Genomic DNA, 144,179 nt, shown 5'->3' on the forward strand with positions numbered 1-144,179 from the left:
CAGGCATCAGGGAAAGGAGGGATAGACTAGTAAATGTTAGAAAATTGGAGATCAAGGGGGTTTTGGTTTTTTTCTTTGCTTTGTATTCAGCAAAATAAATGCTAATTTAATTCTTCAGACGGGGTTTAAAATTGCTTGGCATTACTACAGTTTTCATTTTCACTTTTCTCATAGCCACTGGCTAAGAGATTCTGAGAGTTACACATGTGGCTATGGGGTTAACCTTTTTTTATTTGCTGTTGCAAGGACTGAGGTGCTACCACTACCTTTCTGAAATAAGGAAACATTTCATTCAGAACATCTTTCAATCTAAAATTACTGATAACTTCTTAATGAAAGAGAATCAGTATTGCCATTATTATTGTTTATGCTTATAAACTTTATAGTTGTAAATCTTTGCCTTACCTAGCACAGGTAAACAAGACATTTCTTCTGTTACTTTTTGACTCTTGCTCTGAGTAGGACTCTCTAAATGAGAATCTCAAAGGGTATTTGGCATGGAAACTATTTTACACAGAGGTATGTTCAGCATGCCCCACCCTTTCTGGAGCATGTGTAGTCCCTAAAATATACTTTTCAATTGGTGTATATGTTAAATAGCTTAGCCCAGCTGAAAATTCGGGCCCTTCAATTTTTGGTTTTGGCATTATTGTTCAAATCTGTTTGGAGATGTCTGTAATCATTTTGAGATTTTTAAAAGATTTTCAACGTTGTCTATTTATGATTTCTTGAGGAATGAAGATTGACTTGAATGAAGTAGCTAAGTGATGGCCTAGATCTTATCTGGGATGAGGACTACACCAATGTGTATTTTAATATCATTATTCATAACTTACCAGAAGTGAAAATTCTCCTGTGGTAAAGATAAAATCTTTCAGCTATTTAAAAAATGTGACTCACACTGCAACTCTTTCATGTGATTTAGCCAAACATGCTTGTTCATAGCTGGGAATCCAATGTGTATGGGGAACATCTCTTGCCATGGAAATTGCTGATCTCATGGTCAATAGCTGTAACATGCATAGCATAGCAAGTAAAATAGCAGCAGACCAGTTAGTGACAAGTTTCATTTATATATCCCTGCAGGAATACCCAAGCCAGCAAACATAAAAGACTGTGTTAAACAATAGCTGGTACCTAGCTTAGCCAACAGAACCTGTCCCTCTGAGTGATGCAAACCTGCCCCAACTGCATGGTTTTCAGATTTGCCACAAGATTTTTAACCAATATCAGAACCGTGAAGAGTCCTGTAAGAAAGGAGATGCTCTGTTCATGCATTTCAGAAACCTTCAGTTCCACATGGTGCTGTATCCAATAAATAAGTTTACTGAGTGATGCACCAAAATTGGAAAGTCCCCCACATCACCCTCTTGGGGAGGGAGGTGGCACAAGCAGGGACATCTCAGGGAGGATCTGTGAACAAGCTGATAAATCCCAACACAGAGAGGAGATATAAATGAGCAGTGGAGTGTGGGAGTTCAGGGAATCAGCACAGCACCCACGCAGTGAGTGTTTCAAGGCACTCTGCCATGCGGCATAGCTCTGTGTTTTGGGTGCAGGTTGTGAGCTGTGTGAGGAGCCCAGTGGAGGTGCTGGGGAAGGGAAAGATGAGCAAGTGTCAGGCTACCAGCCAGGGCTGCCTCACCTGGAGACAGGGATTCAGATGAACAGGGCATCAGGTCTACAAGAAGGACATGGATGGTTTCCGTAGTAAAAATTGTTTTTGCTGGCCTGTAGTTCAGTTTAAAAATGAGCCCTATGTCAAGAACATAAGATGTTTTAAGGAACAGGAAAAAGCCATCTGGCCTCACATGCATGATTTTTTTTTTTTAGTATATCTTAAGCCTACTTCCCTGCTTTTTCACTACACTTCTTAATCCTTTCCTCCTCTATGAAAATAAAGAGAGAAAGGAGAAAAGAGAGAAAAAATCTGCAGAGGTGTCTTTTCAACTCATTTCTGTGCTTTGCTGCAGTCGCCTTTCCTGTTAACTTATTCCATATGTTTATTATCCCTTACATAAAATAGTTATGCCTGAATTCTTAGTTTTATCTTTATTTGAAATAATTTGTCATTTTTGTTTAATGCCTAAGCAGTTTTGAAACCATACATCAATTTTACCTGTACTTACATATGAGTTTTATATACATATATATTTATATGTAAAATCTGTATATGAAGTTAGACATATATAAACATAATAATATTTCCAGTTGGCCAAGATTTTGTTGTAAAAGTGACAATAAATTTAACAGTTTAAACTTTTCATTGTTGGCTAGGTTAGTGAAACCAACTACTGCTTTCTTAATTTTGGGAGTTATATGGGAAAATTGTTACCATTGTTAACAGAATACACAGTACCAGTATGCAAGCATGATATGACTCAAGAAAGAGAAAAACAGAAGTGAATCCAAGAGATTCATCCAGAAAAGCTAGATTTTGAAATAGCAAATGTCAGGTTTCAAGGCAAGGTTTTGATTTTGACCTTGTAATAGCAAAATACTGAATGGAACTGATTTTAGTGTGTTACTCAGAAAATGCCTAGACAAGTCCTATGTAGAAAATGATACTTACAATTTGGGTAAGAAAAAAAAAGAATGAAAGCAGCAAATATGTATTTTGCTCACAGACTTTTTTTAGGTTTTGTTCCCTGCTTGTTACTTCTCTTGGAAGAAAAATCTAAAAAGGCAAAGCAATCTCATTCCTTCTGAAGCTGGAAATTAAAATTTTCCAAATATTTTGATTTAAGGCATAATTTCTATTATGAAATAAGTTACTGTAACATTGTTAGCCGAAGCAGTTTTCCCTCTAGCTTATTTCTTGTTATGCTGAACCCAGCAGAATACCAACTTAGAGGCTTCTGGTGAGAGCATTTCCCTGCAACCCTGCCAGTGGGCATACAGTTGGGTTCTCGCTCTGTAAATCACTCCAGTTTGACAGTAGTCATGGATTTGTGAAACCAAAGACAGTCATTGGCAAACCAGGCACAGGCACAAATGGCTCTAAGAGAGACTTTCTGGACATTGGCCATTTTGCTGATGGACAAGAATTATTTTCAGTGTTTACAAGTGCCCCCCCAGTCAACTCATATGTGTATCTAGGAGGAGTTTGCCAATGACCTGCACCAAAATTCTTTGGACAGCTTTATATATTCAGCTTGTACCAGCTGATGAGCTGAATGCTTTGGAATGTTATGCCTAGTGATTTATGAAGAAAACAAGTCTGTAATCTTTCCTCTAGGTTAGAGCCACCTGGCAACTATGATGTGGTGATCTGCCCAGAACAGAGTCAGAAACGCTTACCCACTGAAGGCATGTCGACCCTACAGAAAACAAGTGGATCATGAGGTTTTTTCATCTTGTCGAAGCAGGAATGTTGTATTTGTGTGGTAGGTTCTTTATGTCTCTTGATATTTTTACTGCTTCATCCCATCATTTTCCCATCCCATCCGATCACACATTTTTTGTTTAGCTGGGTTTTGTTTGCTTATTTATCTTGGTGTGTATGAGTGGGTGTTGTGTATATAAGGAGATCTGAATTCTCCTCTGGAAATATCTTCCTATTCACTGCATGGGGAGCCTAGAGTAATTATACTTCCAATTTAAGAGACTTTAAAGTCAGGGAAGCTGAATCTAACATATCGAGACTGTTTGTGAAAGCAAGATCCACAAAGACCATGCCTACATTAGTGAACTAAAATGAACCAGGATATGGGTCCATGCCCTGGCACCCAGTTGTCTGTACAGTTTACCTTTTGGCATCGTCCCTGGTGTAGTTTTGGCCATGGACAGCTAGCAGTCCTAGCCAGTGCCTGGACACAGTTCAGGGGTTAGCACAAGCCAGGGACTGCTTTCAATGGGCAATTGGAACACAGTTCCCCTGCTTTGGATGAGGGTGGTGGTGGGGAACAGACAATTTAACTGTAGAGATGTGAACGATGACATGGCAGCTGGACCTTGGGCTGGAGAACAGTCACTGGCCCATTGTATTTGCTGAGGCAGATGCAGCCGAAAGGACTGAAGTGTTGCACCCCTTAATTATATGTGTTCTATCACCCAGTAGAAAACAGCAAGGCTCTCTCTTCAAAGCAAAAGGAGTGTTAGCAAAGAGAATGATCAAAGAACTCCTAGAGCTATACAGCAGGACATGCTAAGGAGCAGAGTAAGGCTTGGGCATTAATTAGTAATTAGATGCATGTTTTCACTTGGGATTTTCAGCTATGATCCTCTTGCTGAGATAGGTTCCTTAGGATAGATCTTTTCCTACAAAGGGTCATGCTGAATTCTTTCAAGCAACATTTTAACTCAAAATAGAAGATGAACCAAGAAGACTAAGAATTCAGATTAGTGTCTCAGTCCTTAATTAATACCCATTTATACAGAATGCAGAAATTTTGTCTGAACTAGAGTCTGAAGAAGTTTGATGCTTTAACTTGGCAGTTAGAAAAATCACCGGGTACACAAGAAAGTGAAAATTCAGTGCCTCCTCAAATGCACTGATGCAAAGGGTTGAGAGAACTGTCATACTGGAAAAAATCTTGGTTTTCCTCAAGCTTTTTTTTCTGTGAAAATAAATTATCCCACCTAAACCAGATAATGCAGTGTCTTGGCCTAAATGTAAGCTGAGCAGTGCACCAGGGTGTGTTAAGAACCTGCTCTGTGGCTCATCCAGACTGAAGATGTAGTAGAAGGGCAGCAGGACTCTACCTGCTTCACCCCATGATGAGTTTTCCTCTGTGGCTAATGGGGAAAGGAGGAGATAACTTAGGTGCTTGCCTGGAGTTTGTCCCAGCACAGAAGTAGAAATCACCTCAGACACATGTGGGGTTGAAGAACTAGAGTGAATTACATTAAGAGACAGCCTTGTATGTTGGACTTAAGTCTTATTTCATAAGTCATAGTATTGCATTTCTGTACTTGTCTTTTGACATGCGTGCCTTTTAAAGCAGAGAGCATTTTTAGGCCTATTATTTTGCCCATACAAGATGTCTGTAAGATGATAGCATTTATTTATAATGTTAGTGCTTTATCTAGCACAGGGCTAGCTCATGCCGGTACCTTTCTTTTTAGCACTCTGAGTATTTCCAGCTGGTGACACCAAATAGCCTCCATTTCCTCATGTGGAACACTCACCAGTTGTTTTACCCCCTTCTCCTTTCCTTTTTATTTTTGCTGCTGGAAGGATGTGGGTGATGATTTATAGAGCATGTCCAATTGGCTCTGTTTGTCTGCGCTGGCCTGCTTCATGCACACTGAGGTCAGTGCTGTATTTGTAGGTAACCATCCAAGGAAAACACCTCACAGCAGGCAAAAATGCTAACTAAGTAAAACAAACTCAGGAATGTAATCATCTGTTTAGCAAAGTTTTCAGCAGTCTTTTCCATTACACTAAGCTTTCAGTCTGATTCTACAAACTCAGAAGTGAAGACGGCACTGAAATACCTCAGACATCTTCAGGTATGTGGGAGACTTGGTTTGTTGAAGAGTGTTTGACTGGGGGAACAGGGAAGACTCCTCTTGAAAGATGAGACTAGGAATATGTACATTTTAGTCCAAAATGTCCAAAGAAGAAAAAAAAAAACCAACAAAACAAAATCAAAGAAAGTTCATTAAAAGCTATGGGGTTTATTAAAGTTTTAAAAGGAAAAACTCTAATCACAGAACAAAATGATCTCCTGTTGCCCCACTGCTAACTGCACAGTGGGCCCCATACCTACTTCTGATGTGATCCCCAAAGAGAAATCCTGCTGATATCCAGGGAAATTTTCATTTTATCCACAGAGCCGCGAGCTGACCTGTGTCGTGTTTTCTGCAGTTGTAAGGTCAAAAGTAACTTTCATCATGATTCAGCGCATAGCGAGTGCAAGAATACCCACTTTGGCATGAGGGCAGAAGCGTGTCTGCAGAGGCTACAGCTGGGGGAGCACTGGGGTGGCTGGGGGGAAGGACTGAAGTCATGGTCACAGCTTTCTTGGTGGAGTAAACTGGCCACAGACAGAGGAGCAGGCTGTGTTTTTCTAATGAGTGGTTTCCTTGAATGGGTATAAAAAAGAGTACACGGGAGGATAATTATGCGGAAGCATGTGATGCACAGGAGTTTCATGGCAGGCGATCTGATGCCGAGTCCCCACAGCATGGAGTTACTGGGCCACGTGGTAGAAAGATGGACAAAAATGACAGGTAAACTGCAACAGATACATACATCTCTGATCTGAATATCAGGTGGCATATGCTGTGCTCTTTACAAATTGCCTCTCCCAGCCCGGCCAGGCTCCCAGCCCCTCTTTGAGGTACCAAGTCACACTGTGTCCATCTGGCAAAGCCTGAGGCTGTGCCTGGCAGCTCGCTGCTGCAGCGGCTGCACTCATGTTTGCCTTTGTGGTAATTGGTTAGTATCTGATTTCAGCTCATATGGAAGGCTAGAGGGATAGCAAATTACTTGCAAGTGGTTCATAGACTGTGAATGCTTTTTTTTTTTTTTTTTTTTTTTTTTTTTTTCCCCAGCTCTGCTACCTAGCCAAAGATTTATTCCTGCAAAAGCACAAAAGCAGAGAGGGGTTTTTTGGGGTTTTTTTTTGTTTGTTTGTTTTTTCTTTCTTTCATAGCAAACTACAGCTGTGTATAGCTTCACCATCATCTCCACCCCCAATTCTGATTTTATGCTCACTTCCAACCCTCGCTTTCCTCATTACACTTGCTTGTGAGACAGGAAAGGCAAACACATTTTTCCAGTTTTATAAAAGCTCCACTGTTTTTTGTGCAATGAAAAGGTTTTGACAGATGAATCCACAGTAGAGAGACCACGTACCATCGCCTCTAATTCAGCAGCCTGCAGTTGCAATAGTCTAATTCTTAAAATCCTTGTGCAAAGCAAACTCCCTCCTAATTTGGAGGCAAAACTGCTTCAGATTGGTCAGAGGAATTTGATCTGATTTTTTAATATCGTGCTTGTGTTTTGTGGACGTTGTGGGAAAACAAATCTATCAGGTCCAGCTCTGTAGCTATGTCAACTTTATTTAGGTCCCAGCTATCACAGAAGTAAACTAATCTGGCACAACCAAAGGAATGACCTTTGCTTTAAAGGAGGCTGTGGACCTACATAGTAGAAGTAGGAGAAGCAGGAAATTGGTAGCTACTGTCTAAGTCCCCCACACCTTTTTGCATTAGCTAGTGGTTACACAACAAGGAGTCTTATTGCCCCTAAATGTGTTCAAGAATCAGGGCGCTACATACTACTTTCAGGCTTTTCATGCCATCAGTTCCTAGGTAGGTGGTTGGCATCTGCTAATGAACACGTGGCTTTATAAGAGTGTTTCCATAATCCAATCAATTATTTTAAACTTCATTATTTTTGTCCATAGAACTGTAGGTGCTATTGTGCTCCATAAGCCAAGTCTGTTACCACTAGATAAGAAAGACATGGATCAAATTTGCATTTTTACATGTGCAAATGAGATGTCCCCAGCTTCCCCTCCCCCTCTCTTTATAATGCTTGTCCTTGCTTTTTCAAATCTTTTTTTTATCTGAAATACTTGCCAGGTGGTTAAAAGGCTTGCTTTTTTCTGTAAACACCATGAAATATAACAAAATGTACTGCTTTGTTTTCAAAGATATATTGATTTCTATGTGTTTATAAAAATAGTTATGAGGCCAGAAAAGCATCTACATGCTGGTGATTTTATCCAGATTTATTGTATATATTATACTTTTTTTACCTCAGTGGGCTTCTATCTCTGTGCTGAGCAGTGCAAGTGCCTATATGACAAAACCCGTCCTCCTTTTGCACACATGCACGTACATATGAAACCAAAAACCTGCTTTTCATTAGCATAGCCAGCACAATGGAGGCAAGAGTGGAAGCAAGGAGAGAATTTGAGATTTATGGCATCAGACATCTCATGTGAATGTATGTTCATGCCTTAATGTAACTAGTTGCAGATAGAAGATAAGCCTAGCACTGAAAAGAAAAGCTGCTGTTCCATATTGTGAATATACACACTTACATTGAATTCTTTTTCGGGTAGCTTCTTATTTCAATCTAATTTACTACTTACGACATGAATCCCAAAGCACATTGAATCATTCACACTGGATGCAGATGTGCACACACTAAACACACGTGGAAAGGTAAACCTCCTGTTATAGATGAGGGGAGCTTTGTCAGCATAATGGCTCAGAGTTAAGGGCTCCAAGCTAATGTACAACACATATAGAAAGCCCTGCACACATCTTGCTCTGTTTACAAAAACTGTGTGTGATAATTTGTCTTCATACCAAGAAAATGTGGTTTTAACCATATTTTTCTTCTCCATTTTATTTTAATTTTAGGTTTTAACTAATAACACCGCAGTATATTTAATAGGAAGAAAAATTTTAATATTAAAAAAGGAGTATCATTAACAATTTTATTTTTCACATTCAGCTACAGAGTAATTTAGAAAATCGCTGATTTCATGCTGAGAAATTGAACCAAGACATGGTTCAGTTATCAGAGTACAGCATCAGGAGTCACTAATTCTTGAGGGCTTTTTTTTCTTGTGCTGACTTTCCCTGCAACTGTGACCAGGTTGTTTCTCCCCTTTGTTCATAAGTGTTTTTTATAGTATGGTGGATTGCATCCACATGTTCTGAACATCCATGCATTATAGGTATTAAGGAATCAGATCCAGGCTGCATGCAAATGGGTCCAAGCTGATGAAATTCAATGCAATTCATTCAGGATTCAGTGGCATATCCATCAAATTTAAGTTTTTCTCAGTGTTGGCAATGCAGCTTTGAAGAGATATATCATTAAATACGATTTTCAGATGAAGCCTATAGGTCAGCCAATGTCCATTCTTAGTGAACCAAATTAATCACTTGGGTAAATACTATGGTTGTATTATGCCAGCAGTTAATTTAAACATTTTCAATGAATGAAAGTTAGTGTGTTCATTTCAAAACTGAGTAAAGATATAGAAAAGGGGGAGAATTGCCATATTTTTCCCCCAAAAAGCCAGTGTTACTGAGTTGGACTCTTGCAGGTTTAGCAGCTACGTTGTCTGCTGGATTCTTTCAAAGTCTTGCCACTCCAGTATTCTCCTGCTAAGGCTCCTTAACCACATGGCTTTCAGTCTGTAGCAGCCAGACCTCTCGCAGTGAAGTGTGAAGCAAGAACTAGTCTGTGTGGTCAATAAAACAAGTATGGTTTTGGCATATTAATAGAACTGTGTAACATTTTTAGAAAATAGCAAATTCAGCAAAAAATATTGTCCCCTATGAATGTAAGTCAAGCTGTCAGCATGGCCCCAGCTGGCCAAAGCTCAGCCTGCTGACTCACAGGAGAAGTGGAAGTGTCTGCACATGGAGGAGGTGGGAGCTCAGGTCATCTTCTTCCCTGGCTGTGGCTTGGAGCATCTTCTAAACCACTGCATGCTACAGCAATAATTTCTTCCCCTGGAATTTTTCTGCATCTTATAAAATACTAAAAGGGTTTCTGAGACAAATTAAAAGTACCATGAGACTGTACTAACCATAAGAAATGAAAGTCTGTCACCTCCATGCAGGCTGCTGGGGTGCCAGTCCATGCATTTGAGAGCTTACACTAAGTGTAACGGCATCAGCAAAGGAGGCTGAGAATGCCCCGCTACTGCACAGCCCTCACTGGCTCAGGCAGCAGAGCACAGTCTCAGGGGTGGGAGATGGATATTCAAATTTCTTTAGGAGTGAACGGAAAAATTTAGCTTGAATCTTTTGTATCCTGAAGTTAACACAGGGAAGCAGTTTTCTGTTTCTTGCTGTTTTCTGTTTAGTTTCATGATTTTAGACTATTTCTTTTGCTTTTCTGAAGCAAACTTAATCCTTTCTGTTTTAGGTAGTCTGCGACATTTTTCTTGACTGCAGTTTTAGGGGGAAGGGGGAGTTAAGAAAACAACAATTGGTTTGATCTGATTATTTATTTTTTTTTCATTCAATAGCCATAGTGAAAAATCAATTATTTACACAGCACAGAAGGTTAGTGACCCTGACACAGATCCAGGGCTGGAGCAGAACCAGTGCAGAATATGGTGAAATCCTGCATTAGTTTATGTTATTTAGCAAGCACCTCCTGAATCTGTGACATAGGAGTTGGGCCTTCATAAGCAAAGTACGCTACCCAGGTTCTCTGTCTTTTTCATAACTGATTCTTGAATGAAAAACACAGTAGAAGTGTAATACATTATTATTGCTATTATAATATTTATATATCAGGATCATGTTAATGTATCTTTCTTGGCCTTATCTCCCTCAGCCTCTCTGTAAGTAGGAATGAACTAGCACTACAAGCCTGGCAATCAGACTGGTAATAAGAACAGATTACTGTGAACATGGAAAAAAAAAATGTTCTCTTTCTGGTCGTCTTTATACTTTTACTATACTCATGTATATAACTGTAAAAGAAAGATACTCAGAAGATTTGGAACAAAGAGAGAAGGGAAAAGGAATGTCAGGAAGGAATTCACCAGGTCATGATTTCATGTAGTTTCGCAATACTTGCATTTTGTCAGAGAAATGAGAAAGTTAAATGCAAAACAACCACATTCTAGATATGGCTATATGAAAGAAATTTCTATAAGGAGAAAAAAAGTCTGTTTTTTTATAGAAAACTAAGACTTCTGAAAAATGGGGTCATCTCAAAACATTTCCATTTCCTCTTTTTAATGAAAATACATCATTTTACATTTCATTATAATATTCCATTTTGATCTAGTTGTATCAATCAAAATCAGAAGCTGGTGATGGAGCTGAATAACTCCTCATTTCTTTTGTTTAAAAGACCTCCTTTTTATTTATAAATAATGTTGAGAATGACTCTTTGTCCTCAGATGTAGCAAGAATCAAACAGCAGAATGCATTTTCTGTAATCAAATTTCTAAAACTCTTCTAACCAGCAGATTGCCCCCAAATCCTAATATAGCTGCTTTTCAACATCATATCACAGGCATTGTCTAGATGCTCTCTGGTCTTCTTTGACTTCCTCTACTCATTCTGCTACACAGGTACATAGCTGGGCTCAACACAGTCCCACCATTTGTCCATTTGGTGTTAGATCACTTGGATAGCATAGCCTGTTCTTGCCTGCATATAGGCCTTGAAAAGTAGTTTTCCATTATTTCAGCTATCACTAAACAAAGGAACAGCTAGTTCTTCCATCATGTAGTCTCAACAGAAGCAGCTATAGCCCAGGCCCAACCATAACATGAATAATCTTATACTATATAACCAAGGAAAGATTCCCTTTCTTTACACTGTAAAGTTGGGGGCGCCTAACTGGCACCTAAACCTAAGGATCTATTAAAGTAATCCTTTTAAATTAATGCCTCTTGCTCTTCTGTGGTTAAAGAGGCTTGTGACATGTCTTTGAAGATTTCTAATCTGCCAAAGTTTTAAGCAAAGTCAAAAAATAAATATAATTTTTTACTTTTTTATTTTTTCAGAGGCCTTCCAGGGCCTTCACCTCTTCCTACTGAGAATACAAGGCACTGAAGCAAAGACTTCAGAAAGACTGCTTCACACAGCACCTGAACCTGAGGTGTCAGCCTGTTTTAGGCATCCTGGCTAAATATATGATTTCAGAGTCATATTTAACCTTGAACCATAGGCTCACTGCAAATAGCGTTGAAAATAATCTCTGAAGTTTAAAATGTGATTTTAGAACAGGATTTGGTTATTCTGAACACAGATTCCCACTTTGAAAAACAAAGATTTGATAGAAGATTTGATAGTGTAATTTGATACTTTCAGTTCTATGGCAGCTGTAACTGAAAATTAAAAAAAGCTATTCAGCTTTCAGATCTTAGCTTTTATTAATAGGATGTTGCAGTAATGAGCTCTTCCAGATTAGTACTAGCTCCCTATGTTTGGCTGCTGAAGTACAAGAAATATCTCCCATTATTTACATTAAAATACTCAAATAATTACCATATATAGATGTGCCAAATGAATCTAATGTGGAAGTAAGGCAGAATGTGTAGTGGGAGAGGCCAGCCTTCTGTTTTCTAATGATGTAGGGGTTTTATTTTTCCCATTATGAAACTATTCCTGGATAGGGAAAAGAAGCATCATAGGGGTTCAAAGAGTGCAAAAAGAGAATGAAGCAGAAAACTGGGAAGTCAAAATGGCCCTGATGGTGGTTGAGAGATGACTACTTTGCTCAGACAGCTTCGGGTATGGCCTGCTCCATCTGGGAACCATGTCCTCAGGGTCCTCAGCCAAATGGATTGGACAGGCTGCTGCTTGTCCTCTCATTAGCAGCAAGATGCTGTTGATGCAAGATGAGTGTTCTGGATTACATTTCTCCTATAATGTTGAGCTGATCTTACAGTGACAGTGAACCCTGAAGTTCACACAAACACTCCTAGCAGGCACTAGGTGCATTAGAGGTGCGGCCTCACCAGTGTCGAGCACAGGGGGACGGTCACTGTCCTGGTCCTGCTGGCCACACCGTGTCTGACACAAGCCAGGGTGCTGTTTGCCTTCTTGGCCACCACACTGCTGGCTCATGTTCAGCCGGCCATCACCCAGCATCCGCTGACCCTTTCCCACCAGGCAGCTTTCCAGCCACTTCTCCCCAAGCCTGTAGTGTTGCTTGGGGTTGTTGCAACTCATTTTTATTCTCAAAGATGGCTGGTGATGATACCAGTTGGTACCAGTGGAGCCACCTATTGCTGTCTAACTTTTCCAGACCACAGATTTCACAACCTGGCAGAAACACTGCAGAAAAGCCAAGATGGATGCTGAAAGGCACTGTGGTAGCAGGTCACAGGAAAGGTAAGAGGTACAGGAAGGGCTTGATGTGCCACCGCAAGGGCTTGCAGGCTGCCTGTTATTGCCACATGACCCCTATTCAGTACACTGAAGTCATACAGTACACTGTAGGTGTGACCAAGGTAGTCTTTGGGAGCAGCCAAATGGATCAGTGTGGAAGTGGCTATTATGCTGTTAGCAGTAAAGTTCCACTGACATTTCCTTTTTCTGAGTATTCTTGAAAGCTGCTCATCTTTGACAGGACTAACTGGTTTGACACCTCTGCCAACACCAAGCCACCTCTGGATCCAGCAGATAGGTGTCCTTTCTCCTAGCTCCCCTCAGGGACTCCATCTTGTCAAGCTTCTTAATCACTAGTTGAAATACATAATTTTCTTCATAAGCATGCGCTGGGACTCACAATTTCTCTGCTTCCATGAGTTTTGTGGTTAGGGATACTCATGCTTTCCCTTGCGTGCACATTTTCTGACAGTATTGGTCTTTAAATCCACCACTCAATGAAGACAGCTTTAGTGTGAGGAGCAGAGCTTTTGTCTTCACCAGATTTCAGATTTTGATGGGTTTGGCCCTACCTTGGAAGGTAGAGGCTTGACACTCCTCAGGCAGAGGGCAGAACTGAATGGAGGTTTCCTACACTTTGCAAGTGTGCTCACTACTGCATAAAATGGTGGATGGCTCTGTGAAAGAAAAATGTGAGCCCCACACTTCTTTTGAAATAAATGGTCAACTGTAATAAAGGTGGAATGAACCCTGAAAGGAAAGGTCTATTTTCTGCTGGAAAGCTGAGGGGACAAGACAAAATCTAGTGCTTAAGTTTTGGCTTTATGAATCTTGCTTTGGGGTGCGTGATTTTTCTCAGGCATTGCCTAGAAGCCAAGGCGTTCACCCAGGGCTGCAGATGCCGTTGTTGGGGTTGCTTGTTATCAGTGTAGTGCCACAGCTCCTTAGATCCTTTTTTGATCTGGATCTTAGTCTGAGTCTTATATTCATGTAACTTGAATTCAGTGATTGATACAGCAATTTCCCTTTAATCAGTCACACTAAGGCATTTTGGGTCTTCCTGGATTTCATTCAGCTGAGAACAGAAAATAACTGTTATGCAATTGGGTGATACAAGTAATAATTGTTGATATACATTGACTTCAATAGTAACAATAGGCTAGGTGATTGTCAGTTAATGGTCTGTGTTGGGCAAGGAACTGAGCCCCTGAAACAGATTAGGAGGAAGCCTGTGCTGTGTCACAGGCTGCCCTAAATGAGAGACTTTTCAGAAATCATCTGTGCAGCCTGACTTGACGGGGCATCAGCAGGGGACTCATGAAAATCTGGCTCCTATGGTCATGCACGAAACTGATTGTATTATATTGTGCACAGCCATAAACAAGTACACCTTAAGTACATTTGCATATCTATATCTTGTACATAAAATAACTTTGTCAAATTTCATTACTTTATTCTAAGTCTTGTGATGTTTGGAGGTGGGGCTTCCACTTGGGATCTACATAAGAACCCTACACTGCATATTTATAGAAAAATAAGTTGAGTTTATCAAAGTCAAAGACAAAAGCTGGAAGAAGCATGCTCTAGATGATCAAATGCTCTAAGTTGGTAAAATCTGAAAGAGAAGATAAACATTCTAAAGCAGTCTCAGAAATTTTGGAGATCCAAATAATAATTTTTGAATGCTTGAAATTAAAACATTGATAGATAACACTATCAGAAAAAAACTGGTGGGTATGTACATATTTTAATCTTTTGATTTTGTATTTGTACCTCCAATAAATATATACAGAGTTTGAACTGTACATTGAGTTTCACTTAAGAACTAGGAGTCCACAAAGAGCTCTCCACAAGATCTGGTTTATTTCCTTTCTTATAGGATGAGGTTTGTATCAGTTGCCTCCATGGAAATGGATTTGGTGTGCAGTGATTTGCCACGTTCTACCTTTATATGACCATATTGATTTTAGGTTTACTTACTGATGCACAGTCCCTGCAGTTTGGCATATATTCCTTTGTAACTCTAACCCAGATCTTTGTCACATGTATTTTACCTATTCCATAGTTGTGATTGTGATTTGAGAGAAAAAAATTAAAGTTATTATCCAGCAATTATTTACAATGGGGTTTTTTTGCAAATTGCCTGCTGTAGCTAATATAACAGGACCTACTATCATGGCAGGGCACAAAGAGACATGTGTTTGGGGGCATGTTTTTTTGACAAGGTGAGCACACTACCAGCCCACCGCAATCACTGCCTGGTTTTTCTAATTCTTGGGAACAGGCTTGCATGTGGCTTCTCAGAGCTAAAGCACATGGCTGGCTGGTTGCATTTTGCTTCTAAAGAAGTCAGGGCTCCTGAACCCTGAGCAGGAGCCCTGAGACCCCCGTGTACAGGGGGGACAGTCCAGTATTGGCAGGGTCACCTAGTCCCATTTAACTACTGGACCAGGAGAGAACTGATCCCCACTGGTTGATGCACCCACAGCTGAAGGTAAAGCTGCTCAGCTGACTGGAGGCATCTCTGTGAGGCAGCAGATACTGTCAGACCAATGTCAGACCAATAGCCTGGTCTAACATAAAACTGGAATTTGCAGCTATTCAGGGAGTTAATAGAGCCCTGTACTAGCTACAGACACTAGACCTTTTCTGAGGGGTAGCTATGCCTCCCTTCTCAGTTCCTCTGAGCTCTTTGGGAGCCTGCTTCTTGCTGAGATTGGCATCATACCACATTATTTGGAGCACTGCATGTACATGTATGGAGCCAGGTTTTCTGCTGCTTTACATCTTGTGTGCTTGCTTACACTAGCACAGGGTGGATGATGAATGTTCCTCTTTATCTTTCAATAGCATTTAAAATTCTACAGTAATATAAATGAGCACACAAGGTTGAGAGCAATGACAAATCCAGTCTGTACTCTTTCAATACATTTCTGCTATGTTCACAGATACTAGTTTGACTGGACAATATTAATACTTTTTCTTTCTTTTTTGGTAAGCCCTTTCATTAACAGTAAAATAGCATGAGCATCTCCTCGAGGAATTCAGGGTTTACCAAAGCTCTTTTGAAAAATGGCACAGCAGTTTTGATTTTTAGAGCTGCAGTTAGCTTCACAGATCAGTCATAAGGCTGATTTACACAATCACTGAGAACAGATAACTCCTATAAGGTGTAATTTGAGCTATGAGTTCTTAGTCTGAAAATCAGCCCCTCAGTTTCTGTATTTTAAATATCTAAAAGGTAAAGATCCAAATGCAAGTATTAACATAATATTTAAGTGAATGTATTAATCAAGCAACAAGGAGAAGCAAAAATACTTCCTCACACAAGGCAAAAAGTAAAAGCTAGGTATTACACTCCTTATGAAGATGTAAGAGGGCTCCCCCCCCCCACTTTCCCCCCTCAAAACTATTTCAAATTAAATTTAAAGTAGAGCTGAAAGGAACTGAAATTAAAAAGCAACCAAAAGGTTTGAATCCCCTTGTTCACTTGGTTATTGCCTTCATAAATCAAAACTGGACAGCAAATGAATTGGCTGTACTTACATTGTTGTTTATTTGCCATGCAGTTATGGGGCCATGGCAAAGCAAAACAAGATGATCATTGTTTCAACCAGACCTAAAGCCTTTAGCTTATTCCCCACTGTCTGTTCTAGCTTTCTGGTCAGACTAGCAAAAGCCAGAAGTAACGTGTTATTTGGCTGCTGCTTTATTTTCCCTCACTCTGAGATACCTGACGGACTTGACTGTGATGTAAAGGGATTCAGTTTTGTCATGGCAGTTTTGGGAGAAAGTCACATAGCTAATTGCACCCTCGCCTAAAATGGTAAATGCCATGGAAATCACAGCTGTTTTGAGAACCAGAACTTGCAGGTATTTTTGGTGTGTAATGCATTTTTAAACATTTTCAGCACAAATAATAAAAGCAAGACTAGCAATAGGCAGTGTTATGCCTTCTAGGACCTTTTTATGACTTCTACTTAATGGTTGCTTGACACTTAGAGTTGAAATGAAAGATGACATGGGCAAGTTAAACATACAGGCAGATAAGATGAATTGCCCTGTCAGAGTGTTCCTCTTCATCATCCCCAAAGAGCTCTGCAATTAAAAAATAAAAAAAAATAAAAAAGGACCATTGTTTACTTATGTGAATAACAAGAAGGAGAGACCTTCTGATGACACCATGAAAAACTATAATTTTTGTTATGGCTCCAGCCTTCTGCCTATCCGCTCTCATGGGCCCTTGAAGTTTACTGAGCTCTCAGTGCAAGATCAGGATGTCTCATGAGCTGCCCTTTTTAGTTGCTACCACCAGTACTTTTTCCCTTTTCTGTATTAGGGTCTCAGAAACATATGGATGGTTTTACTTTGCCATCAGTAAAGCCCCACTATGAATGATATTCCATTATTTTCATAGCTGCCAACTTGCACAGAAAAATTTCCAAGTGTCAGATTGTGAGTACTAATATAAATAAACAAATTGAAGAATACAGACTCCTCCCTATGCCTTGGCAACCCTCCTAAAATCCGGCTTTATTTATAATCTCCTCTGCCTCAGTTGCTCTCCTTTCCAGATTGCTTCAATTCATTTTGTTGAGATTGTGTACCCAAATCAAGTCTATTGCACTCATTGTATGATTTCAGTATTAAGAGAAAGTGTAATTTTCATAAGTGGGCATCTTCAAGCAATGCAAGATCTATTGAAGAAATGAGAGAGGCACAGGACAATGCCATTATTTACTTATTTTTAAAGTACAAAGTTAGAATGACATGTCAGGAGTAGGTCCTCCACCTTTAACATATGGTAAATAATGCCATTAACTTGAATGGATTCATTGTGGATTTTCAGGTAGTTTAAGTGAAAACACATTTTGGCTTAAATATTAAAACATGCTCATTAAACTTGCTTTTTACTGTGTTTATACCTCTCCCTTTAGCAGTGCCGCACTGTCTGGTGTGTCTTTTTTTTCCTCTCAAATAACCAAACAGCTATGAAAAGGCAGAAAGCAATTTTACTGTTCAAAACTCCATTTTGCCTGAAAAAGAATAATAAACAAACCTAAAGACAGAACCATTCCCTCTGCACTCAATCACCATGATGAGAGAAAATGCACATTTTTGTAATCAAAGCTGTATGAAGACTTCAAGTTCCATGGCACGTGGATGGCAACAGATTACTGGGTCAATTCACATGATCTGTGTTGATATTGCTCAGCGTGATATCATGCAAACACATTTTTCTAAATGTTTCCACTGCTTGGCAATTTTCACTGGGGTACCTGCCTATTTTCACCTGGTTGGAATTACTATAGTGAAGGAACAAAACTTGCATCATCTGGAGTCTGTGGCAGGAGCAGACATCCTCTTCTGGATCCAGCCGTGCAAGTGGTAGAGATTACCCTTTGTGTGAGGTGAGATCAACTGGGCGTGTTCAGATCACCTGTGGAAGCCGTGGGAGCTAAACCCTTCAATTTTGTCTGAAACCGATTAAGGAACACCAAAACCAACTGCTCTGCCAGCAAAACTATGGGGGCAATAACTCTGGCAGTCTGAAAGGAAGGGTAACTGGGAGGCGCCGGGGAGAAGTCTCTTTCCCTTGCACAACTGGACTTGGAAAGGGACATCTGCCAACAAATAGAGTGATTCCAGAGATGAGGAGCAGCTCTGCGGTGTCAGGAGTGGGAGCTTTCTGTACTGCCCCACTGTCCTCGCATGGACGGACTTGGAGCAGAACAGTCTTGTTCATTCCTGGTCTGAGACAATACCCATTCAAATATATGGAAATATTCCCACTGACGCAGTCATGCCGAGCAGCCTTTGGCTACTCCTCTAAGACTGTTGACAAGCGCCAGTAGTTACTGTGGAATCTGTGGTTAAAGCTGAAATAATTTCACTGATTTCGCTGGGGAGAGAGGCAGGGAACAGGGTACAGCTGGTGCTGGAAGCAGCTTTGGGCCCTGCCAGTTTGGATGAGGAGTTTCCCTTTGCTCCTGGGGCAGCAAAGTCCTCCTGGTGATGCACAGCAGCTGTTGGTCCCCTTGCACCCCATCAAGGGGCTGGCACTGGCTGGGGAAGCCAGCCTGTAATCAATAGCACCTGACATGCGCTAGATTTAATTTCTGACTTGGAGGTGAAATGCAACGCAATTACTGAATCTGGTTCGAATTATAACCCAGCTTGGGTATGGTCTGCAAGCTACAGTCCTCTTTGCTAGGCATTTGTCCATGACGGCTAGAAAGGCTTCAATAAAGTTGCTGCATTGAAGGGAGCCCAGCAACTGCCAGGGGAAATACTGGAGTGAAGACAGTGCAGAGCCCAGCTATCCCCTCCTCCCAAAAAACCACGCGGCGAGGCAGCAGCGTCAGCTGGAGGCTTGGCTGGGGGAAGCGTCCCGGGGGAAGTGTCCTTCCCACCCTGCCTTCCACAGGGCAGCACATGGCATCCCCCGCAGTGGGAAAAGGCTGCCTGCCACTGCTCCTGCCCTCCTGGTGCAGGGACCCTGCCGTGGGGGAGGCTTCAGGGCTGGCCCTGTTGGGCACCATGGCAAGGCTGGGCAGCACGGGGGAAGCAGCCTCCCCTCCTCTTCCTCACCATTGGGACTCTCTGTGGGGCAGCTTGAGCAGAGCATGGCAGCGGCCCGCAGGGTGAGCAGCTGTGGCCCCCAGCCTCGGGGCCCTGGCAGAGCTGGGACAGACCCTCTGGCGGGGAGGCAAGATCAGGCAGCATGGGTGCCTTGGCAGCTCCCTCCAAGCAAAATCCCCAAATCCCACACAGCGTTTGCAAATCCTGCCAGAAGCTGAGGCACAGTACAGGTGCTGCGGGGTGCTTATTCCCCACCATTGCCCCACCGGCTACCGCCGGTGGGTACCATTCTGGGGAGGTACCCCAGCATCTTGCTGCTCTTTGGTGGAAAGGCACAGAGGCACAGCTGTGCTGCAGTAGTAGAGGCCCCTCTGCTATTGATTTCTACCCATTCAGCCCTGCTGCGGTATATAAAGTAGGCTTCGCGTGAGCTGTTTGCACCAGGGCTAGATTTATTCTCAGTAAGCACAGTTGTGCCTGACATTAGAAACACATCTTGTGCAGAATCACATTTTTAACGTCCACTATAACATGCTTTATTGTAACGTGTTCAACAAAAGAAAGGAAGATTTTTAGAAACAAACAAAAAATTAACCCAGTGTTACAGCAGTTTCTAATGTAGGATACCTGTAAAACCAGAGCTCACCATATGCTAAAAGTATCATATATTTCTTATACCTGTGGGAAAGATTTTTCTCTTATACTTGAAATGGACTGTATTACAAACAGCTTGTTAAATGTGTGACAGATCAGCTTGAAACGATGGTTCTTGTACTCTGCAGGCCTGCACATTTGCTAATAAACTGACTACATATACAAACAGTCTGTTCCAGGGTTTAAGCTCCTATTACACTGGTTCATGTTTCAACATGCAGCCACTCTGTAGTTTGTGTTTTCAGCAGAACAAGTAAGTGGATGCATATGCATTACAATTCCAGACATCATTCCATACCAGATGTGGTGCCTTTATTTTTAGTACTGCAGGAGTGTCTGCTGACCCTTTCTCACCCCATGTCTAATGAAAGATTGACTGCTCTGGGTTTTCTTATGGTGAATTATATATTAGAGGACAGTGGATTTAAAAATTAATTCAAGATTAATTTAACGATGACTGCATATGGAATTATTTGGCCAACAGATGAAAAATGAAAATTTCACTACAAAGAAAAAAAATGTAGAAGTGTCAAATTTTAATCCAATTTTCTATAAAGAATGATCATGTTCTGAGACCCTTCTGAGGACTACAATTAATCATTCAGAGTGATACCCCTTTTCCACTTGCTATGCAAGCTCTTCTCTGAGCCAAAGCACCATCCGTGCTCCTCTGAAGCAGGGATTCATGTGCTCAGTCAGTGAAATAAATCACCACTGTACGAAATGGCTCCAAATTCAGGAAAACACAATGGCTGAAGCACACACTTAGGTGAAAGGAGGCACAGCTATTGCAGGGACTAAAAGAGAAAAAAATGTAGTACCACTTCTAGTCAGATTTACAGCTTCTACGAAGGCTTGTAACTTTTTAGGCAAATGAGAAATGAATCAAAAGCCAGAAAATGGATCTCTTTCATTTGAGGCTCTGTTAAATTTTAATGGCAGTGCTAGATGTAATACAGACACCCCTGCTTCACTAAATCAAAAGGAAAACACAAAACTGACTAAATTTTATCTTCTATGTTTAACCGTTGTGTTATTTTTATACCAAATAAAATAAGAAGAGAAGACTCTAATGAAAAGCAGGCTAACAAGATGGATGCCAGGAGCTCACCTTACTGAATAAGGAAACAAATGTTGCAAAAAAAAAGGAATAAATGATTTCATTTTAACCAGCAAAACATATTGGTGTAAACAAGACTGTACTAAATAAAACCCTCCAGTTGTCACGATTTCAGTGTTATAGTCCCATGTTTATTCTCTTTCACTCTAAGTATTTTAATATTACATAATTTTTATTGTTTGTAGTAATCCTTCTTTTCTGGACATAATATGCATGGAGGATGAAAAAAGGAAAACAGTAAAAAATACACTGAATTCTTGGACTGTCAGAATGACCTCCAGAAATAATTTTTCTCTATTCTCATATCCACATTTTTTTTTTGATGTATCGGTTCTTAAAAATTAGCAGTGCCTATTTTCCAAAGTGGCAAATGAACTGTAGAGAATGAAGCCTCATGCAAATGGAACCATAAGCTGAAAAGGATTGAATAAAATTGAATGCACTTTCCATTGTGGAACAGACAAAATTTAAAGGCCTTACTGCAACATATGAATAGTACTGAGCACATAGGGTATGTTAATGAAAAATTAACTAGGCAACCATGGATGCAAGATAAAAATTGCATCAAATCAAGAGTTGCAGCCTGCAGGAGAGGAGCAGCTAATCTGCATATAAGCTCTCCCTACCTCCCTGTCTGTTTTGTACCTTCCTCTAGCTTGTTACTTTATTAGAGAGGAAAACATTTAAAAAGGGGCTCCTGCAGGCTGGCTGATTTCTTGCTGAATCAGCCAGCTTGATACTGAATTGATTTCTACATCTTCCACCTCACAAAAGCTAGAAAATGTTTTTAATTGAACATGTCCTTAATTTACAGGACATGCTGGTGCAGAATAGAAGAGGCTGAGAAAGGCAATGAATGCATCCTGTATTTATATACCATAACGATGATGAGGTCTTTTATATATTGGAAATGAATGGCTATTTAATATATATTGTTTACCAAAAGGCAATGTATATCCCTTTAAATGTATGTAACAGGAGCATAAATGCGGTAGCATTTAATTCTGAAAAATAAACGGAATCTAGTATAAGGAGAGGTATTGAATAGGGATGTGCTTTAAGTGTACAGTGAATAAGGCCCCATTCTTCCCATGATAAGACACCAATGACACTGGTAATTGTTTTGACAATAAGATCACTAGTTTTCAAATTGAACTGCTGAAGTTTAAATGCATGTATTTTCATTGTGTTAGCTGGAGAAAGGTAATTTTGCTAACTCTGTTTTAATGGATGTTTTTCAGCCAAAAATTATAGCCAAAAAAGGCTTATGTGAGTTTTTAAGTAAAAAATATGTATCAAAAATCTTTTCTGAGGTTGTAGAAGATGTATAGGAGGTCTATTATTTATAGCCTTATGGCAGTTGTGCGGAAATCAGAAGTTTCCCTAAATATCCAAAGCAATTTCTACTGGGAAAGCTGGTCTCCCATACTGATTGTGGCCAAAGTTAACATAGATTTTAACAAAGAAATCCTACAGTTTGGATTTATTGCTACCAAAATTAACATCTTCTATAATTTTTTAGAAGTTTAATATTCTTGGATGAAAGCATAGCTACTTATTCAGGAATGTACTGACCTCTGCAAAGTACTCTGGGAAGAAAAGAAAAAAAAAAGATTGGGTAAGTGGTCAGTCCTACAAAATTAACATCTACCACATCTTTAATGCTTTGAGACGTAACATCCTCTACTTAAGATGAGCTCAGGGTGAGGAGACAGGAATTCCCAAGTTTTATTCCAAGCCCCCCTACCAGCGCACTGTGCAGCCTTGGGAAAGTTTACAGCATGGGGGATAATGATTACTGAGCTGTTCCCTCACTGACCTAAGCATTTGTATTCCTTTCTTGCCTTTTCAGTTTTTATCCCAATCCATAAGTTTAAGAGGCAAGGACAGTACCTGACTTCATAAGCAAGTGTTCTGGGAGTGATATAAATCTCCAGGCTTCAGGGCATGAGCCAGCTTGTAACGCTAAACAAGGGAAACTTAGCTTCCAGGCAGATTATCTCCAAACTGCCAGCTGTAGTGTTTCTTTGTCTGAAGCAGCTGGTACTGACCACTCTTGGAGATAGGGTACTAGGAGAGATGGATCACTGGTTTGATCCAGTATGGCAATTCCCAGGGTCTTCTGCAGTGCCGATTATATTACTGGCAGCCAATAACAATAATAAGATTACCGAGAGGAATTTAACTACTGAGATCAAATAAAGAATCAAAATTTGGTGGGGAACGGAAGATCCATCGTATTGCCAGATGTCTAAAAGGTATTGAATCAAAGGAGGGGTTCCCCCCCACCCTATGGTAATTTTAAATACAGCTTTTCAAAGTTTCTACTTTTGGAGCCTTCTAATATAATTATAGTGCAATTGGTGGTTGTGTAAAATAAAGCTTGAGAAAGAGTGTGACGTATAAATAATGCAAGTGAGGCAGAAGTGGGAGGAAGGAGTAGAAAGTTTGTGAAAGTTTGCAGGGTGCAGACTGGGAAGTGATGGATAACACTGAATTACATAAGAAGCCACACACAAAAAAAAGGGGGGGAGGCAGGAGAAAGAAGAAACCTTACTGCACTATCCTCAGAATACATTACACAGTGTGTTTCCCAACATACAGAGTCTGGGAATCAAAATGATTCCAACAGTTAGCAGCCAGCATGTGAGAGCTGCAAAGCAGTGAATACCCTCTGATAGGAGTGGATGCTTGGAGGTTGTGAGCACCAGAAAGATTTAAGCTTTGATTAGGGGCAGCGGCTTTTGCTTTGCTTCACTTTTGTAATAAATTCTGTTGGTGGAAAGGATTGGGAGCCCTGACTCTGTTGGAGCTGCGTTAGTCCGTAGGTTAGAGTACTGCGATCCCAGATGGCTGAAGCAACGCCAGCTGGTAGCACTTGGACAAAGAGTTCAGTCTGATGAAACACAGCCTGACAGCTGGTATCAGATGCTGGAGAACTGTAAGTTTCAGTGAACGTGTTGCTATTGGAGTCATGACAGAAATTTCAAGGGAGGGAAAAAAATTAAATTTGAGAGATATTAGTAGAGGATCTCGTCTGCATTGAAAGGAGAGCTCAGCCGTCCTTTGCTGATGTTGCCAGCTGAGGACTTGGCCTGAAGTTTCTAAGGGCCTGTTTACACTACCATATAGTAGGAACTTAGTATGATTTCTTGTTCAGAGGAAGCACTGGCAGGTTCCAAAAACAAGCCTAGACTTGAGGCCATTAGCTCGTTTGCTAAACGCTGGATCCAATTGCTTTACAGTATTTTGGCAATGGTCCCTTACTTGCTTTCAGCTGTAGCACTGAAGGGACAAAAAGTCAGCAATCAAGCTTTATAAGGATTTAGAAATTAAAAGCCAACATTTTTCATTGCACCTAAAGATTGGCGAGAAAAGCAGGGAGCCGTATCATAAAGGGACTCCCGAGCATGGGGATGAGGCTGCAGTTTGTGGCAGCTGAAGTTTGGGCCTCCATCAGATGTAGACTAGAATAAGCTGCGTTGTGGGTAATGAAACATAGACAACATGCCTGTGAGGCAAAAGACAGCTTTGAAAGAGAAGTCTCTTGGCTAGGCATAGGTGGAAAGGTAACCTCACATCTGACTGCCACTGCGCCCTGACCATCAGCATGTAGGGAGGAATCCAGGGTACCCTTGCGTTACTTTCTTGGCCCATCTGTGTCAGTAGTTTCTGGGTACTTCACACTTAGAGGTCCCCACCCCAGTGCCAGTATTTCTGATTTTGGACATAGCTTCAAAGACTGTATTTCTTCCCTAAGCAGGCTATCACATATTTAACCATATGGCATATTTACAGCTGTGGGGCTGGGATTCTTCCAACCCGATTTTTGCAGTCAGGCATCAAATCTAAGCTTGTTCATCTGGGCTTTCTCAATAGCTATTGGAGAAAGTAAAACATGATTGGGATAGGTGGTATGAATTGTCTTTGACAGATGCCACTTGCGCTCCTTTGTATACAGAAAGAGAGTATAGATGTCCTTCTCAGAGAAGATGTTGTTAACATTTATTTATTTAAAGTCTGGGCAGGTCAGTCCCACTGCATTTGAGATTTTAAGACATATCCTTTTTGGTACGATTTGTTATCTAGGATTAGATGTGTCCCCATTCATCATGTCATTGCAGTGACTCCTGTTTACCAATATCTAAGTCTTTCCTTGCATTGTAGGAAAACCAGCATCTTACTTAGGACTGAGAATCTAGTGGCAGTTCTGAGCCCTGAGATATCTATACCCTTTTGTGGATTTATCTCTAAATAACAAACAAGCAGGGCCTAGGCAGTGTTGGAGCAGATGAAAAGTCTGGATGAAAAGGGAGGCATAAAAACCAGCATCCATGCTGGTGCACCAGGCATCCACATCACACATGATAGTCTTACATATAAACTCGGTAAGAAAACTGCTTTAAAATATGGAGTTTGGTGGGTTAGCCTTGGCCAAGGGCCAGACACCCATCCAGCCACTCTGTCACTCCTTCTCCTCAACAGGACAGGAGGAGAAAACAGGATGAGAAAGCCCTTCAGTCGAGGTAGAGACAGGGGGACCACTTAACAATGGCCATCACGAGCCAATGAGATTCAGCTTGGGGAAAAGTAATTTACTGCCAATTAGAATAGGTTCAGGTAGCGAGAAACAAAGGCAAGATTTAAACCAGCATCTTTCCTCCCCACTTTCTCAGGTTCAAGTCCAGACTCCTCTCCCTTCCCTGAGGGCACAGGTTGGATGGAGGTGTTACAGTCAGTACACAGAGCTTCCTCTATGATGCTCTTTCCCTCTCCCACCTTCCCCCTGCTTCTGTGCAGGCATTCCCAGTGGGCTGCAGTCCTTCAGGAAAAACCTGCTCCTGTGTGTACTCTCCATGGGTTGTAGCTTCCTTTGGGGCACATCCATCTGCAGTGGCATGAGGCCCTCTGTGGTCTGTAGTGTGGATAACTGTTCCACCATGCTCCTCCGTGGGCCACAAGGAAATAGCTGCCATGGCGCTCCTCCTCCAACTGGGCACCAACACCCAGTACAGGCAGCAATTCCACCTAGTAATTGTAAACCTGCTTCTCTTTACATACTCGTCTTTCAAAATTTCCCTTTCTAAATCTTTTTGCTAATTTATTCTTTATCTGTTTTTTTCCATCTTTTCCATTTGGCCCCAAAAATAAAGGGCAGAAGATAAATGGCACACCATGAAAGGAGAAAAGCAGGCAAATTATAAAAATGAAAGCTTTCAAAAGCAAAGCATTTTGTTTTATGGTTTTAACGTTAAAAAAAAAAAAAAAAAGAAAAAACAAAAAAACCCAGAAAAATTAAACTTTTCCCAGAAAGGATTCTATATTGAAAAGGTTGTTTTCAATGTGCTATTATCAAGAAGCCAGCAAACCAGCCTTACAAAACAAAATAACAGATGATATTGGAGAACCTTTTATCTCCTTCTTTAAGAGCGTCGTCAGACCAAAAGGGCAACCTCATTCTTCTTCCAGAGCTCTAAGGACAAGAATGCTTTAATTTTCCTTGATGGTGTCTAAAAGCAATGAGATAATATCCAAGAGCCAATCTTAGAAAAGCAGCACCAAAACGCTTGCTCTCTTTTCTACCTATATTTCATAATTAGTCTGAATTATCCCAAGTCAATAATCAATGCCATTTATTCCAGTGAAAATTATTTAATGGCTGAGAGCCATCAAGTTGTAACTCATTCAATAAGTTGCATATATTTCCTCTTTCTCCTGTCCCTCTCATTGTCACATACACTCACTGTGCAATGTTTCAAATTAAAAGGAGAAACTGAGAGCAGGAAGTGTGTTATTTGTACATCAATTTATTAAAATCCTCATTTGCACTGGTGCTTTTAAGTGCTGTCTCAACTGTAATAAAGAAATCTGACATAATTTTTGTTCGCTTAAAGAAATTAAATATTTATTACTTTAATTAATGAATGCAGTTATTAAACTGGATTTTCCTTATTTTTCACCTTTATTTTTCTCTAGTGAGGTATGTTTATTTATTTTTAATTTTAAAAAATTGTTTTATTTTTCTATTTTTGCTAATCACTATATGGGAACTGTTGTGTTACACTACACAATTTTTATCAGCACAGAAGCCTAACTGAAAAAGCGGTAACAAAGAATGAGGTCTTAATACAGCAAGTCCACACTTAGCAGAGATCCTTTATTCAGTGCAATTAAAAGAGCTATTGTTTTTCTTACCACTGCTTGGTGGTGGGCATCAAGCTGCCACTTGGAGAGATGCCAACAGCATGCACCGTTGACTGCCCTTCTAGCAGATGCACAGTTTACCAAATCACAGGACTGAATGAGGTGAAAATATAAGCAAAAGCTGAGCAGACCAAGAGAAATCAGCATTCATCTTTTGCATTCTAAAGTCCTCGGCAGTGAAAGGTGGGAAGGACCCCCAGATCTGCCTGTGAAGGGGGCAGGGAGCATGGCACTCTGCAAGTGCATTATCAGAGAAAAGAGCAGACTGCAAGCAGCAGCAGGAAATTCAGCTTCAGGAGATTTATGAGCAGCGGTGTCCAGAAACCCAGTGAGGAGCCTCTTGAACTGTGGAGCTGTGTTAGGAGAAGCTTATTCCCTCCCTCTTCCCCAGCATGGGCACGCTGGGCAGGTGCTAGGATGTTCTGATGTATCGCCTTGATTTATTTATTTGATGAAAAATAATGAAAGGGATGATCCTCAAGAGTCCTTGGAGATTCCATTAACTCTGCAAATTGAGTACATTGATAAGTTGGTGGTTATTTTGAAATGAACTAGAGAAAGTGAAAGGAAAAATGCTTGTAGGAAGGGCCTGTTTAATGCACAGAGATTTTAAAGTGTAGGTAACATTTCAAGTGTATCAAAATACAGTAAAAAGACCAGGGGTTAATTATACTGGCATGATAGTTGGAACCACATTATTATAATTCTCTTGGAAAGCACTATGGAGCATATGGAGTGAATGAGGGGCCTATGTGTGCATAATAAGTTCTGTATGGGAATAAGGTGAAGGAGCAAGAGCTCTCTTGTGTGTAAGAGGCACTAAATAAGGGGAAGAAAATGATTTAACTACTTGATGGACTTTGTATGTAGCAAGACATTCAAGGTGCCCTATCCGTTAAGCAGCAACATACGTAAATTCACTCATTGCCATGATTCATCTTCATTTCACACAGCAAATACTACTGCAAATAGTCTGCAGAGCACATGCTGGAGAGTTGCCTGCTCATAGACATGCTCACATTGCATCAGAAATGTGGTATTTTGTGCTGTGCAGAACTGTTAAGCGTTTACATTACAAGTTTACTTCCCTGCTACTGCATTTTTCCTTCGTTATTTCTGAATAGATTTTGATGTTTCCAGTTCTCAAGTCACTAGATTTTTTGTGAGGGATCTGACTACCTGTTAGAGGATCATCTCAGTAACAGAGACCAAGAGAAGACCCCCTTGAAGATACTCTTCAATTCCAAAAGATTTTTCTGGTGGCTTTGAAAACTAGTTTTAATTATCTAACAATAATATTGTAAGAAGTTTAGATATCGAGCTTAGACTAGGGGACTAATTTTTAGACAGCTAAAGATAGGTGTAGAGAATCCAACCCAAGACTGTCATTTACTTAAAAGAGGAGAAATTACACTGTAAAAAGAATGCAGAGAGAATTCAGAGGAAAAAAAAAAACCAAACAAAAATGTGAAGTGAGTCTTCTGCCTAATTTCCACTCCGTATGGTCTGTGCTGAGCAGAACAGGGTCTTTAGTTCATGAAAAAATGATGGTACTAATAAATAGTAAATTACCCAGGAGATAGGAAAAGTAGCCCAGTTCTGTGGGTGGAGCTCTGAACTTAAGTCCAGTTCTACTTTTAATCTGGTGCAACTAAAGGTTTTGAAATCTTCCAAGGGTGGGATCACATAATTAAATATTCCATGGTGTGGAATTAAGGTAACAAAGGCCACCTGGATTTTTTTCTTTTTCCCTATAGAGTGACTGGTATTGTTTCTCTTATATTGTTTTAGCAGAATTGTTGCATGCACCTATGAGAATAAGATGTAGAAGGGCAGTAAATGCACGATGTTCATTGAAAATATTCACTGAGCTTTGCCAAATTAATCTTTTACGCCCATTTTTTTAGGCTTTATAATACATTTGGGACTATATTTCCTATTTACACGTTTCCTTTAATTTCTGCATTTGCTTTCACCTCTAATTCACACTAGGGTGTGAATATTAATACTTTACCTGGTAAAATTCTTCATTTACAGCATTTCTACTATAAATCAGAAAAAGAGCCAAATATTTTAGAATCCAAAAGCTGGTACACAAACTCACTGTGTAGGTAACATCACTTCTAGCAATCTTTTGGTGATGCCTACCTGTAATTGAATTAATCATCCATCACAAAAAAAAAAAAAAAAAAAAAAAAAAAAAGAACCAGAAATTGAACTTGTTTTATAAGAGTGTACCACATAAAGGAACAGTATTCAGCAGTTTGTCAAGAGTTGCATTTGGGTATGTGATTCCAACAGCCATGAAAAAGCCATTTTATTTTTCAAACTATGTGGCACGCATTCACTTCAGTAATCAGATTCTTCTTAAAATCAGTCTCAATACAAACTATATAGCCTTAAAAAAATGTCTTTAACAGAAAGTAAAATAACAGTCACCCCTTGGTAGAAGACTTTCAAGGCTCAAGAACTAAGTCTTCCTCCAAACTCAGTCCTGTCTCTTGTTGACAGAGCAGTGAAGCAGAAGATAAGGCATAGGGAGTATATTTTAAAACATTTAGGTATTTGCAAACATTTAAAAGCTAATCATTGACCTAAAAGTTGATGTTGTCTAGGTATCAGCAGTTACAATAATGCATCATGATTTTATGTAAATAGCTCATTACGCTTAGAGTTATAGCTACTGCATCACATCAGTACTGAAATACAATGTCCACTGGAAATACTATAATGAATTCGGCAACAGATGGGCAAATAAATTAAAGACTGGAAAATAAGAGGGTAAATAACCTCAACCTGTTCAGCTAGATGAAGAGAAGGATGAAAAGTAACTTGATCACAGTGTATATGTACTTATGCTTGGAAACTGAAAATAATTAGGCAAGGGCATTTCAGCCTTACTGACATATGTATATTTATCTAACTTCAACTTTCAGCCAGTGTCTGGAAGCTGTTCCTTTTGTAAGTCAGAAGCTTTCCAGTGATTGGAAGCTGAAGTTAAACAAATTCAATGTTGAAATAAGAAGCAATTTCTTAACAGAGAGAGTAATTAAAGATCAGAACATGCTGTTGCTTCACATGAAGATGGTGAATTCACCATTAGTTTAAATACTGTTGTAAAACAGGGACACATTAATCCAGCTTCTGAAAGAAATTGCTCAGCCAGTGGGAAATGTTGAGGAGAGAGGACTGGCATATGTATTTGCTACAGGCTCTCTAATGGATTCCTTGTTATTGCAAGGATACAAGGCATTAATGGAAACTTTAGTCTGTCTTGTTCCTCTGAAACGCTTTCATCCCATTCAAGTTCTCAGGCTCAAGTTGATAGGGATAAGAGGATGAAACTCAGTGTCTTCAGAGTACTGAGGTTAAGAGTACATCCCTCTGGACTTGCACACAGTGAAATGATGGATGAGAGAGGTCTGCAGTGGCTTTACAGGGAATCCCTTTATGCCTGAGCCTTTGCACAAGCCGCCTGGTACCCTGCTCCAGCAGGCCCACCGCTGGTGGTGTTGCCAGATGTCGTCTCGAGCTTTCAGGTAGGATTGCATTCTGGGGTGCCTGACTTTGCACCAGGTTTACATGTAATTCTTTATCCTGTCCACCGATAAGCGTCACATAAGTGTACAGCCAGAAACAGGCACCCTTGGGGATCAGGGGGACACATTTTCCTAAACAGGAAAACAAAGGTAAAAATGAAAACAAGGGGTTGGGGAGGGGAAGCTGAAGTTTGTTGTGTTGTGAAAACTGGAAGCCAGACAGGAGGCACCCTGTTACATACAGTGAGACTAGTGCTTAGATAAGTAAAGGAAATGGGGGGGAAAAACAGATGTGGAGTGCCTTTCCCAAGATCACACAGCCAGCCAGCTGGGAGCTTGGCTGACCAGCTAGTGCTCTCTCTCCTAGTCCAGAGCCTATCCATCCTACAGCATCTCTGGTGGAAGCCATTGAGTTGAAATATATTTGTAGTCATGACTCTTGTGAACAGAAGTAGTCAAGGAGAAAGTTATATCATTTGCATCAGCTAGTTTCCATACCTGCATAAAACAATCGTTAAAGGCCTCAGGAAAGATATCCTGACCATTACTAATTTGCAGTAATGATACAATGATGACATAAATACAAGGAATAATTGATAGTATTTGCTTATATTAAAGTTTTGCCCTCCCTCCTTCCTCTCTCTGGCATCTTTTGTTTGGCTCTTAGTGTTCTGTCACCTAAAGCATATACCCTGTTTATTGGGTAGGAGTATAAAGCAAGGCTCTAGATGTCAGATGAGGACCTCCTTGTCCTTCTCACTCCCTCATTAGTGAAAACATTGGAAAAAAAGGGAATACCCACAAAAGAAGAATCCAGCAGAGAGACCACGTTCAGTGATCCTCTGTACACCCATATTGTACACCCCCTCTCTGTACAGCCCTACTGTAAGTCATATACGAGAACATTTGTAACACATGCCCCTAGCCAAGGGTAGCGACTGGCAGGCATTCCCAATGTGCTGTAATGGGCTACAGCTCTCCGGGAAAGTGAGATTTCATCTTCACAGCTATGCTGAGCCAAAGCAAGAGCTGGAATCAGAAATGCTGTCAGCCACTCTGAACTCCTCTGCTTTGGCATGGTAACACACTAACTCAAGGTATTGTGAAAATATTACTTTTAAGTATAAAAGCTTGGTAAGCTGGCTGGAGTAACAAGCAACATGACACTGTCTCTTCTCTCATTAGTTTTAGAAGCCCCATTTTAGTGACCCAGAACAGCATTGTTAGCCTAAACTATGAACATTCTGCTATACTGCCCTGTTCAGCACCCAAGCCTAAAGGACAGTCAGTTCCTCAGCTTTTCAGAGGTACATTTTGACTCTGCTATTCAGCTTAAGTAAGGAGCCTCCATAACCACATAAAACTAAGCTCAGATTTGATCCATATAACCACCTTTCTCTGGGATAGAAGGAAGAGGGAAGCTTAAGGAAGTAAACTTTTCAGCCTATATTGAAATATTAATCTATAGCTTCTCGGCTCCTATGATCTCACTCATTTAGTACTAAAGCATCTTCGATGCACCTAGAGAAATGAGCTCAGCTTCCTAGAAGCAGTGAGGACAGCTGTAGCAGCAGTGTGGGAAGGGAACCACAGCATCTCTGCGCTGCTGCATGTGCTGCCTGGGCGGCTTCTGCTTTGCTTTGCCTCTGCAGGCTGTGCTGGGCTGTGCTGGGCTGTGCTGGGCTGGGTGGGGCTGGTGTGGGCTTTGGGGTCGGAGGCTGCGTTCCAACACGCCCTACCGCTGCCCACCTGCTGTCCACCCACCACATTGCAAGGGCCTGATGGGAACTCCGGAAAAAATATTAATAGGCTATCTCAGAGTAAGGGTCAACAGAGGAGCATACATACTACTTGAATTAGCGTGCCATATTTACAGCAATAGTCGCAAGTTTCAGTCACTGAAAGCCTCTTGAAACAAAAGAAGTGTGGCCTCTGTGCCCATGAAAAATCATTATTTCTTTCCCTGAAGTTATAAGCACAGACAACCACAGCGATCAGTTATCAGACATTTTCAACTGGGATTATTTCTGTGCCTCTTTTTAAGGATGTGGTGTAAACCCCTGACTGTCAGTAGATTAGATAGAACAATGCAAAATATTATAAAAATTCTAAATAAAATCATCCTTGAGTCATGAATAAGCACATAAGCATGCCTAAGAGGGCAATTATGTTTTTCATGAATGTGATGGAAATAAATTGTTATAAATGAAACAAGTGGATGGAAATAGATGTAGATAATGAGAATTCAGCATGGAATTAATTTCAAAGTTTTATTTTTCAGATTTCCACGGATGCAAAAGTCTTCTAACACATAAGAATCAATACTAGAATCTCAATGGACCTTGCGGGTTTAAAATTAGCTATAGCACGGGTTCTGCTCTTCATGCCAGGACAAACCAGCATCCAAACTGGCAAACATTGCTGCTTCCACAGCTGGGTGGCAAGCACTATGGTAAAAACACCATGAACTCAGGCCTTTCCATGTGAGGAGATACTGTCGCTACCATTTTGCAGATAAAACCTCAGTATCACTCTTATATACCTGTTCAATAACCAGCTGTGGAGGATATGTTTCCAGCCACATAAGTTTTTTCAGCTTGTGGGGGAAACTGCCACTTTTGGATCATGGAGAGAAAATAGGTTACCTGAGACAATCTTCAACCACACTTAAAGTGTAAAGGAGAGTAAATGAATATTAAGATAGAATGGTAGACAACTTTCAGTTCCGAAAATTTGAGCTCTTTTTTATTTTTACAGCGGTAAGCTGCCACTGGAATGTCATAAAAAAACCTTCTCAGTTCTCCAGCATTCTCCACCTGGGCATCTCAAACTTTGTCCATGTTACGGTGTACAAAGACAATAATGTCATCCTTTCAAGGGGTGGTGAACTAAGCTCCAGAAACTCAGACAAAGTTTGACTTTTCACTCTTGGGCAGGATGTTGAAACAGAAAAATAGTACCCTTATGTGTAATTTCCTGCTTCTGAAGCTTGGCCTTTCTCAATATAAACCAAGAGAAAACCAAGCCCAAACTTCCTCCCAGTATGGAATATTCATGAGCTTATCTGAGAGCAGACTGTGCTGCTGTTCTTTTTATAAGAAATAGCTCAGGCCACACCTTAATACCAAGCGATGAACATTTGTGGCGTTTGAGCAATTAATTTCCCAGACAACATTTCTGTTGGTGAATGGCAGAGGATAAGGATGTTGTGTGGGGTTTTTTTTTTTTCTCTCTCTCATCTTCCCCCACCCCTGCTGTTGGTCTTGCTGCTGTGTCTTTATCATACTTTGTAGTATGGCATGTCTACTTTGGGAAATGATGATTCCAGTGTGGGTGGATGGAAAGAGATCTGCCAGAGGGTGCAAATTTCAAATTGCTGCCACGGATACACCCTTCTGTGCTGTCTTCTCAAGATACCAGAAAAAGTCTCTAAGGAATGCCTGGGGCTTGACTCTTGGTGTAAAGATAGACTTTCATACCACGTGTTTTTCTTTCAATATTAAGGAAATAGACAGCGTAAATACAGCTAATGAATTCAAATTGACTTAATCACTTATTCATACAGGAGGCTATTATGAAATCCTTACTGGAAGTGGTGAAATATTTTTATATTTATCCTGCTGCTCCCATTATTGGGCTCAGAAAATTGTTTAAAATGCTGCTTCCAAGTCAAGGTGACCCATCATTGATGATCTTTACACTAAAGTTAGACTACATAATTTTAAAATATTGATAAGCACAATGTGTAAGAAATATTCCAAAGTAGGGTATAATGTTTACACAATAAATGTGGGACTTCCTATGCAAAATATAGGAGAAATGGAAATACCAGGGAAGTAAAAAATTTCTGTCTGAAATAATGTTAGTAATGATGACATACCGTATCTACCTCAGCAAATAACATGCTTTTCCCAGACAAGAAGAGTGCCTGTCTTTAGCTGGGTAAACTGATTACTCAGTTTCTGGTTCTCTGCATATCTGTCCTTATTAAAAGGAAGTGCAGAAGTTCAGCTGGGTATGTGCTGTAGCCTGTGCTGCTGACTGTTTTGGGAGCTGGGGGGGGGGAGGGAGCTGATGCAAGGAGGAAAATGAAGATTTCAGAGGCAGGATATTTATGGTAAAGTATTCACTCCAGAAGTCAATTGCTTAGGAAATGTTTTGTTTATTGAAAAAAAATATATTATATATATATATATATATATATATCCATCCCTGTTTGAGGTCTTTATTCCCTCACATGGTATAGTACAGACTCCCAAGTGGATGTTTCACCGGAGTCCTGAGTAGCCTACAATGTCTGTGTGTATTTAACGTTTTGTACATGAAAACTGTTGGCTGATGTAACGGCTTCATCTTCCTTGAAGTATTGCTAGACCACTAGATCTAGTCTGCTTTCCATTAGCTTGTATATGTGTGTGTCTGCCACCTAGCATAGTACTTATAAGAAAACTCAGCTAACTCATGGTTTCTGTTCATCAGAGCAAGATCTAAACAACAAGGGAATATGCAGGTCTACCTGCTTAACCTGAACCATATTGCACACCCAGGTTATGCCATTAAGACCCATCAACCTTTTTTTTCCATGGGTACTAACTTATGCTTTCCTCCCAACAGGCACACTTAATCACTGCATATGCATAATGACTAGAAACCATGGGTCTTGATAATAATATAGGATGGAGTTGCTTCCACAAATTACTGCTTGAAGTAATGCACACTGTTCTAAATCAGCGTATTTATGTGATACAGAAGAAGGGGGAAAAAAAAGAATACATGATCTATGTCAGGGAATTAAAAATAGCATTTTTCTTCTATGAAGAAATAACAGAAATTAGATTCATCAAAGCTTAGGCATCAGTGCTTGATGTTTATTAGCTGAATTAGTGCTATATGCTGGTTAGTGGAAGAGAGAGAGAAGCTGTATTAATTTCTTTCCCAAAGAACACAAGGTCTTCTGAAATCAGGACATTTTCAAGGCTGTGTTAGACTCCAGGAAGTCTCAAACAAGTGTAAAATTCATATTCGTGTGAATATAGTTTTCCTCTCCCAAGAAAATAGCCAGATACTTTGATACTATGATTGGTATTATGTGAACAATGTAATAGGCAGCTGTATGAAGTCTTAATATTTTACTGACACTTCTTTTTGCTTTACTCCTTTGACATAGACATATTTATGAAGCCATATATTCTTATGCAGTTAAAAAAAGAAGTATACAAAACCCAAAGCCCAAACAAGAAAACTATTTGACGTGAGTTATGCAGTTGCAACCACACCTTTGTTACAGTTTTTACCAGTGTAACTGTGGCTCTGCAGAGATGTCCTCTTTTATATCTAGCTGTACGTTTGAAGATAGTGCTGTTAACAGACTCTTTCTGGTGGAAGAATCATGTCAAGCAAAATCAGACCATTTAGCTCCTACAGATCATTTAGCTCCTACTCTCCTCAACCCTGGAAAAGAGGCACATAACTTTGAAAAATGAGAATCGCCCATGGCTTATATTAGTAAAAGAGAAATAATATTAAAATAATAAATATTATCCTTCAGTCTTTCACAGTTGTAAAGTCAAAATATTTGAGGCTTTTGTGATCAAGCCTAATATAGGTATGTGAGCTATTGGCAGTTGAAGGGAAAATAAAGAAAAGAGGATAAACAGAGAACTGATGAGGTGTTGAATGCTTTAAGTGAATACTTATTTGTGAGTTTGTATTGGTAATGAGGTATAATCTTATCAACATTATTTCAGTATTACAAGTTATGTGTGTGTAGAAGGAATATATCTGTTCACCACACATACCTTCCATTTTGTGGGCCCTCGTAATGTATATGTAGATAAAGATATACAGAGTATGGTATCTTAGTTACTATACGTTGACTTATATGTTTGTGAGTATGTATATATATGTACGCATACATGTACATATGCATGTATATATATATGCAGCAAAAAAGAGACGTGTATTTAAGCTCTTAGAATCAGATTTGGCAGTGTCAGTGATACAACACAGCTGTTTTAAAGTGGTTAGCTCACCACTTATCTATTACAGCCAGGAACAATATCATTAGGAACATTATTATTGTATTATACAAGCTCTAGAGTTTCCAAGTAGGAAAAAAAAAAAAAAAAAAGAAAAGGAAAAAAGGCAGATGCAAGTGGGTACTGTTTAGGAATGACAAATTGTATTACGGTTTTTAAGCATGACAGACTGAACCTGAATTCTCAATGGAATGAGGAGGCAGAGATATTGACTCTTCAGCATCCCATTACAAACAACTGTAAAATATTTGTTTTCCAGAAACTATTTTTGGTCTTCACTGAATAGCCTGCTGTTAAAGTATCCTGTATTAACCGTGAAAGCAGCCTGCTGCAATGTTGATTCTTTGGTGCTTAGAACATCTCACCCTGATACACTCAATTTTCAAGGTTTTGGTACGTATCTAAGTGAACAAACAAACCTATATCTAGTCTGTTTAAGCAAAAAACCATGGGACCTTAGGAAAGGCAAATGGAAAATTCGTATGCATTTAGAGCCTTTTTGAAGGACTTCAGTAGGTGTTAGTGTATTTTCTTTCTAAAAGCACTTAGAAAGTCACTGCCAGCAAATCAGATAATCCAAAATTGACGAAGTGTAAACTAATCTGCTGCTTAAAAATATTTATATTTGACACAAAAGAACACTACTTCTTCAAGCAGTTACCTGAGTTTGGGATCACTGAACTTCACTACATATCTCTGAACCTTAAGTTAGTGAATCATCTGCTTATGAGAACTTTAACCACAGTAAAATCCGAACCTGGAAGGAGCAATATGTCAAAGCACTTTTGAACCCTTATGTTCAGAAGCTTTGGAATAATTAGGTTGTCTCAAAGTCTCCTTACTGATTCTGAAATTAGTATAATACTCCAATATACTGATAAAATCAAATGTACACAATAGCATATGTACTTACAAGTAATTCAGTTACCACACATTGGCAAATTATTGCTTATCAAACATCCACAGTACATGGTTCTATGTGAGCTGCTTGCCTTGTGCCTGCTGCACTTGTGAAATAAAATCTATTAGCATAAACTTCCTCCTTGGTTTCACTGTTTTTGCAAGGAGGAGAAGCATGCAGATTAGCCATTATCGTAGCTCAAATGACAAGTGGTAACTTGTTAAATCCTGACAACTGGATCACTCACAATGGCTTGAACACACCCCTGATATGTCTCTAAGAAATCCTTCTGAGCTACAAAATTACTTCTTTTTTTCCAGTAGAGAATTCCTGAAATTATAATCTTCCAGTGAGAAGGAAAGAAGGACTTTTTAAACTGTTGATGTAAGCATGCTAAGTATTTCTTTTCCTGTTTCACATAAAGACAGAGCTTCTAAGAATGCTTAAGAAAATAGATTTAGAAAATTTAGTGAAATTTCACAATACCAATCAAAACTTCCTTTTGTAACATATGTTACAGCAAGCTATTAGGTGAGATGCTCAGGACTCTGGTACAGAGTTCCTTGTTCAGGCAGAATTCCAGTGACAGAGCCACACATTACACAAGCCAGTCAGACACAGCACATTAAATTCTTTGTGCATTAGACAACTACAGGCACTGAGCTAAAGAATCTTCTCCACTGAGACATCTTCATTGAAAGAGTGGCAGAAGTAAAGTATGACAAGAATGTCAGCTAGCTACTAAACAAGACTTTGTCTTGATATTGAAACTATCTGTCATAGAACAAGATATCCCACAACGGCTGTTGGAGTAATTGCCAGGGTGCTGAGCCCACCAGGAGGCCCTGTGCTCCCATCCCCTCTGGCAGGGTCAGCTCTGATACCATGGAGCTGCGTAACACTGGAAAAAGCTACATGTGAGAAAGGGCTATGAGGAGCTCTCTCTGAAGCTGCTCCACCTTGGCTCAGGAGCTGCTCAGCCCTCACCTTGATCCTTCCCTGAGCAGTGGTGGAGGCACGTTGTGCCTAGCTGTGTACCTTGCTGGTTTTGACCTGGCCTTGCTGTCTTGGCTTCCTAGCTTCATCTTGGACCAGTCCTGCCACTACAGATTTGCCTGGACACCACAGGGCTCTCAGCTGACCAGGGTTACTGCGATGGTCCCATTCTGCTCACCTTGTTTGAGGGCTGTGAGATGAGGCCTGAGTCAGTGACACCCTATCCAGCAGAGCTCGCTGTCCTCCCAGGCTCCCGGCGCCTCTGCTCTCACAGGGAAGCCCACCCTTACTGCTCTTGGACAGTACAATCTTCTGGACTAAAAATAATTTTTGTTCTGCTCTGCATTGCAAACAGAATAATTGTTCTGGAATAAAGTCACTGTGATGGCCAATTTCTTCATGTAGACCAAACCTAAATGGATTTCCTACTTTTAGGATTGGAGATATGATGGAGGTCACTGTCCATAACCTGGAAAATCCTTTGCAGTATGGAAAGAACATGTAGAGAATTAATGATAGAGCTGTGTGAAGCATTTCTGATGAAACCAGACAGCACAAATTGACCTCTTTGGGGATTTCATTATGAAGTTAAAAAAAAAATAGGCCTGTGTTGCCAAGAGTTTTCCTAGTGTTTGCTGGCATTACGGGTCAACCTTGCCACCTTGTGTTTTGCCTTGCAAGTCAAGCAGTGTTTGCAATTTCTTGTGGCTTTTATGCAATGTCAGATAGAATGTGTTTTTACTACATTTTGCTTTGCATTGCTGAACAGATTTCAACCAAGCACTTAGGAGAGAAAAAGTGAGTTTAAGTAGCTTGAAATGGAAGGAAAAATTGGCAGGAGTCTCAGTGAAGAAATACCAGAATGTTTCTCATAAAAAGTAACAAAACCCCATCAGTATTTTATCAAAGACAGTTAGCAGGATAGCTCAGGTGACTTCTAGTCTGTTCTGTGACACCAGTGAGAGCAGAATAATGGAAAGGGTTGTATGGAATTCAATTAATAAAGAATTGAAGGATCAGAACATATTTAATGCCAGCCAACATGATCTAATGGAGAATAGGTCTTGTCACAAAAAAAGGAATTAACTTTTTGATGAGATTACAAGTTTGGTTGACAAAGAACCTATGTAGACATAATGTGTTTAAAGTTATGCCAGGATTTTTTACTTCGTGGGGTAAAAGAAATATAGCACTGAATTATGTCAAGAAGGCATGCAGTAAATGAATTCATAATTGGCTGACATTTGAAAAGGTAGCTGTCTATGGCAAACCATCATCATCTTTGATAAGATCAGAGTTCTGCCAGGATCAGTGCTGGGTTGATTTCATTGCACACGGATCTTCATGGGAAGAAGATGATAAATCCTAAGAGGCAGTTTCATCTGGGAAAGGAGGGTAAAACAAAAATCAATGATAGAACATTTTAAGTCAAGCAAATTAAAATCAGAAAAATTAGGCAGAGGCTTTCAGTAGTCAGGTTGATTACCATTGAAATAAACTGCCAAGAGAAGTATATTAGTCAACTACCTCTTCCTTTTTTAAGTGTAGAAGTAATCCATAGTAGCTTGTAATGTATAGGAAATCAGAAAAGATGTTCTAATGTTTCCATAAACACAATAAATCTCACAAGGTTGATCAATCATACCTGCTGAGCTCCTGTGGGTGTGTTGTTGGGGGAGCCACAGGGAGCTTCATGAGTGTCATCCCTAAGTACACTGGCTAAACAAGCCCAGGATGTAGCACACGAACCTTGTCTGCACTTGAAGAGGCTGTTAAATGCAGGGGCAGAGAAATGTTGGTCAAGAGCACCCTTCAGAACACAAAGAAAGAGTTAAAGGCTTAGTTGTTTTGTGGCCAAAGGCATTGTGCCTAGGAAGGTAATGATGGAAGAAGTACCCAGCTATCCCCAGGGATCATCTTGCATGTGAACCCTGTGAGGTGCCAGGTTGTTACCATGTGTTCAAAGCATCAAAAGGCATGGCTACTTGGAAAGCAGAGTAGACTCTTGTCTTGGCACTGTGAGTCCATATGAACCTCTTTGACTCAGACCAGAGTTGGACTACATAAGAATTTGTCATGACAGAGAGAGGACACAACCAACTATCTCATGTTTGGATAATTAAGACTGTGATGTCACCCATTGTCTGGATTTTACAGGACCAGGTATTCTTATCCTAATACTTTCTTTAACATCAACTGCAGTGGAGGTACTAGGTGTCTGATTTTCAGAGAATGCAGGGAGTAATCCAAAAGTCAGATAAATATGGTCTTTATTTATGGGTACCCATGTATTGTATTTCTAGGCTTGCAGACAACATAACAAAAACGATCGGTTACAGCTTGTAGATTAGAATAATTATAACAAAATAATAATGACTACAAACATGCCTGAGGAAGAGTAAGAACAAGAGCAAGAACAAGAATAAGAATCAAATAAAGACTGAGGCTACATATATCTGCCTGTTAATATTTTCCTAGCTTCTGACTACTGTTTAATGTAGGAAGTGTCTTGACCTCATTGTAGTTTGCCTGCTTAGTTACCCTTAATGGATCTCTCTTCCAAGTGCCTGTTGAGTTGCCTCTTGAAATACTGTAAGCTACTTGCATCCGCATCACTCTTCAGTGAGGAGTGCCATAGGTCTGCTACCTGTGGAGCAAAGAGCTAACACTCAGGGCTTCATTAAATGAGGGAAGAAAGAAACCACTCAAAACTGACAGCATCTGAAACTACTCATGTATGACTCATTTGAGATTTGATAACTTAGGTAGACCTGTTGCTTTTATTTATATGTGTATATAAGAAGACCAACATGAATGATTCCTAGCGTGTAATGCAACATTCATGGCAGCACCATGACTTCCTTCGTTTGGTAGACTGCTTTAATTGTAAACCTTCAGGAAATGAATTATGCTTGAAGATTTTCCAGCACCTTACAGCCAGCTTCACATTCAGCATGGCCAATGGACTTCAAGATTTTTTAATCACACAGTGCTGTTTACAGCCAGTTATAACACACTTTCATCTGCTTTTAACTGTCTCAGCCTGCTACATGGATATGAAACATCTTTAAGAAATATTGATAGAAACCTCAATTTAAAATGTTTCTGAAGTGTTGTTGAGCACTCTTTTTTCCCTACATTGATGTAATTGTTTTCCTTCTGCTATCAGTGCTGAAAATATGTTAAAATAAAATTTTAAAAGATTGGGTTTGAAATTCTTGAAAGCTGGATAAGGACTTTGACACAGAACCTGTAGAAGTTAAGTTAATTTTTCTTTATTAATTTTTAAACAAGAGATTATTTCCTTCTGGGATACATGAGAACACTGTCTTCAAGACCTTGAAAAAAATTGAATGTTGGGTCTCATTAGTGCTGTCAGGCAGCAAGATAATGATTTGAGAAGTGGCTCGTGAATGGGAATATTTTTAAAGTGATTCCTTTGTTTCATATTTTAAAGGTTATTCTGAACAAAGAAAATGTGCAAACTCTGTCTTTCACAAAATATATCAATATTAGAATTGGAGACTGCTTTGCAATTTAAACTAGAATAATTGCTCTGCCAGCCAAAGAGGCCATAGGAAAGACCTGGTCTCAGCTCAACTTTTATTGAAACCTGGTTTCGTAGCTGGGAAGGAGACCTCAAATCCAATATTGATTGCAGTCCAATAACCCTTGGACCCCCAAAGTCTCTTCTGGTCAGCAATACAGTATATTACTGCAGTAAAATGAAAAGTTCAGCACACAGAGAGGAAGTGTTCCCTCTCCCACCACAGCTTGGTTATGTCTTGAGACAATGGGGAAACGAGTCCTTCCACTTTAACCATAACTAGTTCAGATACATCATCATAAAAGCATGGACAAAAGGACTGTTTGCTCTTCTGAAACATTATGCAAATTTTTCATTTTATATTTAATCTTTAGCAACTATAAGGTAAAAAACCACCAATACCTAAACTGAACAATAGCCAAGCTATATGATGAGAGTCTATTTGTTAAAAAGCAACTAGTAATTTTGCTAGAGTAACATAATACCCCTTAAAGCAACCTAATCTTCAAATACTAAGTTTGCTAAGTTTGGTCTGAAACTCAGGAGTCTTTACAATCTGTTCTCTGTAGACTCAAAAATGGAGGCAACCAGAATTGCTAGCAATCCCGAAAATGTAGGTCAAAACGTTTATTTTGTGTGATGTTGAAGATTTGTTCTTAATTCTTCATAATAATAATTGTTATTAATTGGGATAATGAAATCATTGAGATGCCTGATCTCATACCATTTGTTGAATAAGGCAGTTTAGGAATACTGCCATCTGTTATTATGTACTACAGTGATTAGAGACAGGCACAACTGAAGTCCTCCATTTCAGCAGTGTGGAGATCATGAATATAAGTCATCAAAACATACTGAGGAAAAACGCCCCTGCCTTAATGGGAAGAAAACTGCTATGTTCAAGCAAATAATTGTGTAGCATCTGAACACTGAATTGCTATGACTAAACAGCTCTAGGATATAATACAGAATCTAATGAACAAACACCTCACTTATGATGGTGCCACACAGGGTTACGCCAGAGTTATGGGGAGGTATCACAGGAATCTATTGTTAAAAAAGAGAAAAGTTAAAAAATGTTTCATTTCCTGCAAACTGCTCAGAAAGTTTTGCCCTCACCTATTTATCTAGACTTAGTTCTCTGTTAAATACCTGGATATATCTGGATGGGAGAACGGGTGCATTTCTATTTTAAATTTCAGCCAAGGGAAGGTGTAGCCTGCAGTCAGCTTTCTCCCCTGCCTGAGATATTTTTCAGCTGTGCCAGGGTGGGGGTCCCTGGCTAAGGCTCAGACCAGACTTCAGGTAGGTTTGGGACAGGCTTAGGGTGAGGAGGAAGATCAAACCTAGAGCCCCAGTGGGAGTGGGACTATGGAGGGGTCACCTGCAATCTGTTCTCTAGGAATATAGACCTCCTTTTTTTCCACGTCGCAGCTCAGCCCACAGTCTCAAGCTCAGCAAGTTATTCCCAGATCTGCTCAAGCAGCTGAGAGAACTGGGGTGGTTTATCCTGGAGAGGAGGAGGCTCAGGGGGTATCTTACTGCTCTCTACAGCTGCCTGAAAGGAGGCTGTGGGCAGGTGGGGGTCAGTCTCTTCTCCCAGGTAACTAGTGGCAGGAAAAGAGGAAACGACCTCAAATGGCACAGGGGAGGTTTAGATTGCGTATTAGGAAAAAATTCTTTACTGAAAAGGTGGTGAAGCATTGGAACAGGCTGCCCAGGGAGGTGGTGGAATCACCATCCCTGGAAATGCTTGAAAAACACATAGATGTGATGCTTAGGGACATGGTTTAGTGGTGGACTTGGCAGTCCTGGGGTAATGGTTGGACTTGATGATCTCAAAGGTCTTTTCCAACCTGAATAATTCTATGAATAAGGCTTTGCCCCACAGCAGTGCAGTGTCCTCTGTGCACAGGGGTGTTAAAGGTACACAGCACTGTCCCTTTCATTACTGAGTCCCAGCAGAGACAGAGCAGCATGGCAAAAAATCATAAGGCACAATTTTTGTTTGGATGGAGGATTGCACAGTGTTGTTAAAATGCTGAATTACTAGTTTTGCACTTCAGGCCTGTTTCTCCCATCATTCACACCAACTGCCATAAGAACTCAAGTGCAGTTACTACCTCAGCACGGTCCCATTAAACACAGAAGACTAAACCTGAACTAAACACATTGCCTGGTCAAATGAAAGAAGAAAAGCCTTAGCAGATTTAGAGACTATTTCTTGTGTACTTATTGTAAATAACTCAGAATTTCAGAGCAGGATAATATATAATGAAAATAGCATGGCTTTGGCACCACCTTTTAATTTAAAACTATGACCTCCCCTTAAATACATCCTTTTCATATTTAGAACTAAATTTACTAGAAACTCTCCACATGACAATATTTTAATACTTTCTGGGAGACTGGTCTGGAATAAGACTAGACTGTACCTACACACCAAGTTTTGGGACAAACACAAAAAATTATATCTGGCTTATTGTGCTGCTTTATGCAGTCCCCCCCAAAAAAAAAAAAAAAGACTCACTGTAAGTGCTCAGTTTGAATAAAGAGTCTCTACCTGTTTGGCGAGACCCTATTATGTTCCAAATACATTGTTGCCCTGGTCATAGTGTCTTGATAATGAACTGTATAAAGCAAGGATTAATTCATTGTTAACTGCTTTATCTCAAACTATGCAGACCTTGCAAATCATTTGCATTTCAAAGCAGGGATTTGCTCAAAATATTCAGATTGGCTTGAGAACACCTGCTTTTCAGATGCAGCAAATAACATACACACACTGTTTCTGAAAGGCAAACTTCAATCTTATCATGAAATTCAGTATATCAGAAACCAAAGGATGGAAAAATAAATAATTTGAAATGCATAAGCAACATTCTAGAGCTTTTTTTCTCTATACTAATGCACAGGGATATATTGGAGGTTGAGGCTTTTGCCAGGCATTTTTGTTCCTTGAGTCACCTCAGTAGCAGGACAGAAGCATCAGCCAGAGGGGAGAAGCATGGGGTTTACAGTGTGCTGGCACATGACTGGCATCTCATTGTGGAGCTGCTCAAAGAGCAGCTGCAGAGGAAAGTAAGTGTGCTGCCTCCCAGCTCCTCATCTAGGTCATACATGAAGACAGCACATTAAAGGAATACGAAAGAAAAAAAAAAATGCAAACACAGTATTTCAAGCGGTGCCGGCTGAAATGTTGAAAACAGATGAAAACCTTAGAGCTTTCTACATGGTATGCATAAGAAGCACAGAAGGGAGGAGTGCCAGGGGGATTGGAAGTGACCTGGCTGAATTGTTAAAAGCATGTAAGTAACCATCAGGAAATGTTTGACTGTCAAATGCGGAATGACACAGTGAGTATTGCATTTTTCAAGGATCCAGAAAACTTAAATTCTGTCTTTTCTGAGGCGTTTATCTGACTAAACATTGATATCTACAATGGAGGTGCCTGAGTTTGTTATCTTAGCAATGGAAGGAAATAGGTATTTTTTGACTGATGAATTTGATTTAATTCAGATACTTATATTGGGAGGTGATGACTCACCACCAAGAGGTGACTGTATCTCCGATATTTGGTCAGAAGAATCCTGCCTCTGTCTTCTTGAGACACTGCTAACCCTTTGCAGTTAACCCTAACATGCCTCATTTATCCCTTACTGAAGCAGAGATATTTGTCTCAAAGAGAAAAGACTTAACCATTTATTTTTAAGGAATACTTGGATAGAAGTTATTACATGTATATATAATTCTGTGAATACAGAGTTAACAGCATTTTTAGTACTCAAGGAAATGTTCTCATAGTCACTGCCAACCAAAAGAAGCTACCCACAATGCAGCTGGAAAGCCATACGACTGTTCATACATTCAGTGATATAATCTTTTGTAATAAATTTACCGAATTGAAGACAGATGTCTCAGCTTTCTTGCATTGCTCCTGTGAAAAACATTAATTGTTTGACCTTACCAACTTAAACACTATGCATGCAGAATCATAACACTTTGGGGGAAACTTTTGCTTTTAAATTGCTCATTCAAATCTAAGATGGTTCAAGAGAAGTTTCAGCTGTTGCCTGGTCAGAAATTTGAAAGAAATTTTTAAAACAGACTTTAAAATTTAAAATTTTTAATTTTAAAATGGAATTCCCTGGCCATCGGGAAAATTTTCCTCATGGAAAAATTCTCATGGGATTGGTTCATTTGTACCTTGAGCTTCCACTTGGGTCACAAGCTGACAAGATGCTTGCAGCTTCAGGAGAGAGGTTATGGATGCAGATTAGACTCATCCCATCAAAACCAAGGCTAAAGGCTAAGGCACCTGTGTTACGATGACAGTCAGCCATGGTTCTCTGTAAGCCATGGATCACCTGTGGTTCTGCATAGCCTTCTGGGAGAGCCTGTTTCTTCAACTATGAGACAGAAAGACTGAGCTGACCATTTACCATTATTTCCTATAATCCACCTCATTGAAGGGTGCACATTTTAATGTAATGTTTCCAAACCTATATTTCCATAGGTAATCCCACAACCACTTTGACCTTCTTAATTTGGAGGCACATTAGAAGATGAACATGAAAAGAAATATTTCAGTTACGAAATAATATTCTATGGGACAAGGGGTTTGTTTGTTAATTTTCTTCTTTAATTGCACCAGTGAGTTGTAGATGACTTACTGAGGTCCCTACCAAAAGAAAGTGTTCTGTGATTCTGTGTTTCTATTAATAATCACTAGAACTAGAGTTCTCAAATATTTATTTTCTTTTGAGCAAAAAAATGAATTCCAAAGAAAAAACTTAGTCATAAAAGCAAAAATTCTGGTTTGTTTGTTTGTTGCTTGGTTGGCTTTGTTGTTTTTTCTTTTTTCTTTTTTCCTAAATGATATGCAGAAAAGAATTTAGGGTTCTTTTTTAAAGTTTTTCAAGGTAAAACTGTAGTGTTCGGTTTCAATGCCATTGCATTTTTTCAACACCAATTTCTGTTTGATTTATCTGAAATTTCTCTGAAACTGGAAGAGATTTTTGTTGGGATGAGGCAGTCAGGCTATCACTTGGAAATTTCCCATCCAGATTGGGGCATCCTCTGAAAGACAGACTGCAGTTGAGCAGGCATTGGTACTAAAGGAGTAACTGGGTGAAATTGTATTGACTGAGTCAAGCAGGAGGTCAAACTACATAATTATAATGACACCTCTGGCCTTAAAAATCTATCTCTACCTGCATAAATAATGCATCAAGCATTATACATGGTACGCAATAATGATATGATTAATTATTTCTGATTTTCATTACATGTGCAGCTGCTAGTCTTTACTTATCAAAGTTACTCCTTCATAAAGGCATGATCTTTGAAAAATTGAGGATATGAAGAAAAATGTGAGTCAATGTGTTGCACAGGGTTCACATTCATGAGCTGGTTGATAATTTACTGACTATCTTGTCTTCTCTTTTTCAGTTGTTTTTACCCTTCTTCTTTTCCTGGCTACTGCTAACTAGAGACCAGAATTAACTAATATAAATTTGTTCATATAGAAAATCTTGTTTCTTTTCCTCTGTGCCAGTCTTTCTCTAAGTTCTTAAAAGGACTCAGCATTTACCCACCAATGTAATTACCCATGTCCTCAAAAGAGTTCAGAGCTCATTTAATCATGAAACACTTGAGTTAGACTTTCAAAAATGTTCTGTTTGCATAACCCATGTTTTGAAATTCTTATCTTTACAGACACGTCTGTGCTTTGACTCTAGTGAGGGTAAGGATTAGGAAGACCAGAATTCAAAACATAGATGAAACACTACTAACAAGAAGTACTGATTCTTTGAAGGTAGGGGAGGAGGAGAGTTCTGCAGGGAGACCACCCCACCAGCAGACCGAAATGCAGAAATTGGGAGGTATTAAATGCACAAGCAAGAGAACCCTGTGGAGGCTGCTGTGAGCACACAGGCTTGTTTGGGGGCTTGTTTTTATGGAAAAAAAGTGAGCGGCACTTCAGAGCCATTCTCCAGGCTTTTCTGATATGTCAAAGCCACATTTGGCTTTGCTATTACATGGAAAAACTAAGTTACAGAGAAAAGCTGGTCAACTCACAGTCAGAAGTGGAAATCAATGATTTCCATTAAAGCCATTGGCCAAATTTAGGTAGATTTCAGTAGGAAGGGAGGGTGTTAGTGCTCAAAATATTTCAGTATGTACTTCAACAGAAATAACCCTTTCCAAAAAATATTTTATTAGGATATATCTGAAGCCAAATAGAAACACATGCACAAAAAGCCTTGTGGAAAATGCAGGGGGGAAAAAAATCCAATATGATAATTTAGTTGGGTTTTTTTAAGTATCAGTCCACAAAAAAGTTCTGTTTGTGCTAGAAAAGTATAGCATGATGTCTCTCAATAATACCAACAAAACCAAAACCCATCACAAAATAAAACAAAAGAAAAAACAGACCAAGCTGCCAGGAAATTTTAGAAGTTATAGCTGAATCTTTAAAACAGTCAAGAGTGTGTTGGCATCAGGAGGGTGTTGCATCTGGTATGTGGCCTTCCATGAAAATGAAGGTGTAATCCTGCTCCAGAGATAACACTAAAAGGTTTGATACTGATTTCAGTGAGAGTCTGGTGAAAAAACAAGGTCCAGGCCTCCCCCATTCCACCCACATAATTTAGGCACCTATCTCCAGTTAATGTAACAGAAAGCCAAAGTCTTTCTCTCTGTTATTACCTAATCCTGGAGATGCCTGAAACTTATTGGGACCTTTCTGATCAGCCTGAAAATTCCCAAGGCACCTCAGCTTGTGTTCCTACATGTTGTTAGGAGCACCTGGCTGGGGAGTTGGCACTGACTGCTGCTTCAGGGCCACCGTAATGAAAAGTTCAGGTGGAAAAGTGCCTGGGGCTACAGCTTTGTGTAGTTTTTTGTTTAATTTGGTGGTGCAGCTGGCTGACAAGATTCTTCCCCCATCTGTTGTTCCCACCCCCACATCATAATTTGCCTGCTCCTCGGTTGCTCTCTTGCAACAGTCTGTGGGGCTTTGCTGGAAGTAGGATTTTTTAAATGACCCCTCTTTGGAAAAAACTTTAGAAAATAACTGTGTTTCAATACAACTCACTCTTGTTGTCCAGCTTACAGCTTTGCTATGTGTGCAATTACACCAGAAATACTGAGCACGTAAAAATCTCTGATGTTAAAGCAGGAACGGGATAGCAGGAGGGATGAAGTCGTAGTGAACAGGCTTTGCCATGGGTGGGAATCTCAGCACAGGTTTCCTGTGAACAGAGGTCACCAGATGTACTCTGAACGTGCTGAATTCCTGCTGACAGCGTGCAGTCATTTTGACCCAGGCCCACGTCTTGTGCAATAGTCATAAGAATTGTTTTTGCAGCCAAGATGTATCCATGTATGGCTTTTAGGCCTTGCCTAACGTGATGGGACTTAAAACATATATTTCAAAGAATACCAGAATAACCAGCTACGAGGGCATGTCCAATGTGTTGAAGTAAGGCTTTACTGGACTGGACATTTGACTGCTTCTGGTTTTTAATAATGGCTGTGCAGTGTAAACAGGGAGTAACAGTGAAACATCATATGGTCAAACCCTGCTGGAACTGCAAAGGCTTGAGTACTGGGGTCAAGATAATTTAAATAGGTGAAATCTGAAAAAAAAACCCCAACCTTATGATGATTCACCTTTGTGAATCATCATAAACCAAACTACTTTCTGAGCTCTTTTCTCCTTGTAGAACTGCTTCTATAGTAAAGTTTAAGACTACACTATGAGCAGAATTATTCTTTTTTAGGTCTGGGATATGAAACTTGTGATATTTTAAAAATTAGGCTCATTAACGTAGTCATGCCCTTTCTATGGCAGCCAAGGACCTTAACAGCAATAAAATAAAATGTAAAGGCCACATGTGAGGCCTTCCTTGCTGAAAAGTCAAAAATTGCTTATCTTGCTGGGGCACAAGAAGCTGTGGAAAGCAGGAAAAAGAATTGCAGTGGCAATGCCTGAAGTCAATTTCTCTGGTGAGCGGCCCCATGCTAAACACAGTCTATAAATCCTGTGCAGAAGACTGATTTGAATGTTTTCATGCACTACTGACTTTCAGGTGAATACTTTCTGGCCCAAAAGTAGGTTAGAAAGAAAAGAGATTTGAGGAGTGTGACCTGTTTGTTGAGTTGCACAGTTAAACGTGCCAAACCGGCTTTCAGGGAAGTATTTTGAGCTCCCAGTTTGGTTTACTTCAAATGGAGATGCACTTGCAATTGGCACAACAGATGCTGGGACAAGGCAGTGAGTGGCAGCCAGCGATGAAGTCAGGAATTTGTTAGCAAAGCCAGCAGCACACCACTGAAAAAAGTGTTCACCTTTAGGAACAGAGAATTAACATGACTCACCAGACACTGCAGTATTGTGTATCTCTGACAGTTATCTTCTGTGCCTCACTATTGCAAGCCGTGCAAACATCTCAATGTCATCCTGCTTGTTTTTTTCCTGCGGTGTTTGCCTAAGACATATGATGTGGGATGACAGCAGAGAAAGAGAGAAACGACCCCACTTTTGAAATCATTGAAAATCCCCGAAGCTCATCAGGATATTGGGTGATGTTATCCTTGTGTGTTTGTCTGGGGGTGGTTGATTTTCTCGGAGGAAGCAGGGAAGTTAATTAGACTCTACTGAAGTAACAATGAAGATTTAAATCTCCTTCTTCTGCTATTCATGAGCAAATAGACTAGAGATGGTTGAACCTGATCCCACTGTGGCACCTCACACATGCATCTGGTGACTTTTACTGCAGCAGACTTTTCTTAGTTCAGATTTTCAAAATTCTGTCAGAGCCTGCTACTCAGCTGAATAATCTAAGTGTTTATTTACATGCACATATATGCACTCAAAAATAATTGACTGATGGAATGACTATGTATTTATATTCTGTGGATACATGACTGTTTTAGTTATTTCATATTGGCATTACATGTTAAAAAGAGCCAACTGACAAAGTACAGTACTTTGTTTATTCTTTGCTTTCATTTCTTTCTTACAGTTCAAAATCTGATTCTAACCTGGGAAGGAGCTTGTGAGTGACCTGTCCAGCACTTTCCCCAGGACAAGAGCCTGAGTCATGACATAAGGGTGGCAGAAAATGCCCCTCCATCACAGAGGCATATTAAAACAAGTAACCTTTCCTTAATTTTGAGCTAGGGTGCTCTGCTAACCACTGAAGTCCTGCTTCATATATTCAGTGTCTGGAGGACAAACTGCCATGCAATGTACAAATTACCCCTATCTCTAGCAGATACACACAAAGATAATCACCACAGGTTTAGAGACGATCATTACTGATGCTCATGCTAGTAACTGGCCAGTCAGAAATTTTTCAGAGAAATATTTTTGTGTCAGAAAAACGCTGATGCACTGAGGTGGAGCCTCTTACAGGGAAATGCTGAGCTAGGTGGAAGTTTTGGTGAGAAGGGATGCTCAGGTGCACTCTGTAGTGTCTTGTCAAAGTCAAACCTAAAGAGGAAGGGAGAGGCTTTGTCCCTTCACCTACCTCACCCTCAGCCCATGGGTCAACACCTGGGAGCCCCTGTGTCTGTCCTGGTCACAGGGAACAGGGATGGAGCAGGGTCCTGGGATGGAACAGGGTTCTACCTCCTCTGTTGCCCTGCAGGGTCCAGCCAAGAGCCTTCATCCTTGCAGGGCAGCTGGGTGTAGCCCCAGGGCTGCAGCGGCTTCCTGCACCCACAGGCACTGACCTCATTGGGGAGCCCAGTGATGTCCATGCAAAAGCATTAGAGATGTGGCATAAGAAAGAAACCCTAATTTTTTTCAAATTATTTATCAAACAGGGAAAGAGATGCTTGTTCAACTGTTACCCACAATTTATGGGACAGATTAGCCACTGCGAGTAGTGAGTGGTATCGGACAACACCTCCCAAGATATCCAGCTGTGCAGTAACACTTAGTACTGCCTTCCATTTAAGAAACATTTTACACAGGGCTTCTTAGGCAAGCTAGACTTTTAAAATTAGACTTTGAGTCCACACAGCAGATTGCATAATTCATTTTGCTACTACATAAATGGCAGTTTACTAATTTCAGTTCCTGAACCTGACTGTCAGAGGGAACCTTCTGCACCATTTTCAGCAGTCCCTCCCCGCAGAGCTCTGTGGAGGCATGAAACTTCCCTTCCCTGGCTGCAGCCCTCACAGCCATTTCTTATATATAAGTGCCTGTGTATTAATATAGGCATACAGTGCACAGGCAGGCACACATCACTACACAGGAATAGCTTGGCATACTGTATGCGGGTGGGGAGTTAAAGTAGCAAAGGGATGGTATGAACAGACAATTCAGGTCCTTTTAGGAATATTTGAAATAACAGTTTTAAATGCAGAGCCTGGCTGTGGTTTTTGTTTAATTATTTTTTTCACTAACACTATACTTCTAGAAGCACATAAAGAATCACAATAAAAAAATAAATTAAAAATTAGAAAGGTATGTTTTGTTAGAAAGCGGCAACCTGATACTCTTTATTGGTACCTCCTACATTCAACCCAATTCTTCTGAAGCTCTAGAGCCTGTAGAGAAAGGTCTTTTTCACATTTCCTTCCCACAAAGAACTCCTTTGCTATGAGATCTGTAGTATTGTGACATGGACATGCAACTGGGTCACTGGTAAATCCTCCCTACACCCAGGACCTTGAGGCAGCTTCCGATGCAAACTCAATAATTTATGAGCCCCAAATCCAACTTGACTGTAGCTCCTGGATCTTTAGCAATAAGGCTAGACCCCCAGGAATGCCCAGGTTGTATTAGAGCAGCTGGGAGTTTATAATCTCACGTATGTGGTCAGGAGCGTGAAACCTCTGCTTTTTTCATAATTTTCAGTCCCCTTCCCACATTTGGAAATCTTGGATCAGTCTTCCAAAGTTTACAATTCCAGGGTAAATCTGGCAGGAAGATTCCCCCTCAGTGTGTACCACAGGGCTTTCAGACTATCGACCAGCTGATCCTTGCCTTTACTAGCAGCAAAATTAGAAATGTAATTTACAGCCAGGTTTCAGCAGCACACATTCCTTGCGAACAAGCAGGTGCTTTGGAAATTTAGCTGTTACTGTGTCTTTTTTCAGATTATTGGAAATAAACACATTGAAATTGCCTAGTTGCAGATTCAATTGACTGGGTTGCATCCCCAGTAACAAGCTGGTATGGAGTGGTGTGGTTTTGAAGTGAAACGCCTGATCAGCTCCATGTAGTGCACACTGGTTCTGTTTCCAGGGCAAGCCCATGTAGAAGGAAAGGAGACAAGAAGCTCTGCTGGAGGCATGCACCAAGCCTGCTCCAACCTCTGGTGGGTCATAAAGGTCCAAAATAGTGACTGGGCCTTTGGACAGCTTCAAACCATATGTGTAGTGGTGATATTCAGTCTAGACTAAATTTAGTCCAAAGCAAAACCCCTGGACCACATGTGGTGCATATGTAGGAGCTTTAGCAGCAAGGGCTTTGATCCATTGATCTGCTTTTATTGTGATGAAATGCATACAAATATAAAAACCTTAGAGTATTAAAACTTAGCCTTCACTGAAAATCTCCAGGTTTGGCAAATCTGATCAGTCATAATCTATCAGTCTTTCAGAGCTCATTCATGAAGTGTAGCAGAGATCACATCTTGAAAAAAAATATTAATGTGATTTTTATAACCTGTAGTGTCATTTATTTTTTTCTGTCTGTCAGATGAATAAAAAGGGTAATTTTTCTCGTGATGGTATTATCCACTGAGGTAAATCAGGTCCAGATTCTAACAGGAACTTTTGGCTTTGGTTTTTTTATTATTATTATTTCAGTTTAAATTAAACTGCTTACTTATCATCTTGAGTAAAAGTACGCATTTCCTAACAGAAAATATTCAGTGTGAAAATCCCTGCTTGAAATGCCCAATTTCCTATATTTATAATGAAGTATATTGGCAAAGTTAGTTTCGTTTATTAACTTTTGGGATATGTTGCTCATGCACAGTACTTGTTACTCTTTATTTGCAATCCCTCTATTTTAAGTGCTTTGTTATCTATTTAAGAAGTATAAACAAATGCATGTGATTAAAACTGGAGACTGTACACCTCTGAAGGTTTAAATTAAAGAAATAAGGAGGAAGAAATGTGATACAAGTACCAAGCCCCACAGTACTTCAATGCCCACTCAAGTTCAGGAGAGTGGCAGTGGCTGATAGACGTGCTAAGCACTTGCCATGACGTACTGACTTTCCTCCACCCTTCCTTCCCATGCAGGATGCTTTGTGTAGTCCAGATACTTGGTCATCCCACTCTCCAGAGATGGCTGATGCAGGGACTGCAATAGCTGAGGCCACACACTTGCTGTGACTGTGTGCTGGGAAAGTGCTGTGTCTGCTCCCAGGTCTTCTGTTTCATGGCAAGAGCCACTGCCAGGGGCAAGTCTGGTGGGTAAAAGTACAGCATGGCTATAGCCCTATTCTCCTCTGGGGGGACTGGTGTGTGTCTGATGTTCTGTGTGGCCATGTCTTCCAGCTGCTTTCAAGGCCACTGAAGGGATCTCCATCCTCTGGTGAAGGCAGTGGGAATAGGGACTGTGGGATTTCCCCAGGCTGTTCCCTCACACTCATCTTCCAAGGTTTGCAGTGAGGATGCCAGGCCGTCCTCAGATCAGTCAGATATGAGGAAAAATGTTTAAATGCTGCCTTGAGGCAATTGGCAAGCAAATGAGCCATTTACCTGAGATGTAAATGAACAAAAAAAACCCTGAATTTAAGGCAATTCATAATCTGCAAATTGTTTGTTCTAAGTCATCACCACATATTTCTGAATAGCAATTATTATTGAAAATTTTCAGAACTATCAGAAGTTATTTGCACAACTAGAAATTATCCATATTATTAAAGAATATTACTGCAACAGCTATTCTAGTCTGCTGAGTTTATCATTAATCATTTATTATTATACAGTGGTCATAGTTTCGCAGTGTGGGAACAAGTGCAAACAAATGTAATATGGATGGGGTCAGCTACTGTGTCAGTAATGTCATTTGGTCTCTGAACTCATGGCAACTTGGAGAGCTTTCCAGCAGAACACCGTACAAAACATAATAAAACTTTCTTACCTGAAGTAAAACATGGGGTAACAAATACTTCAGCTATTATGTGCCAGGGAAAGACTAGGACAATTAGCCAGGAAACTTTTAACATCAAGATGTTGTGAACAAAGCTAGTGTTATACTAGAACATATAAACAGAACCACACATAGTCTGTAAGACGGATGAAATCCTCTTGGTACTCTCTGCCAAACTGCTAAGGCTTCAACCAAGCAACTATTCAGTTTTGGCCATAGGACCACAAGAAGACGGGTACCAATCACAGAGAGCTCTCTCAGGGGGGAGCAGCAGAAGTTATGAGAGTTATGACTATGTTGCATGACATACAACTGTTTCCTGAAATGAATGGGATTGCTTAATCTGAAAAAGACCTGCCAACAATTTTCAAATATGTAATAGGCTGCTGTGAAAAGGAAGAGAAAAAAAAAATTATTTTTGTCCTTGGCAAACACAAGAAAAGGGATATAAGTTAAGCATCTGGAAAAACTTTCTAGGAAGAGTGCAGCATTAAAAGTAATAGGCTGGAAATATTGAAGAATATGCACCCAGAAAGGTTTTTAAGAATGTATGAGGTGGGCGTAGGCTAGGAGTGACATGAGAGTGACATCTTGCCACGGGACAGGTGAATTGGCTAGATGATTTCTCAAGACTGCACAATCACAAGTCTACTACGATTGTGTCTTTCCTTGGTTCTTTTCCTTAAGCCCTCCATAATCAATGTTTGCTGTTTCCACTACGAAGTGCTAATATCTGTTGCACTAGCTGCAGTCCAAAGCAGTCACCAGAAAGGTGACAGCATTAGTGAAACAGCATTTACGACGTAAGCCACAAATGCTGTGGAATGAAAATCCTCAGGCACATGTGTAACATTTTCCAGGATTCTCCTTTTTACCATGAGAACTGAAAAGTATGTAGTTTTGTTTTTAAGTCCTGATCTTTTAACTCCTGTATCTTGTAAACAAACAGGGCTATAACAATATTCTCTGCTTCGCTTCCCTCTTTGGGAAAGAAGCCTTGAAAGCTTAACTTGATACTGCAACTTTCAGGTGAGCCTTTGGCTCTGTGCAACTTTTGGCTTAAAAGCTCTGGGAAGAACACCTGACTTCAAAACAGGTTTATTGTCATTCAGCTACAAGATGAAAAGTTCAGTGTAGCTGTGTGCAATACACAGCACTAAAATCTTTGATCTTTTATATTTCAGTTCACATTTACAGTTGTGGAAGTTACACATACCATTTCTTTCAAATGCATCTGAAAGTGTTTCCTTCAGCCTTCAGGGTTGTTGTATTTTCCCAATGCAAATGTATTTGTTTGTTGTCATGTATTTAGACTTGGAATTGTTTCCCACACACCATCTCTGAAAAATAATGAGCATGAACATTTTATTATTAAAATAACCCATATCCATTACAATTAGCAATGGAGGCTAGTGTCAGGGTTTTCTGACCGACAGTAATGTGTGAATTCATAACAAGATTTAGTACAGCCAGATTTTAGCATCCTGTCAAACATGTAAGTAGAATTTAATGTATTCAAATCCATGTTTTATAGTGCTCAAGTTTACAAGCTTATTAGCACTGATGGTATGGTAATATAAACCTTTTCAGCTATTTGTACTGTAAAATAGTGAGAAATATTATTGGATAATTAATTACATATTCTTTCAAAAAGCTCTCCATCTATTTCCATTTCTCTGTCTCCACCTAATTCTGGATAAGATTAATTTCTTTTTCCCTGTGCATTATTATTATTCAGTTCCTGCTACATTACTGCTACCACCACCAGTTACACTGAACAGCTGAACTCGAATATGAAGCGGCATATTTTTTCCAAATAGGTAAGAGTGCAACTACAGTTAAGTTTCCTTGTAAGAAAAATACAGTCTGTCCACCTCCTTTATCAGCTTCATGGATATTCAGGTAGCAAATGTTGACAAGTTTGTTTCTTTTAATTATGTGTTACTTTATGAAAGCTGGAGCTTGTCCTGTAAGATGTGGAGCTCGTAACATGTTTTTGTTGCCTCAGATATGGGCTACTATAATATGCTACCCTGGTGCTTAGTGTAAGAACATTTGAGAATGGCATTTCTTGTTGGATAAGGTTCCTTTCTTACAATATTGTACAGGAACAATATGTTTTAGCTCTGCTCCATGACATGTACTGCCATCAAGACGATTTTTGGGTAGAGTTTAAGTGACAGTTTTGGTGTGCTGTATACAGTCCTGACTATCCGAAAGATTAATTAATTTCTGTGCAATACTTTCATTGCTAGTATAGTCACCAATACGGCTGAAGTCACATCCCTTAGTTTAAATGAGGGACGTTCTTCAGTTATGGTCCTAAAGGCTGGAATGCTTTTTTGCTGCATTCCAGTAGAGCACTTTGTGGGTGATCAGAAGCTTTTACATATTTTTCTGGAGAAACATAGGAAGAATGTGGAATGGCCTTTCTGACAAAAGGAAGAAGGGAAGCTGACGTGGTGGTGAGATCCAGTCCTTCATACATATCTAGATCTGCTGTTGGAGAACTTGACTTCCCAGAAGTCTGGGTTTGACCTCAGCAGCTTCCATTCCATTTACCATGCAACTCAGCACATTTCAAGTCCAAGTAGACCTCTCTAAAAAATGGTTTAGGAAGGAAAGATGCCCTGCCATCAAGCTTGTAACGTAATCCTGTATTTTGGGACACTTCTTAATACTGGTGAGCGATTAGTTCCAAGGCACAGAAGGCACATCCCTAGCAAAGAGCAAGGATCAAGTTTTCCAGAGTGACATTCGTTATACTGGAAGGACAGGGAATAGTGCTGTCCCTGCTTCAGCCTGTTCAGATCTGGCAAGGTTGTGGTTGCGCCACTTTTATATGATTAATGCTCTGTGCTTGCAGTACCAGGTTGACTGTTTTGATAAATACAGCAAAATCAATCAATCTCAGTCTCTCTTCCTTACAGTTCAGATTTATTACACCTATAGAGGGACTAGAATAAAACACTTTTCTGTATTAAAGGATGACTAAAACAGGCCTACCTGAAAATCCTAAAACTGGGGGATTTAAGACAGAAACTAACGTACAGAGAAACTACTGTGTTCTTTTCCGTTTCCAATTCTTCTAAAAATAGTTAAGATATTTAATTTTCTCTACAGAAACAGACATTCTTTTGCATTTGTGTTTTCCATAGGTGTGAATGCACTGAATACAGGAATTGCAAATTTGGCATAATTTATTATTTTAGAGGAAACTTCATTCCCATTTCAAGATGCTACTTAATTTTGATCACTGAAATGAGCTCACAGTCACATTTCTTCATATACATCGCAGAGGAGTTGACTAGCAGATCTCATGATAAATGAGCAGGGCTTTTTTGGTGTGTACCCACTGGCTCCATCTCTACCCTTGTTGTTCCTCCTCATTTGTCATTCAGAGCGATGTGCCTCAGTACTGCTCTGACCAGCAGGTCACTGGGGTAGGATGAATTTGCTGACAAATAGTTAGGGCTGGTAGCTCTAAGGCAGGCAGTGCATTGGTTGCAGACTTCCCAGGCTGTCAGCTGTCACAGTTGCAGAAGTTGCTGCACAAAGTGATCATGGAGCAAAACAGTTTTTTCAAGCTGAAGTTAAACTGTAACAATTAAATGTATCACATCATAACCAATGAGAATGACTTTGTTTAAGGGACTCTTGGCACTTAAAACTTGGGGGCTTAGTGTGTGCCTCCCTGTAATGATTACGTAATATCACAACGGGAAAATTTAAACACATGAAATATAAATAAATACAAAATAATGTGATGAGTCACAGCATTATACAAATAGCAGAATTTAAGCTCCATCAGCCAATGTGAGCAGATTCTAGCTAGGAAAAGGGGAGCAGTGCAAATGTCACTAAAGACCTTTTTGGCCTGTATTGACTATTTCAGTGATGCAAGTTTGTGAAACTAGAAAACATATTTTTGTCCACAATGAATTTGGAGATCAGGGCCCCAGAAATATAAAACAACTTAGATCAATGAAGACTCATCCTACAATACAGTGATGTTTTGTGTTTCTCAGTGCTGTTCTAGTTCTGAGCTTCTTAAACTCCGTAACATTTTTCTGCTTCACATAATTGGAGACATCAGATGTTGAAAAAACCTTATAGATCCCCTCATCCACCCCCATGACAATACAGAATTGTCCCCACAGAATATTTATTAGTGCATTGTCCAGTCTAGTTTTAAACGTCACAGCTGATGGAGCTGTTCCATTTCCCTTGGGATAATATTACACAGCATAATAGCTTCTGCTTTCAGGAAGTTTTACTTAGTATCCAATCTGAATTTTCCCATACACAGCTTGATCCCAGCTGTAAAACCTTGTAGCAAACAAAATAATCCTTCAACCTCTTTGTAAAAGTGAGAAAAAGGAGAAGAGGGTAATAAAATTGCAGTGGTTGGTACCAAAAAAATTTTCTTACTGCTGATATGGGAGGAAAAAAAGGGTGCATGTGTACATCTTTTAATCCCAACTGTTCTAAAATCCAAGAGAATTTTTGGCCATTGACTTAAATTGGGCCAAGCTTTAATGACATGTCTATTCGGAGTTCCACGTAAATGAGGGAAAAGGCTCTAGAGTATTCCCTTGTGTAGATGATGAAGGCCACATCCTTACAAATACTTAGAACTTGGAAAAATAATGAGCAGTGCAGAGAAGTTCTCGTTTACTGCAAGACTCATGCTTGTAATTGTTGTGATCCATGGCAATTTCAGGCAGCTCCATAGGTCATCACCAGGGTCAAAATGTGAGCAGTAGTGGTGCAGGGAAGAGATCTCCCAGCTTTCTCATCTTCCACTAGATGGAAAAGTGAATGAGGCTGGATGACACTGCACCTCGGAATTTTCATTTTCTGTCTGTGCCCAAGAACATCGATGAAGGACTGTAACACTCTGAGGAACAGCCCATCTCCTGCCCCATCCTGAATCTGAACTGCTGAGTTTATCCCCATCCATCACGTACGCTGGGAGTCATTGAGACAGCTTCACTAAGGACTCCCCCATTATTTCCCTTCATCTCCTTTATTTTACTCACCACCCCCTTTCCTATAACTTGATTGAAGACATAAAAGGGAGGCACAATCTTTTCCTGTCTTTTAATTTAATTTTTTTATTTTATATTTATTTTCTGCATCAGTTTTATCTCCTTTTTCACTGCCTCAGGTTACTTTCTATTTGGTTTCAGCTTTCCTATTTCCTGCTGAACCAAGAGAGAAACGCACTCCTTCGGACAAGAGTCTGACACAGCAGCTGGTAGAAATGGGAAGAAATGGCATGCTTTTGTATATTTATTTTCTAGTGAATCAGCCTAAAGGTTAGGAATGTGCTAATTCCAAACCAGAGTGATGTCAGAGAAATGGGAGGAATTTTCAGGTTTTTTAATGTTTGTTTGTTGTTCCCAGGATTTCCTTTCCCCTTTAAAGTGAGATTGATAGTTTTGTTTGAAGGAACACCTTTTTGATATGCAGATTTTACTGGATATAGGTGAGAAAAAACAATACCTTCTATGGAAAACAGGAAGGAAGATACCTTATCTACAAAATATATTTTCTGTCAAAACCAGATTTTGATGGGAAAACTTCATTGTCTCATCTTAACTTCCCAAAATCATTTTATGGCTGATAGTGTACTTAAACACTGCTGATTTATATCTGCTCATGTTAGCTGTGAAAATGAAAGAAAAGCTTGGGAGAATGGCTGCTAGGAGACATTTTTCATACATTTACATTTATTAATTCATTTTAGTGACAATTTAATTAATGGATTTTAGCTTTCTAAAACTTTCTGAAGAACATCAGCTGAGACTTACAAAGGGCTCAGGCTCTCAGTGTACTGCACCAAAATTCTGGACTGAGGATTGGCACTACTCCACTTTCCCTGCAAATCGCATTAAGACAACAATCCCTTTTATAGGAATATTTACAGTCAAGATTCATCCTGGTAAGATGCCTGCAATGTGGATCCGACAGCAGAAGTTTACCTTCACAGCTAGATTAACTGATAAGAAGTGGGTGTGAAATTTCAGAAGTGCCAGCACATTAAATCTTCTTTGAATTTTGACTGGAGTACTCTGCTCCCCTTTGAGGAATTTGGTAACACAGAGCTCACAAGGAGGGTTAAATACAGAAGCTGTTGTTTGAAATGAAGCAAGGTAAATCATTTTAGGGAGAGGATGGAAACGGCTTGCTAGGTATTTTGAGTCCATACAAAGATATTATCATTCTGGAATATGAAACCTCTGAAAGGTTATCTGAATCATAAAAGTTTGTGCCTCTCATGTTCAAAGGAATGAAACAGTCTTAATAAAAACTGGCAGTACTCAGGCATTACAACCAGCTACCTGCGGGAGCTGCAGTGAACTTCACCTAAAGCTGAACAGCACAATCTTTCTTACAGTGCCCATCTAAATATGTTGTTTGGACACGTTTGGGGTTTTACATCGCACACACTTTGAAAACTCCACGACATGTGATAGCACTTTGCTCAGAGGCAAATTCTCACAGGAACCTCATGTTACATATTTTACATCCCTAACGTAATTATCAGGCCAAAAAACATACATGGGAGCAATGAAGCTTGACCACTGGAACATTGCATTTCCAGTTCATGGCGGTTAATCCTGAAGGAACCAAAGAGAGAGAGGAAATCCGGGGGGTGCTGAGCTGAACTTCAGAAGCCGGTTCAGATTAATGCTGGATCATGGTTTGTTAAAAGTGAGCTGCAATCTCTGCCTAGCTGCTAGTGATCTGTCTGAGGCTACAGCATGAGGACTGCCTGCAGGGCTGCCGGTCATTTTCTATTGCTAATTTATGGTTGCCAGGGATCTTTTGTTATGGCCACATGTTATGTATTTATTCTTTTTAAGTATTATTATTATTTTTGGTTTTTTGGGGTTTTTTTAAAGCCAAGAGGAAAATGCGAACTAGCCTGTGCTTTGCAAAATCACTGCAAGCACGCTGCACTGGAGAGAGGATGTACCTAATAATCACCAGCCCTGAGTCAAAGGGGAAAAAGGAAGAATACCATTGCAATTTTAAAATCTGACTATCAGTAATGAAACTCTTCAGCTAGACTAGATCAAACCAGAAACAAAAGGGAACTGGAGTTACGCTAGCAGCAGCTTAATAGCTGCAATTATCAGCTGGGCTACCAGTTGGAGTTCCCACCCATCGGAGCCCGAGGTAAAAGATGTCAGGGGAATAGAGTGAAAGGCCTGCCTGAAAATGCAAAACCACAGAGCATTCACTTGCTAAAAGACTTGGATGAGCTACTTGTTCTGGTCTTTGTGCTCTTTTAAATACAGCCATCTAGTTGTCTTGGAGACAGGCACGTGGGAAAAAAAAAAAAAAAAAACAAAAAAAAAACCCACTCAATATTCCTACCCCTGACTATAATCCCCTGTTATGGATCAGCTAAGTAATAGTCTAAATACAAAATGTATAAAATATTAACCTGACAAACTGCTCTGCTTAAGTCAATGACATATGGATAGAAGATGGGGGTAACAAGAGGTTTATTAAAATGCTCCGGTTCAGCTGCAGCAGGAATGACAGGATAAAAGCATGACTTGTAAAACAGAAAGGGTAGGGAGATATGAACACTGAAGTGCAGTTGAGCAAATTCTCCTGGAAATCTCAGTGAAGCAAACAGCAAATGAGGTTGATTAAAATTACTATAATTGTGGTGACAAGTTGTATGCCACTTGAACACCCTACTGTACATAGTTGCAGATGCAAATTTGGGCTCTAATTTGCCTGTCCTTGAAGACAGGGATGAAACTCCCGTTGACTTCAAAGGAGAGCAGAAACAGACTTTTCAATTCATAGAAAAGAAATAAATGTCTGACTTTCACACGTAAGATCAGCAGCCCTAAAATATACCTTGAAAGCATCACTGGATTTTATTGATGATAACCTGATATTAATTGCTTTTATGATCTTCAAATAAATTAGAAAACTTGAGTTACTTCTTGTTTGAATGTGGTAAGTCTGAATGTGTGTAACCAAATAACAGCAAACATTCGTATTAATACTTTTCAGGAACAACCAACATTAAGATCAGTATTTTCCCAGGTAGTGGCACGGGAAAACTCAGCTCAAGCACAGTGCTTGGCTTTAGATATGTTAAAAGGGAATTATTCTCACACTGAGCTCTCACCTTTAGAAAATCAGTCCTTCTAAAAGGATTTAAAGCAAGGCACTTAGAAGTCATCCAGAACCATTAATCACTTCTAAAAATCTTGGCAAAAGCATTTGTTTTACCAATTTACACTAATGAAGTCATGCTGTGTCTATGTTAATACACTTCTATTTAATTCTGAGACAGCCACTGTGTGCTTCCTATCCAAAAGTGGATGTCTCTTAACCTCCCTGAAGAGGACAAATATGTTTTAACATCTGGGTAACTGAGGTAGAACTAACAGACATGTTTTGCCCCTAGCTCGTACCATTAGAACTGAGTCCAGATTTGTTACTACAAACCATCAGGATATTTTTCCCCTTTATATCCTTCTCCCACAGATGGTGTGTGCATCACCACAGCCTTTTGAACGCTGTTGTTAAACCAACTGTCCGTAGTCTGCAACCTGTCAAATTCCCTTAAAAAAAAATAAGTATTTGCAAGAATATATTTCTATCACCTGCTGTCAGAAATGATTGCACTAGTTACAAAAGTCTCACTGTCAAAGTGATGCTGAAATAGAAGAAAAGAAACTGCAGTTAGGTTACCACTTATGGATGGCATTTGTGCCTAATCTATTCACTACTCACAGTACTTTGAAATTAGTGCACTTCTCTGAGAAGTCGTGGCATAACCAGCTACGTTTATCCCAGTTTAAGTCTACTGACATTAATGGGGATGCAGAGTTTTGTTTGGGTTTTTTTTTTTTTTTTTTTCTGGGTGGGGTTGGTGATCTATGAATGACATAAGCAACCTTAATTATGTATAAAGGGTAATAAAATCCTGCCTTCAGCAAGGCCTATGAGATTTGAATGCTATGCAACTATGCTTACAGTGACTGTGATTTCAAAAAAAACCCGTGACTGCTAATGAAAAATAGGCCTGAACACAGCTGAAGAGGTATTCAAGCTTGTGGTTAGGTCGATGCCAGATGTTGATGCAGAGGAAAGGGAAGCTGAGGAAATTTAAGAAAAATAGGTACATGAACCCTTAGGATATTGGGTTACCAGCCAGCTGGGAGACACCTGGAAAGGGGCTATTTAAATCTGTTTGAAGTAAGGGTCTCTTGTAGAAGGCTTGGTCAGAGGATCTGGAGAGCAGAGAAGGTGGATCTGAAGCCCTTTCTGGTCCTCCTAATGCCTTCTGCCTGCCTCGGTCTGCAAGGGGCAACCTGAAGAGCCCCACGGCCTTGGGAGAGGGGCCAGGGGCAGCGGGGGATGGCTGTCCTGCCCAGAGAGCTGGGTGCCAAGGGCACTCCAAGGGCATGGCACAAGGGGTGGCAATGGACTATTTGCAGAGAGAGGTGGAGGGACGGACAGAGAGGGTGGGTTTTATCAACTGGAAACAACTTTTCTGGGTTTTTTTATTAGCTTTAAGTTTTTTCCTACTTTTTTACATTATCTTTACATTAATGCAAAATTATTTTTGTGATGAGTAGCTGATTAGTTGGCATTTATTTCTGTAATTACCTCAAATGTCATTTCATTCACCCACATCCAAAAGACTGCTGCTAACTTTTACAGATTTCTTTTTTACAAGGTCATATATACATATGCATGAATTCATAAATACACAGAGAAATAGATAAAAATTAATTCCTTTCTACTTATACTATTTATATATAGATGTGCAATTAAATTATTTTAATCTCCAGTGGCTTGAATTGCAATCTTGCAGAAGAATACAATATTTCATTAAGTATGTATGATATATATTAGATATAAAATATATTATATGCATTGTATATATACCTCATTTTCAGAATTACATAGAAAAAAATTGAAAAAGGAAAGAGAATGCATTTTAAGGGCTATAGAAGTGAGAAGGCAAATACAAATCCTTTATTTGTTATTCACAGGATTCACCCACATTCTGTGATCTTGAAACAATTCAGTACTCAGGTAGGATTTATTTTATTACTACCAGTGATAGTCATGAAGCATAGGAAAACCAGTCAGCGTTTAAGGCACTTTTTGGAGACGCTCCAGAGGACTCGTTCTTGTTTTGATCACGGGCTTCTCCTGCCTCAGTTCTCCACCTGTGGAATGGTGGCAACCATCTTTGCTCTGCATGGCATGACATGCTCTGAAACAATGTGCATCCAAGGATATTTGGAAATTAGTGCAAGGAATCCGTATAAACATTTCACAGGGGGGCAAACAGAACAATATAAAGTGCATTAAATGATTACTCTCTGCTTTGCTTTGTAGTTTTACTCTTTTGTGTTTGCTTCTCGCTTCTGCCTGTAGTTTTGCTGAAGGGGTATGTTTCTAATTAATAAGAAGCTGAGTTTTCTGGTTGTGGCTCAGCATTTTAAGCCTAGCTGTTGCTCTCACTATTGTTCAGAAGCACACTACAGCCCCTTGGGGAAAGCCTAATTCAGACTTTAAATAGTCAGTTCAGACAGAGTTCATTTTAGCTCATCTCATTGTGGTCAGTTCCTCAGGAGAAGGGCTTGGCGTGTGCCCAGCAAAGCACCCCAGAGCCCAGGTGAGGCACCCTCCCTCCCTGTCAGCATCCGCTTAGGGAGGAGGGTGTTCACACAAGTCTCTTTCCCCACTCCTTGGTGCTATTCATACTTATCTTCCTCCAGGGCATATGTATTCAAAGGTAACAGGAGATACTGGGTGGCTCAGTTTTGGGATGCTCTGTTAAAAGGGCTTTTGGTTTTGGAAGTCTCTGCACCCGTTCCCGGTGAGTATTGACATTTCCTTAAATGCCGTCCTTAATCTGGGCATTAAGGACATGACTGAGCACTGCACAAAGCCATGTTTGAGCCCTCCTTCCTGCTTCAAGACCCACTGGCCCCTTCACAAACTTCCTTGCCTTGCACTCCAAATATATCCCCCATCCCAAAAAAGCACCTCCATGCAAGGAGTCTCTGTGTTTGGCAATAAGACATCTATGGTATCTTTGAGATAACGTCACATTTTGATACTAAATGCAAGGAGTTACAAACTATTTTTAACCTTTCTTTTTCTTATGGTAGAATTTATGTAGGTAACAGAAACAGTGATGCATTTCATTCTCTACAGGAAGTATTTTTAAAACAGGCTGTAGCTTATCATATCTGCTTTCTGTAAGCCTTTCTGATGTATACTAAAGAGCGGTGTGGCTCTGTTGTAAAGTGATCCAGTTTTGAAAAAGAGCACTCTGATATTAGTGCATTTTAACACTGCTTAATGGGTTTATAATTGTATTCAACATTTTAACTGAAAAGCAGGAATAGAAAGTAGGTGGGAAAATATGCCCATGGAACCAGCCCTTACCGATCATTATGCACCAAAACCCAGAAGATGAGCAGCAGGGTGTGGGATCTGGTGTCTGTGGACAGGTAGGAGACACCAGTGCATTACCAATCATTCAAAACTTGCATTTTGAAATGAAACCAGCTGTGAGTCTGTTGAAAAGACTGAATATTTTAACACACATATTCTGCTCATAAAAACACTTACTCTCACTTGCCAGTGCTGTCATTTTATCTACATTAACAAAAACCATTATGAATACAAGTCAAACTGGCTATTGCAATAAATGAAAATGGCAATTCCATTTATTTAATTGGCAGGTACCCAATATCTTTTTATTTTTACAATGAAACAGCTGGGATCTTGTGAAAAGTAACAGCAACTATATAATAGCTGCTGCGTGATATCATAGCTTTCCTAGGAAGAAGACAGAGATTCACCTGGCAGAGAAGAGATGGTTAAAATGCACAACTTTAAAACATAAAATCAAAATCAACAATATCTTTTGTCCTTCCTACTCTTTGGGGAATAAATTTCTGGGAAATAGAGTCGTTATTTCGAGTATTCACTCCAAGATCCATTCCATCACGGTTAGTTCCGATGAATAATATCTGTTCCATAAATAGCCTTAGTGGTAGAGTCTGGGGTCCTTTCACTTTTCATACTGACTCATTATTCATGACAAAGAAGTTATTTGTTGGGTAAAATACTACTTAAATTGGTGAGTAGTATAAGAATTGTTCATATTGGTTAATCTTTTTGTGTGCTTAGGTCCCCAAGCTTCATGACCCCACTTCTGGGTTTTGATGGGATAACTAGAGCTATTTTTAGCAAGATGGCATGCAAGGATGAATACCAAGTGCTACATAATTAAAGATACTGGTGTGCAGATAAATGTAATGTATTTTCATTTTCTTCTTGATATCTCACCCCCTTCAAATTATTCAGGAAGGAAGGCTTAGCATGTTACAGAGGCACAAAGCACAGACTGAAAATAGTCCTGGAAGCTTTTTCTCCAGACCTGTGGCATTTTGTACAGTCTCTGAAATGTCTACCATAGCCTTTGTCCAATCTGACCACATCTTCTTTGTTGACTTGGAAGCTCTTCACAGGAGGGTTTATGCATCTAAGGGTCTCTGCTCTAGCAAGGCTTTGGCCAAAGTATTTGTGTATCCTCATAAAAAGCATCATCAACAGCAATAGGTAATATCATAATGTTTCCTTAATATGCATCCAGAGTCAATGCAGCAAGCACCACCTGCCAATACATTTCTGTTGATGTCAGGGCAGTTTTGACTGTTCTCTGGAAATGATTATTATTCACCCTAGGATACTTTTAGCCCACCTGTAGAACCCCAGGCACATATGTGTTAACAGCAATAGTACAACGAGAAGCGATATTTTAAATAAATCCATAACTTTTAAGACCAGAGGGATTGTAAGGTTATATGGTCTGATTTCCTATGCACTAGAAGCCATAATGTTTTTCCCATAAAATTCCCTTTGCTGAGCTTAGTCACTTCTGTGTGAACAAAGCATATTTTTCATACTTTATTTTTTTCATGCCTTTAGTAGCCACACCTGTAAAGCCAGACTGGTTTTTTTTTTGTTTTGTTTTGGTTTTTTGTTTGTTTTTTTTAATATCTAGGTTTTGCATCTATAGCTGAATGCCAAAACACACAAAATGGTGACTTTCTCAGCATTACCAAGTGTGGCAGAAAAGCTGGACAATATTTGCAGAGCAAATTGGGTAGCACAGAGGACCCTACATCTGTCCCGTACACATTTTGGGAATGGTTACTTTGGACTAGCTCTAGTCAGGTTGAATGAATACTCCCTGGCTCTCGCAGCATCTGAGGTGTGCTCCTCCACGACACCTTCCAGGTTTGATTTATTTTGTGTAAAAGAGGGGCCAGTTTTGTGCTCAGAAACTTTCCCAAAATTATAAGACAAAGTACGGTAAGTGCAGGTGATTTGCTTCAAAAACACACTCCTGAAGCGGAGATGGAAAGTGACTGAAGTGATTAGCTTAAGACCAATATTTAGCAGCACGAGTCTGTAAAACAGACTTTGAGAACAGAGGGAAAAGAAACAGGTTGCCAAGTTACCTAATGCCTGAGCCTCCTGTTCAGGTTTGCATTAGTATAATTGGGTTGGACCATGGAGTTTAATGACTGACAATCATTTAGGTATGATCCCAAACATTGTGTGGAATGAAATCACAAGAAAAGTGATTTATCCTGCTGCTGGTGCGAGCATTTCACTTTTTCAGTGTTAGATCATCTGTCTGTTTCAATCATGTAAAAGACTCCAACGACAAAACTGAACAGGGCAGGCTATAGGAATCTATAATCAATATTCAGCAAGTGTTTTTAAATCCTGTACATCTGGATGAGAGGATCCAACTCAAATTTTAAAAAAGGAGGACTGGTTCATGGAAATGCCTCAGAGCATGGACAAGCAGTTAGGTTAACATTTGCCAAAGTCAACAAAATGAATGGAACATCTTCCAAAACCAGATAACTACACAAATAGCAGGAAAGCCAGAGAGCTGCTTCAATGGGAAAAATGTTATGTTTAACTGCAAATGACTTCTATCACAGGCTACTGGACCCTCTGACAATTTGTATATTCCCAACTGAGGTGAACTAAATGGTCTGTCAGATCTACTCTACTGACAAAACCTGTATTAAACTATTGGTAGCGCTAAAAGTAAAATATTACACTCCCTCCTCCTTTAGAGTTTGGGCACAAAATTGAGTTAAGGAGGTAAAACAAGTTGTCAGCCAGTGGATGATAACCATAACTGCTCATAAATGTCTGTATCAGTTTTAGTCAGTTTTATTTGTCATGTAAAGGGCCTTAATCTAAACTTCAGAGAAAGAGGCTAAATTACATTAATGTTCATTTGGCCAGGCTAAGTGCACAGACACATTCACTGCAGTCTGTTTCATGAGCAGTAAAGCTTCTTTAACACTGTCTTCTGCATGCTGCCCTGTGTGGAAGAAAAAAATCCTCATATAAAAATAGTTGTACTCTGTAGCTACTGAAATAGCTTATTCCCACAGGATGGAAAAAGGTTAAACTTTGTTGTTAATACAACAAAGTTAAGAAACCCGGTAACTGTACAAAACTGTTGAGAAGCAGAAATGTCTGTGCAAAGAAGGCAGGTGATCCATGAGCTGGAGGAAAGATGTCTGGGTTGCACACACCCAGCCATGCAGGTTTGACGAGGGTGGGATTTCAGCACGACATCTGTTTGCTCATGAGTGATGCCAATAACCTTTTGGGAAGTCTCTTCTCTTGGGCAAGAAACTGCAGGAAAGCAGTTAGAAAGGGCTCAACATTTGGAAGGGACAGACAGGGCTGATGTGATATTTGTGGGGGAAACACCCTAAGCCCGGGAAGGAAACAGTGAAGCTCTGTGGAGGCTGCGATGTGTGTGGGAAGAGCCAGCAGGGCAGCCACTGGAGACTGGTGGGAAAAGGCAGCCAAAGCAGGGACAGAGCAACCTGCAGCTAGGAAGTCAGGAAAAGCACTGCCAGCAGGGTTTTGCAGGTCAGGAACTGCCCTTCTTCCCCAAACCCAAAGAAACAGTGTGTGTTTGCAAATACGTTAACACCACAGCACCTGGTATCACCCAGGAAGGGCATGCAAACAAGCTCGGTGTGAGCGTGGCAGGAACAGATGATGACACAGCAGCACGTCTCTGAGCAGAAGTAGGAGGCAAGTTCTTGCCTTAGCACTCGCGAGCTCTGTTTCTATGTACTAGTTGCTCTTAGCTGTCGCTCTGTCCCCCCAAATTTATACCCCATGTGTTTATATTATTTTCCTAAAATAGCAGTAAAACGGTGCATTTATGTCAGGACTATGCTTTTTATTTAATTTATTTTTTGTAGCTTGAAATTTTGTACTTGCAAGTATTTGAGTTCTCTGATCCTGTTGCCTAGTTCAAAATTTTGCCTGAGAACTTTGTGCTTTCTTTCAACTTTTGCTTATAGCTAGGAGACAAATTAATTTTTCATCTCAAAGGCTAAAGTAAAAACAACTAAAAAACCCCATGTCAACTTGATTGGAAATTATTAATTATTGTATTATTTTCTTTTTCAAAGGAAAAAAAAAGAGCAATTCGTCCCTGGCCCCTGAGTGCCATCCCCACACACACACCCACACCCCGCCCCCAGTAAAAGTTATCAAGTGGCTTTAAAAAAAGTGAAACAACTTATTTAAAAATATATCGAAGTGGAATTTCACTTTTTCAGGATTTAGTCTCAATTTATTTTATTTAAAACTATGCAATAAATTCATTTTACTCCAGTTTTGACAAAATCTTAACTTACTGAGTATTGGTATAGTTTTTCTCATTATATTTTTTAGACATATTTCTGACACCATTAAAATTATAAGGTATATAAATTGAGAGACATTTTTTTTTTTCTGAGACATTTACATTGTGGAATAAAATTGATCATAGTGTAAGTTAAGTAGCCATCTTTATGTGATCTGGTTTAATTGTTGCACTGACTAGGAAGAGACTGAGATGAAGGCAACAGGGCTGCCCTGTCTGCTATGCCCAAGTGACACCTTGCAACAACTGGGAAATGGAAAGTGAGCTCCATGCGTAGATTATCAGAAATACTGGGAACAAAAAGCTTAAAAATAAAATACCGTGTGAGATAGAAACTTCGAAAGTGAGGTTTGAATGAGATGGGAGGTCAGCCCATAGACAGCAATCATGCTGATTTTCAGTGATATTTTCATTGTAAAACAGTTGCTTAAGTCTTTTGTAGCCTGCAAGATCAATTGCTGGATCAGAGCAGTACGTAAAAGAAGATTAATTACAGCTGGTGTTGCAGCATAGGGAACAGTGCAGGAAGGGCAGGCGGGCTGGAGAGTAGCCCTGGAGCTGCCCATGGCAAAGCCTAGAGCTGGGAAGGTCTGTCCTTCCGCTTGTCCTTCACTCCCGGTGGCCTTTGCCTCCTTTGCCTGTGCCAGGACAAATCAGTGCTGCCGGGATGCCGTGCTGCTGTTGCTGGCACAGGTCGACGCTACCCTGATGGTAAGGAGTGATGCTGCTTCCTTCCCTTCCCACACATCCCCGTGCCACGTCACATGATGACTCTCCATTTCCCATTAAGGTCTCAGCTTTTAAGCTGCAAAGAAAAGGCTACATAGGTGTGTGCTCATCCTGGCGTTGAGACTGTTGTGCTGCTTCTCTCTGCCCGACTGGCTCTCGGCTAAAATCCCCTGTTTCTGGACTAAGCACAGGCAGAAGCATTTCAAGGCCTGATGGTAGAGAGGAACCTCAACTCAACGTCCTTAAGCAAAACTGAACTCTTGGTGTCTCTGGGTTCAGCTAACTGCCTAAACATAAACATTCAGAAAAACAAATGCAAACCTCTAACACCTCCAAATCCCCTTCCTTCTTCCTTCCAGTTTTTGAAAACCCCAAACCTGGGCTGTTTGAAAGGAAAGGACAGTGCTGACAGAAGCATAGCCAAGAAATAGCCCTGCCAAGAAGGGGCACGTCACAGTATGCTGATTTCATTACAGTAGAATTAAAGGTACATAGGTTGAAATGCTTCAGAATGGCTGAGAAACGCCCTGAGGAGATATCTGGGCTGGCAGTCAGGCTCTCCGGAAGGTGCAGGGAGGGCAAAGCATCTGGGCTGAGGTGCTCACAGGCAAGTCTGATCTTGATGAGATAAGAGGTGCTATAGGAAAAGTAAATAGGTCAAAAGCAGAGGAAATGTTATCTGTATCTCATATTTTCATTCTATTATAAATGTAGTTACCATGGCAGCAGCAAGCAGTTTTGGTGTTTGGGTTTCTCTACAGACATACAGGCATCTTTTGAACTTCCCTCTTTTTCTGCTGCCATATCTGCTGCCAGGAGGACAGGCTAAAAACTCACTCATGTTTGCTTCCATGAGCAATATATTAGTAATGAGAACAACAGCAACGAAAGTAGTATAAACCTCCCTCCCCAAAGCATGATGATAGTATTTTAATCTTTTCTTCCAGAAAACCCAGCCCAATCCTCCCACTTCAGCCCCCCCAGTTTCATCAGCAACAGAATGGTCTTTGCACTGTTTCTGCTATATTCCCTTCTCTTGCTGTTCTTACTCATTTTTTAGAGCAAGAAGAGAAATTCATCAACATCCATTCATATTTCCAGTCATTCACATAAGCTGACTATTTCTCTCACAGTCCTCTTCTTCAGGCTCCTCTTGGAACGCAGCATAACTCAGGACCTTCCAGATCTTATGGGTTGAGCTGACCTGAAGAAAAATGCTGGATGGGAAGAAGAAAAATTTCCATATTGACCTGTGTCTGTTTGAGCCCAACTGCAGGCGGGAGAGACCAAGCTCTCATACTGAGGCACCCAATCATTCTGGCCACCAGTAGGTTATGGTTATGAGATATGGGGTATGAACCTCAAACTTAACACTTGAATGACAAGAATCACTGATGCTTAGTTCTTTACAGAACCTCTCTACTAAAGTAAAAGGATTGTAGTCTTAGCTGCTTTTATCTGAGTATAAGTTGAGAGAGTAGCAAAAGAGAAGTAAAATGTGACAGAGCCTGCTTTCTTTTGTGCTACATCTGAACCCAGCACAAGATAATATAATAAACAAGATAACAAGATGAAAGAGAGCTTGAGAGGGCCTCTTTTCCATTCCCTGGTCCCAAAGGAGAATCAATTATTTCTAAACCATTCTTGAAAGATGTTGGACTAACCTGATCTTTACTGTAGATGCCTGGCTATTCTCCTCTCTGCACCTATGGTTTCTAGGTAATTACAGAGGACTTCTAGGCAATTAAAAGCAAAGAACAAAGTAGGAAAGCCTGAATATACTGAGGACAGTTCTAAGTAGCCAAGTATTTTATTTACTTAGGATTAGACCTCATTTTCATAATACTTTCAATTAATTTATTTATTGACTAATACGGTGTATTAAGGCCATGGTGTTACCCTTGCCTTATGCCCAATTGTACCTTTCCAGGGCTTACTCTGTTGTTCCCAGGGAAAAAAAAAAAAGTTTCTCAGCAAAACCCTCCCAAGAAAGCACTCCTCCATTCTTTTTGAAGATTCATTTTTGAGCTGAATCACTTTGTTTGGTTTACAGATGAAAAACATTTCATAACTTACATCAGCAGAGGAGGGGGAACTGTGGTAAAGCACAGTTTGGAGTCAACAATAAATAGCCAGTGGCCAGAGCTACTGGAAGTCACCGTGTCCTAAGAGAGCAGCCTTTAAAAGCGTGTGGGTTTACAGCACCCTGGAAACTGGACACGAACTCCTAGGTGAGCTTATAATATGTAGCAGAGGAAAGATGACTAACTCCACTCTTAAAGCCATGCTTTTGCAGTGAGTATATGCCTTCCTCCTCCTGCGTGAGAGGAATGTTTATCTGGCAGTTAATGCAGAACAATCTCTATGCTACTGAGTGCTAATTTCTCTTGACACACACCCCCTCAAATCCAGCCGCTATCAAATAACTGTAAATTGGTAACTTTAATTGCTGAGGACTTAAGCATTGTAGTTCTCAGTGTGTTTAAAGGAAAAGAAAAAGCAAAAAAAACCCCAAACTTAAATCATCTCTCCTGGGGTGTCTACTTCCTAGTCAACAATGTCAAGTTTTCAGGAAAAGGAAGCATGGCATTTGCAGACTTAATTAAATATGAGCAATCAGAACTCCTCATCAAAGTGGTAGATATTTCTGAGGCTGCAACTCATTTTGAGAAACTGCTTCGGACCTGGAGGGATACTCACAGTGCTATTTTACACTGTACTGAAGGTAAGGAGCTAAATGTAGCTTGAGGGTAACTGGAAGGCTGGTAGTGTTCCTCTATATTGTATGGGCTTTGTGTGTCACACCAAATGATTTACAGCTGTTGCACGAGGCGTACATGCTCACTGTATTGCCCTTCCATGATCAAAATATTCTTGCCTCACAACCTTGCAGCCTGCAAAGTATTTCCACATGTTTGTAAAAAGGAGGTCAGATACCCCATGGCATTCTACTCCTCTGCTCTTCTAACTGCAGTGCTGGGTTGGGGTTCACTAAAGACATTTGCATCATAATGGTTGTACACCTATTAATGCAATCGCTGTGACATATAACTCTGAGGCCATTTTTGTCTCTTTCTACATCTCATCCTTCCTCATCTTTATATTTCCCTCCTTCTCTCTAGATAAGTTCTTTGAAAGTAAAAACTTTTGAGCTCTTTTTCCTCCCATGGAGATGAGTTAGACAGGTTTTTTTAATAAAAGCAAACACCCCATGGATGCTGCAAGGTCTCGGCTTCCACAAGGAAAAGAAACGTGACAAGCATTATTTCAGCAGCATTGGCATCAGGCCAACAATAATATGTCCATAGTTCCCAGTGACCTCTCAGTGAGCTCCAAACTAAGATGATTTTATATTCTTCTTCTTTATATGTATCCTTGACAAACAATGCAAAGGAAAGGCAGGGATTTAACTTTGGGACAGACCTTGTAAACGAAAGGTGAAGTAAAGGCTACTTATCTAACATTTGCTTCACAGGCTTGTGGTAGAACTGATATTTAGAACATGGGGTAAAGCAGGGGGCAGACGTTGTGGGCTGGTATTTGAACATTACCTTTAACTTTGGAACTTTATACAGCCTTTAATCTGTTTCTGGAGTGCTGGGAAGTGTTCTGTGGATTTTATGAGTGAACTGTGCTTTTTGTATTAAACATTTATTGCATGATTTTCTCTATCTGCAAGCAGCTAGATCAATGATTTAAGCTAACCCCTCCAGATCTATGTTTCTATTGACTGGTTGTTTTTTTTTTTTTGAGAAGATACCTGAGCCATGGTTTCAAGTGGGGAAGAATTCTGCTGAAAAATGCACTAGGAAAACTAAAATGCTAATGTGCAAGGTCAATCCCCTTTCTGACAGAGGGAAGGAACCATGACCAATACTAAATATGTGAGAAAAAACCTGCATTGTTCTGTAAGTTTTGAACAAAATAAGCACTACCTTTTCAAAACCAAAATTTAATATTTTTGATAAATGTAGATTAGTGTGACGTGTCTTCACCTGCCTTAGGCTTGTCTTCCTCTGTGTCTGCCAGGACAAAGAGGTCACATAGCTTAGTGTCGCTGTTGTCCCGGACATCACTGCACCAAGGTGTTCATTGAGTGCAGTAGTGGGATCTCTGGGAATTAAGCAGTTGATCTTACAAACACCTCCACAGTGCTCAGCCACTGTTCTTTTCCACTAGGGAGGGGCTTCCCTCTGTCTCTTTTTCCCTCCACTCCTTCACCGAACTGACAGACATGTGTCTGCATCCTGCTGGCCAGAGGTCAGCTGCATCTGCGATCACAGCTGTCCCTGGTGGGCTGGCATGTCAGGGACTGAAACGTGAGGCCATGCTGAGGCATTATGCATGAGTGATCAATCAACAGCCAGAAGTATGACGGGATGCACGGATTTTGTGTGTGCCAGAGTCATGCAGGACGGCGCATGGCGGTGTGCCAGCATCTGCATGAGGCTCTTGTGCCCAGTCAGGATGACCCCAAAGCAGGAGCAAACAGACAACCCCGTTATCTGGCAAATGGATCATGAGGTGCCAGCAGAAGCGTTTGACAGGTGCATTCTTGTTCCTATGGGGTAGGGATGCATATCTGTATGTATCAGTTACACCATGGGTAAACATGTTCAGCACCTCAGAAACCTCGTTCCAAAGAGGATTTAAGTGCCACATGAGTCACAGTTGACATTGGTTGGGGAAGCAAGGCATCCTAATGTGAAGCATCTCCAGTTAACCTTTCAACAAGTACTAAATGCAGGCAAGTCTTTAAATATAGTGCACAGCCACCTCCTCCAAAATGAACACAAAGCTGTGTGACAGAATATCATGAATGTACATGACAACAAGCTACTGAACTTTCCAGAAGGGGGAAAATGTACATCAACATTAGAGCATCCTACAAGAAGTTAAAGAGTTTTATTATTTTAAATAGGGACGTGCTTTTAATGAAAAGGTTTCCAGTCTTCAGCTATCTGTAATAATAATTATGTGTCTATTTTTAAATAAGTAAACAAGAAAGCTAGGTGAAATAACAAAAAACCTAACTAGAGACCTGGCTAACTGTCTTTTATGCCAATGATAATGCCTATATTAGAAAAGATGTAAGTGTCCCTCCCTTATTCTTGAACTTCAATGATCTTCTGATAATGTATAAATCCTGTTAGCACTTTCCCCAGGACTCAAAAATACATCCCTGCCCATATCCTCCCTGTATCAGCCGGCTCAGACAGCCAGCAGCTGTGTAACAAAAAGGAAATGAAATTTTCCTGTTAGCAGCCTCCTTCAATTCAGGGAAACAGAGACAGGCACTGAATTTTCCTGCAGTACTCTTAAGGTTTCTCATATGTTAAAAGTACTTTCTTGGAAAGAGCGGTTAAATGTGGCTCTTAGACAGGTGAAACCATGTGTGGCTGGATCTTTTTTTTTGGGGGGGGGGGGGGGGGTGGGGCGGGGGGTTGGATGTTTTAACAGTTTTTTGATATTCAGGTCTCTATTGCTAGTTGTAAAGAGACAGGTAAAGGTTACATTTGCTGAAGTTCAGCCACTACAGAAATAAGCTGTAAGACCAAGTGATCGAAAGCAGCATGCTTTTGGAGTATACTTGTACAGTTCAGAAACATATAATCAACCTCTCAATACTAGTACAAGACCTTTGATAATAAAATTTGACTGATTCAATTTAACTACAACTCTATGATAGTTGAAAATAATTAAAAATAATTGATAATGTAAATTCCATTGATAATATAATGCTGTGTTTACACCACTCCTGACAGTCTAGCCCTTGATATAACTGAAGATTGAGTTACAAACAAAATGAACGATGGCTCACATGCAGATTTGCATGCAGATGCTGCTCTACTGTGTCTGCCCCCTGGAAATGCATTCTGGATCTGGGGTTTGTTAAAAGATGCTCCTTGTCCACAACCCTTTAGTCTAATGGTAAATCAGCTCCAAAAGTGGCAGTCATCTATGGGGAAGAAGAAGAAGAAGAAGAGGAAGAAGAAGAAGAAGAAGAAGAAAAAGAGGAAGAAGAAGAGAAAGAAGAAGAGGAAGAAGAAGGGATAATTGTTTGGTTTTAACATGATTCCTTGTCTACAGTCATTTAATAATCTTTCAAACAACTCTCCACGTTTTCAGATTGCACATAAAATACGTATGTATTTTATGTGCAATCATCCTGTAACATTTATTTATTTTTATTTATTTATCATCCTGTAACATTTTTCAGGGGAGCATTTTAAGAAATGAAAATCTTTTCCCTGTTAAAATCTTTCTCAGCCCAATTTTCCACCCCCTGTAATTAGCTTCAAAAATCCTCATTCTGAAGGATTGCACCCTTACACATATTTCAGCCATTAACCAAGCCGACTTCATCCCTGCTGACATTGTGGCTTCAGGCTGTGCTAAGGGCCTGCATAATCTTGTTTTCCAAGGCTTCTGCCTTCTCTGTGAATGACAGGAGGAAAGAGGAAGCCAAGTAAGATCCAGAATTTCTTCGAAGATTAAAGCTCTAGAAAGCATGCAGTAATCCAACATCTGTTACTTTCGTCCTGGAGCTGTGAAACTGTGCTGCTGTTGTGCCATCTGCTAGACAGTCCAGGCAGAGGAGAGGCTGCTCCTTCGCCAGTCGGTGTGATTAAGGTTGTCTGTGTGTTTGTGTTTGTATGCAACAGGGAAAAAAAATGATTGCACACTTTGTGCTTGGGCAATGCCATGTGCGATGTGTTGGAGGGGAGAATGTGGGTCACTGTACCTGCTCACATCTGGACAAAGCATAGGGAATAAATGAGAAAAGCAAAAGGCCACACAGTTGTTAACATACAAGTAGCATCTATGCCTCATGTGCAATTCACACAGAAGTCACATACCATTCTGATTTTATACCGGTGGGTGACCAAGGCATGATTAATTCACCATTGAGCTTTAAGGGACTTTTGGTTTGCTCAGCAGGAGTGACACGGACCACTGCTCTCCCGGGAAATGTTCATTCTGAGGGGGAGGCATAAGTTTTTCATGCAATTGCCAAGTCACCCAGGAAGATTGGTGGTGATTTCTGTGCCTCTTGATGACTTTTCTCTGTATTAATAAAGAGAATGAATATTTTTTCTGTATATGCTACTAAGGCATAGTCCATTTCAGCCTTACCATTGAAGTCTGTCGGCACCCTCTGCCTACGTGTGCAGTGACTGTGCAAAATGTCCTTGTGTAGGTGCAAACCTTTTGGGTTGACTCTGGCATAACCCTGAGTCATGCCATGAATGGGTACTGAAAAGAACGAAGGGCATCTTGCATGAAGGTGAGCTTATACAGGGGTTATGTTGCTCTTCAGAACTGGGGAAAGTTCCTGCCTCAAAGAAGCACCGTCTGGACTATAAACATTAACATGCCCAAGTCATGAGCACATTGACAAAGAAGGAATGGACACCAGACTTGATTTCCAAGGTGTCTTTGGAACAAACCTTTATTTATCAGCAGGAAGAATCCATGGCTTCCATCAGGAGCCCACCCAAGATGTACAGATTTAGGTTCATTTCTCTCTTCTTCTTGATGAAAGGGATTTTAAACTTGCAGACCTTATTGGATCATAGATAAAAGTTGTTCTACATCAGAATTAAATGGTTCTAGACTTTCCTGGAAGAAGATATTTAAATCTTTAGGGAACTTTCTGGAAGTTTAGGGAACTTTCTGGAAGTTTTGTCAATTCCAGTAACTGGCACCCAAGTCAGAGATTGGAGCTTTTGCAGCTGACGCACCTGACATGACAAGTGGAAGGGACACAAGGGCTGTGTGCACTGCTGTCCAGATGTGTGATGGCTGCTCACAGAAACATTCACAAGCTGGATTTAAGCTAGCTAGACTCAGGACAAGTCATAGGGTGGTGATGGCAGAAAAACCATCATGCTTCTCTAGGACACCAGCTGCATGTTTAGTAGGCTGGAGAGAAGGCTATGCTGAGTCTGGTTCTTGAAGCTGCTAGTTTAAAACTGTTGCAGCCGTGCTGATAAAGCTGTGATTATCTGTGAATTCAGCAATTTGTACGGTCAGCAGCAGCTGCACACAGCGGACAGTGAACTGCTTTCAGCAGGGCTACCGAGAGCAACAGTCTGGCTCGTGGCGACTGCGGGTGGGAAGTGACCTCGCATACCTGTGGGCTGACGTGGGTCGGGGGCATCTCCGTGTTGCTTTATTGCAAGAGCAATAAACTAGAAAATCAGGCAAGGCCTAATGTGCAGGTTTTTACCTCTCTTGCTATTCTTCTCAATCGAATCACCAATACTCCCTTCGTGCACTGGCTTGCCGTTTTCATGTGCACAGCCATACACTCTGGCGTTGATGAAGCGAGGTTTGAGACCCCAGCTCCTCCTGCTGACAGGTCCTCTTCTCAGGGTGCATCAGGTGAGCAGGCTGGATCCTGCATCCTCTTGCCATTTGCTGGCTGGCATCACCCAGGGAGGGGCAAAGAGTAGAATAAAATAGGAGGACTTTCTCCGTTCTGTGGCTGACAGCCCTGACAAGCTGGCCCTATGCTTAAAGAAACACAAGGCGTTCAATTGTGTGTCATTTTGATGTTTCTGAATAGCATCTCTCTGGAGATGAAATAGTAATCATCACCAGAGCTACAGATTAGCAACTGATAGAAAAAATAGGCATATCATTAAGCTTACACGCTCCCTTGTTATCTCACCACTTCTCATTCAATCCTTGTCTGCAAACAGAAGAAGGGAATCCCTGCATGGCTACACTGCTGGGTTTGCATATAATCAGGTGTTGAAGCCTGCCTTACTTAGACCTTTTGTTCAGCTGCAGTCCCTGCTGGATTTTTTTTCCTAAGATTTGTGCTTTCACCCCTGGATAATAATATAACAAATAGCTCTTTGTCTCTTTAGGTTTGTTCATATAACTTGTATTAATATATTGACAATGTAATAAAAGAGACATACAAAGAATCCTCTTGTCTTCCCCAGCTACAGCAAAAGCTGTAGCAATTATTGCTGATGTGAAGCACAATCTGAGACTCCAGCGGATAAATGTGAAAAAAAGCAATTTTGAAACTCAGCTGTAGAAACAAAATAAACATCAGTTTAGACTTATGAGGATTTGCTTCATGTTTAGTAAAGCCCTTTTTATTAGGCCATTTATCAGATGGTCTGGTGGTTAAAATGAATGTTTTTAAAGGTATTTTGAATACAGCAGTGATGACACCTTGAAAAACTAAACAACTTCCATCAGGTTTTTCACTGGAGCTTGATTGTAAAAATAGTGTATTTCAATGTTTCAAACACTCCTACTAAAAGGGTTGATGTTAAAGTGATTTTTTAAATTTATTTTGTGTTGGGGATCTTCATTCTGGATTCTGAGGACAGCTATATGCTTTATATTGCACTGCCAACCAAAATCCAGAGTCCTTTATGCTGCTGCAAGTAAGAAGAAAAAAATTATGGTAGAGTCAAGCCCTAGTATTTTCTGCTCACAAAGCGTGCACGATCCTGTCTCCCTGGGAGGACATGAGCCTTTGGTGCAGCGCAGCATGTCCCTTCTGCCATCCAATGAAGAAAATCTCTCTCCTATTCCCTACTCTGCTTCTTTCAGTCATATTCTAACCTTGTCCAGGTTTTGCCTGAATCTTCCTTTCTCATATCTTTACTGTGCTTCTCACTCTAACACATGAGTACACCTACACGATCATACTCAGTGAAGCTGTCTTTTCAAATAGGTCAAATTTCTAAGTATATTCATGTATGCCTTTAAATTCTAGTGGTGATGTGCACTTGTATTTTTGTCTTAAAAATTACTGTGGCTTCTCAGGAGGAACCTAAATCAGAGACGACTGTTAATCTCATCAATTCCAACCTACCACAGTGTGGTACCTAGTGGGAAAAAGTTTTGTAAAACTCGCTAGAAAAGTATCCATATAGAAAGAAATAGAAGGAGGAAAAATAATAATAATAAAACTCAGCAGCTAGGCCTTAATAAATCAAAGGCAATAGTGTTGACACGCAATAGTTCATATTCCCTTTTAATGACAGAATCTGGAATTCAGTTGTTTGGAGCTCTGTTTCAGGGTCTGCTGTGGACTCATGAGCCAGAACAGTTTTCACAAGCTCTGAAAGTCCTAAATTGTATTCATCTGCATCTCAAAAATGCTGAAATGTAGTCACTGCTTTGAAATTTTTTCAGAACCACAAATGGAACACTTGTCTGAACAAGAATGGAAGTGTAAAGAGTAAATTTCAGTAAAATTCTGATTTTACTGAAACCAGTGGGAAGTTTGCCATTGAGTTTGTAGGGCTAAAACTTACCACCTTTGTTCCATTGATAGCTGAGGTTGAGAACAGAATTTGGCCCATAACTGGTGCTCCATTGTGTGAGGCATGTGAAGAGCTTAAGGGAGTTAACAGCCTCCCAGTTTTGTGCTGTGAATAGGAACTTTGAAATGCCAAGGTTTTTGTGTTTTCCCTCCCAGACACATCTTGTCATGAGGCAAGATTATTATTGGAGGCAAATTCCATGGAATTCAGCTTGTACAACTGGTATTTGTGCGTCAAACACCTTTAAAAAACTGACTGGGGGATGGGGTGAAGAATGTTATGTGCATCACCTTGATGCTTCGTGTAATTTTAAATATCCAGTATTACTGGTCTTGAGAGTTCTTTATTTCTTATATACTGTTTCACCTACTACTTGGGTTTTAATTTGTTAAATGATCCATTACTTTTATTTTGAAAGAATTAACTTCAGGAAGAACTTTACCTTAAAAACTACAGAGTAAAACCCCTTAGAGTTTTAAAAGCTAAATGCACTTTCCTCCTCCTTATATTGGCATCATCCAAGGAGAATAAACTCAACAACTTACCAGTTTAACACTCACATGCCAACCCTTAAATTACAGCTCTAGTACATCATTGCTGATTACTATTAAAGTACATGCATCACTGATAGATCTGTAGATTCTGAAAAAAAAAAAAAAACAAAACAAAACAGAAAAAAGCAAAAAACTCAACAAGTTTTGAGATAATATGAATATTATGTGGAGACCAAACACTGTTGCTAATGCAGACAATTTTAAAATTAATTCAATTTTTCAGTATTCTGGATAAACCTGTTCTCTTATTTGCAAAATTTTGAGTTTCAACAAACTCTTTGGAAAAAAGTAGACAATATTAAAATAATCTTTATGAGTTCTGCTTACCACTCAAAACTTTAATTAGAGCCAGGTATTTATTTGTGGGTTTCAGTTTGGTTTTTCAATTCGTCTGGTGTTGTGTTTTTGGTTTGTTTTTGTTTTTTGTTTTTGTTTTTGTTTTTGTTTAGGAAACAGCAATTTCTTTGAAACTTCAGCTGGAAATGGTTTCCCTCAATTGTCATTTGACGTGAATTCATTCAAATGGCTTCAGCTGGGAAAAAAATACTGGGACATAATCCACAAACCTTGTGAATCCCTGTGTTTTTGTCTAATTGACAAGAAGCCTGGGGATCCATGGAGTTCATAGTGGCATTGGAGAAGAGTCACAGCCTTCTGCCTTTCAGGGTGGCCTGGAGGAAGGCATTTGGAGCTGCTGGTCTGCATGCCATAGAGGTAGGTGCTGCTGGCTCCAGGTCCCTTTGACCTGCCAGGTGCCTGTCACGGCTTGATGCAGCTCCCAAGATATGGTGAGGGCTTCTTCACTCTCTTCTGCTGGTGTTGTCCAGCTTCCCAGATGACATTTAGGTATTTCCCAAGCAAGAGGAGTCTTCTCTGGGAGTGAAAGCTGCACAGTCACTTTCCCAGACCAGGGGGTGGGGTGTGAGGAGCACAAACTGGGCTCCTGACAGCATTTTGAGAGAAGGCACCTGCTATTTTTGATTAGTATATCAGCTCTCAGAGCTGCACTTTATTTAATTAATTTTGGCAGCTAACAGAAATGACTAAATTAAAAAGAGGGGAAATCAACACATCATTCCTGCATATCTATTGACTGATTAGCATGGGTAAATGAGTTGCAAAATGAATTTCAGCTTCAGGGAGGACATGTTAGCTGCCTCTTACACTTCATAATTCAAACTGAAACTCTAGTGTGGTGTATGCATTTCTTTTTGAAGCAGAGATAAGCATTTAATCTTTTTATTTATTTATGGTCTTTCTGAAATGAAGGACAGGTTGCCCAGAGATATTGTCGTGCCTCCACCCTTGGAGTTATTCAAAATGAGACTGGACATGGCCTTAAGCAACCTGCCTTAGCTGGCCCTGCTAGAAAATCTCCAGAGGTCCTTTCCAATCTCAACTATTCTATGATTCAATCATTCCCAAGCACTGCTTGAGAAGAGAAAAAGTGGAATTACAGTGGTTTAAAATAATGAAACTGAAGATCCTGACTGCATTTTTTTATATGACAATTACTAAAGAAAGTAGTTGACAGACCAGACTTTCCAATATTTAATATTCCAAATACAGAACAGATAGCTATGACCTGATTAGAGCTATCCTGTGCTCTGCCAGTGTATGTAGAAGGCTTCAGTGATGATTGCCCTACATCTTACTGCCAAATAAACCTCTTTATCAAACAGTTTCTTCAGACATGGTTTATTGTTGTTATTAGTGGCATGTGGCTATTAATAGCCTGACCACATGAATTTAACATTCTCATTGAACCCAGAGTACACTTAGGTCACGAGCTGGTTTCAGCAGTTTTGTAATGTTTTATCACATAGTTAATTCCCTGCTATTAATGATAACCTCTTGCTCTAAGTCCCAATATGATCTTGGATGGTTTGTTCAGCATTTGTAAAAACATAATAAATGCAAGTGGATGCTTGGCAGGGAGAGCTCTGTCAACAATGCAGCATTGACTTGTAATATCAAATAACATTTCCATTTCCTTAGAGAGGTTTTGGGGCTTGATACTAACAAGATTTTTTTTTTCTCTTCACAAACACACACACACACACACACTTACATGGTTTAGTCAGTGGAAAAGGTTATCAGAAAAGAATACAGGTTGTCATTTTTGATACTAGGTTTTATGTCTTGGTATAATGTTTCTGTTACATCTCAATTCAAATGTCTGATGTGTTCCTTTCAAATTTTGGGTGAAGATGCAGTCATCTTGAATGTGAAAAGTTACCAGGAAAATATAACTCATCAAGCGGTGTATGTTTCTGCAAAATAGGTAATTCTAATAAGGTGAGGTTCATCTTTCTCAGCTCAAGCATCAGAAAGTTGGTTGCATGTAGTTCTCTTATTGCTACTGGAGACAAACAGGTGCCCATTTCAGCTCATGTCAGACATCTAAGGTAAAAAAAAAAGTAATTCTGGAGATGTTTCTTTCTCTCCATTGACTAAAAGGCTTTGACATGGAAACTATCCTTAAGTGTGTTAAATTGAATGAGGCAGAACCCAACGCTGGAGACTAAAACAATGATTTTCAGCCTTCTCAGAATTCATACCAAAACAAGACCCACCTCTTCATGATTTTTTGGGCAGTTATAGAATAACAGAAAAAAATGAACTGGAAGGGACCTCTGGATGTCATCCCTTTCAACCTTCTTCTCACAGCAAGGCCAACATCAAAGTTAAATCAGGTTTTGTACAAAGACCAAGAGGTGTATTATTAAGATAAACAAGGTAACATAAGTACTGACAGGGGTTCCTCTCCTTTCCTTTCCTTGCCTTGCCTTGCCTTGCCTTGCCCTTACCCTTTCCCTTCCCCTTCCTCTTCTCTATAGATGTTTTGGTTAAATCTGTTCAAACTATCAGAGTACAAGCCTGTTTTCAAAGAGGAAATTTGCAAAGAAGACAAAAGTCTTTCAAACTGGAAAATAAAAAGTAGGAAAGGGACAGCTTGGAGGAAGGTATAAACCTGCCTGGCTATGGGAAAGGTGGCTGGATGCCAGTGTGACCAGCACTCCTGCTAGACTAAAGAAACCAAACTGGCCAGAAGCAGAGATGGCAAAGAGGAACAACTCATCATTTCAAGAAAGTAGGAAAGGGAGAGGGTGCAATCGTGGTCCACAAAGGGAGGATATACTTTCAGTCAGAACCCTATGCACAAGACAGCAAAAAAATGTGGGCTTTTCATATGAAGAATTTTCTTTGAGAAATACACAGCTACAGTGATTCTGGTTTTGCTACTGTTATTGTTATTATGCACTTGAAAAGTCTCAGTCTTGAATTATTGCCGCTTTGTCTTCGTGAACCATTGCCTCCTCATTGCTGTGCAGGTATGAAGGTAATGAAGGTCCCTCCTGGTAAGCTCAGAAGTTAAGTGTAACACAAGAGACAATACAGCTGTGTGGAAGGAATGATAAGAAAAAAAAACCTGAAAAATTATGATCATCATATTAGGCAGTTGGCTTAACATACCAGAAAGCTGTCAGCTGCCCATGACTGCTTGATTTTTTAAGAAGTCAGGAAAACAAAGGAAAAAAGGAAAAGAAAAAAGAAAGTTTAAGGATACAGATATTAAACATCAGGGAAACATCAGAAAAAGCACAAAACTTATTTTTCAAAATATAACAAGGGGTGAGGTTGGTATTACAGGCCAAGTGGAATAAGCCCTAAATGCAAACAAGCTTCAAGAGTAGTTAGGGGTGCAGCAGAAAATGCACAAGGAATTAAGCCTCCTTTATGGTTGATGCAATAAACAAGGAGAAGGGGCTGAAGAAACTCAGAAAGAGGAGTACCATGAAGAAAAAGACAGGCTAAATAATGCACAACATTGTATAATACTTTCAGCTGTGTGAACAAACAGAAAAGTCCTGCAGAAAGAAAAAGAATAAAATTTGCAATTGAAAGTACTTGGTATACTGTTTTTAATCTGGTAAGTATCTGGTGTGCTGCCCTTTAAACAAATTTATGTGATTATCCAATTTTAGGTTTGTTGGGATGCATTTTCATTGCTTTTATGATTTCAAAAATTCCTTGTGCTTTTTTTTATGACTAAAAGCAGATAGGTCAGGTTTCTTGCTTTATACTGTACTAAGTGTGTTGAAGAAGATGCTTTTAAAACTGAGATAGGCAACTGATGATGTAAAGGGAAAAGGACAAACAGGAAAGTTTAGACCTCAAGCTCTTAATCATGGATTACTCCAGTTGTGAATGTGAGCACTCCTTTAGCAACGAGGACATCAGACATACATCAAACTAATACACGCATGTTCATTACATACATCACACCAACATTTCCCTTGGAGATCTTCTCAAACCTAAATAAAGCCCAATTTGCTGGTAAAATTAAAATGTGTCCTAGCCCCAGGCAGCATAGTGACAGCCAGAAAAGAAGAGAAGAGGGAGGCACTTCATCTGGTCCATACATGGGATCAGCCTGGTTACAGTCATGGTGGGGTGATCTTAGGATGATCTTTCTGGGCCAGCAAATGTCAGAGCTGGAAAAAAGAATTATTTGCTGATCATATGGCAAAGTGCTCTAAACTTAGTTAAAGAGCACATAAGCATTAGCAGCATCATAAATGTGTTCTTACCTTTTAATAAGACTTTAAGGTTCTGAAATAGATAACAGTTCCACATTGGGTACCTGTAACACAAAAGTTTTGGTTACTGCTCCAAAGAGCTTTCAAGGTACAGAGCAGCCACACATTATGCTGATGCCAAGTCTTCCTAGACAAAATGTGTTTACATTTATGTTCTGAGAAAGCCTAGGAATTGCATTCTGTGCCTTGGAGCTGAAATGCTGGAGGGGAGGACAGTCAGAGCTGAATTGGAAACAAAATAGGGATGCAAGTAAAGGGAGGTTAGGAAGCCCAAAGCCTGAGGAAGGGCAGCTGGCAGTGGAGAGAGACTGTGGTGCCCATGGACCGGGGCAGTACAGTGCAGTATCTGCGTGTCAGCGTGAGGGACCTGCACCCCCAGAGTGTTCTGGTCCTCCAGCAGAACAGGGAGACCTGGTCCCAGCGAAGAACCTTTCACTTTGGAGGGATATGAGTGAAACCAATACTTCATAGTGTGTAACTCTAAGGGGAGAGGTGAGATCTCTGAGTTTAATGAATTGGAGAACCAGGCAATATATAAAAGCAAAAGATTTGCTGTTAAACAGCTTCTTCAAGGATATAATTTTATCTGTTTCCAGGAGAATCAAGTAAAAACAAAGGAAGGATTCCATCCACACAGAAATACACATTTGTATGGAGACTACAGAGAATATTCTGCCTTAAATTATCAGTTGAAAAAATCAGTTGAAGTGTATGGAATGAAATAGAGTTTGCCATTTAACTTCTTTTTGGCATAGTGAAATTGTGATTTCCTGTGGATAATGTCAGCTAGAAAGGTAATGATCTGAGTTAAATATCATCTAATGAAACCTCTTGGTAGGGTAGGAATACTGATGGTGGTATGAAAAACTGGCTTCCTTTTCCATATATGATTTCTTATGTTATGTTCATTAATGCTTCAGTCTTGCAGAGTGTACATACCGCTCCCCCTCCCATCCCACACCTTGCAGCTTCAAGGAGACCTGAATACTGGATCTAGATATGAAGATCAATCATAAAAATAGGCTGAATGGTGGTAACCGATCTGCATTTTATTTTGGTTACCATTGTTTACATTATTAAAATGCCCCATTGAAAATAACACTGATATTTCTGTGCAGCTGGAGATGAACTTTAGCATTGGCTGGGCTTTGCGTGTCTGAGTGTTCAGCGCCAGGATGTTCTATAGAAACTGTCACATTTGTTGAACTGCCACAAAGAGAGGAAGACTGCACTAAACTATTTTTCATTCTTAAACCATTCCCACTAAAGTAAGCAACAATCAAATGCTTATAATGATATTGACCTACTTGTGAAGTGCTTTGGGATACGTATTGTTATTCAAATGCTGTGTTGTTATTATTTTTATTTCATTTTAATTGCATCTGTCATGTGCAAAACTTTTAAAGCTTCTATCTCCTCAGCATAACATCTCCCTGCTTGTTCTCTGCAGAACAGTGCTTGATTTTTGTAAGGGCAGAGCAAAATATTTTCAGTCACTTCTGAGTCAGAAGATAATAAAATGTACTCACGGTAAACCAAAGTCTCTTTTTTTTTCTTCATTGTTAAAGCTAACTGTGATCATATGGATTGAAAGGAGAAAGAGTAAAAACCTGTGAAAATTGACTCGGGAATAATTCCCATTATGATGAAACACCTTTGCTTAAGCTCGGCAAGGGGAAAACAAGGTTATAGGTGCTCAATCACATCAGCTAAAATCTGAGTAGAATCCCTTCAACACACTTGCTGTGCCCTACATGATAATCAGGGTTAGCTGCTTTTCATTAATAAGGGGTTTGGGCAAGGACTGGGGTTTGTTCTTGGAAAAATTTGCGCAAAAGACACAGTAAATTACTCATATTCATGATTCTCCAAGGCCTGAAGCCCTATCTAAACATAGAGTTTGCATTGCTTTAAATATGCAGGTTCATTTAAAGTAGTAAAGCTGCAAGTCACATGCCATCTTCCCCTTTTCAAACCCAGCTATAATGACATGAAGTGATTATATCAGGATAGTTGATTCCAGTGCAGAAAAGGAAATGAACAAGCTACACTGGTATTATCATACATATAATGGTATGTTTCTACCTACATCAAAGGTTCAAATGGTCTGTGCATAATGTTTAAAAATAAATGACATTTTTAACTGAAGCAGTTGAACTGATAGGAAAGCAGTTTTGATAGGGAATCTATTTTAGGCTCAGCTTTCTTTCCCCAAGTATCATCACTAGCAGCAGCAAAGGACTGTGGAGGGGATCGAGCATGGGACTATTGTGATGCTGTTGGTACTTCTGCTGGATATACAACTGATTTTACACTTAGAAAACACTTTGAAAAAGTTTAAGCAAAACAAGAAAATACTTCTCTCGCTTCCTGACCCTCCAAATAGTAAAGATAGGTCACTAGTGCTGCCGTTAAGAGGAGAAACAATTATTCTGATTTTTTTCAGAGCTTCTGTGGGTGTAGTATTTAACTTAATGACTCATTTCAGTCACCTCAAGACAAGTTCAATATTATGAGGAGCTGTGATCATTTCTCAGCACACAAGATACCACTGTAAATTTTTGGAAATCACATTGCCACTGATCCTTGAAACACCTAAAGGATGTGTATTACGTTTACTGTTTTGATAGATTATGACCAACCAACATGACCTTCTGCAGACCACAGGTCAGAGAATTTCATCCTTGTCATGCCTTTTTCTCTTTCAGCAGTTTCTTCTTCATTAAAGACTATTGCAAAACAATGAAATCGTTCCAGAAAAGTGATATACTAACAGGCAGGTCTGAGGCATGCCAACAGCAGAAGCATCATCTACAGGTCTGTTTTCGTTACATTCATTTCAAGAGACCATGCAGTTTGTAAAGGTACTGCAACATCTTCCTCTCTCTATTTTTGGAAATTCTGACTGCAAATGATTCAATAAAAGCCTGTTGAATTCAGGGTTGTGGTCTTGAATTCAAGGAAATTCTAGTGTACTAGTTCATATATTTCCATATTTATTTCCCTATTTTCCTTTGTCTTTTTTTTTTTTTTTTAGCCTCTGAAATGTGATGAAAGAATAATGTGTGTGTTTATTATCAAAAATCAGCAATGGAAGAAAGAACTGCTCACATTTTAATGGAAAATTTGTCATTTGTCTTGATATTTTAAACATTTTTTTCACAAATGCTGCTTTTCTGAGGATGTTTCTGTTCCCGTTTTTCTGTGGAGATATGTTGTTAATAATTTTTCTAATGAAATCAAGTTAATGTGGCTGATGATAGAATCAGACAGACAAATTCTGATCTTTTCTGTAATGACTGTATAGACTAATGAAATTTCTTGGATTTGCAGTATGAGAACCAGGAGCAGCCTGTTTCCTGGTTCTTGCTGCTCACATGTGTGCCCTCTCAGTATGGGGTGAACAAAGATTTAATCAACTATTAGACTCGGTGTTTTGGTCATCAAGTTGCCTGTTGTCCATCCATCCGTCTCCCCCACTTTAATCTGTTTAATTTGCTTTTGTTTTCTTTATTTTGTTTGTCTGATTTAATGACTTTTCTTCAAAGCTTCCCCCCCAGCTGCTATGAACTCTATGGAGGTATTGCAGTGAACACTTTCCTCTTTTTCAAAACTGAAGAAATAGATTAATGGGGTGAAAACTTCTGATTAAAAAATTGCTCTAGCCTTTCTTTTCCTAAACAGATTCACTCACCTGCATCTGCTAATAATAGTCCTGATTTTCCCATCATGCCTTATTACTATTCCACCTCTTCTCATCTTGTAGCCATGTAGGTTTTTCATGCTGAGAGGTGGGACTGGATGAGCATTGATACCAGTATGTGCAAGATAATTTTTTCACAAAAAAAACCCCAGACTTCATACAGAATTACTTCAGGAGTTGGAAGAAGGACAGATCTAAGTCTTGGATTATACTCCATAAACACAGGGACGTTTCTTATTGTCTGTAATAGCCTTATTAAAAGCCTTGGGTTACCCACGTGACCAAGATTATATGACCAGTCCCTGAATAAGTTAAAGCATCAGGGTACACCGCATTTTACAATTTCAAACATACCACTGTGTACTTACAAAATATAAATTTTAAAAATACTAAACCCAACAGATAAAATGTATAAGATAGCTATTCAAAGAACAGCTTTTCAACTGTTTGACCTAAAAAATATCACGGTAAAAGACATCTACAAAACACACATTTTCACTATACATTTTTAATATAACCTGCTGGCTGCATGTTGCACATCCTGCGATAACACTTGCATTGAAATCAACACAATGAAATGTGACGTGTCAGATCAATGAAATGACCCGCACTTCTCCATGTGTAAATTGGAAAGGCATGCAGAAAGTTTATGCAGAAAGAATTGACAAAACAGATAAATTATATTTTTTGGGGTGTCCTTTTTCTGTCACTGATAACAAAAGAATTGGATGGGGCATAAAACAGTAGTATGTCTTTTTATTTCTTCATCATTTTCACATCTTGCAATAATCATTACCAGGATAAAAAAATAATAGAAAAGAGAAATATTTTTTTTAGGATTTTGTTTTGTAAAGGATTTTGGTTTTCTTTTTTCTACTTTTTTTTCATAGCCATTTTGCACCTTATCCTTGTTTGCTGCTCTGTGGTTTTATTCTTTGGCTAAATAACATGGGAAAATATATTCCACATGTAAACACTGACTCTGTTTTCATCTGTTAAAATGAAATGGTAATTCCATTTAATCTATTAACCACATTTGCTTGCAATTATAAGACATCTATTGCATACTTTCTTGCCTCTAAAACAACTTCACAATCTGTTACCTTCCTTTTTTAGAAATGGAAGTGCTATAGTCATTCTTACTGTATGCTTACAATTCCTCAAAATATGAGCAGTGACATCACACTTCCAAAGAAAAGCTAATGATTTAATAGCCATTTTTAACTGCATATTGTTGTTGTTTTGAAACCTGATATTAAATGTACTTCTTCCTTGGAACACTGAGAGAACACCACATAAATTAATCAAAGCATAGCAGCACATTGCTGCTTGAGGCCTTGAAAGCTATTCTATACATTCTGTGTACTTGAGAAACAACAAGTAATTAAATGGTTTGCTCCTTCAAACTAAGCTAGTCTTTAAAAAAAAATAAATCACGAACCCACAGCCCTCTCTCTCATAGCAGAGTCTTTTATGCCTGTGCACAAATACAGAACTAAACGTTTTAAAAAATACTCCTTCCTGGAGAAGGCACGTTGGGATTTAATATTTGCCCCCAACAACGGGTTCACTTGGCTAAGCATCACTGAGCATCAATGTGTAAATTGTGCGCTCTCATTCAGAGCCACTGCATTTCCACAATATAAGTGCATGAGACCACATGCTGGTATTCTCCACAAAAGTCACTTGTTATTTAAATCAGAACTACAAACCTGCTCCCTCACCTCCCCCTCTGCAGCCCCTAGAGGGGCATATTCTCATTAACATTCTTAATGTTAATTGGAATTACATGTGCACATCAAGAGGAGAATACACCTCCAGATGCGATATTTGCAAGCTTCATATTAAGCCAGGTTGTATTGAAATAAAACACATCATTGAGCATACAGTCCTATCCTGATATTGAACAGTAATATATGTGTTTATGTACAAAACTAGGTCTTACACACAGACAAAAATTAATTCAGCATGATACAACCACAGCCTCCATTACTGTAGGATCTGATCTTGCCGTTTCTCACTCATGTGAAAAATCCTACTGCCTACGAGGTACATATAGGCTTATGATCCAGCACATTTTTCTGTAATGGAAATTACTTGCAGATCTGAACAATTTCTAAATGGTGACAAGAGAGCATGACTTAGACTCACTTGTTCAGAAAAGAAGCTGTACGGTTCAGCACAAAAATTAATTTTTAAAAATTACAGGTCACCGCCCATGTTTTCTAGCCTCATAAAAATAATGAAATTTTGTTAATAAAAATCATCAGTTCTCAAAATACAACCTGCTCAGAAATAAACCTGCAAAAGTATAAAAAACACCCAACACCAAATGCACTTTCCAACATGCTTTTAAAATTCACTATAGTTTTACAGTTTAAATTATGTGTACACTAATTTCCCTACAATTTCTCTCTGCAAAATGTAAATGCAGAGTATATTAGAAAGCAGTGCAATCTGAAATCTGGAAAGCCCAAACAGATTGGTTTAATCTTTGCAGAAAATCCATGCTGGAATAATATTTTCTTTACTGAGCCTTTCCACTTCCATGTAATGGGAATTTTCTATTGTTATTTTTAAGCAACTCACCTAACAAATCATAAGCATCTCCAACAGAATTACATAAAAGCTCAGTCCCAGAAGAAAGGGACAGATTTGACTCAAAAGGCATAAACTGAGGTTTCATTCCTTTGAAGAAACTCTCCTAATTTTGTTAGAGAAACATACATTGAAATAATGTCAAATTCTACTAGAAATCCTAATAAATAAAACCATATGCTGCAGCATCTCAGCTAGAATTTGCCAAGGCTATAAAACAGATACATACAAGTCAGACAATATCAGGGAGAATGGGGTTGGAGCTGAGGAAAATATTCATTTAGTAATGATCTTTCTTCATGTAATGACATGCTAGGTTTAAGCCCCTGACATCTTGGAAGTGCTCATGTAAAATCTGATTTGCTTATTCCTCTTTGCTAGCAAAGATGGTCATCAAAGACAAGGCTTGTTTGGGAATAAGTAATGCAAGCATCACGTCTGTCTTGCTAATATTATAGGAACACAGAAGAGATGTATACCAGAGTATTTTTAAAGAAGGAAAACCCAGTCCCCGCCCCACACTAAAATAATACACTGAATGCCAGCTTTCGGGTATGTTGCAGTCACAAAAGCATAGAAATTAGAGAGAGAAAAAAAGAAAAAGAGAAGCCTTTCTAGGTCATCTATTCCATCCATCTGCTGGAGTAAGATCACTCCCTACTATACACATGCTAGAGCATTTCTCAGGCTGATTTTAAATGTCTTGTTTCCATCTGTTCAATTTGACCTTACCTATTTCATCTTGGGTAGTTAAAATGGCTGCTGTATAGTGCAATAATTCAGGGCAACATCTAAAAAATTTTAAAAAATCGGCATGCAAAAGTCCTCATCCTTAGTGCAGCTAATTTTGAAGATATGTTTACCCACAAAAGATCAAACTGGACAAACAATGCCTATAAGACTGTGCTGTCTGCATGTGAAGCGTCACCTTTTACTGTATCATATGGATTAGATCCTGAGCTAATCAGTCGGATTCAGAGCTGAACTGCTTTGGGTCCATCTTACAATGCAAATATTGGGGGGTGGGGAATGTTCAACTGAAGTCTTCTGTGGTTAATGAGTTGCCTTTTCCATTCTTATTAACTAAAATGCTTTAACCACTTTGGTTTTTTAAACTTAAACAATTATATTAGATGTAATCGTTATTTTATTAACATTTTTCTCCAAGGATATTTCTTTCTGATTATGAGTACTTTGCAATTTCAGACAGTATGATGGATGCTACTCTTCTATGACAAGAATTTTAACAGCCCTCCTTCAGCACTCAATGCACACCCAATTATGCGTCTGAGCTAGTAACCTTGAATTTATGTTGCCATGGCGACAAACTGGTCATGCATTATGGATTATCATTGAAATTCTACACCCCTACCTAGCATAATGAGAGTTGGGGACTTAATCAAATCAGCCATTCTGTGTGACACAAAGTGAAGAACTAGCTCTTATTGTTCAGCCTGGAGAAAGGAAGCAGGCCTGATGGAGTGGCAGCTGCAGTGCTGCAGCCTGATAGATTGCCCTTATATACATTTGTGAATGTATAGACAGATGGTTTTCAATGCCTGGAATTTCTGGCTTAGGAAGCAGCTGTTCGGGTAACCTCTGCCGTCTCACCTTGTTGTCATGGAGCGTTGCACCAAGACTGAGAATGCGGACGGGTACATTGCCAATCTGACTGAATTTACGCGGCATGGCACCCCTCTTTCATCCCGGAGCGGCAGGGCTGGGGGAGGCAAGGCGGAGGGGGAGCGCTCCTCGGGATGAAGCTGGGCGCTCAGGCACCCTCTGGCCCCTCTCCCACCCTGCCTGTGCGGAAAGGGACAGGCAAAATTGTGGTGAATTGGAACCCGGGGATTTGATCTAGTTTGCATCTCCTCCACTGGCTCGAAATCGCCGTGTGACGTGCGTGCTATTCACACGCAGCTCAGGCATCAGTAAGTGCAGCCAGGTCTCAGGTTCCCCTACCGCATCTTGTCAGTGCCTGAGAGAGGACACCAGCTTTGCTGAGGTCGGGGCTCAGGAAGGTTCAGTGCCAGAACAAAAATCAAACCAAACGGATATGAAAAATCAACCACCGTTACATACTTCTTACCTGCCAGACTCCTTTTCTGCCTTATCACTGAAATTTCCCTTCCTAGTCTGAGGTATTGCAGGAAGCTACAGGAACTACTAGAAGCTCATTTACTTCTTTTTCTTTAATAAAATAATAGAAAAACTGTAGCCATTTCTGGAAGAATTGGGCCATTATAAACATTTATAAAGCGTAAATCTGTTTAGTGCAAGTACCTGAGTATTTTGCTCTGCAACAAAAGGAAGCTGATCTATGTAACACTACTCATTTGTTCTTACGGTTAATTTTAATTATTATAACTGCAAGAGCATTATTTTTCTCCGCTTAGTTCTACATCCCTCAAAGCTTTAAAAGCTTTAAAGCTTCTGATTCCTCATAAGCATACTTCTACTAAAAGATCCTTATCTTTCCAAAATCTTGATTAGCCAATTATTTTGTGTCACCCTTATATTTTGGAAGCCTAGGTGTTGTTACTGTAATATCGATTATTTACTTATTCATATGTATAAGGTGACCATCACCATGGTTTCTGCATAGAGAGCGATATATGTCTATCAGCCCTGCCGGTACAGGGTCACTAGACCTGTGATTTCAAAACATACAATATTCTCCCAGAACAAAATCTGATATGACAATAACATTTCAAATAAATACTTTATTTTAAATCTAACTGCTTTATTAATGTCACTTTTCTTTCCGCCAAACTGTGTTTGTGTTTTGATGTATAAAGTGTATAGCATGCATATATTATGAATTTTAATTTCCAGTGCATGTGCAGAAAATGAATATTCCAGCAGGCTTTTTAAAGAAATCAATATACAAGTTATCCAGGAGCCTTCAGTAACCACCTTTTATCTGTCTATCTACCTATCTACCTAGCTACTCATTCATCTATCTGAAAGATTGGATGAACCTTTTTCAACATTAATTTACAGCGCCTGGAATTTCCTTGTGTGTATAAATTTAAGCCAGACCCTTAAATCTGATGTTTATATCAACTTTACATTACTTACATTAATTTTTTTATGGTTGAGTAGCTTTTATTGTGGGGGCATTTTGGAAAAGGATGTTACAGTTGGAGTCTAGCAGAGTGAGCCAACAAAAATAATAGTGCATGCTCTAAATTAAAATGTATAGAGAAAAATAAGAAATAAAAGAGTACCAACATGGGCACAGGAACTAAGTGCTGCCTTCTGTTTAAAAACATTCCACAATAAAGAAGAGAAAATGTTCAGAACCTACTTTCATTAGGTATTTTAAAGAAATAATTTTTAGTAGGGTAGGCTAAATTCAAAAACAGTATAACAGGATAGTAAGGAAAATGACATTAGGCTAAGAATAAATGCTCAGACCCAGTACCTGATTCATGATCAAATTGTATACCTCAGGGAATTAAGACGTATGTGAAATACTGTTCCTAATATTGACAGCAAGGAAAGAACTAGATTTAGAGCCTATTTTTGTAATCTTTATTTAGGTTAAATAGAAGGTTTTCAAGGAAATATTTTTGTTGATCTCAGTAAAATTATTATCAGGAGTAAATTTTTCTTTAGCATAACTTAAGCTCACAGAGAAGAATCTGAATATCAAAAAGTATTTAAAGTTTCTGAATTATAACATTGCCATTAGCAGGAAAAGCTGAAGAATACACTTCTGTGTTACTGTTGCTTTATTTTTATGCTAACTTGCACCAGGCATTAATAACAAACTGTAACTGGAAATAAGCTATAAGCATTTCCTTGGAAACCTTAACCCTGTTGGATTTAAAATACTGTCTCTTGACCTTTTTAATCAAAGATTCATACAGCCCTCCCCGCCCCCCAGTAATCAAGGATTAACTATTTCCTTGATAAAACAACTTTAAAATTACCATATTGTGGGGTGCAGACTGGATAATTTTTCTCTGGCAATTTGCAAAAAGGAGACAGAACTGTAAATTTTAGATTACTACTTTTATTTTTTCCCCTAATGTTATTCATGCACTTTCTTGCAGGGGTAGGAACTTCGTATAAACGTATACTGGGCATATATACATATAAATGTATACTGGGGTGGGTTTTGCAGTCATTTTACAGCCTTCCTCCTGCTGCTGTATGGACCACCAGCAGCCACGTGGCTGCAGGCTGGGAGATGTCCCTGGTGTGTGAGCAGGGTGGCTGCAGGTCACCTCTGCGGTGCCTCATCTCCTTGGCTGCGGGTCTTCCCTCAACATAGCAAGCAGAAGAAAGGATACACTTCTCACGTAGCTCCTGCCCGCCTTACTGTGGTGACAGCCAAATTGTTACCATTTCAGGGACTCAAAATACAACTTCTTAAATTCTTAAACTTTGCAGGCTTTTTGAAGGAAGACTGGGGGAAAGCTGCATTTTAGTCACTTTGGAACAAGGAGCTCAGAGCTGAAGAGTTGTGTAGGGTAATACAGGATACAGGTAGTCTTGGAATTTCAAGGTTTAAGCAAAATACTGTTTCCACCATTTCTAAGAGGCCGTGACAGTGAGCATACCAGTAATTATAGGTTTGCTTAAAGACGCTACCTCAGTCTTAGTATGTAAGCCCTCCCGTTCTGCTTAAATTCACCCATTTTGCCACAAACAGTAGAGCCAGATGATATGTTTCCCTTCACTGTGAAATGCATTTAATCACAAGAATCGAATGCTTGTGTAGTGCGAATATTTTTATAATCCACTGTGCCAGCTTGCTCCCTTCCAGGACCTGACTGGTGTGCTCTGAAATCTTTTTACTGTCAAACTGAGATGTTTCCTTTCTAACTGGAGCTCAGCTGATGAGAAACATCAGAGTTTGTGATAATCCTGACAGCAGGACTTCCACAAAAATATAATTAAAATTGTCTTCCTTTATGCATACATGTGTGCAAGACATTTAGGATAGTCACCCAAAAAGCCCACCCTCCCCATGCCTTTTGAAGGGTAATTTAAAAGCTAAGCATTTACTGGTGTAATTAAAACTGCTGCTAAGATTCTCTTTTATTACATTTTGCTTGGATATTTGCTCAAAACTGTGTACACTTAGGGTTCTGAAGGCACCAGGATGTCTAACTGGCCCTGGCCAGCCTCTCCCAGCTCTGCCCATGTGCCCAGGACCCTGCTGCAGCTGGCCTCGGAGGCATCAGTCCCTGCCCAGCAGCATCTGCTCCTTGGCCCTGCTGCTCCCCTCAGTTCAGCATTTACAGCAGCACAGAAAAGTAAAACTTTATTTTTTTTTTTCCCAGCCTACCAGAATTCTTTGATATCTGTATGAAGTTCTATGTTGCATATTTACTTGCTGTTCATTTATACGGTGGTATGGCAAATTGAGGCACGTGAAATTGTGCATTGACATCATATACTTATTTGGGCATCCTGTGCATGGACGTGCGTGTATGCACATTTCACTAATACATGAATGCTCTTTCGGACACTTTGCTTCTCCTGTGAATACTCAAACTTGCATTTTATATAAATATTTGGGACTTTTGTTCATCTTTTAAGGCAGTTGAGTGCTTAAGGTACAAATATATCTATGCAGTTACATACACAGTAAGATGCTCCAATAAAAGCAAGTGGACAAGGAAAAATTTAAAGAAGGAGATGCTGTTCCATGGCTTATCTGCCTGAGAGCTGGGCTCATGCCATGGGTGAATGCCTTTGCCTCCGTGGGGGTGGCCTGGCTAGCATGGCTGGCTCAGCTCCAGCCACCTCTGCTGATATACACCCACTCAGCTTTTGATCCAGAAGACCAAAAGCTGATTTTCAGAGAAAAGATATCAGATAGGAACTGGAGTGTTTGCAGCTTAGCAGGCAACCTCCAGAGGCAAGAGACTGGTCTTTGTAAAAAGCAAAGAGTAAGAAATGATTCTTTGCTAGTCAATTTGTGGCACACAAGTTTTCTGATACTAGAGTACGTGTGACAACTCAGATATCAGAATGCACACTGAACCAGCAGTATATGCAGACAAGCTGCTGCAGATTTAATGATGCTAACTGGGGTAGCTGAAAGTCTGCAATGATGCTGTGGAAAAGAGGCAGCTTGGGATGGTCATTTAATCTGGAAATAGCTTTAAAAAATGGAAGACATGTCCCTGAGGACAGTCTCAGCCAGATTAACCGCCTAAGGCAGAGTATTCTTTTACTTTGAAACTTGTAAGAGGAAGGCAGGCAGGACAAGCATGGGCACAGTCTGAGGCAAATGCTTTGCAATGAAAGATACAGTGAAGGCAGGCAAACAGTGTAAACAACTCTACTTTTTACTTTAAGTTCCTCATTTAATATTAGGAAAATCAGACACAATTATTTGACTGTGGTTCTTTATTTAGCAACTCTCCTTATGTTACTGAGTCTTTTGATTGAAAACCCCTACTTCAAGTATCATCAAATTTTTTATTCGTAAGTAAACGTTCTTCCAATGGAAAAAGGAGGAACTTTCAAAATCAATTCTAACTAGGCACAGATATAGAATCTAGCCCCTATTAACACCAGAACATACCACTGTGTAATTCTCTGCCATATAAGTACACATAGATAAATACAGTGATGTTGTTAAGATTCCGTGTGTACAAAAAAGACCCATTGGCACACTAATAACAAATAAAGCTGAGTGGCATTAAACATGTCATTTCTACCAGAGCTTGGCATGTGACATCCGTACACATTTCTTTTCACAGTACGTCATTTAGCCCTTCTTCCCTGGCAAAGCCTCTCCCAAACAGATGTTAAGACAAATAGTAAGATACTTTTGTATCTTTGCAAAGTGTAAAGCAAGCATTAAGAAAATGAAAATTACATAGACTGTAGAATAAGAATTACATGGTAGACTAGATTCTAACATCAGATTTATACAAAAGCATTATTGTTTCATGTGAATAGGCAACTAAATATGTTGATGCAATGAATGAACAAATGTAGATACTGGACTTCTTTTATACACTCTCACTCCTACCTCACCATATATGTAACATGATACAATAAAAGCTTTCATTTTGTATACAATGAGGGAGCTTAAATAAGCAGGCCATTTTTTTCTTATGGAAAACTGTCACCAAGATAAAGTTTGGAAACAGATACACAGAGCTTTTCTTGGGGAAATAAAGAAGGTTGGGGGGAAGATCTGTGAGAGGCGCTTTTTCTTTTTCTGAGTAAAATAAATGAGAATTTCTCTCAGATGCAAACATACTAAGTGTCTCTTCTTCCCATAGATAGTGATTTCCTATAGGAACAGGTAAAAAGAAATAATGCAAACATTGTCCTAGTTACACCATTAAGTGTTTCAAAAAATTAGTAGAGATGAGCCTTTGTAGCGAGAAGGAGGATTTCCTGGTGTTGCAGCGCTCAGAAACTGGCTGAGTTCTTTACTGAGGCAAAACTCACCCTGAAGAGCTGGATGATGGGCAATCCTCTATTTACAGGCACTGGGAGACTAAGGGAATAAGGAGTCAATCGTCCTCGTGTTCTAGTTACTTACACTGCAAAGCACAGCTCTAGACAACCTGGGCAAGGGCTCCTGAGTGCTAAGAGGGTGCAGTGGAAAACTCTTCCCCAATTTGCTGGCAGCATTATGAAGTATGTGGAATACTTAGTGATGAGGAGACATAAGATCCAACCACTCACAAAACACAAGAGAGAAAGGAGACTACAGACTTCGCCCCCAACATACAAGTTAGTGCAAGAGCTGGCTAGCAAAATGATGGTGTCACATATATAGCATTCATGGCAGTGAATCCAGCAAGTCAAAAATCTGGATTCAGATTTTACTCTCATTTGTATGAATAATGTGAAGAATGTCCATTCGGAACAGCCCCACATATAGAAATATTTGGACTAGCTCGACTTTTAATTATGTCCTGCTTAAACCTGTCCTGCTTAGGCACATTGTTTTTGAAGGAACAGTGATCCATAGGAACATATAGTTCCCTCAACAGGCTTACAAAATACAACTTGGCGCTTTATAAACCTACAGAGCAAGCTCAACACTGCTGAAAATACCTCAGACTTGCTGCAGGACCACAGTGCATGAACACCATGAGCATGTGGGCTATGAAATGCAAAGCAGGTTTAAAGAGCACATGCACAGCTATTGCATTGAAGTCCCACAGAAATTTTAGAACTTTTGAACAAGAATAAGACTAATACATAGGACAAAATCCTGGCTGTAATTCCTCAGAATTTTCCCAGTGTCCATCTCTGGGGGGAAAGTGGGCACTTGTCTAGAAAAAATCTTCTCTAGCCAGTAAGTCAGTCAGGTTTTATGGGGCTTTCCTTAAGTGAAGAAGCATTAAGTGTTTGAATATTTTATGTTTTTATATAATAAATGTGATAAAATAAATAATCCATAAAAGGAAAGAGTGAAGTTTGAGAAATATTGTGCTAACCTTTCTTGCAAACAAGTTGTCTGTGACTTGGCTCCCAAGTGGTGCCTCTGCCTGGGTGGTGGGTATCTGCCTCCTTCACCAACAGCAACAGCTCAAGTGCAGGGATCTGGAGCACATCATGTGTAAGCCTGGCCTAGAGGGATGCCCACAGGTAGGAAGGGCTGACCCAGACCTCACTATCTTAAGCTTTAAGCTGCTTTTTCTAACTTCTAGGTGGAGCAGTATTTGTATTTCACAACAGCTGCCTACTCTACATAAATAAACCTCTCCATTTCGCACCCAGTTGTCCCCTGGGAGGGGGGAGGAACCACAGGCCTTGGTGGAAGCGGCTCGTGGCAGGTTCAGGTAAGGACTCTATAAAAAAGATTAAGCAGACAAGAGGTCCAGGAGCTATCTTTGCTCTCACAAGGAAAGAGGCACACGTTTACATGCCATATTTTCTTCCTGAGTTCTATTTTTAAAAGTAAGTATCAGAACCATGGGATTTCTTGTTTCCTTCCAAATATGAAATGTAGCACATAAAAAACCACAGGTCTTTAAACAAGGCATGTCATTTGCACACTTTAGTTAATTGCTACTTATCCTGTCCTGTGAGGAAAAATCTCATTTTATAGCCTCTTTCCACAGTGTTTAACTTTGATACAAATATGTGCAGTCCTCATGTTAGATTTTTTTTTTCCTTAAACAGAAACAGTTGGCTGGAGCATAACTTAAATTGATTTTTTTAAAGATATAATATAACATTATCTGCTATTATACAGTAAAAGAATTGGCTTGTGTCTGCTGCCTTATGTTCTTTAGATCAGGACCATCTTACTGCCTCAGTGAGTCTATTTCGCTGTGTGACCTGTTTAACTGTAATCATACCTTGGAGTCTTTGATTACAGTAAAAGCTGATGCCATGCTGAAATTCCCTTTAATATTTACATTGTGAGACCTGTTGAAATGATGCAATGTCCTTCTTATCTGAAGTGCATTACCTCAGTGTGTCTGTGAATCAGCGTCATTAGAGCTGCATGAGTTCATCCTCAAAAAGGATTAAAAAACATTCCCTGTTCTGGAAATGGGGGGAAAAGCACTGTTAATAGCAATTCTTATTTTATTCAGGGTTCATGACGTTTCTGTCCTTGTTCTGCTTTTCTTTTCACTTAAGGTATTTAATAGTTGAGAATAAAACTGCTGACAAGGCAATGGGTGGACAGAGATTTTTGGTGTACACTGCTGTTTTTCTGTAAGATATTATTCAAAATAATCTGTTCAGGGGGGAGTTTTTAGTATATTCCTCCCCCTCCTCCTGCCCCCGCCCCGCTGTTTCTTTCTTATCAAAATTGCTTAGAACGCTTTACCTGTCTGATGTCTGGATGTGCAGGATATGCTTTCTATGGGTAGTATCTTACTAAAAGGCAAGAGGGGACAGCAAGAAAATAGTAACATTTGTTATGTTACAGGAGTGCCACTAATAATTCTAGTTATATCTATGCTGGGGTTTGTACTGAAATAAGAATTTAATTTTTTGTGGCACTTAACATAAATTGTTTGGTTTATAATATATTATTTGGGGTAACAGCATACAAATATAATTTCAACTACAAATTACATTTTGTCTTATATGTCTTGGTAGAATTTTAAGTCCATATTATTTTAGATGGCCTTTCTGGAGGAAAAAAAAAAAAGTAGTAACCCATCAGTATTATAGGTCTCCTTTCAAAATATCACAGCTTTTGTTGTCCTTTCCACTTGTCCCATCATCCAAGAGCATAAAAAAACCCCCAAAACTTGTACATTCTTCTGAGATGAACACCATATTATATATAGAAAGGCTTCCTTTGTGAATAATTGGTTGAAACAAATTTTATACCCACATTTAAATTCGTTGTTACTGCTTACTGTAGATGAGCCCAGGAAAGGAAGTGTATGTTATTCTTTATGTGAGCCCTGAAATGCTCTTGCCAATGCAAACTGTATGAATAGCTCTAAATTGTTCTCTCACATTGATCAAGATAACAAGAACCACTTTTCTCCTTGAAACATTTTGATGAGATTTTGTTTCTTCTAATCTACATTTTTCTTCATATTTTTCACTTCGATTATCAGTTTTGCTAACATCCTGGAGTTTTGGTTTTCAAAAGTATTAGAGCTTCAGAATTTCTCTGAAAATGAGAATTTTTCAAAAGCATTGCTATTATTGTCAATTTTTCAATTAATAAAAAAATTCTAATATAACAATATTTTGTCAGAATTTATATGACAATGTTGTACAGTCAATGTATTTGCATAAGCCAGAATGTTAAGAGCTAGATGTGGTCATCAATATCACTCAGTTTCAAATCTGGATTTCATACAGACACTATGATTATTGTATGTTTAATATATTCTGAAACAATTTAAAAGATTTTTTTAAAAAAGCAATCAAAGAAAAAAATCTTTTGGCTATAATGTCTAGACATAGGTTTTGATTCAAGTGTAGTTTTTCTCAAAATCAAGTTACAGCCGATTGAACTGGGTACCTCAACATTTGCTGTTTGACATTATCACATGTAATCTCATTCACATTACTGTGAGACTGATAATGTCACTTGCCTGGAATGGCTGGTAATGTAGTGGAAATCCAATGAAACTACTTGTGGAAGCTGTTCAGGGAGAGAAAACTGCACTGGCAGTGTGTATAAAACACCATACATACTCAATATGTATACACATGCTTGCATACAGAGATATGTTTACCTTTATTGAGTTTTGCATCAGTTCTGATGCTATCGTGATTTTTTTTCCCTACTAAAGACACAAAGTGAAATATGAAAATGCAACTATCCAAGCAAGAAAATTTATTGTGTGAGGTATGCACTTCTTAAAAATGGGGTTACATGCACTTGGAAAAAGGCAGAAAATGTATGTAAACACTACTTATATTCACTTCACCTCCTCCCTCCTCCCAAAAAAGTGATCAGACAGCTAATACTGTAAGAATACAACCTTCTAGGCTGACCAGTATTTTACTTCACATCTATTTATGTCTGTAACTCACTTATCTGTCATATTCAGATGTGATCTTCTAGGGGCAGAAACCATCTTTTTGCTTTATATTTGAATAGAGCATGTTATATTGGAGCTGTGCTCTGTGGTAAGATCTCTGTGTACTGATACATAAAAATAATATCATTACAAGGCATTTTGAAGCTAACAAGATAAAAAATGGCATTATGAATGCTCTAGACTTCTTGGCAATGAATGGTTTTTGATACAGGTTCAGACAGCCATGCTCCAGCTCTTTAGCATTTTATCTAGGAAGTACCACAGCAAGAGCAGCTTTCTAGAGCCATCTCTTTAGAGGAAAGGAGAATCTGATGCCAACAGACCTTTAAAAAAGTCTAAGGGACAGATACTGAATCCCTCAGTCCCGTTACACAGTACTGGATTTTACATCTGATCTTATTTCTTCTGCTAGAAATGAGATCTCACTGCTGGCAGTGTATGTGTCTTGTGAACTTGTCTAGAAAGAGGAGAGAACCACGTCCTGAGCTGGATGGACTGTCGGTATCGTTGTGTGCATCAAGGCACTAGAAAACACCTGTAACTTGCTTGCCTAACTGACCGTACAGAAAATCCAAAGAAATGTTCTAGGGAAAGGGGTGATTTGCTTTAAAACATTATGGCACAAAAAGCTGTTAAAAGACACAGTTCTCTTGATACACTTCCCCAGTGTATTAGCACAGATACCAGTTCATTCACATGGAGCTTGAATAAACTGGAAGAAACTTCTGGGAAAGTTTTCAAAGAGTTAAGTTAGGCTTTTTGCTCTTGCTTCAGGAAGCTATATTATTCATTTCAGGGTCTTAATAAATCAGGTATTTAAACTTGGTCATGCTATATAAACATGATATGAGAGAAAGTAATTACTTATTATAATATAGTCTAGCTAAAATTAGACACTGATCCTTCAGTATCTATTTAGCATAGGCCATTAATTTTTAAGAACTGTTTTCAGCTTGATGTTGAATGGCAATAAGAAGAAAATGTCACTTCCAGAACAAGTATTACAAATGTAAGGCCATCTATTTAATACTTGGAGAGTTTCATATCTTCTGAGTGTAAATGTTATATAAACTCTGCAATGGTGACAGAAAACAAGATACTGTATTGCTCTTTTTCATTCAAGAAAACTGAAGTACAATGACTCTGAAGTGCTTACCTAAGTAAATCAGAGAGGCAAAAGAGATAAGTGCTATTTGCAAAAATCCCTTGGGTAGAAAAATGTTAATTTTTAATTTAGGAATTTGAAAAGTTTTGATAACCTTAGTGTTTGGAAAGACTGTTTAAAGGTGACAGCACTGTACAATATCAACCGGCTAGAATATCTACCTGGAAAGTGGGAAAGGAGCATAAGAACAAGTTGAACCTGAAAATGTTTTCCTGACTGGATTTCCATGGGCAAAAGGCAGCTGGATCATTCACCACACATACTGGGCAGAGCTATTCTCTGTAAAGGGAATTGTTTCTGACTCCACAATCGCTGAAGAACTGAAGGTAATCCTGCCTCTTTGCGTTCTTTGATCAGCTACCATTAGGTATAATTGTAGATATAGAGTATGCAATTGCCTGCTTTGGAAAATGCCACAGCTCCTCTCTGGAAAAAGAAAGAAAGAAAGAAAGAGTGAAAGGAAGGAAGGAAACAAACAAACAAACAACCCCATCTTACAGGTTCGTTTGGGAACTGTCGGAGGGTGTGTTAGCCCAGGAAGGGTACATGAGTTAATTTCAACTTACCCAACTGAACATGATTTGATAAAGAAACATGAAATGGCAACATCCCTAAAGCAGTGCTTCTTTCCCAAGAAGAAATCCATGCTGTCAAATTGGAATTAATTCTTAAGACAGACAGAAAGTATCCTCATGGCAGTGATGGGAAAAGAGATACAACATGTTGGGAAATTGGTCATGCGCTACACCAGGAAGAGTTCAAATCACCCAAGAACAAAGGGAGTTGCAAAGATCCAAGGAAAGTCTTTTTATCTTTAGTGAAGTTTGTGAAAACACCATTCTGCTAGTGTCATGGTCTTGTTCTTATCCCCTCCAAGACAGTGAAGATTCCTTCTAAGCTTACATTTGTGCTTACATTTTTGCAGTGGAAGCCAAGAGTGCTCAGCATGACCGAGGACAGAGTCCATGGTAGGAAAAGTGTCAGGGATGTACTTGTACCCTAGGCTGTCCTGAGTTTGACGCAAAAGAAATCCACATTTGTGTGCCAACGTGCAGCCATGCTGCATTCTAGTGGATCTCTGTGTTGCTACAGCTGGGGTACCAGGTTGGTGGGACATTCTGGAGAGACCTTTCCTGCTAGGTAGACATGAATGCTCTACAACAGACCACAGTCTTTAGCTTTTCAGAATGGAAGGACCATTGATCTGCCTAACATCCTCCTGGCTGTGAGTTATTCTGAAAGTTACTGAAGGCATGATAATCAGGAATGGGTGATGCTGTACCATTAACAGGCATATAGGAATGGCACATCTGACTCAGGAAAACATATAGCTTTTTATTGTTGCTCTTCCCCCAGAAGACACTGGATATTTTTCATGTGTCTTGTTGCCTGAAATAAGCTCCTCTGAAACAAAATAGAAAGACAAGCAGAAAGAAATTGTACTATTCCTAGTCTTGGTATTGAAGAAACTGTCTAAATAGCCTTATTTTCTATGTTCAATCAGAAAAAAAAATATTTCTACAGCTTAAATTTCCTTCTCAGTATCTAATTAATTGGTAAAAAGAGCTGAAAACAGTAAAAAAGATCACTTTGCCAGGGAAAATGAATGTTCAGGTACTTCCACGTTCCACACTGGGAGCTGTGATAGAAGAAAGTGTTGTTCCATGGTGCTTTTGAGCCTTGTCTGACTCCTGCTCTGCTCCACCCTCCTATACTATTAGCAGCTTAAGCAGTGGAGAGCTTGACATACCTCGGGAAAGGGGCCGAGCACCCCCACCGACACCACTTTCTACAGTCACAAGTTCACAAGCATTGCTAGAGTTTCAGGCTGAGACCCAAATGTCCGTGGGACTTAAAAACAATTTCCCTGTCTGCCTTTGCCGGCTGCTCCCACTCGTTGATTTATGCTTATGATGCTCGAAGCTGCGGCATAAGTCTGGTTATGTAATAGAAACTTGATAATAGAGAAAGTCAATACGGCAGGGCAATAGGGCTGAAATTACACACTAGCACTATGTTATATTAACCCTTTCACAGTTCACCCCAGCTGCTTCCCGCAGACAAGTTTTCTGAATTTAGGGAGAGGAGTTTCTCACTCCTTGTAGCAGCACCGGATTGACCCCTCTTTCCTCTGTCTTACTGGAGCCAAACAGAATAATTTTCTAGAAACATTTTGAAACAAAAAGCTCGTTATATCTTTGCTTCAGGTAATTATATAATGAAAAATGACCAATTATTTGACATCAGGCAGAATATCTATAGAAATATATTAAGTTAGCTAAACAAACCTAGATAATTCATACCATCAAAGTGTTTCCAGCTTGGGCAGGTTTTCTGAGGGAAAGCTTCTTTGTCAGTTTGCTTGTTTGCTTGTTTGATTTTTGTGGCACTTTTTTAATTTCTTAGCCACAATTTCACAGCTGAGCCCTGGGCTGTGTGAAAGCAGGAGGTTTGGCAGGTCCACAGATGAACTTCTGACAGCTACAGTCTGCATCATTCCTCATTTTAAGCAATAAAGAAAACTTAAGGTTGTAGTTCTTTAAAGCATTCGTACATGAAACTTCCACTTTATGCTCTCATAATCTGATTCCTGCTGTTATTAGAAACCCCATTGTTATTAGAAACTCATTTATCACAGATCTTTATATTCATGGCTTCATTATTTGAAGTCCTGATGGTGATACAATTTCAGTTTTTCTTTTTACTTGACTGAAGCTAGGGGATTTGCATATTTGATATCTGGGATTTAGGGAGAAACATGGAGATGAATATGAATAAAATCATTATCTGTTCTTCAAGGTGAGCTTTGCTTCTCATGAATATAAGTAAAATACTTTTGATTTTATATGCATAAATTCTTTATAAAATTCTGGTAATAACATGATCTTTCTGTTACTCAGCATAAGATGACTTGAATCATCAATAACTGAAATATATGTGAAAGACATTAAAAGAGTTGATATAAAGCAATATTTCATTAGTGTCCCAAGAGCAGTATCATGAAATATGAAGCTAACACCGTTATAAAAACTTGTCTGGAAATCATTACTTGAAGATTGGAAGAAGTCTAAAAATCCCACTTTGTCCAGGTGCTCCTGAAGTTGCTTAGCAACTGCCTCCTTAATCACCTTCTCCAAAAAGGAAGGTTTGACAGAGGGTAGTAATTAGACGGTTACTTGAGGAGGGTCAGGACCTCAGCATACTGTAGCCAGGATGTCATTTTGCCCTTCAAAAAGAGGTGTTAATGAAATGCCCATCCACTGGGAAAGTGCTTCCTCACTGACTTTCATAAACCCTGTGGTTTCTTCACTGGAGTTCTTTGTCTGCTCCTGGGACAAGGCACTGTCAAAATCAGCCCTAGGTGTGCTCATGACCTCTTGTTCTGACATCCCTGGTTGCTGGTTGATAGCTTCAGATATGAATGATTTTGCCCAACCAAATTATGAAGATGAATTCCTAATTTCCTGTTTCAGAAGAAAGGAACTGACAGGGGACATGACTCTCCTCATTAACTTTGCCTAGCGGCTCTAAACTGTGTGCATCACAAACATAAATAACTACTCAGACAGGAATTTTGAGTAAAAGAATTGTAATGAAGTACATAAGGAAAGTGTGATTATTTTGGAGGTTGACACTTTGGGAAAGAGTTCTCTGTCATCATAAGAAATTCCAAACTGTAATTTTACTAATGAAAATACAATATGGTCTTTGATCCCACGAACATTAAAAAAAATTACTGAAGTCCTCTTTAATAGTTGGAGAAATCTGAGGCAAAGGGGACACTGAATTCCTCGGCTTTATCTGTCTCCCTTGGCACTGAATCATCCTTCCCATTCAGCAACAGTTCCACATTCCCCTTATTCAGTCTTTTGCTACTAATATACGAGCCCTTCTCTTTGTGTAACTATCAAGTCTCAGGTCCAGCTGAGCTTTGACTTTCCTAACACCTCCCTACACATCCAGGCAATGTTTCTGAATCCCTCCTATGCACTATGTTCTTCCTCTTACCTCTTGCCTTTTTGCACTGCATCTCACTTTTTTTCAGGTCTAGGAAAGGACACCGAGCTAGTCTGACAAAGTTAATTTTAGCAATGTACTAAATGTCTGCTCATTAAAGAGTCTTTTAAAAATTATTTTTCTTATTGTTTGCTTGCTTGTTTGTTTTTAAATAATCAGTTACCTTACAAGTGACTAATTGATTCCTGTCAGTTTTGTAAAAAAAAATGGCCCTAGCAGTATGTTATGTATTGTATTTTCCTACCATGGCATGTTCATTCTTGTACTTGTGCGTATGTACCTGCAGTGACTGCTGTTGCATATTCCTTTATCTCTTTTCATCTTGTTAAAAAAACTGAGTTACTTTTTAATAAGCAGATTCTTGTTTATGATGGTTTTTTTCTTTGTTCCACTTCTGCTAAAGGCAGCATATAAGCTTTGAAAAATGGTTTATTTATTTATCTATTTATTACTTGCAAATTAACATTTATCTCTGAGTCACTCATAACGTTTGAGAGGTTCTCCTTTCTTGAGTTTTAAATGTACTAAAGAATCAGCTCTGTTATATTTATACTGGAAGGGCTTTCAGAATATTCCAGAATATTACTGATTCACCTTCAGACATTAACAAAGGCATTTTCCAGTCTACTTGAGGCCTTAAACTTCCTTACATTTCTCATGTTGCAATTATATTTGTACATTATCCCTCTCTCAGCCTGTAACATTTCATTTCATTTAAACAAATACATATTTGCAAAATGTTTTTATGTTCTAGGTAAGAAATGCATTTTTACCTTGAGCAGCATTATAGTGGAAGCTAGAATATTTGTAACAGTGTGCAAAGTAAGGCCCTAATTTGAGAAAACTGAAGCAAAACATGCTTTGCAAAGTTGTATCTTCTTGCATTTTTTACAATTAGCACGTGTGGTTTTGCTGGTTGATCAAATCTAGCAAATAATAAGAATAGCCGACAGATTTTAAACCACCTTTTTTCGTTGTAAAATACCCCTCACGTTTAAACTCCTTCCCACTATCCCAGGCAAATGAATGATCTGATCTCAAACAGGTGTAAACCCAAAAGTTTCAAAATAGACCTGCAACGTACCCTTTATTACCATTATTTTTACTATTTCAACCTCCTCCTTTCCTCATTCTTGACTGTAAAACCCCTTGGAGCAGATAAGCATTGGCAAGAGGATTAGTTCTCCTCTGTTTGAGAAAGGTTGTTCTGTGGCAAAGTCAGAGCTACAGCCGGCACCCTGACAAGCTTGGCCAGCATGCAATCAAAAGCCTTGAAGTTATTTCGCAAGAGTGCTTCTACAACCTTGATCACAACCATGATTCTCAAAATATATGAAGGGAAATGATGTTTACTGAGTAAAAAAAAAAAAAAAAAAAAAAAAAAAAGGTGAATGTTTCAATGCTTTGTGTGATTTAGGATATAATTGTTTACATTAAATTAAAAAGCCCTCTATATGCATTGGTGTATCACTGCACAGCATTAACTTATTTAATGTGTTCAATTAAATGTAATCAAAATGCCAGTTCAATTAATCAACGGAGGGAATAGTATGTACTCTAATCAGAGTTCTTTACAGAAAATGTTTCTTGTTGAGGCTGTTAGTCAGGATATTTTGAATGGAGGTTGATTTTGTAGTTTTGTAGAGTAAGAGATTTTGTTGATATATGAAAATTGTTTTATGTCTCTTTTGGTTTTCTCTTTTTGTTATATTTCCTGCTATCTGGAAATGCTGTATTCCTTTATTTCGGAATTTTGAAAAATTGATTTCATTTTTGCCTTGGAAAGTATTAAGCTTATGAGAGGGTCTTATGAATTTGAAGCTGGGGGAGGCACAAAGCAGAAGAACAAACTCCACTGGGAATGTTTTATCTATCCACCAGCTAATCATTAAGAAAATATTCAAAGAAATCAAGTAAACAGCTCTCAGTTAATTTCTTTTCTGTCCTTTCAAGCACTGAAGATCCTTTAAGTGCATTGCAAGGATTGCGGTAGTAGGTTATGGCTGACAGTTCCTTCTGGGCGTAAGAATTTATGGCTAGTTAAGAGAAAAATAAATGGGGAAGAGGAGCTGTATATTCATCATCTACCCAACCTCATCAGAAAAAATACAGACAGCTATTTTCTTATGCATCCTTCCTCCTCTCGGTGTGTCCCTTAAAATGGCAGATAGTATCATTTTTCCTGGAACTTGATGGGTTTTCCAGCACCTGCTGGAGACAGAGGAGTTTCCTATGAATGACCACAGTCATTTGCAAAACTCAGGTAGTTTGCAGACTGTATTGTGGGGGTGTTTTCTGTCTGTTCTTCAGGGAACGTGGCCAGCTGGATCTGACATTTTCACATATAAGCCTTGTTTATTGGATAATTTAGCATTGCATCAGGAGCACCCTTACCTATCATAAAGAAATCTTATGTGGATAAGGATCATTCACTCATTCCTACTAGCTAGGACATGATACTCAGAAATGGCAGGTACCTGAGTCAAGGTGGGGTTTCCATTTTTAAATTCAACATTTCAAAGGTGCCTAAAGCGCACAAGGTTACCCACTGCAATTCTCACCCCACAGAGGTACTTGGGCTGTTTGCACAGCTCAGAGAAGAAGATGAGGTAAAGGCCTTCAGACACATCTCTGGAGGCATTTTGTTCTCTACATTGACTGAATGCCAGAGTATCTGAAATAGGTGTCCTGATCTGCCTTGTTGATATTACTCATTCATTGGGGTATTTAACTTCATCTCCCACCATTAAAAATATGGCCTTGAATCCCCTAGTCTTAGACACTTTATTTTGGAGTTGGATCGGTCTTAAAGAATTTAGGAAGTAGTACATAGTAGACTACAAGCATGTTGTTTTTCTTCATTCCTGTCTTCATTAAGACCATCAGAAGGCAGAGTTACCAGCTTCAGGAGGTAATCATTCATGATAATAATTTAATCAAGACATACACAAAACTCTTCAGGCTAAAAATGTAAAATTTGCCTTTTATTACCCCTGTTCTTCAAAGTATGAGATACTGTATACCTATACAGTTTTGTTAACAATTGTAAGGGATTTTGTTGGGTAACATGTTTACCAGTAATAATTAATAATAGATAATAATTTTGATTATGAATATGATAATATTTTTCAAGTTAGAATTAATTCCCCAGAAACACTGGGAGTACTGTAATTACACACTTTGATAAACATTTTGCAATGAGTATCTGTGAAACTTCGGAGGTCTTGTAATTTCTATTGCATTATTATTTAATTTCATTTGTGGCAAAGCAGTATATTCTAATTATCTGAAATAATCTCTTTCACACAGAAAATTGTATCTTGAAACATATGTCCCTTATATTTTATTTGTATATAAGACTCACCAAAACCAACATTTTCATATAAGTTTAAGGGTTATTTTTTTGGGATACAAGTTGGTTTGCAGTATCCTAGAAAAAAAATTACCAGTGGATCAGTTGCTTTTTATTAAATAGTTGCACACTGAGACTATACATGTATTATATAAAGAGAATATGCATATAAGACACTACTGAGTAACTGACTGACAACTTATGAGTGCATAATGTTGTCTGCTCTCTTGTGACTTTTTATGTGTCCATAGGCTTATTCAAAGGAACATTTAACGGCATGATTAACTTTATATGTGCCTGTAATGCAGTGAAGTTAATGAAATCAAATATGGATGGAAATTCACTGTGTTCAAGCACAGAAAACTAAATGCAATGGTTAAGGAAGTTACTGCTGACTTATTGGAAGTAGTACAGCAGACCTGAAGTGTGAAAACAGCTAAATGAAAAAGTTATACAAAGTTAAAAAAGAAGAAAAAAGAAGACAGTCCAGTGTTGCAGACTTAAGGAAAAGGCAACAAAGAGCAATGCATATTGTGCTCACCTCTTTAAAATTCCTCAGCTCTTAACAGCAGAACTATATGCTCCACACCATCTGCCAGCTGTGAACAGAAAGAAAATCACACATACAGGTACTGTAAAGTACAGTCTAATTAGTGTACTAAAGCTTAATATATTTGAGAAATTTTTTTAAAATATAAAAACAATTATAATAGAACAAATCTATTCCCAAGACAATATAATGAAGAGGCTTATGCTTCTGTAATGAAATGTTTCATTATTCTGCATCATGCCTTACTGAATATATTATATAGTCTCATGTACAGCAATTAAAATGGTAATATGCAGGAGCAGACATACAGAATCTGAATCACTACAGAGTACTGAGCAGACTACCAAGACTTACTTTTCCACAGATGTGTCACTCTGAGATGTGAGTTTCTTGACCTTTGTTACCTTAGATAGATAACAACAACAAGTAGCCAAACTTTCTCAATACAGCCAACAGGAATTGTTCCAAATTAAAGAAAAGGATATTTAGCAAACCCTTACATGTATAAACAAAGGTATTATCTTCCAGCATTTACACCATCCACTCTACAAGCCTGAGGAGCGGGCTGTAAAGCCACAAGGAAAAGCAAGGAAACAGCAATGATGCAGAACAGCTTTGGAAAGCACCAAATTCTCTTGCACAACTTTAATGCACAAAAACATGGCTTTGAAGGATTGACTTCTTTCATTTGGCTGTTCAGGAATCATGATAAATCCCATGGGGTGATTCAGACCATTCGGGAGCCAGCCAACAGGGACCTCAAGGAGGAGGGCTGTGGCTGGGCAGGATTCAGTCTCCACTTTAAGCACCACTATCCACTCATTTTTTTAGGAGATCACCAGGATCAACAGTTCTCCTTTTGGAGACATCCAGTGCAGTGTTTCTGAAACTTTTTGAGAAACAACTTTCCCCTGAACATCTGTGTTATCCTTTAAGTTCAGTTCCTTAAGAGTGGAAACCCCCAGCTATAATTACTGTAAAGAAATGGTTGCTCCTAGTCTCTTGTTTGAGATTAAATGTACCCTTGATCTCAATTAAAGACAGCTAGTGACTACCACAGTCTGCAGCACACGGCTAGAAACAGCAGCAGAAAGCCACTTGGACTTGAGATGTTGAAGGTCTTTTCCAACCTAAGTGATTCCAAGAGTAAGGGAGAAGGACCACAGGTGTGGTGCCCAGTGGTTAGGTCCTCAGCCAGCGCAAGGCTCGCCCTGGTTTCACTTCAGTGTTTCTGTTTTATTTGCAAGCAAAAAGCGTAAATACTCCAAGGACCCATAACCAGAAACATACCCCAGAGTACCATATTGTGAAATCCGCATTAGGGACATGCTGTAAAACCCCTAACAAGCAGTTCTAGAGGAAAGCCTTTCCAATGGAGAATCGCTTGATCCCAAGAGAAGAGCAACAGTCCTGTTTCCTGGAGCTGATTTTTAATAACCACTTCAGGAACAGACCAAATTGCCTTTACAACTATTACTATAAAGTTTTTTGGGTTTGGAACTTAGTCATAAAATTTAGACAATTTTGGCAGCTCTGCTGAGGTGAAGGAACTACATTTTAAGTGTTGTTGCCTGTGGCTTAGGTCTCTAAAATAAATGGTCTAAATTGTTTTCTGCATGTTGTGCTCTCTTGGTGCCATGAGATACAGTAGCGTATCAGCTGAGATGACAGAGCACACATTGCATACTGCTCCTGTTGAAGCATTTGCTTTGGAATTTTATCTTGTCTGCATGAGGAGTCATAGTAGCACAGCAGTGCAAAATACGATGTATTTTAAACAACTCTCACCAAGCTGGTAATGCAACAGTAGGATTACCATAACTATTTGCAAAATACACTGTATGAGCAACCTTCTGATTACTCCAAAAGCAACAAAGAACACTGTGTATTATAAGCCATAGTGAGTATCTTATGGCCCCAGTGACCAATACAAGACTGAAGCCACTGAAAGAATAAATGAAACACATTCATACCCATAATTAAAATAAAAGACTACCACTGTTTTGTTATAGGCCCAGTGCTTGTAAAGTCAGTCACGGTTCTCCTGACAGCCACCTCTGGGAAATACCATGTGGCCATGCCACCTTGTTCTTGTTGGCGTATAACATGCTTTGCTCTGAGTTAATTTTCTTTTACTTTCCTTTTCTAAGTACCCTAAACATGTACATTTGAATGTCAATATATCCTTGATTCTGTTATAGAGAATAACCTGGACAGGGTTTGAGACTCGAGAAACTTTTCAGCTGCTCATGCTTGCCATACTTGCCAGCTGCCCCAGAACAAAACAGATTCCCATAAATTATTTATTTTGCCTTCACTACTAATCACTGCAAATCAATTTTTGTGTGAAAATTTTGTTCCAAATTGGAACAAAATTTTAAAGGTACAACAAATTCCTTGTCATTACACTCTGGGGAAACATAATCTTTTAACTTTTTGCAAGTACAAACCATCAATGATTTGATTAATTCGCTAAGAATTTTTTTTAGTGTGTTACTTGATATTATAAGCATTTCCTAGAGAACTGTTGGGGAAAGAGGCAGAGAGAGAAAAGTGTTGTAGAAATATATAGAGAGGGACCATTTCTCATTCCCAAAGTTAGGCAATGATGCAGCAGCAGCTGTGGGTGTCTTACAGTGTCAGGGCCAACAGGACAGAGACAGTGAGATGAAAATAGGACTGAGATAGAGAGGGAACACAGGCGATTTGAATGACCTTGATGAAAGGTGTCTGGGAGGGACACAATTTGAGATCACACAGAGGTGGTGGGAAGACACAGGTATTCAGAGAGAAATAAAAGGACTTGGGAAAGATGAGTGTAGATTGTCATGGAAGTTTTCCCTCTGTGAAGTGTATGTTTTCCATGTCGGCAGTTCCCTCCTACTGCCAGATCTATTCCCTCATTCACTGTCTTTACACTTCATGCAAACATAGCACTGTATATATGCACAATCCTGTGGCTTTGCTAAGAAGGCAGTTCTGTTTCAGTAGCTTTTCATAAGCTTTACTTAAGAAAGATATTTTCTTCTTTTCCTAAAAAGTATAGCAACCTGGTTACAACAATAGCAAAATCAAACCTTCCTTCAAGGAAATTATCAGGATGTAGACTTCTTCAGAAGACTTTTGAAATATGTCACTCTTAAGAATACTAGCAAAAAAATCTCCACACATTCTGTAAATTAAAAAATTATAGTAGACATTAATATCTATTTTCAGAAAGAAAACCTCAGCTTGTTTGAGGTTTTGCTGTTGGTCTGAGTCCTGTTGTGTTTGTGGAATTTGGTATAGATCAGGAAGACAAAGGTGGTTTACTTTTCTCAAGATTTGACTACACGTAGTTCATTTGAAAGTAGGATATTTAATTAAATTATATTAAAATACACTAAGTCCCTGTACGAACAGGTTAAATTGTCTTAGTGCATTGAAAGTGAGTTAAGTATTGGAGTGTGAAAGTAAAAAGAATAAAAAACCAAAACAGAATAGAGAGGACTCTGAGTCTTCCTAAAAATAAACAGGGCTGTAATATACAGCTTGTTTTAGCTTGGGGTGAAAGAAGACAGCATAGCGGTTAGGGAGGGTGATCACAAGGCTTTCATGGAAATGAGGTACACCAGAGCATGTTCAAAAGAAGAGATCCAGAGCATAATAAACCCATTGCTCAGTTTCTCCAATTTCCCTCTAAATGCAACCCATGCATGAAGTCTCGTCTCACCGTCACTGTGGCTTAAATACTTTCCAACCTTTGACATGTTCCAAATTATTATAAATTCAGCTTCCCAAAAGTCAAAATCCTCCCAAAAATTCGAGTAATATAACATGTTTTTGGTGTGAGACTGAAAGCAGACATGGCTATGTCTCAGCTGGTGGAAATGTGGTAATGAATTTCAAATAATTTTCAAACATTTGTTAAACTCCTCCTGAACAGTTTTACTTGCTACCAGTAAAACATAGATGCCGTAACAGCACTCACACTGATGATTTAAATTACACTTAGAATGAAAATAGAGTATAATATTGAAATAATCTGTCTTCTGCTCCACTACCCTGCTGTCCTGTTCAGAGTAAACTTTTTGTTTCTTTTCTTTCTCTATTTCTCACTTAATTTACTATTAAAATATACAGTTTCACAGTGGTCATTGAAATCAGGAAAATTTATATCTGATGATCTTAAAGACTTAAATTACATATATGATAAAACCTCCTTTGTTTTTATTTTAGAAATCTCTAAGTAGATTTTTTGAAAAACAGATTTCACCAAATCTGTTTTCATAGACATATACGCTTCATGTGGCTGTCTTACTGACTCATGTTAATAAAAAGTTTAAATAAACATGTGAGGATCAAACAGCAGGAACTAATCAGAAAAGCGCCTGCTATGCCATCATAGTTTTTAATGGTGGACCAGGAACTTAAGTCCTTTCACTTCAGTGGAATTAAGCTAGTTCCTCCCAAAGGAGGTTTTGCCTCTGCATAGGCAGAGCAAAGTAGCTATCTTAGGAGTCTGTAATTATACCAAGTTTAATTACATATAAAGTATGGGAACAGAAACATCTGATTTTGACTTGTAGAAATAGAATCAGTGTTCTATTTTCAGTTGTCCACTTGAGTGTTTTACTTCTTTCCTCCTTGTCCTGAAATGAAGGACACTCCATCCAACATCCATGGACACAGGAGGAATGGAAGATGCGGTAATGTATATTATACATTTTCAAAATCATTAAAATGCACTAGCTGCCTATGAGTGCAGAAAAGATTCTGCTTTTCGTTGCTTCCATCTGCTGGTTTCCTTTTGTGTTGAACTGGTAAGACAAGCAGCATATCATCACGTGGAACTGGTGAAAGTCTATCTCACAAGAAAACAGCAGTTTCCTATTTTGCATCATAACCTGCTGTACTTTATCACACTATGAAGTTAACATATAGCAAAATGTGAAGACAATTACACTACGTTGTAAGCTGCTAGAATACAGGTTTACTAAAATTTAGCATGACATTTTTTTTGCAGTTTCCCCAAATTTGTTAGCTAAGGACCTCTATACAGGAACCTAATGAAGTGGCTTGGTTTTCAAAAATGTGCTTAAAAGCTTTTGTACTATTTGAGTATAGCCAGCATTATTTTTTAAAAAAATATTTTAAGACATTAATTAGTTGATTAGCTTTAGGCATCCAAGTCTGAGACATTGCAGCATTTTCTAACAGTTGCAAAAAAGTATTTTCCTGAATGTGCAAACATACCAACGTTTCAGTGAAACCCTACTATTTATCGAAATTATTTGTTGACTGTTCAGAACCATTTCCATGTGAGGTATTTTCTTTTGCATGGCAATGTATATGATTAACCAATTTTGAATGTTATTTTATAGAAGTTTACAAACTTATTCTTTAATGGTAAAAAATCCACTCTTTTATGACTATGCAGTATCCTCAGTATGCAGACATTTGAGTGATAGAGGTATTCTCTTTAGATGAAGCTATAAAACTTGAATGTCTGAATATCAATTGGATGTGATGCCTATCCATATACAGCCAAGATTAGTTACTCTATAAATTGGCCACTGTGGGATGCCCCTCTCCCCCTCCCTTTCTGCATTAATTTCATAAAGAATAAAAGCAGATTCTAAATTATCCACATTTTTTTTAAATAGTCTGTAACATATAAGATGCAATTCATTTGACCTAACTATAAATGTTTATAATACAGATGTCTACATCTCAGATAGTCACCTTACATCCCTTCACATGTAATGCAAGGAAAAGACTTTTGGAGAAGAATTCATTTTACCTATTTTAGATACTTGTTTAAAGACAAATGGAATTTTTCTGAATAATGTTACCTTCTCTTCATTATTTGTAGAGAGGTTGTAGATGTACACACCTGTCTTTCAAGCATCTGAATTTGGAGAGACACTTCCCATCCAGAAGCAAGGTGATACCTCTTAAATCTTCTGTCATTGCCAGTAGTGATAACAAGTGGAAAAACAACCATGCGTGCCCTTCAAAATGTTTGGATTCTAAGAAGCCAGCACAGTAAATGGGTCATAGTCACAACTGCAAACAAAGATGGCAGTAGTTTTTCAGCAAGCTTTGCTTTGACAGTTGATAAAAGCATGCTGGTGTCTGGGCCCTGAGAACTTTAAAGGAAGTTGCCGACTACAGGAGAGCAAGGACAATGTGTAGACATACTACATCATGTAATTGATTAACTGACACAAAGAACTTTCAGGACTTAACATTAGGATAGAACACGGGTTTTTTCTCTTTTCATTAAAGATATTAATCATTAATCTAATTGCCAAAAATTAAATTATATTTACTACTATAATGTTATAACAAAGAAGGAAAAGAAAAAGGGAATAAAGAAGTCCTAGAAGAAATTTTGTAAAGATGTTATCAAACCCACACATACCTCCTAGTAAATTCTCCCTGCTCCTTCCACATATATTTATATTTAATTTAATTGAATTCATGATCTTGACCTGTTATTCACCTTAGCCTCATCTGAGCTAGTTATTTTGCTAGGTGGGTCTAAACTAAACAGGTAGATAATAAAACTCAGCGTAGAGATGTACCAAAAGCCTTCGTGCAGCTCTGGTTATCCTCAAACTACCTTGTATTATGGAATCCATAATAACTTGCCTCACTTATGGGGGAAAAAAACCCACCATTCTCAAGAGTTCACAAGAAGAACTTGCTTTAACCAGGCTGTGATGAGGAGAGACTAAACCTGACAGTCTGAACAACAGACACCAATCATTATGCTGTGGCAAAACTCTTCCTGGATCCTCAGAACCCCAGAGGGACATTACCACAACTCAAGAAGCCTGATATGAATATTTAATCTCTCTAAAATTGGATGATTATGCAGATACTGTGCATCTGGGAGAGCTGTTCCCCCAGGGGCTTATAAAAATAAATACTACATCTAAAATGTAACAGCCAAAATGCAGGTGGTGAATTCTCTTTCCACCGCTTACTTGCAGCTCTACTTGGCTTGTCTTGATGTGCCACTGAAACAAATGGGCCTTCTCTGAAAAACAATTGCCAAGGCACATGCACCATCCGCAAGGGATGAAGGGGCTCATCACTGGAATATGAGGTGTTCCTCCAAGCCATCTACTACCGTATGGTTGATGGGTTTGATGATACAGAGGAGAATAGTTTATAGGATTTCTTTTTAGTGTGTGGTATATTAACGTCTCACATTTTAATGAATTCCATAAATAAAAGATGATGAAATGCCAATGTTTTGTGAACTACATGCAGTTAGTTTCATCTTGAAATCTGGCTACATAAACAATGTTGTAACCAACATTTTTTACCCTGTCTTCTGTGTTGATGTTCTTGGAATTACTAGTTAAACAGCAATAGATCACTTTCATTACCAAAAATAAAATATTGAGCTAGCATCATTCTGTTTTTTGTACTTTCACCTCAGCTTCATCAGTCACACTGAGAGCAATTGATCTGTTCTGGGTAATGGAGACCTGTCTTCATGTGGGAAGTGATTTGTTGTTCTAGCTGAGGCCTTTGGCACACTTCACCGTAGTACTCTAAAACTGTACCTAACGTGGGGACGTGAGGGTCTGTGCCAGTCATCTGCTCTTCCCCACAATGTTTGGTACCAGACTTCAGAAAGGTTATATTGAAGAAGAACTAGGACCTAGAGAAACCTGCAACAGGAAAGCTCTAATGGTGTCATTTAAAGGAGTGTAAACTCTCCTATATATGATCTTTGGTTTTTTTGGGTTTTCCCTTTTTTTGGATGAAAATAATAATGAAGCATTCATCAGAGATTCTGGTTCTGTCAGGAACAAACAGCAGCTTGATGAGCTTCTACAACTGCTGTTCATGCACATACCCTGAGGAAAAACAGAGAATTAATAGCTTATTTGCTTTGCTTAGTGAGAGAGAAGATAGTGCTTGTAAGAGAATAATTCGGTCAGAGAAATTGCTAATAAATACATAATTTCTTGCTTATTTTCATAGAAAAATAATCTACTCTGACTTCAAATAGATTGATCTTTACAAGACATAAAACCATGCAGTGCAAAGAGGCTGCTTCTGGTGGCAGAAGACCTTAATCCTATTTAAAAAACAATGCCTGTGCTGCAGAGGCATTCAGCGTATTACCATGGAGAGGGCAGAAAACTCGGTTTTCTTTCCCGCTCAGGTGGCTGGGCTGGAGCACAGTGTCAGACTGCTGATCAAAAGCAGAGTATTTGTTCTTTAACCTCTCTGCACCCATCCCCAGTCAAAGAAGCAAAGGTCACAGAGCAGAGGGGTTACTCTATCTGCCACCCCAGCCCAGAAACTAAGCCTCTAGCAAACACATTAGTGTTTAATTTGTCATCCTCTATGGTGTGGCACCAGTGCCTGCTGTCCCACCACTCCCTGCAAATGGTCGGTGGGGGCTTTGTGCAAGCAGCCGAGTGAGGAGGAGATGTGCCAGCCAGGGAGACAATGAGTGGCAACCGCTTATTCTCCAAACATCTCCCCCTTTCCTCTCCCCTTGCCTCCATCCTCCACTGCTCTGCAAACAAAGAGTGTTTTGATTGCTTGGATGACAGCACAGGAATTTGCCTTTTCAAAAGCACTTGCTATATATATGACCTATGTACTGTAACCAGAAGCACCTTTAAAAGCCATCATGGGGAATGGAAGCTGTAGCAGTGACTGCTTGCAATTTGAACCGGAGTTTCTAATGAACACATAAAACACAAAGACAACCCTGCACCTTAGTCCAACAGCATGATGGGCAACAGTGAGTAAAAAGTGATTTAATAGGTTGGCGGAATAGTTTCTATTGCTTTTGGTTATGTTAGATTCCCTCCAGTCTCTCTGTTTACAATGTCCTATGTTTACAAAGCTGTCTCAAATATGTCATTTAAATTCATTGCATAATGCACAAAAATCAATTTTCTTGTTCAGCAGCCAAAGGGCAGGAGAACTAATTTTTGTGCAATGCAGCATCATTTCAAACTGGTCCATTTGTGACAGGTTTTCAAATGTACATTATGCCAAGTTAGATGAAAGGCACTACAGGGTGATTACATACATGAAGGGCAACTAGGAAGGCAGTCATGACAGGTCTCCAAAAAGGAGAAGAGATTTCTGGGAAGTCTGAGAAACATGAAGGCAGGTGGTGAAATCCGTGTGCTGCAGAACTACCCACTTTAAATGGAATTCACAAAATTAAGCCAACCGAATTCTCAAAATTGAACCCTATTTTACAAGATTTGTCTCCCTGCAGGTTAAAAATGTTTTTTAGTTTGCCCACTTCCTATTCCATATGAAGACCTTGTCTCTGATGTACTGTTTTTTCCATTTTACATTTTCCCTTGCCCAGTCCTAATCCTGGTACTCTCACAAGCTTTGCCTCTCTATTCACTTGTCAAATTTGTTTTTCAGTCTGTCAATCATTCTGACTTTAACCTGTTCTAAACTTAACTCCTGCCCACCCAACACTCCAGCTGCTAAGGTGCTACTGCCCAGAGCTCTTCCCCAGTCTTCATCTGACCACATGGGCCTTTTGATTTGTCTCACTATTCATTGACCTGCTCTCTTTCACAACTCTGCAGGCAATGATTATTCCCATGCTTGATCTGCTGGATGCTCTGGGGAAAATTCCTGAACTATAATACTCTGTATGAATACAACTTTTATAATTTCAACTCTTCTGTCATCCAAAGTAGGTCTTCAGGTTTCATTTATGCCCTTTCCCAACTCTTGTTTTCAAAAGCTCTTTAAAACTTTCATCTAAGATTTTGCTGGCATCTCAAAAAGTAATAATGACAGGCTCATGCACAGCCTATCTGTGCCTTTGTTATTTACTTCTCTTTACCACAACTTCACTTTACTACAGCCTATTCAGTTTCCAGTGTCATTCCAAATGCCTCAGCTCAAGGATGTATCTCAGTTTAAACATCCTTCTCTTTTCCGAGATCCTGAGACATTGTCAACCACTTCCTTTATCTATGCATTCTTCCTCCCTTATCTATACCTTGTTGGGCTCTTTGTCATTGCCCCAGCTCACCCATCTCTCCTTGTCTCCTGTCCCTCTCTTTCTGTCCTCACTGTGAATGGGCTCTCTCTGCTGGAGGACACGACATGATGCTCTCTGACTTCTACCTCATTCCCCTCTATCCTTTACTCTAATCTATACATTACATCGAATTTACCTTTACAAAGGCAAAAAGTTCCTTATTATTTACCTGTAAAACAGTCTTTTCCACTATGATTATCTTCAGCTTCTCTCCTGGGTTCACTCCCCAGCTCCTCTTAACTAGCTCTTTGTGGAGTAAGGACCTTTTCAGTTTTTGTCCTACATAACTTCACATTTATTGAATCTTCTTCCCTCTTTTCATCTCTACTGCTCCTCAGGTGATACTGGTTTACCCTTTTGTTTATGCTGGTTCTTTTCAGACAGTGAGGTCTTGCTCATGACATTCATGCTAGTGGTTCTCATATATTGCTTAGCATCCACAAAGTCTTCTGAGCTCCTCAGTATTTTCTCACCACTGTCTCTCCTCTTACTGAAATTAGAGTATGCATGACAAAACTTGAACACCTTATTTTCATCTTCTTCCACCCCTCTTCCTGCTTTGCTAGCAACTTTTGTTGAAAAAATTTGTAATTTCAAAATACTTCTCTCTCTTCTGCCCCATTCACACAGATTTCACCAAAATTCATATCCTTACTATTAATACAACGTAGGAAAACCTCCTTCTCTCCTCCTCCTTTTTAGGCACATTTTTCCAATTCTTTATTAGTTTTAAACCACCTGCAGTGATGGCCATTAGATCAACAGAAGTAAACTGAGCCATGGAGTTTAGGTATATCTCTGCATTGAGTGTCTAATAAGAAACGGAGATGATAGAAATATCATCCTCTTGCAAATAGCCCATGATTAGAAGAGGTCTGCAACTAGAAGTATGAGTGACAGAAAGAGAGAATGATTAGATGACAAGGTTTTTAGCATGCAGAGAGGGATTTCAGGTATTGTAATGTACGCGTAGGTCACATCAAGAGCTCCAAATATTCCTCCTTTCCTTAGAATGTAGTTTCAGCCTCTATCCTATCTAGTCCTATTTTCACTCTTTCATTCTTGCAATCATGGATAACTAGAGAGCACACTCCCCATGAGCCAGACGTGTGCCCAGGTGGCCAAGAAGGCCAACAGCACCCTGACTTGTGTCAGACACAGTGTGGCCAGCAGGACCAGGGAAGTGACCGTCCCCCTGTACTCAGCACTGGTGAGGCCGCACCTGGAATCCTGTGTTCAGCTTTGGGCCCCTCACTGCAAGAGGGACTGGAGCACGTCCAGAGAAGGGCAACAGGGCTGGTGAAGGGTCTGGAGCACAAGTCTGATGAGAAGCATCTGAGGGAACCGGTGCTGTTTACTCTGGAGAAAAAGAAGCTATGGGAGGACCATATCCCTCTCTGCCTACCTGAAAGGAGGCTGTGGGCAGGTGGGGGTCGGTCTCTTCTCCCAGGTAACTAGTGGCAGGAAAAGAGGAAATGGCCTCAAATGGCACAGGGGAGGTTTAGATTGCGTATTAGGAAAAAATTCTTTACTGAAAAGGTGGTGAAGCATTGGAGCAGGCTGCCCAGGGAGGTGGTGGAATTACGATCCCTGGAAATGCTTGAAAAACACACAGATGTGATGCTTAGGGACATGGTTTAGTGGTGGACTTGGCAGTCCTGGGGTAATGGTTGGACTTGATGATCTCAAAGGTCTTTTCCAACCTGAATGATTCTATGACTCCGTGATTTGGAATATCACTTACTGGTTAATATTATTTTCATGTAAATCTCACTTAAATTTCTACATCTCCAGGCTGGAAAGAGTATAGTATCAGGGTTGCCTGCTTTCTGTAGCAGTGTGCTAGATTGTGATGCAGGAAATTTTCCTGCAGGCAGTCAGTGACATTAGCCATAGTCTTAACCAGAAAAGGTGAAATCGGGGCCACCACGGAGCTCTGAGGGTGTGATGGATGCCTATCTGAGCAGGGTTGCCACATAGATGTGAATGCATGAAGATGGTCACTTAGGAGAATGTAGGCAACACCACCAGATGCACAGCAAGTTTAGGGTGTACAGTGTTGAGTAGCTGCGGACACCAGGCGGCATGTATTATTATTGTCTGGGACTTCAGTGAGATGTTTCAGTCACACTGTGAGAGTGAGGGACAGTAGATTGCCCTATGTTCTTTCATTCTAACTTTTACTGGTTTATTTAAATACTCACTTTACCTCCAAGTCTCCATTTGTTTTTCCTATTAAAAGTCAGCTGTCTGCTGCAGCAATGTTATATCTCAGATCTGACCATTAGGAAAAGTTAGAGCAGCATCCCTGGTTCTGCAGGTGGATATCTTAACCTTAAAGCTAAACACTAAAGCCAGGATCCTACAGGCTTCTTCCCACTGATTCTCCTGAGCACTAGACAAATAGCAACTAGACAGCTAAAAAACCTTCTGATTTTGGCTGTACACCAGAAGAAATCTATAAAAGATTAAGAAATGGTCCAGGAACTTTTGAGATCAAAAATGATATGGCAGCCACTGAAAAGCCCTCTGCCTACACAACTGTGTTTCTCCAGTTTTGATTGCAAAACTGATTTTGTATTTTCAAAATGTATTGACAATATCATTATAAAATAACAATACTGAGGAGACAATCAGGCTTTATTTCATTGAGTGAAAAAAGAGTCTTAAGGGTGTCAAGAATCTAAAAATGTTTATTTCACTTTAAGGGGCTTCCTTCAAATGGGCGCATAAACATTGGAGTGTTACTTAATTCTTTGTAAAGGAGATACCATCACATCTCTTTGACCATCAGAATGTAAGCTGGTGTCAACTTACCCTATTCAGATCACATTCAAAGCCCTAATTACCCTGCTGTAAGAACTTTATAGTCATTTGAGATACTGATCGAAGCACTGGTTACTGTATACACGGATTTTATCAATTTTAATAAAACAATTTTAATAAAAAGGAAACCTGTACTAACAGCTGACTTTACTGATACTGTTAGTACTGTTTAACTGTTTTATTGGTCTTAGAAGCCAAACAGCATGAAATATTTTTATTATATCAGTTGTGCAGTCTTAGGCTATTATATGATAGGGAATGTGCTGTATTCACATGTGAATAAGATCTGGTGGTACACCAGTGCTGTGGTATATTACACGGTCACCCAGACGCAGATAAAACCAGTTACTAGAAGGTCAAAATTAAGATACTAAAATCTTTGCTATGAAACTCTGGTGGCTTAATTAACAGACAAATTCTGATTTCACCCTGCTGTTTCAAGATGGAAGTGCTTTTATCCTAAACTAATTTCTTGCCCACAATAAATAATAATTTAAATTTCCTGCTAATCTTACATAGATACAATCTAGCCTTTCAGTTGGCATTTGGAGGATAGGGACATCTCATGCTTATAATTGGTTTGCTGTTTTTTAATATACTAATCTTTTTTTGAAGGACTACATAGCTTGCCAGCAGGATATTGGAGGTTTTGGGGGATTTTTTTGTAATCGTTCCTGTGCAGGATTTGTGTTTCATTCTCCCCACGATTTCTTTGAGTTTAACAAAAAACAGACTTTAGAAGATTTGTTTGGTGTTTAACTTGATTATTTAAATAAGAGATAAGTAATTGCCATTACAGCAGCTAGGCAATAATTTCCTGAGGTCAGGGTCTCTCTTGCCCAGCATACACCCCTATTGTTAATGGAGCTGAACATGCACACACACATTTTTAGAAGGGAATGTTAAACAGTCCCCATTTATTTTACAGTGCAAATACTTACATGACAAAACACAGACAGACTTCAGGAGTCAGTCTGAAGACTTTAAAAAAAGAGCTGGAAGAACAAAGAGATTTAACTACCTAACCATTACTTTTCCCTCCTGGGTTCAAACTTAAGAACTGCAAAACTTTACTTAACCATCATAACCCCACTTAGCCATCACCTATTCCTAGTGAGGTGGGGCCCAGACATCAGTGTTTTTCTCTGCATTTCTTCAGTGGACTAGCTGAACTCTCCTTTTAGAAACGTAGCACATCTCACTACAGGGAGCTTAGGTGCCTATCAACCAAAAAGCAACTCTTATTCTAAAATCCCTAAATGGGCATTGCCCAGACAGGTTTCTTGTTCAGTTGGATGAGTATCTGTAGCAGTATTAAGTGTGAGGGGTCAAACCATGACTGCTCAAGCACATTTGCAGGGTACTGTGGGAGCCCGAGAGCAGGAGTCTGTATCAGTCAGAACCACATCATTATACCACTTCATGATATAATGACAATTTTTTTTTCTCTGTAATGCTGGCGTATGCCTCTGGTTAGTTTTTAGCTACCTTTCAACCAACACAAAAGTGTGCTTTCCCTCACTTTTCTTGACTGGGTTGGCTCCTGCAGCTGCCACTGAGCCAAAAGTCAAAGTGCAGCAGGTGGTGGATACTATTAGCAAGATATAGCCCTGCTGAATCCCAGGGTTGAAAGTCTTCCACCCCACACTACAGTCACCTCTTCAACCAGAACAATAAACCTGACTGAAGGATTTATTACCTGTGCCTGGGGCCTCACTTAATATAGCCCTTTCCCTATATCTCTCCCCCACTCTCAGGTCAGGAGCAGCTTAGCTCTTTTTACTGCTGGATAGAAAAATCATAAGGAAGGTTTTGGTTAGTTTTGAAGGCAACTTTTACATGTTTTAGCCCTTGTATTTTCTAGACCAGGATGTGTGGGTTTTTTCACTTCAAGCAGAATAGGTTTGCAAGTTGCAGTAGCCGAGTACATTAAAGATGCTTTGCAGATTGTTCTTCAAAGTTCTGTGACCACAGCAGAAGGAGCTTTGCAAGGAAGTCAACTTTATATTTGCTTTGTAAAGAAAGAATATTGCCATTTTGACATTTATCAGTAGTAAAAGGTACATCTCTGGGAGGAAAATATTGTGACAGGGTTCAACCCACACAGCATTCAAATGACAAAGATTTTAAAAGTGTTCTCCATTTATCAACAATAAATGTTCTGCAAACTTTAATAAGACTTGCATTGCTAAATACCTGAGTAGCTCTTGGAAACTTCACCCTAGTAGTTCTTGAGGATAGTCCTTGTGAAAAATTGCTTCTGGAGACTGGCACTCACGGCTAACCCAGCATAGCTGCCTGTTCCTGCTCCTAACTATTCTTTTCAGCCACTCTCCCAAAGGTGTACCAGCCCCTGGCAGGCATGGCTGAAGGACTGCCTCTGCATGGCAAAAACCTGAGACAGTTGGGTCTCTTGGTTCGTTTTTGTTTCTTTTGACAGTCAGAGAAAACTGTGTAACTGACATGGGAACGAGCTGTGTAGCTTAGGAAAATATACAAGAGAAAAGTAATGATACTTGGTCATCAACCAGGAGGCATTTGATATGAGGATATTGCAAGACTGTGTTAGATACAGTGATATTTATCTTTAATAACGATCTAGAAGAAGCAACAATATGCTAACAAAACTTCAGGTTTCATTGTGAAAGATGTTTCCCTGTAAATCATGTGAGCTGAATAGTTGCTTCTGTAGTGGTAAGCAAGGATAGATACAGTAACTTGAGGGTCTCAGGGCACTCCCCCACCCCCACTCCTTCCTTACAAAGCTAAAGTTTCAATTCCAAAACTGGAAAGTATGTTAAAAGCAAAGAAATATTGAAAGGAGCACAAAACCCCAACAGCCTATCTTGAAAAATCTCATATTCAAAAGTTACTGTATATCAAAACATAAAGACTTTGCAGAAGCTATGCTTCACCCTCAGAGAATGCATATTGTCAGCTATAAAATGTCATATACCTCAAACTTAACAGTAAAGTTTCTTGCCACGAATACAGAGGTGTTCATTCTTTGTTATGGGGTGACTCGTTAAGATGCATGAAGTCGTCATGCCAACTAGAAGACAGAGGTAAGTTTCATTTTACATATATAATATATATAAAGAGACAGTGAAACTGCTTTGATTATCAATTAAAGTTGGTCTAGAAATAGTGCTGAAGTCCTGTGTGCATCTATGGATTGCTTATCTCAATCTCTGGACATATTTTTGGGTGAAAATTGATATAAAACTTTCTTTTTTAGGTATTCTAAGCTCCCCTCCTAATATGTGAGCACTGCATTAAAGTTAAAAAGTTTTCCAAGCGAAGCAATTCAATGAATAGGGTGTAAAACATATGAATGTATTTTGCCTGGTATCTATAGCCCATTGTCTGAAAGATCTTATATCTTTGACATAATAGACAACGAACTTCCTTCTGCTTTCAGTTACACGTATATAAATCTGGAGTTACACCTTTGGAATCCGAGATGAGTTCTGCCTCAGTCTCTCTCTTTTTTAGATGCTGGACCATGGCCAAGCTTTTTACTTTGAATAACTGCCTCCAATGCTGGGATTCTATTCACAAGTAATCCATAGGAGGGGCATTAGAAAAAACTGCTCTAAACTTAGGGAAATGCTGGGCAATTAACGTCTGTGCCACATAAATCTGAAGTCTAGCCCATAAGTTTCAGGAGAAGTATGTAGCTGTGTGTCGCATGCGCACAGCTGAAGAGCGGACAGGCATGCCTGCACAGGCTCTGCAGCTTGCAGACTGGCTGGAATGTGAGGCTGCCCCCGGTTTGCAAAGGGAGGCAGGGTCCCACGGCTCTTCCCTTTTCACGTATCCTGCTTTTACTGGCTTTAATATACCTCGTTAAGTAAAATTCAGAAATGCATCTCAACACCATTTTCACAAGTGTTTAGAGCTTTAGATGGCCTTGCAAGCCGTGGTGGGCAGTTGTGCGCTACATGCAGTCATTCACTTGTGCTGAGAAGTGACACTGCCGTGATTGTCACTAATCAGGTTCGCGGCTTTTGAAACCACACTACAAACCAGGTTAATAAAATAAACCAGGTCAGAATGAAGCTGACAAAAGTACTAGAAACAAAAGGTTTTGGAATTGTAATTTTCCTGCCAAATTATTTTGTAACCTGCAATAAATTTGCTTAAGTTATTGCAGAATCTGCTGCTTTGCAACTAATTCTTTGAGAAACATCTATGACGTATCAATCCACTGATATCTGCAAGTCTACAATTGTGCTGTAGAAAACTGACTAGACAGAGACCCAACAAAATGTTTTAAGCTCCTCATGTCAGGATCAGAAACATCCTTATGGCCTTTCTGGTGCATGCATGTGGATGTGTACGTGTTCTCAGTTTGTCTCCATGATCGTTTATTTTTTTGTAGGAAAAATTCATACATTAGCAACATTTTCTACTCAAATGAGTCTTGACTAACGTTGTATTTTGTTAGGAAGGCTTCCTGTTTTTACTTATATGCCAAGCCTTAAACAACTTTTCTTGTATTTAAGAGACAACTGTACAGCAACTACATCTCCAGGTACTTAACAACTCATGTGTAATGTGTTTCACATTTCAACAATTCCCACCACTCAGCTCAGAGTTTCATTAATTTTTCAGGTGAAATTTTGATGATATGTGGTTAAGGGACTGAAAACATTGAAATTCATTACACTGTATTTCTCTGCTACAGGCTTCCCTTGGAGTAATTTACTTAGTGTTAGTATAGCATCACTCCATGCCACTTTGTCAAAAACTGAAGAAAAAAAATTACACTTCTGAAGACAAGACCTAGTAAATCAGTTTTGCACTAGCTCAGACAGTTTTTCCCAATAATAAACCTATCAATAATATTTAAAATTGTGTGGGTTAAATTATCTGCAAAGGTTATTTTTGCAAAGAGAACTGAAAGCGTATTGAGCTTCTGTTTCAGGGAGAAAAGGGCAAAAAGTAAAGTAAAAACACTGGACATGTTATTTTAAAATTAATAGTGAAGAAAAAAGAAGTAACAGACTCTGTAGTGTCAAAATCGTGCTAAAGTAAGGTAAAACAAAATCCCAAGACATGCAGAGGGTGAGGGCTGCCTTGCAGCACAGGGCAGCACTCCTGTCAAAGGCAGGCAGCCAGGCTGGCTGACCAGTTGGCCTGGCCTAGTCTGGAAGCACTTACCTGGATTTAGAAATCACTACAACTTTGAATAGTACTTTTTTAAACAAAAAGTTCCTTTCTATGAAGTAAACGATGTCATTAACCTTTCTAAGCTAGTCAGAATCACTAGGCCTAGTGCTGACATCCATATGTATCTGAATTCATACAGGACTGTGAAGGTACTGAGGAAAGAAAACAGATTTTGCCCAGAATGTTACCTTAAGCCCTAAACTACCCTATGATCTTAGATTGAATATCTCAGGAGTAAACTGACTTATTTCTATTTACTTCATTATATTCTAGATGAAGCCCAAAGGATTGTAAAATTTAAATATAAGAGTAGGTCTTTATTTTACAGCATGAGTGCACCTGCTGTGGAAACCTGAATTACTGCCACTTAAGAAAGCAGCAGTTCCCAAAATACTATCAAATAACAGAAAACTTGCAAATCAGCCGTTCATACCATGCAGGCTAGCACCTGTAGGGGACAGAGAAATGTCCAGATGAAATTTTCTGGGACAGGAGCTGTACATATGACAACAGGGAAGGGCTGAGCTTTCCAAGCCCTTGCAGTCAAGAAAAATGGTGAAGATTTAACTTTGCTGCCCCAAAAATGCCTAAGCCTTAAAGAAAATCTTGCTATAAAGATTTCTTCCAAATGACTGAATTATGTGCCCTGTGTGCCAAAGCTTTTGGTGTCTATAGTGCTTGTGATGGGGATAAAAACCAGAGTATTCAATTTAAATTATTGTTGAGAGGTAATTTAGCAAAGAAACCCCAACTGGGACAGTCTATAAACTGCTCAACATTGGAAGTTGGGTAGGTTTTTTTTTTTCTTTTCTTTTTCTTTTAATATAAAAAAAAGGGCTGAATGGCAGATGTTGTGTATGTGCCTTGGCAGCAGGATTAAAATCTTCTAGTGAGGTTGGGGAGGTTTTCAATTTCAACGTGGGCATGGCTTCCCTTAGGCCTTCCTAACACTTCCCGGCTGGCTGTCCCTGCCCACCTGGGAGGCAGGGCTGGTGCACAGATGGGGAGGGCTGGATGCTGGAAGGGTGCATTACCTGCCCAAGCTGCAGCAGAGCCCCAATTATTGCGGGGCACTGGGTTCATTGTCAATTAGAGTGGCAGTGTTGGCGAGCAGCAGCTGTGACAGATGGCCAGGCTCCAGCCACCTTGTGGCAATGGGATCAGAGCCAACTCAAATCTTTTCTTCCCTCTTCAAAAAAAAAAAAAAAAAAAAGAAAAAAAAGCCAAAAATAAAAAGGAAAAACACCCCCGAAATCCCAACACATAGTTGTCAGTTAGTTGCAACGTATAATGGGGAAGTATCATATCTATAAAGGCATCATTTCTCTGTTCTCCATTAACCCTTACCTTCAGCTTTTTGAATTCAAGATTTTGTTTATTTATTACTTAATTGAAGCATGTTTTAGTAGGATGTTCAACCCAGAAGACATTTTACATTAAACCTTTTTTCTGAGGAAACTTTGCAAGACACTTTACTCATAACCAATTTTACCCAATTGTTAACTTCTTAATTGGAGAAATCTTTCTCTTAGAACTGTACAGGCTCTGTTTCTGAGCAAAGCACATTAAAATAAATTCAATACAGAACCTATTGTCTCTGATGAAATCTGATTCCATGATTATTCCATGATTAGATTATATGTACTCCATGGTAAAAACTGGAGTCATAGCACCCTTCCCAATCTCATGTAGGCAAGACTCAAGGTGCTTTCTGGAGGGCTTTCATTGCTTTCATTTCCAGGTGGTTTGTGGTGTTGGGAACCACTTTGTTCTTCTCTAGGTTCCCTTACTGCCAGCCTAAACCTGCTTTTGCAGACACCAAAGGAATGCCTCAAACTGTACCTAAGTACCCAGTGTGGAGCAATCAAAATGAATGCAGCTAGCACCAGCCACATCTTGACAGCACTCTGCACCAAATCAGACTTTCTGAACAATTCAGTCCTTTTACAACACAGTAAAAAACTGATAATCTGGTCAGATATGTGCTTGAATTTATTGATACCACATGGGCCACAGCAGTACCAGAAGTGTAGTTCTCTGAGGTGTAATACTAATGCTCCATAAGGAGGTGGGAAGGAATACACAAAAGGGATGATGGGATCCCATCAGAAGAAGTTCTATTCCTATTTCAGCAGCAGCAAACTTGAAAACACAAGTGCAGAATAGTCTAGAAATTGAGCAAATGGAGATTGTTTGATGTTGAAGAAAAGGTGTTGGCAGGTAGAAGGTATAAATCAAAGAAGGAAACACATTTGGATTCTTTGTCAACTAAATCAGTAATTCTTTGAGAAAGAAGCAGTAAGAGGAAAGCAAAGAAAGGAGTGGATTACTTTCATGCTGACTTTAAACTAGCCTTTCTGCAAGTGCTAGGACAAAAGTCTCTTCCTCTCAGGACCCAAGCAGCCCACCAGAGATTTCAATCCAAAAGACAAAGCATTTTCAACTATACAGAATAAAGGAAATCTTTTTTTCATAGAAGAGAAAAATTTGGGCAGGCTAAAACATAAACAGAGCTAACAGAATCTGGCCACAAAAAATTAGAGCAATCTGTCACAAATGAAAGCCTACAAAACAGAAAAGGAAAAGGAAAGGAAAAATTGAAGCAGACAAAACCCCAGCAGCATTATTAATTACTATATATTTGGTTACTTATATTATAATGCTGTCTTGAGGCCCCTATCTAGAGTTAAAATTTAAGCTTGAGATATGAACTGTTGTGTATCTGGTTGGCTAATGCCCCCAAGGGGGTGGGAGAATTGAAAGAAAACTTAATCTGTGATTGTTAATAGAGTTTCCAATTGACTACAGTATTAGGACAACACAAAGTCTTTTTTGGTTTGATTTTTTTTTTTTTTGTTACTATTAATTTGGGGTTTGTGATTTTTTTTTTTAATAATATAAAGAAAAATTCCTCAAGCTGAATTCAACAGTGGAAAGAGGGCTTAATGAGCTGATACTGTTTAGAGTTTGTGCTGCAAAGGTTTGATTGACTTACTCAATTTTCCTTATTCATTAAATTAATAAATGTAATCAAACCAGTTTGATACTTTATTGTATTAAAGCTTTTGTTGTTTGTCTATGGGGAAAGAAAAATATTTTTTGGTGCAGTGGGTTTTTTTTGGAGGATGGCAGGACAAGAAAGCATCCTCTCTTCTCAAGTATGTTTAGAATTCAGCTCAGTCTGTCAAAACCATAGCTACAGCTGGTAAATGCTCAATGATCTGAAATCAGTGATGTATACAGAGTAGATGATCCCTTCTTGCTTGATTTTTGTATTTCTATGGATTATTCTACTTGGCTGTGCAAACTGTGACCAGCCACTGTTCCTTTTCTCAAAAACTCCACAAAGTGCTTATACTCCAAGCAGGTGGAAAACCCCCAGAGATGATGGGGTGAGAGAGCACCTTCTGTTTGGGTTTTTCAGGTGGAGACTTGATAAACAGAATAAAGGAAGTGCCCGTGGTCGCACATGCAACATGTGCAAAACAGGAGAAGAAATTCAGTTCTTCCAGGTTGCTTTCAGACATCCTAATCATAGAATCAGCCGTCGTATTTTGAAGGGCAAGCAGGTCAAAATAAGGAGAGAGAGATGCAAGGCTTTTAAAGAGAAGTGAATATTTGCATTTATTTATATGGACATCAACCTATATCTCATCAAGAGATGAATAAAATTATTTTAACAAAAGTAACTTAATGATTAAAATAAATAATTCTAAAATGTAAAGCCTATTGAGTGGCTTTGGATGCAGTTATCTAGACCAGATAAAAACTGAACAAGAAATCCCTTCTTTATCTCCAAGCAATAACCCCTGCTCTATATTTCAGTGAAATGCTGAAAGACACTTGAATTATTTTGAATGATATTCTTAAAAATGGCAACAAATTGTTTGATAATTATTTTTCAATCTATTCTGAAATCAAACTTTTGAAACTGTGCTTTGCAATAATTTTAAATATATTGGGGAAGTTCTCTACTCACTAATTATACCGGATCTGCAGTTTCAGGCAGAACAGAAGCTGAGATCTCTGCAAAGGTTAAAGTCAGATTTAAAATGAAAAGATACTTTCAACATTAAGCAGGTGAGTAACTTTACACATGAGAACCATTTCATTTGGCACCATTCATGTGTATAATCACATATCATTACACTGGAGTTTAATTCTGCTAATCCCTTAGTTTGGGCTGGATCACACTGCTAATTTTTAAAAGACTGTTCATCCATTTTAGTGCATATTTCTGGTTACAATACAAAAGAGCTCTTTCATTTAAAAATATTCTCAAGAAAAAAATCTCTGTGAATCTAGTAGCCCCTTTCTTTGGGGGCTGAAGCTATTGTTTCCATTATCAATAGATAAAAGATAACTTAGTAGTTAATTGATACAGATGATATGCAAATGAATAACCGCAATCTGCAGCAAGTTATATATATATATAAAAAAAAAGATAAGGCACTTGTTTTATACAAGGCCACCTTGTATCTCTTTATTAACTTGCAGCCTCTGCAATATCTTGTATATTGTTGACATTCTTTAGCTTGGGCTAACAGTAACATGCATGCAATATGCCCATCACACCCTTCACTAGCTCAGTCGACCCTCATCACGTGTTACACACCTGTGCAAATTTGCAGTCCATTTAACTGCTGTGTGAGAAACATTCGCTTTCAAGGTGGACTCGGTAAAGATGTTTCCCTCCTTTTTTGTACTTCACAAGCACTGAAGTAATAGTTAGGAAGTCATAGGCCCTACACCTTGCGTAATTCTTATGTTTGATGCTATTGTGGTATTGTATCAGTTCCACTTCATCAATTAAGTAAGAATACAAGTACATCAACAGAAACCCCACACGAGGCAGTATTTGGTTCTTCTCTCAACTTTACCAGATGGTCTAATGAGAGACAAAGTTTCTTCCTCTTGTATCTGAGATGATCATGCACACTAAATTGTCACCACCCTGAATGTTCAAATCATATAGGAGTATCCCAGCACTTTAGGGAGATAAAACTTTCAATGGTTCTACATTGCAAGATTGTACCAGAAACCATGGGGAATCTTTTAAGGAAGTTATGAGATTATTAGTGACAGTAATTTAAGAATTTACACCTACTTTTTACAATCAGTTCAAATATCTGTATTTGCTTATGGCAGATGAAATGCACACTGTACTGAATTTTCTACACTAAATTCCTGATCTACATGGAGAGCTCAGTGGATGGAGAGGATGTCACTGTCTGCAATCCATTGCAGTCTGCACTTAAATGCAAACCACTCTTACTCCTAAATGCCTGGTTTCCTCCTGTAGGAATATGGTGGTTCTGGAAGTGTTTGTGTATAGTCACACATGGGAGATATTTTGATAGTTCACTGTCTTCTTCATTGACACAGTGGTTAATTTCAGGCAAAATTTAGTCCCAGGGTTGAATTGAGGTTGAGGCTGGCCTGGCACCTATCATCTGACTGCTGTAGTTCTAGCCTATTCCATCACTAACAGATTCTGTTTGGCCTGAATGAGGACACCCCAATTCCAATTTACCTGGAAACTTACCCCAGCCACAGCCAAGAAAGTTATCAATTTTTTAAAAAGGTACATAATTATTTTCTAGCACAAGCTACTTTATTGGGCAGGGGATGTAACTGTCCTAATTACTCAAAAATAACAAAGAAAGTGAATGAGCAAGTAAGATATTTACTTACAAAAACTTTCACATAACATACCTACATGTAGTACAGATGTTGGTGTAAGTGATGCTTTAGGTGTCAGTGCTGGAGGAAATACAATTTTACGGTAAGCTTTGGGTCAAATGATAAGTTAAAAATTACTTTGAATGAAAAAAATGAACAATTGGTAGCATCGCCTCTCAAGTGTTTGGTGAATTATCCTTTCTTATGCTCATTCTCACATGGTTCAAGGTTGCATTCTACAGCTACTGAAGACACACAAAAGCCCTAATTCATGTTTTAAAAGCTTGTCCTCAACTGTTTCCTGATTTACTCTTACTTTAAAAGCCCTTTTAGTACATCTCACTGCCCCATTAGGGGATGCAGTGAATGAGTTTACTACTGAATGAATAAAAATGGAGAATAAAAAAGGTCTAAATCCTGCATGACAAGCGTAAAGAAAAGCTGTAAGGTAGCAGCTCCTGAATGGTGAATGTACTCTCCCTTTTCTTCTGTTCATTCTAATAATTTTCCAAAGAAAGCAGTGAAATTCATAGTTTTGAAGACTTTTAAAACAAGGCCTTTATAATTTTAAAAAGAGTGGACAAAACATTAGAAAATAGCTTATAGACATGAATTCATCACAATTGGGTATTTAGTGGATTCATTAAATGAATAGATAAATATTTCAGTATTGCAATTTCACTGAATCATACCATAAAGTCATCAAAAGAATTGTCACATTACTGCAGTGGGGGATTCTACTGGGGAGGTGATGGCACATGAGTCTGTGATGCTATGATTCTGCCTGCCTTAACTTTTACAAAGAGAGTAATAAAAATAAGATAATAAACATGCATTTGTGATATTTCAGGCAGCATTAAATCACTGCTGTGGGGAAAAAGAAAAGAACTGATATAAAATGAATTATTTGTAAAAATACCCTAGTCTATCTTCATTTTGTCTTGAATTGGTAAAGTGGTTATGAAACTCAAAAAGAACAAGCAGTGCAGAAATGCTGTATAATTTCGTCTGAGATCCTGACTGAAATGCATCCACACCTGTAAGTTTTAGAGAGCAGTAGTTGTACAATCACTCAAGAGAGAATCATGTTTCAACCTTTCTTTCTCTAGACCACTTATTTCTGCCAGTAAGATTATGAAAATGAACTCAAAGAACCGATTTGAAAATGATTAATTTTTCCATTGCAAGTGTGTAACATTACCATAAGGATGCAGAAAGCATAGGAGCTTACAAAATGAAATAATCACTCGTGTCTAGTTAAGTTTACAGGGTGCTAATAAGAATTTTTTTTTACATAATCTTTTTTACAGAAAGAGGCTGTGTGCCAGTTCTGAATAAATTTGAGGTCACAGGATATATTATTTTTAACTATCTATAAGTGAGATATTGTTATAACTCAGTCACTGGAAAGATTTTGAAGTATTTGTGTTGCCTTAAGCTAAGTACAAACAGAAAAGGTGTAATGTGGTCAAAAAATTTGCAATTAGTTTAACAACATCTACCTATGTGAGACTTTGCCATGCTCACATGCTTTCCTTCAGAGTCACTGCTGTCAATTCAGTATGTCCTTATGAAATTGATCAAGAATTGCTAGTCATGCAAGCTCGGAATTTGGCTGCTAACTTTTAATATTTTTTTAATGAAATTCAAGTATGTTTGCAGCAGAATTTTAAAGCAGTTTTACTGGGCTCTAAAACATATAGCTAATTGTTGTGAAGGAACAACTATCTCAGAATTATTTCTAAGAAATATAATTAGATTAATTAAACAGTCATACCCTGGAAGGAATCACAGGATTTTAAGCATCTTTAAAACCTAGTGGGTTTGACAGTGTAAATGGCACATCTGACTTCAATGAAAATACCCTTATACAAGTAATTGATACAGTAATTGCAATGTGTAAACCTGGAAACCTGAGGCGGGATTTATGGTCACCTTATTTTATGTTTATAATGTGGGAGTATACACCAGAGGTAGTTAAGTCACCTGATGATTCTTTTACAGGCAATGGGTTTGGACCGCATTCAATTCATCAAGTATAGGTGTCTATGTTAGGGTACCATGTCTTGGGATCCATTTATTGTATTGACTCAATCTCCAGTTACCGTTTCAGCAGCCTCAGGTGACTAACTCATGTTTTATTTGTTATGGTGTGAGCAACCGTGCTTAATGATATGAATCTCACCACTACTACCCATACTGATAGTTCTGTTTAAATCATTGGTGAATTTCCCTTTAAAAGTGAGTACTTTGAATTACCTTTGCACACGAAGAAAAATAACCTTCCATTTTTTTTTAGTGTTAGAAGCAGAAATACATTGAAAAGTGCCTGTCTTGCTTCTCAAGTGCTAGTACCTTCCTACAGAAATTCCCAACTACTTAGATTTCCTGGCCCCACCATCATTTAAGCCAAGCATTACGTCAGGTTGCAGCTGGAACTCCATGCGTCTTGAACTTCAGCAAAGCACCTAATCTCTGATTTCAAATGCCTCCACCTCATGCAAACTCATCGTTCTCTTGCTAGCTAGGATTTTAAATTCTAATTTATTCCAATGTTAAGCACATCCATTAGTCTCACAGTTAAGCAAGGTTACAAAACAAAGAAGGAAAAAGAAAATCACTGAAAATTGTGTTGTTAAACTGGCAGGAAACCCATACAGCTCCAAGCATATGATGCCATGAAATGAACAAGAATAGTAACTTAATTCGCAATGGGCTTGCTCCAGCAAGACTGAATTTAACAGGAGCTATTGACATCTGAGGAAGAATCAAGCCTCCTAAAATTATCTATTTGATATCATTTAGAGAAATGGTACAAAAGCACCTACCTAGACTTTAGGAATACCCTTGGTATTATTTAAAGAGAAATCCATGTGTAACAATTCCAGACAAATTATTCCTTTCCTTCTAGGCAATTCTGAAGTATTAGACTTAGAAAAGCCCTGTTAGGTCAGAGTAAATGTCTTCAAATCCTGCCTTGGAGAGGGGAAGAAGGGAAGGGATTAAGAACAGGGCAAACTTGTAGCAGTGCTTCTGCAGTGATCTAGAGTGAGGGAAGCTCCTGAGGAAAAACTTGTCTTTGCAATTAATAATTTCCGATAGCCATTGCTTTCTTTACTTTATGCAGGTAGTATTCTATCCCTTTTTTTCGTGTTCTAGCAGCTACAGAGTAGTGTGGCATGGAAGCCTATACAAGGTGAGATTGAACAACCTTTTTTGTTTGTTAGTTTTGAGTGTAACATCTAGAAGTTTTACTTGATGCTACCTAGTTTTCTTTTTTTTTTTTTCCTTTGAGAAAAAGGAAAGCAATTATTCTATATTGAATGTCTCCAGGCCATGCATGATTTTATATTTCTTCTATTACATTCCTTCTTTAGCCATTTCTTCCTTTTCCTCATAGGTCTTAGTCCACTTAGTCTTTCCTTATACAGAAACCAGTGCATAATTTTGACTTTTTTTAGTCCTTCTCGGAACCTTTTCCAGTTAAACTACATGCTTTTTGAGTCAAAGGAATCAATAGTTCAAAAAGTACTTGTAGATGTAGCCATACTCTAGACTTACTCTCTGTTTTGCTATTTCTCCCCTAATAATTTCTAACATTTGGTTAGAGTTCAATTAGCCTTTGCTGAGCATTGATCTGATGTTTTCATAAAATCATCATAAAGTATACATATATATATTAATACAAATATCTACTGCAATATTTGATGATGCTACTTATTTTAGTTGCCTATTTTTGATGCCCTAGGAGTATTTCACATTTATTTTAACCTTTTTTTTTTTTTTTTCCTCCTTAGCCAAAGGAGAAAGAAAGTTAGATACTTCTGTGGAATAATCTAGTGCAGAGACAAAAAAACATCTCTTTCTCTCCACTGACTGCAGGAGGCACTGATGGGCATTAAAACATTAATTTAGCTGATGTCTAAAATTGCGTAACATGAAAATCACTGTAGACCCTGGTGTGCAGATGGCTGAAGATCCTTTTGATTTTTTGCTAGAAAAGCACTTCCATACTTTTCACAGATCTTCTGCAGATTTAGGATTAGAGTTATATCAAACTAAGAGAAAGAGTAAGTGCAAAGCCTTCAGTGAGTCTCTGTACAGTCTACACTCAATCACACAATTGCAGGGTTCAGCTTTCTCTCCCCATCTCAGTTGAAGGAATACAGATCAACCTTCGTCCCTTGTTAATATTTAAAATATTTTCCCTTGCTTCTCTGAGGCATCTAATATAGTTATCTTTGATGTATTGACTGGCCTCATTCATACCAAGTATTGTTCTTGATGCTTGAGTATTCTTGTTCAAATCAATAAAGGTAAAGGTGCCATAATCTGCCTACAAATGGGAGTTGTCCTTACGTATTATATGCTCTGTCATGTTGGCTACATAAACTTATTTTAATTTCACAAAGAAATTATGAATATTATGAATTAATTTTATTGAAAATCCCCTGAAAAACCCAGTTTTGCCTGTAAATTACAGTATTATTCATAAAAAATAAGTTCTTTTGATATTATCTATCACTTCTACAAAGACATAGCACAATACAACACCTATATTAAGTTTCTACTTAGTATTGACACATAAGCATCTCTGATTGTTGCTTCAAAGATATGTTGGGGTGCATTTGAACTCAGGTAATTTTGTTACACTTTGAAGTACTTTCAATAGTGACAACGAGAATTGAAAAGGAATTTCCTGGGATCCATGCAGGGTCAGATTTTTTTGGCCAGGAATCAGTTTTTAAAATCGTATAAACCATGTAGAGATGTGCTTCTGGCTGAGAGAAGTTTATTATTTCTTTATTACTAGCTGAAATTATTTTTACTCTATAAACTACAATTTATGCTATTTTTTTTTTATGAGAAGCTGCCACCTCTCAGAACTCATGAAAACATCGAGTGAAATGTGAAAATTTTACAGCTGTATTATTAAAAGGCACATGTTTGTTGAAGTCAGCTTGAGTAGGAAGAACCAGCTATATCAGAGGTGCCACAGCCTGGCAACAAATTGTGAAACCTCTAGAAAAAATCTCTTGGACCAGCTGAGTTCACTGGTGCACTGAAGCCTTGCGGGTTAGATTGTGTAGCCTGCAATAAAACGGATTGCCCTGTTCCTAAGGGCAGCAAGAAATTGTCCTGTCTTACCAAACTAAACCCGCTGTCCCTGTGACACAGTAAACAAATAGAAGAGAATTATGAAGGCAAGGAATGATTGCTTCAGGGGTCTTGGTACATTCTTCAACTAGTATTATTCTTTAGTTCAGCCTCACTAAGTCACAAGCACTCCACTAGAAGGTCAAGGTATTGCATAAAGTACTTGAGGGGAGAAAGGCTCCCTGTTTCCTTCTCCAGGTCAGGATGAATCTCAGCTTTGCTAAAATTTCACTTCAGCAAAAGCTGCAGGATTTTGGGGTGCTTTTCATCCTACAGGCAAGGAACAGGGTGAAAGCAGTGACAGCACTGGATGACATAAACCTTAGAGCAAAAAAAAGACCCTCAGGACTCTGCTGCACACTCATTTTCTGTCTTCTTTCTGTTTTTTATCACTTTCCTCAGATCTCATGAACTCCAATGTCATTTTACTGCTTGCATGCTTAACAAAAATGTCCCTATCAAAGAGAGAAAAATTGCCAAACTTGTAGAAAATTTACAATACCTTGGGTTGAACCTACTACTTACCTATTCCTTATTCATCTCAAAGAAACATAGAGCTATGAATCAATCCATTGTTCCCAGGATACCCTCAAGGAGAGGTGGCTCAGCTTGCTGTGAAATTCTGCTCTAACAGCAAAGTTAAATTGTCAGCCACACGCTTATCCCAGGAAGGAAAGAAAAACATCAGAGATGAGAGTGGAAGTGTCTGGGTTACTGGCATAACATAGGGATGGGGAGATCACTGTGACTGTAGTAATCTGCACTGTGGGACTGGGTGATGACCTTCAAGTGTTGGGAATGCTTTAGATGAATAAATGAAAACCTGGCTGGTTTTGTGGCTTAAAAATCAGAATATTCTCAAGCAAGGTTTTGCTGGCTATACTTGCTTCATGCTCACAGTGCAATGTGCTGTGTAAGAAAAGGATAGCCATACATTTTATAAACCATTAATTTTACATTACAGATGTACATATGTGTACGG

Source organism: Falco peregrinus, chromosome 7 (assembly GCF_023634155.1).
Source record: "Falco peregrinus isolate bFalPer1 chromosome 7, bFalPer1.pri, whole genome shotgun sequence".
In the NCBI taxonomy this organism is placed as follows: Eukaryota; Metazoa; Chordata; class Aves; order Falconiformes; family Falconidae; genus Falco; species Falco peregrinus.